The sequence below is a fragment of the Pezoporus wallicus genome, unplaced genomic scaffold, assembly GCF_028554395.1.
Source record: "Pezoporus wallicus isolate ANWC-B61680 ecotype Strahan unplaced genomic scaffold, APGP_CSIRO_Pwel_v1 contig_13414, whole genome shotgun sequence".
Lineage (NCBI taxonomy): Eukaryota > Metazoa > Chordata > Aves > Psittaciformes > Psittacidae > Pezoporus > Pezoporus wallicus.
In genome coordinates this window covers 57,215-201,393 of record NW_026635828.1, presented here as the reverse complement: position 1 = coordinate 201,393, position 144,179 = coordinate 57,215, and the positions used below count along the sequence as shown (strand labels likewise).

Sequence of the window (144,179 nt, the reverse complement as noted above, 5' to 3'; positions counted from 1 at the left end):
TGGTTGGCCCCGTTGTCATATTTCTCCTTCTCACCTCTGCAGTGTGTGTCAGGTGGGAAAACAACACCTTGCTGGGGTTATTCATACATTACTTGTTGACATGTCTGTTTGAGGAACAGACTATATGCTTTTTGCTTCTTGTGAAGAGGGAAACATAACTGGGAGGACTGGGCTGGCTACTTACAGTTTCACATGTGATTTTGCACTTCAGATTAGGTGCCTAGTGGTGAGTGTTTTCTGACATCTTAGCTCTGTACAGCTTTCCACTTTATCACATCTTTTCCATTGGTTCTGTGGTTAGTTAGAGTCAATGTAGAGGTAGTTTAGGTGAGAGAGAAATAGTTCTCAAGTTTATGTTTTGTGGTAAATCAGTATTGACAGGAGATAGTAGAGAGATTATACACACTCCTAAAAAGGGTTGTTTTGTCCCTTCCCTCCCCCTCCCCCTAATCTTCCTAGTAATTGGTATGAGAGTAACGCTGCAGTGATGTTCCTTGGGCATGCCCATTTAACTTTCTCTTCTTAGAGTTGGTGATAATTTGAGGATTCAGTAGGAACACAGTAGCCATCACTGTCTTCTGCTTTGTGAGAATGAGTCCCAAGTGACTTCAGTGGTGCTAATAGAGAATTTTGTAGTAAACAACTTTGGTATTTTAGTGTGAAATGATAGGGATTTCAAGCAGTGGTGCTATTTCTGGAGGAGCCTTAAATCTGAGCTGTTTACAGAGCTTTTCACTTCCGCAAGTGCCAGCAGCAGCAACACAGGGAAGTAGTATTTGCTGCTGGGAGGGGTAGTTCTAATAAGCAAGAAGTTCACAGAATGCAAAAAATGGTTCAGCATTCTTATTGATTAGATCAGATTGACTGGAACTGCAGGATGGAAAATGAAAGGAGACTGCTGCTGCTTTTCGTGTGTGGCAGTCAAAAGTAGCAATTAGGCTAATGGAAAACAAAGTTGAAATCTCTGTAGAATTACTGTTTCCAAACTATGTGGGGTTACTGTTACGCATTACCACGGAATACTACCAAAGTGAATGTCACTGCCGCCTTGTACTTGCAGTCCCGTCTTCTTGCTGAAGTGGTAAAAAATGCAGTTTGCTTTGTGCTTACGGGTCACTGCCGCGTCCCGTCATTTGGGGTTGTCATTTTTGCTATTGGTCTCTTTATCTGAGCTCTGGACATTTCTACAGTATGACCTTATGTAAACAAAGAGCTAAGTGATGATGTTTGCAGTTACAGGAAATAATCTAGCATTTTGGCTGGAAAACCCTTAGAAGTGAAATAAGCGAGTTTCAAAAATGCTGTGATAGTAAACAGGTACATGAATTGAGTAGTGCTAGTTATAGATAAGTGAACCACTATCAAAAGTTACAAAACTTCCATTAAAAAGCAGATTAACGTAATTAAACATGCAGTAATTATAAAGAAAATGTTTTAATGGGGTTTTGAAGAAACAACTGATGTGGAAGAAGGCAACCAAAATCTCGTGGTTTGTTTTTTGTATTTTTTTAATAAAAATAACTGGAGCCTTGAATAGGATGTTGAACTAGATGACTTCCTGAGGTGCCTTTCAACCTGAAGTACACTTGCCCTAGTGCTACTGTGCTTTTATGGGCTAGAATTTCTATTAGAACACCCCCTTTTTTTTTACTTAGGCTTGTATGCAAATACGAGCACTGCCATTAGGCAATGCAGTGTTACATTTTTTTCAACTTAACTTAATAGAGCTGCTGTTTCAAAGCTTCTGATCCTGGCTATGCCCTGATTACAGTGGGTTCCGTATGAATTCAGATGTCCTCCCACAGGGTTCTCAGCATGAGCCCAGTTAGATGACTAATATGAGTAGGACCAGCAAGATGTGAGTCAACATTGGAGCTCATGCTTGCATTTTTTTTTTTCTAAATTGTTTTAGATGTGATTTATCAGAAGGTAAATGGATTTTTGGATGTGACATTTTTGCAAGCTATTCCATGAGGTAGAACTGTCTCTGGATGCTTGAAACACACAAAAAAAGTGTATATGCAATGAAGCTTCCTTATAATAGTTCTGCTGGAAGGGCTGTAATCAGTTTTATTTGCTGCTTGCAAAGAGGTGCCTTTTGCTGCAAGCTGTGTTGATTCAGAGAAGATTAAACCTCTCACTTAAATGAGTTATATGCCTACAAGGTAAAATTGTAAGGTATCTTGTCACTGTCAGTTGCAGCCTTTGAGATGCTGGAAGGAAAAAAAAGTGATGCCTCAACTCCAGTGCTAAGGTCTTTGGGTCATGCAGTACTGAATGCAGAGAGATCTATTTCACATGGATAATGATATAATCCCCTTTCGTTATCGTGAGTATTGAGGTGTACCTGATTTTTGTCTTTCATTTCTGGCTTTCTTTCTGTCCTGTTGACCTGCATGAGAAGGCAGTTTTCTATGGAGGAAAATCCAAGTACTTCTTGAGTAGACCAGTAGAATAACTTGCCTGGAAGATAATTGTCCATCTAATTTTGGTTATGCAGTCACCATATTGCACAGTCAAACATGAACGTTTAAAATCTGATTTACAGGGAAAAAAAAATCCAATGTGGTGCAGCCAACTATTGATTTAAAATCAATACATGCATCGTCCTTTTACTATGTCCTTTTATGCATCTGTGCCTTTGACAGTATCTTCCACAGTAGCGTTACACAGTTCCTTTTGTTACAAGATTGCTTTTTAATCATGGTTGAGCATTTCTCTGTGTTAGAAGAGAGGCGGTATCTCATGGATGTTTTGTTTTTCTGTACCTCTGTCCCTTCTGGGCTTTCTTCTGCGGGTTTTTGTTTGGTTTTTTTCCTTCCCTAGTGCCGTTAGTATTTGTCCATACCTCAGATAAATCTATGAACTAGTTCTGATTTTGTGTGAGGCCACAAAGACAAGGTGAAATGAGAATGTTTTTGATGTCTTTTTTTGTTCTCTGGAACACCTTATTTCTTGTCTTGTGTACACTTGTATTGAGAAGAGATTCTGTTGAGCTGCACATTCTGTGCATGATTGTTTTAGACTCATAGAATCATGGAATAGTTAGGGTTGGAAAGGACCTTAATATCATCTAGTTCCAACCCCCCCTGCCATGGGCAGGGACACCTTGCACTAAACCATGTTGCCCAAGGCTCTGTCCAACCTGGCCTTGAGCACTGCCAGGGATGGAGCGTTCATAACTTCCTTGGGCAACCCATTCCAGTGCCTCACCACCCTTACAGTAAAGAACTTTCTCCTTATATCCAATCTAAACTTCCCCTGTTTCAGTTTTAACCCGTTACCCCATGTCCTGTCACTACAGTCCCTAATGAAGAGTCCCTCTCCAGCATCCCTGTAGACCCCCTTCGGATACTGGAAGGCTGCTATGAGGTCTCCACGCAGCCTTCTCTTCTGCAGGCTGAGCAGACCCAACTTCCTCAGCCTGTCTTCATAAGGGAGGTGCTCCAGTCCCCTGATCATCCTTGTGGCCCTCCTCTGGACTTATTCCAAGAGCTTCATGTCCTTCTTATGTTGAGGACACCAGAACTGCATACAGTGCTGCAAGTGGGGTCTTAGGAGAGCAAAGTAGAGGGGCAGGATCACCTCCTTCAACCTGCTGCTCATGCTCCTTTTGATGCAGCCCAGTTTACTTAAAGTATACTTCAAGACATATATTTGCTTTGAAATTCAATGCCATGTGAGATTATTCTTTCATGCAAGTTATTCTTTCAAGAGTTTATTATTTTGTATTTGTTGGCATCAAATGTTATCTGTCTTCTGGTATTTTTGCTTGGCTAGCTCTCAATTTTGATCCTGCTCAAGCTCATGAAGTAAGAAAAGCTTTGAGTTTTAAATGTCTAATCTTGATACATGTAAATATACAGTAAGCTTGGTACTGTTTTTCTCGAACTATTTTTAGAGGCCTGAGTTCAAGTGCATTTAGAGTGGGAGCCCTGTTAACTTCAACATGAAAATACGGGATTGCTTGGCTGGATTCAGTTACAGAAATAGGGCTGCAGGTGGTGTCTGGGTCTTACTGAATATATTAGGTAAAACTTGACTTCCAGGGTGGCATTTGAGGACAAAGGCAAGTCTTTTCTTTTGCAGCATTTCCCAGTTGTGGAGAATTCTGACATTCTTTAATGTTTGGCTCTGGTTCTGCAAAATGTAGCAGTACTGGATTGTGTTTGTTCAGAAGTTAACTGTAATACAGTTGCTAGAGACAGCAGTACCTAGCTCTCTCTTCTTCCTGAAGCAAAAGAGCAAAAGGCTGCCAAAATGCAGAGGGAAAATAAAGCCACTTACTGTTTGTTGCATCTGGCCTATATGAAGGAGTACTCATGTATGCTTGGAAATCAGGAGCTGGGTCTGGATAGCAACTAGTCTGTATGAGGGGGCATCCCCTCAGGGACAAGCAGAATCAAAAACATGCTTATTCCACTACACGGTCTACAAAGGTAGAGAAGGCAAATTGTTGTCGTTAGAAAATGGAGTAAGTAAAAGGAGTTGAATTAGTGAGACCTTTTAAATCTTTTCATTATAGAATCATAGAGTCAACTAAGTTGGAAAAGACCTTTAAGATCGTCAAGTCCAACTTTACCCCACGACTGCCAAAACCACCATTAAACCATGCCACTGAGGGCCTCATCTACACAGTTTCTGAATTCTTCAGGGGATAGTGATTCCACCCCTTCCCTGGGCAGGCTGTTCCAATGCCTTCACCTTCTCTGTGAATAAGTTTGTCCTTATATCCAATCTAAACCTCCCCTGGTGCAGCTTGAGTTGAAAGAATCAAAGTTGGACACAAAGCGAAGCTACTTCTATTTTATAGGTTTTGTGAAGACTGCCAAGAGGATTGGTGAACCTAAAAGCTTGCATGTTTTTCAATTTTATCATCAAGCTACCAAGGACATTTCCTCTCAGTATGAGATGTACAATGGGGAGAACTGCTTCTCTTGCAAAATGATTTTGGAAGTTACAGCTGGAATTTCCAGTCTTACTCCCAGTATTATTTTACCATACTTTGCAGCACTGGTACTACAAGAAACCACTCTTTGGTTTCATTTTTGAACCAGTAGAAATTTTATTTCTTAGTTTATAGTGGAATATATTACAATCATACAATAATGTGTACATGGAAATGTCTTCAGTTTTTATTGTCTTGTAAAATCAGGTTTATGCAGTTTTAAAGAAACATTTATTTTTATTATATTGACAGATTGTCTGCTATGCATAGAGTTTTTTTTAATATATATGTTTTGATACCTTGAGGTTTTGCTCTTTGGAGCAGTAGAAAGCAAACTATACCTACTTATCAATTGATGGCCAAGGGACAGAAGAATTCCTAATGCTGGGAAAAATGGGTGGGAATACAAGCAGAGAAAAAGTTTTGGCCTTTATGTGAGGAATTATAAATCATAAAGTCCCAGAGATACAAGAGAAAGGTAGAGGTGGTTGTTTTCATGGTATGTATTAAGTGTTCTCTTAAACTGCCTCTTTCCTCAGCCTCTTGACAAACACTGGTATTTGCTGCTCCCTTGGTTTTGTAAACGCAACAGACTTTTGTAGGGCTGTGGTGTAGACTTTATCACAACTGTGAACCACGTTAAAATAAAACTGTTTTTTTCTTTTTTTGGAACAAGTGGGACAAGGGAAGGAGACAGACATGATAACTTCTTAAGCAGGCTTGCAGTGCCAGAGAAAATGTTGTGTAACCATATCCTGGATAACCCCAAAGATGGACTGAGCTACAAAAGAAATTTTGGGTTCCCAGTGTATTCTGAGGGCATGGAATTGCACAAGACCCAGGTCCTCAGCTGTGGGCAATAAAGCATGTGTCAATCCAACAGCTGGCTCCCAAAAGGATGAGACTTTGGAACTATTCTAGCAACTATGTAAATAGGTGCATGGTTATCTTAATTGCCGTATACACCTGGGTCTTCATAAACCTTTGTAACTATGCTGTCTGCCAGGGGTTTTGTGAATAAGTACTTCTGGTTGGTTTTGTCTTAACCTGGCTTTAGTTAAAGGTGATTTCAAGGTAGCTGGCTAACAGTAGGCTAACATACTATTCCTATATGTCTTTTGATCCCTAAAGCTGGAATCTAGCACACTAAAATAGTGGTTTGGTCATTGAAAGAATGATGGGGCGTCACTGAATTCCAGTGGATATTTTGAAAGTGTGCTTGCAGAAGTTGGGGAGAAGCATGTTAGATTTAAGTTTCTGGTAATGAGAATAAAAATTTGTTAGTAGGGCTTGTTAGTAGGCCATGTGCAAGGTGGGTGTGAAAAATGAGCTGGAATATTCACTTTTCATTGTTATGCATTGGCAGACCTAGCAGCAGTGTGATGAAATAGGCTCGGGCAAAGTAGAGAATAAATAAACCAGGGAGTTTATTTGGTTGAGGTTAATGAGATTGCACCAGTATAAGTCTGAAACAAATCAGTTTGAAGCAATGTCTGCACTAAAGTTAGCATGTGTGATTGTAACACACATGGATGTACCTTAACCAGCTTATACTACAGCTGCTGAAAGGTACGGTGTGTAAATTGCAAAGAACACTGGAAATTTAATGTTGCTTTTGCTACTCAAGCTGGTTCAGGTGTATTAACAGTGTTTTAGAAGGGTGCCTTTAGACTGCAGCAGACTTAAGCCATTCTGTGATTTTCTTGAGCTTTGGTACTTTTACAGGGCTGTTTTCTAAGACCTTTGCCACTCACTGAGACTGATAGCTTATCAGTATTTTTGCCTGTGAACTCAGGCAAAACTGAGTTTTAAACTAACCTTAGAATGTTAGAAAATGTTACTTTGTTTTGTAGAAACAACTGTGGTGTTTGTCAATTTTATGGTGGTTCTGTTGAGTTCTGGCACATAATTTTTTTTGAACTCTTGAACCTGAGGTAGAATTTTTGGGATGAGGTGATAATACAAGATGTCTCTTTTTGTCGTTTTATTATGCTGTGATTAGAAGACTGCAAGTTGGTGAAATGATATTTCTTAGTCAGACATTTTAGAAGGAGATTTGAAGTTTGACATTAGCTGATACTGCAGCAAGTTAACCACATGCTGTAGTATGCTAGAAGGCATGGCCTGTCTTGTTTCTTACTCCTGCAGTAATCTTGTGGACTGCTCTACCAACCCTGTGAGGTATCTTTGAGCAGCTTTATATTTAGATTACCTGAAGCCATTTCTGAAAATAGGAGAAAGCTGTCTTTTAAGCATCATGTAGCGTACTTGGTGCTTTGTATTAATGTGTCAAACTACTTTTCTCCTTCTCCTGCATCTGAAGTCTGTCTTGGTGAAGAAACCCAATGTTGTTTTGACTTGCCATAATGTAGCTGAAGTATTTCTGACTGAGAATGCCAAAGTGACCTCGAGTGCTCTTTATCACACTGTTAAAATAATAGGTTAAATATGCATGGAACAAGGAAAAGTGATGGTCTCTTTTCTTGCTAAGGGGACATGCAGAAGGAAAACACAATCATATCATCCCTGATCTTGGGTGGACAGGCAGTTAATACACATCAAAAGGATTTCTTCATGCTTGTTCTAAACAGAAGCATTTGGAGGTGGTTATTACAATGCTGCTAAAACCTAAATTTGACTAAGTAATGTAACTTCTGATTAGAGATACGTATTTATAGAATCACAGAAATATTTAGTGTGGAGGGGACCTCAGAGGTTTTTGCTCCAAATGCTTGCCAAAAGCAGGGTTGGTAATGAGGGCAGAATGAGTCTTGAAGCTGTATCCCCTCAAGTCGTAAGGATGGAGACAACACATCCACTGCTGGGCTGGCCTCAGGGTGGAAACTTGCTGCTTAGATCCTCTCTGAACTACTGGTGTTTCAACTAATGCCTGTCATCTCTTGTCCTGTACAGAGCTTGACTGTCTTCTGAATATCCTCCTTGCTGGTACTGGGGACTGCTCTTAGGTTTCTCCAAAGTCTTTTCTTCTCCAGGTGGAATGGGTCTCACTCCCCAGTCTATCTCCCCAGGGTCTATGCTACAGTCCCTGACTATGCTTATGCCCTCTGCTGTGATCTTGTTCCCATTTATCAGTGTTTTTTCTCTACTGGGGGTATGGGATAGGGCCTGGACATGGAATTTTTAAATTTGAGTAAGATCTTGAGTATTGGCAAAGTTCTGAAGAACAGCGAGGACAGGAGGCGGTCAGAAACTTCAACAGTCAAACTAGGAACGTTTTCCTCTCTCAGTTTATGTAAAAAATTACTCATAAAATTATGAGATACGTTGGTTTTAAACCTTTGAAGGGCACTATGACCAGAAACAATCTGCTGAGCTCATATAATTATAGTGCTTCCCGTCTTTAATGAACTGCTCAATTTGAAACGTAAAATGTTTTTAGATAAATTTGGTTGTGTAGCATTTCTTTAGAAGTGGTGTATTTAATAATGTAAACTGCATATTTTTAGTTTTGTATGTGCTTTTGTTAAATTCCAATTTTCTATATGCATCATGGCAGAAATAAATTAAAAATTACTGTCTTGGAAACCATAGCCAATGTGCTTTTAGCATAATGTAATTAATTAAAACTCAAAGTCTGGATAGAACACATTAAGTTCTATTGCTTCTTCCATAAATATGCAATGTAGCATGCCTTGTTTAATTAAAAAACTAGTACAAAGAACTATTTGCTTCAGTGATAAAATGCGTGGAACAACAGCATAAAAAATGTGCAAAACGAATGGTTTTTGTTAAATGTTCTCTTTAATTTCAGTCTTAACTTAAAACAAGCTATTTTCAATTAATTTGAATAAATTAATGGGTTTTGCCCTCAGAATGCTGAGTACTCAATTCTATGTAATTTATATGTGATACATACATGAGAGATATATATATATATTTAATTCCCTTTGGTTCTTTAAGATTCATGGATTGTTAAATCAACTCAGACTTTTGGAGTACTACACTTTTAGTAAACTACCTTTTGTTTTTTGTCAAGTCATTAATTTTCAACCAGTTGAGACGAATGTGGTCTGTTCTGCTGGAATGTCTTTTAGACCTAGTTACAAAGGGGTGCCAGTAGGAGTTAGTTCTTTTATCAAGATGAAATCTTGAGTACAAGTTTACAAGTCAAGTTAGTTTTAATGTTTGTCTTTCTTCACAGTTGCTCTGTAACCTCTTTGCTTACTAATAAAGTTAATTGTGGAATATAAGTTTCTTCCCTTGAGGAGCATAAATGTATGATGAATCAGTGTGCCATTTTTCTGCATCATTTAATTATATCTAAATTTGTTTAATAAAAGTTTGTACTATTGATATTTTTTATTCCTAAGATTATTTGATTTATTACTGGGACTTGTTCTTTTACTTGAGAAACTAGTTACAATGTTGGAACACTTGCATTCCTTTTCTGCTTCTTGTTTTGTATTGCTTTTTCAATTTTATATTGCTGCCTCTATTATCACAATAAGATGAGCTAAAATATTGGGCTGTTTTCGTGATAACTTAAGATTAGTTCAAAAGGGGAAATAAGAGATCATAAGAAATCTCAAATTGTTTAGCAAGAAATCTGGGTCTTAATTATCTTCCTCTAGTTGAGAAATGTATCTGTTTGGAAGCAGTAAGCATTCATGCAGTGATATTAGTTGAAACTAATTTTGCCTTTTTCTGGTTCAGAAGCAAATAGAAACTCTCATTTAATGTTTAATTTCTTATAATTCATTACAGTTAATTTAGAATCCTTATCTATTGTTTGGTGCAGTATCTTTCTTATCTTGACATAATTTCCAGTTACTCACTGAGCTTTTAGAGAAACAAAACAAACAAAACTGATGGACATCATTTTGCTGTCGGGGAAATCAGATGGGAAATCATCCTCCCTGATAACACAAGGAGAAGAAAGAGACTAAGAGAACAAAAACAACATAAAAGCCTCCTTGGCAGAAACATACAAGATGCAACAACACAGTTAAATTGACTTGTAGACTCATTTGGTAAGCTTTCACAGCTGATGGTACAAAAAAATAAAAGTTTTTTAAAACTGAAAGTGGACTTTCTAATATGAAAGAGCACCACACTCAAGATAACTATATTGAACCTACAAATAAAAGTAGAATGACTCAAAGACACTGGGGACAGAGCATAATGTATCCTTACTGCTTCTGAATGGTTATGTTTCCTGTGCTTTAAGAAAAGGAATTTTCTTCTTCTCCCACAAGAGTAAAAATATTGTTGCTGTCCTTTCTTGCAGTCGTGAAGCAGGAGGTGAGTTTACAGGAAGAAGCAGGAGCTCATTAGGATTCTGGAAATAAAATGGCTTGAACTAAGGAGAGAACAAGCATGGAAACACCTTTGTCTCTTCATCTCTGCAGATGCCTCTCTGTTCTTTACCTTCTTACCATCTCTTTACTCTTTCAGAATATTTCTGTCATGTTCAGTCACATCTCTCCTATTGTGCTTTTTTATACTCCTTCCTCCAGTCCCATGAATAAAAGAACCATTAGCTGTGGTAGTGTTCTCAGATTCAAGTAGGTTTTAAGATTGCTTTCTGAACTTGACAGTCATCAGAGTGTCCTTAGAACCAAACTTCAGGGTGCAGGTCAGCCAAATATTTACTCTTTCAGTTTACGTTGATGAAATAACCTTTTGTCTTTCTGGATCTGTTGTCATCCTCAGATTTGTTAGAGCAAACTCCCCAGTCAAGTTTTGTGCACCTCTGGATGGGAAAATGGGAAGAAAATAAAATAACCAAAAAGCACATTACATTAAAGAAATACTAAGATAAGAAACTATACGGCAAATATATTTGCAGGGTGGGCTAAACTGTATTAAAATTGTCTGGGAGGTTGGGAAATTAATTTTTAATTGGAGAACTGTTACAGGCTTTGAAGAGGAAATTAGTTTTGATTTATTAGTGGAAGAGCAAATTGCTTGTGAAAAACAGATTGTGAGAAGATTCAGTTCTGTTAGCCTCAGTGGGCGAGGGTGTGGTATCGTGATTTGAATTTATTTTGAAGTGTGGGTAACGAGAAGAATCGATATCTGTCTGGAAGGAAAGAGTGGCAGGTGGCTTGGCAGTAGACTGGATGAGAACTGATACTTAGTCTGGAATACAGGGGTGATGGGAGGAAGCCAGTGTTATGAACGAGAGTAAAAAAAAAAACCCAAGCCAGGTGACAGAGATGGGTAAAAAGGTGCAAGAAATTTTGGGTACAGTGATTCTGTACTAGAAGAGCAGAAAAAACAAGTCCTTGTCTATGTCTTTTTAAACTTAACTGTTAATATGTAAGTGTTCAATTATTCCAGCAGTTACAGCAGTTGGAAAGTACTGTGTACTTTCAAATATCAGTGAAGCTGATGTGTTGAGAATGGCAGAGTCCTTTCTTGTGGTAAGACTGGATATTTTCTTTTGTAACCTTGGTACAGACAACTGATCTAGAAAAAGATTGCTTGTAGGCTTTTGGGGCTGCTATTCATGCTCTATGCAGTGTCTTGCTCACTTTTAATTCACTGTGGTCAGACTATCTATATGTGAGCAGTAATTCATAATTTTAATTAAAACAATTTCTAAAGCAAACAAGAATTTATTTCCCCAGCAAATGCTGTATCTGTCACACGTGCATGCACACATTTCTGGCTTATTTTTCACAAATAGCTTTTTAGTTTCTTAACAGTGGAATGAGCAGAAACATGTATTTCAGTTTGCAGTCCTTTTTTTAGCCTGTCTGATGAAATAAAGTAGCAGTTTAACAAACCTTTTTATTTTATCACATCTCTGGTTCTGTCACAGATGGTATGCAGGATTAGTTTTGCAATCTTAATTTGTGATCTCTTTTTTCCTGTTTGTTCCTGCATACTTTATCTCCTTTTGCTACAGCTATATAGTGAGTGAAGTCCTTTTGAAGGCATAATTGAAATATAACAGTACTAACAATGGGTAGTCAATTTTTACATGAGATTAGAACTGTTTAAGTTAATGAAACAATTTCATACTTGTAAATACGTAATTGTACATGCAGTGTTTACAGTAAAATGTTACACAGGTGGGTTTTTTTTTTGTTTGTTTTTTTTTGTTTGTTTTGTTTTTTGTTGTTTGTTTTTGTTTGTTTGGTTGGTTGGTTTTTTTGTATGAAGGAATCTTTAGACCATTACTGCGTGCATAAGTATACATTTATCATTCTGTATTTAAAATTATGCCTCTTTTATGGAACATGGGAGTTAATCTGGGTCATTATTAGAACGTTTCACATGCTTTCAAAATGTGGTTAGAGCATTAGAAATGTATTATTACTAATGCTACTTTTTCTGCTAGTTTCAAAACATTTGAAAAGTTTTCTTGGTCCCTAGCAAGTAAAGCATCAGAATGCTACTGTTGGACTAGTTCACACATTCACACAAAGTCTGGCATTAGCTAATCTCACTATATGGTTGCAGCTGTACTTAGTGTTAAATGGTAATGAAAGAAATGACAGGTCAGCTATGGATTACACAGACTGCATGCGGGAGTGTCAGTTTGTTAATTTGTCTTTTTGGTTTTGCCCTTGTAACCTGGAAATCCTGGTTGAGTAAAGAATGTGATGTTCACTGTCAAGACAACAGTGGTAACTAGGCTGTTTATTGGGAATAAATGCATGAAATCTAGACTCAATAACAGTAACACATCATTTGACATCTGCAACTGTGTGTTTCTCATAAAAACGTAGGTGATTTTTAGCTCACTAATAGTGTGGAAACTAATGAAAGTAATGCTGTAATCTAAACTGGATTGTGGTTGGGTAGAAATTAAGTCATTTGCGGCGCAGAAGCAAGAAAAATTTAGCAGCATTACCCTTAACAATAGCACAAAAAAAAGTTTTATAGAACCTTTTTCTAAATACATGTTTTTCTAGGGTTTATATAAATTTCTAAGTTAACTTATTTCCTCCACTAAAGTCTTTAAATGCAGCCTGTTTGCAGAGAATATTTTTTTGTTTTTAAAGTTCAGTCATCACATAAATAACCTGATCAATAATTTATACATTAATGGATTATTTCTAATTACTGACTTGATAGCCGTTACACAAGAAGACGTTGCAGATTATCAACTCCACAAGCAACTTGTATGTTCTTGAGTGATAAAGAAATGAAACAGTACTGAGAGCTGGCTTTTTCTGTCTTCTACAGAAAGGGAAAAAAGCCCCAAATTTCTCAAAGGGGCAAAATGAGTTCCTTTGAGGAGTCCTACTGGTGCTAGGAAAGGAAAGAGGAAATGGAGAATGCCGAAAATAAACAAAGGAAAAGGAATTGAAAGTGAGGCACTTTCACAAAATAAAGCAGGAGTATAGATTAAAGTGGAAGGAACAGAAGAAGGTGTGGGGTTTCTTTTTCCTCCTTCTTTTTTCCACTGTTTTTCATTTTGTCTTTTTGAGGGTGGGGACAGGATTATGATGTACAAAAGAGAAGGGAAAAACAGAAAGCCAGAGGAGAATGTTGAAGGGAGATTTAGCTGTCACCATAATTACAGTACTGCTGGACTGGAGGCTCAGCATGAGAATCATTTTGAGGCTTTGCAGGCCCAGTATAGGCAATATATTTGCATTTGTGTGGTAAAGGCAGAAATATTTAGTCACTTGTCTGAGTCATACTACCACATTGGAAAAGCTTGTGAAATGAAGGGCCAGTAAAGGGGTCCTCAGTAGCTGGGCAATACAGAAAGAGTAGAATTGCTAATAAGGTAAGAGAGGAAAAGAGGTTTGGCAAGGCTGGCATAAGAAGGTATGTGGAAGCTTGGTGTCACTGTTAGCAACACTTCCTACAAACAAGCCTGATAAGCAAGAGGAGCGAGATCCTTGAGCAGAAAACACTGAGAAGAGAGAGGGACAAGAATAGGGAAAGGTTTCTTTATTTTGAGAACTGAAACTTTCTTGATTGAGTCAAAGGACAACTGAGTTAAATGGAGTTTAGTAACGTAGATGGAGAAGGCTAGTGGGTTTGTATTCATCTTTTTTTTTATTTCTAGTACTGCTGCTGCAGTGATAATGGGTAAGCATTAAGCTGACAAAATCCTTTTACCTAGATACACAGTATTGTTTTAGTAGTTGAAAGAATTCAAAGAAGAACTGTTAGAGCTACATATAGATGGCCTTCATCAAAACACTGGTTCTGTTACTTGATTACATTCAGTATAAAATGAGGTCCATAAAATGCTAAAAAGAAAAGAACCATCATAACTGTGTATATGATTGCAACTCTTCAAGCAGACAGATTTCAAGTGCCTTTAAAGAGAATCTGCAGCCAGGTCATATTTTTGTTATTCCTGTGCATTTTCAAATAACCAAACACCTCTATTCAAATGATCCAGTATTATCACTAGAAACCTAGCTTCTGATATTGCCTTTTTCAAAGTACCCCGATCATTTGAGACTCAGATTTAAAAATGTGTTAGATTAATAGGCAGAAAGCAAGTAAACAAACATGTTAGACTCCTTAATCCTACTGAGCTGTGAAGATTCAAATATTTTGTTCACTGCTTGGGCTTTCAGTCAAAGCCTTATGAAATCAACAAAATTAATTTGAATGCTGCTTCATTTTTATTTCAAGCTATGTGGCCATGATAAATATTTGAGTAATCTGTGACTCAGCTAGTAGCTGAATAGATTAAGCAGGTTTTATGTAGCAAGAATTTAGTTTTTTAATTAAACTTAATTTCTGGGTTACTACTGAGGTAACCAAAAGATTGTTCTGTAGACAGAAGAGAAGATACAGCCTTTTGGAGGCAACCACCAGTACATTTAGCACTCACTTTGGGAATGTTTCTGGGTAGTAGGTCCTGTTATTACTATTAAAGCCTTGAAGTTACTGGTACAAGTTTAGCAAGCTTCCACGTTAGACTACAAAGTTTGATGGAAGAGATTGTCTCAGTGTAAAGTTTGCTTTACACTGCTTGGAGAAAAAGTTATTGTTAGCGCAAAGAACTTTTAAAACGGGACCAGATGCTTTGTGTTTGTTTTTGTTGCATAGCAAAGTTCCTGTGTAAGAGTAGAATTTTGGGTTGGTGTTCCTTCTTTCTCATATAGGTCTTGGAATTGCTTTGTAGGCTTTTGGGAATCAGAAGCTGCTCCAGCAAGTTGAGTCAGTGATTGTGTCAAATACAGGAAACTTCAGTGATGACGACAAATGCTTATAAGTGACAGTTTTAATTTCTGATTTAGTCTTGTTTTTCTTGTCAGTTGTTAAGCATTTTAATATTTGTGATTTATTGTCTAAGTCTTCAAACTAGAATAATCTTAAATAAATGAAACTCCTGCAAGGAATACAGAACTATATTCCTGTTTTGGATTTTAGCCAAGTGCTGTGTAGAGGTAAAATTGTTTCCACCTTTGATGACTAAGTCCCTTGATGTGTATATATACATTTTTATTTATAAAGTAAATAGGAAAAACTGAACATGCATAATGTTACACATATGTATGTATGTGTAAAGAAGACATATATATATATATGAGTTGTGTTTGTAAGATATGTTTACTACTGAATTGTAGTGAACATCTGTATTGAATGATTTCTCACTAAGCCATTATAATAGCTACTATTCAGACATACTCAGTTGTTCCCTAGGTGTGGCCTGCATTTTTCTTAGGTATCTAACTCTTCATTTGTATCATTAAAATATTTCTTTGAAAAGAATATTTTATTTGAAAGGGCAGTCATTTTGTCTGATTGTTGCTATTCCAGAGCTTCTTAGTACTAGATCAACATTGGCATGGTGGAATGTGTCCAGTGAAGGATGCCTAAAGGTGAATAGGAGTGGGGTATTGTACAGGGGTCTGAGAGAACTGTGTTTCCATTTGGAGAAGCATGAGGAAACATCTGTTTGTTGTCTTCAGCTACCTGATTAGACGCTATAAAGAACATGGAGCTGGACTTTTTTTCTGAAGGTACATGGTGTTTTAATGAGCGGCAACAGACACAAGTGAGAGCATGGGAAATTTTTGTTAGTTATGCAGGAAAATTTTTCAGCAGGAGGGAAGTCAAATACTGGAACGAGCAGTTCAGAGAGGTTGTGAAATACCCATCTTTGAAGATGGTGAAAACTTCACTAGACAGGCTTTGAGCCTGGCATAATTTAACCCTGCTTTGAACAGGCATATTGGTCCAAATATGCCTTTCAATTATATTAGCCTATGGTTTCTCATTGCTAATAAGAATTTATATCAGCCTTTGTCACTTTCACATGTAGTAGTTAGTACTTTTGTTTTGTTGCTATATGAAAACAGTGTATTTTCTCACACCAAAGATGATGTTTGCATGAATTGCACCTGTGTATGAATAATCATAACCCCAGAGTAAATAACCCTGCTTAATTTTGATTCTATGTTGATCATTATTTTAAGACTCATAATTAGTATGTATAATAACCTCTCTTAACTTACATTTCTCATTTGTTTCTTGAAGTGGAAAGTAATGGGATACTAAGTTGAAATCGTTGCAGAAACCTGCTGAACCTGTAGGGCTATTTTTGGTTAATTAAAAGTGCCTTGCTGTGAAAAAAGTATGCTCATGGCCTTTTTCCTGTATGAAAGCTTTCATTTTGAGGTTTTCTTTGAGTCTCTTTCTAAGAGGATGTAAGTTTCCAGCCACGAGCCAGCTCTTATTAACCCTCCTTTTTTTTTTTTTTTTTTTTTTTTATTATTAACCCTGTTTTTGCTGTCGATTTGGAGAAATTTCAGTTTTGTTTTGTTTTGGTGGTGCATTCACTGAGGATACAGTTCCTTCTTAGTGTATGTTAGTGCTAGACTGGGCTACCTTCCCATACTCTTCTCTGCACCTGTGCTAGCTATCCAGTGTCTGTGGAGTGAAAAAATACAGAGACCTAATCCTACTGAAAAGTTTAAAATAGTCCCAGCTGAAATTGGTTTACTGAATGTTGTCACAAGTGCTGACAAGGTGAAAGTGAGAATGGGGCTTCAGCATTCCAGATTTTCACAGGTTTAAGCTAGTGTGAAACCACTCTTCTCTCAGGAGACATTAGATTACTTTTTTTTTTTTTAAGTACATTTGGGACTAGAGTTAGTTAACTGTCAAATAATTAGAGTAATCTTAAGTTTTGTCATGAGAAAATAGGAGTGCGTCTGGTTTTCAGGCATTCAAAAATAGTTGAACTGCTTCTTCAACTAAAACCGTATCTGTCTCTTGCAGGTATGTTTGTAAGTAAATGCACTTGGTTCACTGGGTTTTTGTTTCTATGACATGTTTATACAATAGGTATCTTTCAAAGAAGTGTGTAACTTAAACCCTTCAAACTGGGATAAAAGCTGGCTAATATGGGTCTTTCTGTCATATGTAATTTTGTTTGTGTTAGTTGTGGTTAATACCAGTTCTTGGCTGCTGCGGTTTTAGATAGTTCTGTAATTTGAGATGTAAATCATGGGTATCCAAAGCCAACATACACATTTCTCTTAGTGATAAAGTCCTTATATTTAAGTATACTTGCATCTATTTATTTAAAAGCTTCTCTGGCTTTTCATGGGATTTAAATAATTAAATGGATCTGTTTATGTACTGAAAAGCTAGCGTGTGACAGAGTAAATCAGGATCGCATCCTGAAAAGTAAAGAGTATAAGGTAAGGTTCCTTTGGACTTCATAAATTATATGTTGATCCCCCATGCATTCAAAAGCTATCATTTGAAGTTGCAATAATGGCAACACTCATCTCTCCTGCATCCATGGCTTTGCCAGCAGCTGATGGTTTTAAAAAATACTTTTATGTAAGAACTTCTTCAGAACTCCAACTCTGCAGATCCATCTGCATTTTTTGTATATGGTAGCAAGATGCATGGCATTTGTATATGAGAATTGGATCAATGTATTTGTGTGAGTTCAATTTTCTTGTGGTCTGTAAATTCATGCTTAGCATGTATGCATGCCTAATATCCTTGTCTTACATGTTTAAGTGCTGCCCCTACTGCTGTTCCAGATAGTCTGTGTTGACTAGTACCCTATTTGAGATGGACTCTTTCAAGTTCATGCAGCTCTCTGCTGGTCAGCCAGTCAATCACATAGTCAGATGTGCCTTGACAGAAGTACAACCAGGATTTTTCCTTTAGTGTATGCTTATCTTTTCCTATTTGAGGATAAGGAGGTGTCACTGGAGAAGATCAGTTGCCTTCCTCTTCAAGTCTCAATCTCTGAATACATAAATTGTATAATTCTGCTTCACCCCGTATTGTGTTCCAGTGTGAGTCATCGTCCTTGCCAAGTGAATTTGCAGTCCTGCCTAATCTTGTTGCCATGATTTGTGTCTTACTTTTGAGAGGGTAGTGGCCTGTTTGCTTTCTTTTCCTTTCTTGCCCTGTTTATCCAGTTATTTCAGTGTGGAATTATAGTTTTCCAAGGGCCTGCTTGTATTACATGGTCCAAGGACTGCTCATGGTAGGTATCTTTTTCATGTCTAAAAATGCCTGTCAAATATGCTTTCATGAGTCTGAGTTCATTACTTGGAATTACTTGACTTGTTGAGTGGCTGGTAATGATTCTGTGTTCTCTAAGCTAGATAAATTACTATAATTCTCTTTCTTGTTTGGATCACTGAAAAAGCAGATTGCCTAGTCATGAGGATGGGAGTTAAAAAAAATGTAAAAGTGACAAGAAAAGGTGGAGAGTGGAAAGACTGGACAAGAAGGGGGACATTCTGTGGAAATCAGGAATTATGTGGGATCTTAAAGTTAATCATGTGGGGGGTGGGCAGTATCAAATTGTGCTAGAACTGTTAAGATATTCCAGTGTGATGATTTGCATGTCTGAAGGCCAGAGGGATTTTGAGAGCTGTCAGAAATGTCCAACGCCCATCAAAATCGGTTAGTATTTTGAGTGAATTTTATATTTTAATTCACCTAGGTGTGTCCTTGTAAACCTCTGAAAACATGTCAGAAGATGGCCAGATCATTAAGCAGCCCAAATCTGTGCTATACAATTGACAAGACAGCTGGGTATACGCCTGGAATATTGATCTAGCCAATAACATTGCTTGTCTGCATATTCCTACAAAACATGTTACTGAGATGTTTTTGTTGTTCTCACCAACCTATCCCGGTGATGATTTCAATACAAAGTCATCTTTATCCTGATTCTAATGCTAGTTTTGGGTGAGAAAGGAACACTGAATTAATCTGGTGGTGGTAGCAGAAGCCTGGAGTCTTGAAAGTAGAAAAGTCCCTGTGAATACTGTATTTTTCTCCTTTAGCATAATACCACATATGATTCCTAAGAATCTGTCACCTTTTAAGTTTCATCATTATTATAAAGGCAGATGATCAAAATCAATTCAGTCCCATTCCATGTACCTCATTGTTTATGTTTTGTATATTTTAGTTTACTTTTATTTGAATTATAAGTTTAGTTTGCCAAATGCTGTCATTTTTCTATATCCATAGGAAATTTTCCGTCCATAGGAAAATGGATTTAAAAAGTGGAATCTGCTTTGCAAATTACAAGTGTCCCAGTAGGAGTGCGTTAGCTCTTATTTTTCCCTTTTTCACTCTTTGTAGGCAGGAAAACGGATACATTTTGGAAACTTAGTAGTGCTCATATTTGTATTACTGTTTTCAAAAGGCCAGTAATCATCTGCCTCAGAAACTGGAACTGAATGTTCCATGCAGCTGAAATCTTTTTTGTTTCAACAAAGAAGTTGAAACATTTTTCCTTTTCATGAAAAAAGGAAAAAAAAACAGCATGGCTGGTAGGAAACTGAAATATTTTCAAAGTGTTTTGGAACTAAATTACATATGGCAGTTCATACATGTTTGGAACAAAAATAAGTGTTAGTCAAATGTTCAGAGATTTTCAGTTCATATTGGTTGGCTTAGCAGAATTTTTGTAAGCACAAATAATTGAGAAGGGATTGATTTATTTGTGCTTCATCCAGAGATCTGTTATGACACACTAACCTAAGACTTAATAGATATACTTACCTAGGAAAAAACAGTAACTCAAGATACTGCCCTTAAGCAGTTGTATCTGGCCTACAAGACTTCCCTGAGCCTATTGGGTGGGCAGCTTCAACTGTGCAGTATTTCCCTTATAGTGTATTTTTCTAAGTACAGTTAATGTTTGTTCAACTTCTCAGAAGCTCTAAACTTGGCTGAGGACTGCTGCATAGGTGGTACACAAGTGCAGAATAGGAAAATCGGCGTAGATGCTACACACAAGACAGTATACAGGTGAGGAGGAAGATGAGCAAGGGGCCAATAACGGTCAAGTTGGAAGGCAGTGCTTTAACATCTTTTTCGGGTTTTGTTGTTTACTTTTTTTTTGAGGTAGCTGTGAGAATTTTAAGAGGGAAACAGTTGCAAATGCATCATTGCTACGGTGGATGTTTTATGGAGAGCACCTCTTGGCAAAAGAAGTACTATGGAAGAGGTTTGTTTTGAACAACAGTGGGACAGGGAGATTGGATTTCTGCATCAGTCTGGTGGGGTGGGAAATGAATGAGAAACAGACACTGTGAAGATGAAAGAGTAGAATAAGGAAAGAATAAGCAAGGTCAGAAAATGGGATGGAATTACTGGAAATAGATAAAAGAATGGGTCAGGCAGGTGTGGCAGTTTGTGACGTCATTAAATAGAGGAAATGTAGTGTAAGATAAAAAAACAGTGAGAAGCATACAAAGGTAAGACGACTTAGCCCTGAGAAGAAATCAGAACAGGAAGAAGCAGAGGCAGGAGAATGGAGTCTGAAGTGCAACCTAAGCAGCATGGGGTTCATTTATACTGGAGGGAAGGTCCTTTTGGTAAAATCACAATGTTAGAGAAGAATTGTATATGCTGGAAGTTCAGGCTGATCAGTTGCAAAGTGGTCCTCAGCTTGAGTGGAAACAGAAGCTTGAAGGTACTGGTGAGGTGAGAGAAAAGTACGAGTCAGAGCAGGTATGAGGATGGGAAGAATGGAGGGGGGAGAAATAAAGGGGTAAGCATAGAAGTGTGTTAATTATGTGAGTAAACTGAGAAAAGGACAGAAGGAAATCAAATGGGAAGTGGCTAGTGCTGATGGAGAGAAATTGTGCAATGGGTGGCAGGTAGAATGTGGGGCTGAAGACTGTAGAGATGCATTATAAGAGAGCAAAATGTTGTTTGATGGAGGACCTTTGGCAGACTGTGAGAATTAATACTTCCTTTGGCTCAGTGGGAGATCAGGCAAAACCACAAATGCGACAAAACCTAGCCAAGGATCAAAGGTTAAAGTTTTCTGGGGTGTGAGGAAAACTAGAGGCACCTGTTTGTCTGGGGATTGAGAGTATTAGGATAAGGAATTGAAATGAGTGGAGGAGGAGGGATGTATATTATCATAGGTGCTTAGAGAAGGGCATTCTACAGAAGTATAAGAATCTCTTCTGTCTACAGTGATGAGTCTAACAGGATATTAATTTGGTTTATTCATAGAATCATGGAATCATAGAATAGTTAGAGTTGGAAAGGACCTTAAGATCATCAAGTTCCACCCCCCCTGCCATGGGCAGGGACACCTCACGCTAAACCATATCACTCATATTCCTATTAACAGTTAGAAATTATTATATTAACAGTTTTGCATAAACATTGAAATTGGAAACATCTAGATAGTCACTGTAGTTGTGGTGTGACTAGCAGTACAAATTAACGTAAGCCATCATCTGACAATGAGAAAATGCATTAACTTTCTTGATTTTGTTTCAAAAATGCAGTGCAGTTGTTTTTCTTCATTTAAAAGATTTTTGTATGTTATAACTGGATGATGTGTAATAATACCAACCTGTCCCTTTTCACTCGGAAAATGAAATGCAGTGGTGACTTTCTTCCCCTGTGCGCTATGCCAACTATTTTTTGATTTATTTTTTTTAACTTACCAGCTGCCAGTATCTTCCTTCTGCCAAGCAGTTTCTCATAATTTAACCACCAGCGGCAGCTAAGCACCAAACAGCCACTCACTCCCCCCACAGTGGGATGGAGAAGAGAATCAGGAGAGAATCGGAAAAGTAGAAGTGAAAAAACTCTTAGTTGAGATAAAGACAGTTTAATAAATAAAGGAAAAGCTCTAAACATAGAAGCGAAGCAAAGCAAGGAATTAATTCAGTATTGCTCATTGGCAGACATGTTCAGCCATCTTCAGGAAAGCAGGACTTTATCACATGTAATGGCTACTTGGGAAGACAAACATCATCGCTCTGAATGCCCTCCCCTTCCTACTTCTTCCCCCTGCTCTATATGCTGAGAATGGCACTGCATGGTCTGGAATATCCAGTGGGTCAGCTGGGATCTGCTGTCCCACCTGTGTCCCCTCTTAACTTCCCATGCACCCCCAGCCTACTTGAGGGTGGGGTAGTGTGAGAGGCAAAAGAGGCTCTTATGCTGTGTAAGCACTGCTCAGCAGTAACTGGAACATGACTGTTTCCAGCACAAATCCAAAACAAAGCCCCTTACTAGTTACTATGAAGAAAATTAACTCTATGTCAGCCAAAACCAAGATGCGGTTAAACCTCTTTCGTTTTAACATGTTGCTGGTCTTAGTGTTCAGAACACTCCTGTAGGCTTTTGGCAGTGGCATGGGAATGATGCTGCTGGGAAAAGGATTAAAGATACAAGGTAATGTAGTGTTAAAGTAAGATAGATGGAAAAAGAATAACAAGTGAATCCCTCAAATAAAGAACTTTTGATACAGAAAGTTTGACTAGTCTAAAATCAGGGAAGAAGAAAAGTAGTGAAGACAATCCCTGCAAAGCATTAAATACCATTCTGTCTTAAATCACAGCTTAGAGATTTTTCTGAAGATACAGGAATGGGAGAACCATTCTGTGGTTCCGTGAATACAAGAAAGTCTTGAATGTGGTATTAACAAGGACTGCAATAGTTGCACTATAAAGAGCCTGATCAACAAGCAAGTGCCTTAGTTGCTGTAGATAAATTCTCTGGAGATATTTCAAAACAGAGGTTGTATTTACAGGTGTCAGAGTGGTTGTTACACAGCAGTTTAAGGAAAAGGAGGAATGAATGCTTCATCATAACTGCAAGAAATGGAAGTGATAAGCTAATGAAAAACTGTTTCGTAACTGGCGAGTGTGAAGAATTGAGCCTTTCTTTCATTGTTCATTAGTTATCACAGAATATAGATATTCCAGACATACTTAACTGTTGCTCTTTCACTGTAGGAGTAAAAGTAGCACCTCGGACTATGAGGATCAAGAGACATTAAAGACCAGAAAATGGGGCTTATTTGGAAGGAAGCAAACATTTAGAAGTTCAGCTTTTGAATCATCAAATTTTGAAATATACCTATTCTGAGTGTTCAATGAAAAGGATGTAAGGACTGCAGTTAGGTTGTGGCTATAGTGCAGAATGCGTGCAATTAGATGACTTAGATAATGTGTTTGTCGAAAAAATATGGCCCATGTTCGTTACATTTATTATAGTAAGTTCACATACTTGAAAATTACGTGGCTTTAAGCACTAATTAATTTCTCTCATACTGTCTATGCTAGTGAAGAATATCAGTCTATTAGAGACTTCTGTCAAAAGGTGTTGTATTGTCTGGTATGTCAACAGTGGCCACTGGGTTTCAAGCAATCACTATGAGCAACATCCAGAGAAGTAAAAATTAATTAGGAACTTACTAGGTATCATTCTATCAGTTTCTTTTCCCGTACAGTAGAGAGTTGAATCTGGGCAGTAGTCCAGATTCACATCACAGAAATTCATACCACATACTGGTGATGGAAGAGAAATTAAATTTTTCAAGCTCATCACCTTGGTAGTCTAGGGAAGCCCCAATAATTGCAAAATCATTTGTGATGGGCTGTTTCCTGCTGTGATACCTACTGATAGTAAAACTGATACTTGTCATTAAAAGCTGCATATTATTAATTAAAAAACCTACACTAGTCTTGCAGTTAAGGCAAGTGCTTGAAGTAAAAAAAAAAAAATAAAAATTATAATTTAATTTGAATTCTTTTCAAAGGCTGAAAAAAAACCCCAAAACCCTACTTGAAAGGCAGGTACCTGTCTCTAATTTTCCATAAATCCATCACTTATGATAATAGTATGTTAAGCAGCTGAGGGAAGGAGATGTACAAGTGCATTTTAACTTTGATAGCTGCTTCAGTGAATAGACAAAACATGCACCATCCATCGTGGGAGGTTTTTTGTGTGTTTGGTATCATACAAGCCTTCTCAAACCTAAATGAATAGGGTGGCTGAGGATTTGCGCAGTAGAAAGAACAATGTTAACTTGGCATCAGCAGGTGAGGATCAGCTAATTGTTTGCCCTTGCTTTTAGCACTCATGAATATCCAAGTTTCTTTCCCCTTAGTCTGTGCTTGAATCTCCAACCAGTTTGTATGGTTGCAAAGCCTTCAGACTCATATTACAAAAACAAGGTGAGTTGTGGGGAAGAACTGTGGCAAGAAACCAGGAAACGACAGAGTGCTTCAAAAGCTGTCTGGGAGCTGATTGTCCATCAAGACCACAGTACTGATTGCATGTCTGTTTGGCTAGAGAAGCAGCTGACTGACACTAATGTATTTTATACACCCTTTCGAAGATCTGTGCAGAATCAGTGGCATAGCTGGCATACATTGCTGAAGGCTGTATTTAGACAGGGTGTTTTGAAAGTTTTAGATAGTCTTTTGTGTCCACAAAGAAGCAAAGCTGATTTGAGTGGAGGTTTGCATAGACTGGCCAAGAAAAAATTGAACAGCTTTGAAATCCACATGCATGAGCTGGTGGACTCTGCAGAAACATTTCTACGTTTCTATTTTGTATGCACGTGGGAGACAGCCAGATGCTTATAATCATTTGTAGTTTGGCTCTTTGTATGTTCCAGATGATAAGAAAATAACACAGCTGCTTCCCTATCTCTCTGCCTCCTTGAGGATGGCAGATCAGAGGGTACCTGGTTGATGACAAGGATTAGAGCTGCTTTGTTCTTTTGGAGGAGCATTTTGCGACAAGTATTGGCTCTTCTGGTTTCTTTCAGTAGGACTAGCTGACTGTAACAGGCAGTGTTTGTCAGTAGTTAGCACACTATTCTGTCATTTGGAGTAGCAGGTCCCCGTGTGCCGAGCTAGCTCAAGTTTGTTGAGGAATAACTTACTTTTACTGGTGTTTTTACACAATGCACAAAAAAATTAGAAAGTTCAAAAGATGATTTGGACATGTGTGTCTGGCCAGGTTGGTTTTGCTCAAGTGTTCTACTGAAAGACTCCTTCAGTCTCCTTTTCTCTTTCTCCACAGAATCAGCCCTGATGGTAGGTAGTCTTTTCCCCAGAAAGATCTGTTCTCCCCTTTTCTCTTTTTTTTTTCTGTTTAACATAGGATTTTAGAGGTTTCATTTACCTTCATCAGAAAAAAGGTCTGCAGATGTCAGGATCAGGAGGGTGTCACTTTAATTTCAGTGCTCAAAGGCATTAGCTGCCCTTCTAGTGGTCAAAATCATTAGGTGCCTTTGAGATTTCTGCCGTTTACTCCCCATGTTAAAAGAGGAAGAACTTACTGATTCTTGGCTTACAGATCCTAATCACCATCACGAGGCTTGGCAATATGATCTAATCTTCCTCCATCAACTTTTTCCAGCATTCTAAGGGAGTAAGTTAATGTTGCTTGGAGAGTGATGAAGAACCAAAGAATCGTGAGAAAGATGGAAAAATAGTATCTCCTTCTTTGCAGAAAGGAGGGGAGAATGGAACCCAACCAGCCACCTATAGTATATTTTTAGCAGCAGCTATTTGTGCTTATTTCTGCTTACATGTAGCTATGATTTGGACACCATAGGAATGGAAAAATTAATGAGTTTGTTATCCTGTAGTGTGGGATGTGATCCCTACCATATGCTATACAGTATCTGATTTTGTAGCCCAGGGATGCTGGGCAGACTCACAGAACCTGTGGGAACTGTGAGAGTCTTTGATGGGGAGTCACATAAAATTGATTTATGGGTGAGTCTGGGACCTAATTTGGAGAGACCACATCTGCCAGAGATGGGAGGGGAAATGAAATAGTCTTGTGTACTTTTTCTTACAAGACAAGAATCGAGACATGCAAGAGATAAACTAGAGCAGGTAACTACCTTTTTCCCACCCTATTTTTCTTGATTTCTAGCCCACATATGACTCAGTACGTTGTCTGGATCTTCCATTTCAAGTGAGGCTTCTGCTTTTACATCATTCCTTTCCCATCATGTAGTATCTCATGTTTCTGGTGTCTGTCACTGCCTTCCAGCAGATAATGCTGTGAAAAGGAATTTTCTTCTCGGGAGTAGTTCAAACTTCTTCCCGAATTTTCATTTGTATTCAATTACATTTCCATAGCTTAAAACAAAACAGAATGCTTTGGCAGGATGCCTTCATCTCCTTCCTCCTTATGGATTTTTCTAGGAATTAAGTGGAGTCCAGATTTCTGGTCATGTTTAGTAGTTACTATTTATTTTCGTATACCTACTGATATCAAGCAGGTACAGCATGCTATTTTTTTTTTCATTTGCCTATACACAATCATCTCTTTCATCTTGCCTGTATTAAGGTTATGCCTGCCTAACAGTCCACAGACTTCTAATTAGTTATAAACTATCTTAATTAGTCTTTATTTTTAAATAAGGTGGAGTACATGCTAAGTGACTGAGGTTATTTGAGTTACAATTTGAACCTGATTCTGTTCCCAGTTGTGGCTGGGAGGTGAGAGTAAAGAGAATTTCTCTATTTGAGAAGCAAGATGGGCAGTAGGAATGGGAATAGGGAAAGAAGGAAAGCAGCTGAGACATTTGGGCTCAGGCTTGGCATACTAATATGTGCTTTTGACCTAATAATGCATTCTGTATTTGAGAACTGTTCAAGCAACATACAGGCTGGACAGTAAGGGATTCTCAAATTTTCTACAAGGCTATCTTCCTACAGAGATCTCACATTGTGTTGTAACTGTAAGTTTCTGATGTCTGTCATCCTGACTTCCTTTCTCTTCCCCCCCCCCCCCCAGTGATTTGCACTTTTTTTCCTGTTGCCCACTCTTTTTCTTAGTTCTGGCAGAGACTCTGTGTGACATGTAAAAAGAGCTGAAGTCTTCAGATGTGACTCGGTTGCTGTGCGTACGTTGCTTAGTCAGATCATATATTGCTTGACAGGATATAGTCTGAGAGAGGAATAATTTGGCTTTAGGATGTTTCCACATCAGGTGCGATGGAATCCTTCACCAGAGGGTGAATCCTCCCATTACCCAGTCTTGCTGTCAACAAGAGCATGTGACTGGTAAAAGGAAGTGCAAGGGAAGACTGTTATGCTCTGCCACTTAGCGTTATTTTAGTTTTAGGAGGTTTCTAACATCCTTTATCGATTATGAGAGTCATCTCAAACTACCTTAACTTTTCTCAAGAAGAAACTGCTTTCTTGCAGTTTCCACTTCTTGCAGTTCTGACTGTGTCTGTCTGAAGTGACTCACAGGATCTGTCCCAGCTTATACTATCCTCACATGCGGTCATGGTGATGCATGCTGCTTATACCAGTAGGTAGATGAGGTCAAGAGTTAAATGGTGATACTGTCTATGAACAGTTTTACAGGGAAGTGGGAGGGGAAGCATCTGCTGCATGAGATAAACACTTCTCTTAGAACTCATGAGTCTTGAATGAGGATGGAAGAATAACAAGAGCCCATGTCTATGAACTTGTTTTATTTACTGCTTGGAATAGTGCAGAGGCATTAAGTCTGCTTTGTAATGGCATTTAGACTGGATCAGTATGATAGAGCCACAAAGAATCCTGTTTCTGTTGAAGGCATGAGGGATATTTTGATCACCTATGAGGTGCACAGTACACCCACTGGCTTTGGTAGCGATGTTCGCAGTAGTGTCATATCTATTACATAATTCTCTTTTTACCAAACTCTAAAGAGTAATTGAGAATGGAAATCTTAAACAGTTTTCAGAATCATTGTGTTGTGTTACTTCAAGGCGTTAAATATATTGCAGTTATGGCTTTCACTCTTAATGCCTTTTCCTTCCCGTTCTCCTCCCCTTTTGTTGTTTTTTTGTTTTCCCCCTTGGTATGGTTTGTTTTTCTCCTTATGCATGCCCTTTGTGTTGAACTTCTTGTGTTCAGGAGAGTTTCTTTTTCTTTCCCCTGCCTGGGTTTCCTCAGTATACTAGAACTGAGAAATGAAACTGAAGCACTACTGTGCATGTAGAGTTATGGTAAGGGTTGAACTTTAAAATGGATTTTATTTTGCAGTGTTTGAGCAGTTTGGAGATTTCAATAGCACTTCCTTTATAGTGCTACTTAATTTTTCAAGTACTTGCCTTTGTTGAAGGAATTATTATGTCATTCTTTACAGTTAAATTAGTTTTGTTAAATATTTTGTGAAACAAAGAATTGTGTTTATATTAGATCTGCCAGTGGCTCACGGTGTGAACGTGGGCAAGCACTTTAGATCCTTGTACTTGTTTTACATCTGGAAAGTAAGGAAGGTGACAGTGTTTTATGTAAAGCACCCTGGTACTGAAGTCCAACATAAATGGAATGGAGATTACTGTGCATAGTTAAAGACTTGTCTGTAATAGTGGAAGTAATCTGATGACACTGAGGCCAAGTTCTTTGCTGACAGAAGTATGCTCTGCTTTCTGCAGCAAAGCTGTATTTTGGGGTTTAGTTTTTAAATATGTTTGATAGCAAAGAATGTTATCAGTGGCCTAGAAAAATTAAGGCCAGAGTCTGGCTTCTCCTGATATTTGGGTGGGTTTGTTTTTTTTTTTTTTTACTTCTTGTCTGTGTGCCTGTCAGAGGGATGTAATTGTACTGTGACCTTATTTGCTTTAGCAAAATGAAACTCAATTCAGTTATTATTTGATGAATTGGCAGACAAATACTGGGATGTTTAGTTTGGATCTTGGTGTGGGTGGACTGTTCAGGTACTGGTGGTCAAAGTCCTTATTATGGACCAATTAAAAAAAATAAAATCTATGTAAAAAATCATTTACTGGTAGGTGAGCAGTAAAATGTGATGAATGCTTTAAGGGCAGCAGGTGGTACAGGGTATCCATTTATAGTTACTGAATGCCTGGTCAGAATTGTTACATTCAGACATTTTTAATTGCTGCTTAGGATTTTAAATTGGATTTTGTTTGCTAATTGGAATATACATTTAACAAATCCAGTAACTAATAGCATTTATAATAATTTGTTAGGGTATATTTTCAAGAGCTCAAAGCACGCATAGCAGAAGAGACTAGGGTTGGTTTTAAACTTACTTTGGTGGGTCTCGGCAATTAGTCTTATACCTGAAAATGTATGTGCAAAACCTTGTAGAGTGACTAGTTCAGCTGGAGACATTTGGTGTAGCTTGCAAGCTAAAAAAAATTTGCCTGTAATGCACTCCATTTCCCTTGTATTCTAGACTTAGCTCCAGCTTACCTAATTAAATGAAATACAAGTGTCAAAGAGTCTTTAACAGGCCTTTTTTGGGGGAGCTAGCTGGGTTTTTCATTGCATCATTGTTTTAGCTTGGTTTTTGTCACCTCTAACAACATACTAAGTAGTATGGAATACTTGGTCTTTTTGTGGTTTGCCTTGGGGAGTGGTTCTCAAGGTCCACAGAAGTCTACCTCTTTGTTGCAGCTTGGTCCAAAACGCTGGCAGAGAGGCCTGAGATTCTTAGTTTGGCTGAGGTGAAGCTGCAAATAAGGATGTATAATATGCTGAACAGTTCTGTAGAAAACTGAAGTGGTTTGTGAGTTTGAGATCGATCGAGGAAAAAGCCTGTCTTGTTCTATTGTTTAGAGAACAGAGGATCCTAAATTTTTAACAGATTGTCTTGGGTAGGTTTGAGTTTTCCATTGAAAAGTGAGTAGGAAAATACCCCCTTTAGGCAGCATAGAAACAGAAAGACTTCTGACCAGGAGTGGCGTCTAGCAGGAGGAACTGATGTGTCTTGGTTTGCATTACTGAGTAGATGCAAACTAGTAGATGCAAACTGCAAACTGAGTAGTGGGAACTCATCCAAGATTGACATGTAGATTAAAGCGCTAGATTTAGGGGCTCAGCAGCAAAGCTTGTGTTGGAATTGACTTATTTACTGAGAGACTTGAACGTTTTAAATTTTTTCTAGTTTTCTGTCAGCAGACTTTTAAGAACAGTTGAATACTTGTTCAGTTGGAAATTTGTAATGCAACTTTCCTATAAACAACTTATTGGTTCAAAAATGCATCATGCTATAAATGTTTAATCTTTACTTTTTAATGCTTCCTCATGAAGGAACTGATAATAATACAGTCTATAGCAGCACATTTTGAAATCCAAAAAGGAACACTGTATCTTTTACTTGGTCTTCTATTTATCACAGACCAGTTATATTTCTTCTTCTCATCCACCACCAAATTCAGTAACACAGGTTTACCTGAAATGTATTTTGCATCAGTGTATCTAAAAAATCAAGAAATACAGAATCTACTGCTTTCTTTACTCTTTGTTCCAGCAGTGTTATGTTCTTGTTTCTGAAAGAGAAAATGCTGCATTTCAAATAGGTATTTATTCTACAGTCATTATATCTGCTATCGTTTGCTTTTCTATTATGCTTTTTTTCTTAAATCCGCAGTCTGCTGGAGCTTTTTGATCTATTGGGTCACAATTCATGTGCTCTTGCTTTCTGCAGTTTCCTTATGCTTTTTCAGGATATAATACCAAGAATCATGAAAAAAAGCTTTGCTCAACACTTAGGGAAATATGTAATACGAATACAGGGAGATCTTTGTAAGTGTATCTTAATTGGGAGTATTTTCTTTATCTTTAAAATAAAGCATACAATTGAATTGCATAATCATACTAAACCCAGAGTTCTCTGAGTACTGGACACAATGATAATTTGACTCTTTTCCAGTGGGGTAGAAGTACCAGTCTCTCATTTTCTCTCTCAAAACCCAAAAAAAAAAAAAACAAAAAAGGAAAAAAAAAGAAGTACAAGAGAAAGCAATTGGAAATCTTGCCGTGTGAATAGATGTGTCTCTTCTTAATGAAACCTGTTTTTTTCCCTGTCATTATCATTAGAGTTCTGCAGAATCTCTGCTAATGGTACTTTTTATGACAAACCTTTGTTTACTTTCAGAGCCCTGGGGTTTTTTTTCTTTCATTTTTTTTTCTGACAATCTGTGTTTATAGAGATAACGTGATCTTGGCAAAGCATGTAGTGCTATATCTTTGCAAAAAGATGGCTGGTATTTCAGATAGGGAGCAAGTGGAGAGCTCTCAGGCCATTGGTGATTAAGGAAGCGTAAAGTAACTATCAAGTAAGTACATTTTTACGAATTATAAAGTGTCAACATTGCTCTCATAAATTATTCAACAATAATTTATTCAACCCTTCTCTCAAAGAATAACAGAAACTGCAATATCAATATGATAACTGAACTCCAGATCATTTTTTGATAGGCTTGTGAATACACTTCTGTAGTTTTGAGTTAGAGTGTTAGTATTTTAATTAAACATTAATTTACAGACATAATGTAATTTCAGATATTTTTGTGGCACAGTCTCACAAGATTGTTGCTTGGATATCTCAGAGGGTCTTACTCATATTTTACTGTTTTGCATTTATATGGCCAGGCCTTAATTCTGTAAGGATTTGTAAATGTGATTTAGTTCATGCACAATGCCCATTGTAGCTTTGTTGAATCTGCATAGGATCTAAGTTGGAGGCAAGGAGGGAGGTGCTGTGCTTTTGTTTTTTGTTGTTGGGTTGTTTTGGGGTTTGTTTAGGTTTTGGCTTGTTTGGTTTTTTTTGTATTTGTTTCGTTTTTTAAGGCAGGTTTATTATTACCTGTTTTAGAACTTCATGGTGTAATCTTGCCTAGATTTTGAGCTGCTTCTGCAATACTAAAGAAGACTCGAATGAAAATGCAGGGTATCTTATATACATTGCATTGCATGGATTTACATTTTCTACAAACAGGTAATGCAAAGTTAAGCACTTCCGAATAGTATTAGTATTCCAGGTTTCTTTAACTGATGTGTCATTATAAAGAGCTAGCTTCGTTTCCTCTGCATAACTGTATGCTTTTCCAAGGGGAGGTGCATGCCTCTGTGTGTGTGTTCGTGTGTGTAAAAACCACCAAAATCCCTTAGAAAATCCTGCACCTTGAGGAGGGAATTTCTAAATGAGATTTACATCAGGTCTGGCCTACTGATAAGACAATTTCTAAACTAAAGCTGAGAAAGCAGCAGAGGCTGAAGATGAAGGGGATCTTTCCGGAGTGTCCAAACCAGACACTGGCATCTTCTGCTCTTGCCTGTTTGGTAAAGATTGCTGATTCATTCTGACTTAAATGTTATCCTGTTTACATGATGTCAGTTTTTTCTGTAAAGGGCTAATTTGTCGAAGCACATGTGTTCAGATTCTGTTCAGATAGTGTAGAAGCTGGGATATGCATAAGGGGATAGCTTAGTTGATCCAGATGTTTTTGTATTTTTGATGACTGGTAAATCTGAGGGAGAGTCTTTCCCTCCCCCACATGTTTCACTGAAAAATGTTACAGGAAACAAGGTCATGCGTGTTTTATTATGTAGCATATTATGCAATTTTATTGTCTAGGACCACTTTATTTACCCTCTGATTTTGTCAGGTGATGAAAACTGGGAAAGAAACCAAGGAACCCACAAATGCTGGAGCAGGGGGTACATCTTATAATATAGTGAAGAACATAGTATATATCTTTGTTTTCTATTTTTGTAGGCAGAAAAGGTGGCTGGGGTTATGGTTATATTTTACATGGAACTTTGCCATGTATGGTGAAGTGTGAAGGTGTACTTCTAATCTCTAAAGGTAGAGATTTAGAAGTTTGACAGAGAAGAGCAGTTTCAATCCTGATATTCTGGTTATTGAAACTGGAGACACCTTTTAATCTATAGCAATATAGCAAAGAGGCATGGTGGTACTCATATGTGTGTCATTATTTCTCACTGTACATAAAGTGACTGCAAATTTTCACAATCAGTCTTTGAGGTTTGAGTCACAGTTTTTTCTTAATGCTATTGTGATACTTGGCCAGTAATCAGGATCTTTTTATACTTCACCCCCACACACCCCCTTTTTTTTTTCTTTTGATGCTATTAAATTCAAGCTCTGTTGGAAGAGAATGAAACATAAAATAAGTGGCTTAACTCATGGAGGGGAAAGAAGGTTTTTAAACATTGTTTTGACACTTTTTGTATTTACTTTGGCTCTTCCTCCTTCTGTGTACCTCCTACTTGCTTGCAGGAGATGGCTGGTGTCACTGCCCTTCCCCCCGCCACATAATCTTCTGTTCTTGGTTCACAGGAAGAAAATTCTAGCTCTGCAGCCCTCAGGACTTTCTGAAAAGTGTAAACATACATGACAGTTACTGTAGAGGCAGTAGCTTTACTAACCTTTGAGGAGGGAAGTTGCCAGACTGGGGAAGTGAGATAAGAGCACAAGAAAAGGGAGATGACAGTCCAAAAGGCTTTAACTTGTTAAAATCCAGGTCTTGAAAAAGGCTTCCTGACCAACTCTAAGCTGGGCAGTTTATCCTAATAGCCAGTGGCAACTGGAAAGCGTTATGTCTGGTTTTCCTCACAGAAATGTTTGCTGTAAGAAACCCTTTATTTTCTGTGAAGGAAAAGAACCTTGTATTTTCTACCAGATATAGATCTGTTTGATGAAACTGTTTCATTTTTATTTGCCTAGAAGATACCTTTTTTGTAGACTCAGAGCTCCAGAGCACTCCCATGGTTGGAGAGGACAAAGAACTTTGTTGGAGGTCTGATGTCCTTCAGAAGTACCAAATTACAGCAAGTGGTGGGTCTTTGCTGTTCTCTTTCTTCCACAGTGCAGCTGTTGAGAGCACACCTTCACATGAGAAATCCCTGCCTGCCACAGGAAAAAGGACAGGTCTTTGGTGGCTGAGAGAAGAGCAGCAGTTTTGAAACCTTTTCCATTGTGAGATGGCTAGTGTCTGCTTTGCCGCTGTTCTGCACTCTGCCAGCAGCATGAAATGGCAAGCTTAGTGCAGCCTGCTTGATTCTTGACAGCATCTGCTAAACTGGCATCTCTTTTGCAACTGTTGATGCTGTTCTTTGTCTGCACAGTACTGCAGCAATAACTTCGTTCGTATTTTGATAAATCCTTCTTCAGTTATGAAGAGGAAAGCTTGCTTTCTTCAACAGTGTCTTCTAGCATAACAGCCCTGCTGTTTCACTCTTACAGTGTTTAAGAAGGCCAAGCAATCTGACAAACTACTTTGCTGCTACTGCTGTACTTTTTGCTTTTCTTTCTACTTTCAATATTTAACTTGTGATTTTAGCTGTAACTGTCATATGTGTTCTCTAGCATTGAAGTGTTTTTCCCCTAGACAGTGTTTTCAATAAAAATGCCTTTTAATAGAAAAATACTTTTTTCTGTTTCAGTGGTGAGTCAGAATATTTTTTCCACTTTGAAATGTGATTTTTTTTTTTTTATTATTTCTTTATTGTCTCCTAATTTCTTGGTAATTTGCTGGTAGTTGTTTTTACATTAAATATTCAAAGCACTGGCGTCGATGTACGACAGTGTTCTGCATTTCTTTTGTAACCAAAAGCCGCTAAGCAGAATGAGACTAGTAGTGAGCAATCCTCAGAGACACTTTTTACTCTGAGTTAATTTGCTTCATGCACACAGGAGCACTGGCAATTCCTTTTTTTCTGTCTTTTTGAAAGATGTCAAAGAATCAATTAAGGAAGACCTGTGCTGTACTAATTAACCCTTATTTCGTGGTCTGAGCTATTAAACAGAATTCAGTTTTTAGTATAGCTCACAAAAAGTATAGGATATTGTGGCATACTTGTGAAAGTATCAGTCCTAATTTTGCTGTCATCATCATTTATTGTACCACTTAAGAAGAATTTTAGATATGTGTAAGAGAATCATAGGAAATTGGAGACATTTTCCACATCCTTCATGTAGAAGGTCTTTCTGACCTACTGTGGTTACTTTTCCTATGTGCATATAAAGCTGTGCAGGTAATAGTGGCACTTAGTGGACTAAGGATCCACAAATGTCACAGTCTTGGGAGGTAATCTTTGCCAAAACAATTAGGCAACCATTTGAATTGCTTGGAAATTTGATGATGAAATAGCCTTTTGCTGAAATTTATTATCATGGTGAAACTGAAATGTTTTGCAGATATAGACTGACTTCTGCCAAAGTTCTTATGAAAACCAAGCAGAGCTGTTGCTTGTGGGCAGGCCTTTGATTTGATTGCTTTTCTGGTAACTCACCTACTTGGCAGGTTACTGTGATGCTGGGGTATTGTTCTATTGATCTATTGCTTCTCGAGTGTATTGTTCGTTCTGCTTTTCTTAACAGCACCCCACATAGCTTTCTTTGTGAGATAAGCTAGGGCAAGGACTTCATTGTGTTGTAAAGAACTTAGAAATCATGATTATTTGTCTTAATTCCTAACCAGAATGAAAAGATTAAAATCCTCATACTAACAGCTTCTGTCCACTTGGTCCCTGTGTGTCGTGCAGGCAGATCAAACCAGTATCATTACTCTTTCCTTGTGCAAAAGTTCATGGGCTCTTGCTGAATTGCTGATACATGTACTGGTTTGCCAAGTGAAAACTGTAAGCAAATGTTATTTTTGCTTCTCTGCTTTTTTTTTTAGTATAAGTTTTGTCATTGGTATGTTAGGTTGTCTGTCATCTTCCTTCTTTTTCTGTTTGCTACCATGTGGATTCAAATCTTGTAACATTAAAAATCCTTGTGTGATATTAATGTACAGCTGATAAAACAGGAAAATTCATTTGGAGTCACTTTGTGCAGTTGTTTCTTTTATAAGCAGTTGTTCTGTCGTTGTTCTGGACCACATTATAAACATGATGAGGTCAAAGGAAGTGATTCTACCCCTCTACTCTGCTTTCATGAGACCCTACTTGGAATACTGCTTATAGTTCTTGTGTCCTCAACATAAGAAGGACATGGAGCTGTTGGAGCAAGTCCAGAGGAGGGCCAGAAGGATGATAAAGGGCCTGGAGCACCTCCCATATGAAGACAGGAGAAGCGTCCTCATAGCAGTCTTCCATTATCTAAAGGGGGCCTACAGGGATGCCAAGGAAGGACTCTTCATCAGGGACTGTAGTGATAGGACAAAGGGTAATGGGTTTAAACTGAAACAGGGAAGATTCAGGTTGGATATAAGGAAGAAATTCTTCAGTATGAGAGTGGTGAGGCATTGGAATGAAGTTGTGAATGCTCCATCCTTGGCAGTGTTAAAGGGCTTGAGCAACTTGATCTAGTGGAAGGAATCCCTGCCTGTGGCAGGGTGGTTGGAACAAGATGATCCTAAGGTCCTTTCCCATCGTAACTGTTCTATGATTCTATGTGTCAGTGGCTTTACCTCGTGGCTGGGCAACTTTTAGATCCCCCAATAGGCAAAGCATGTTGGAAAAAGATCATGAGATCTGGAGACCTACTTTTTTTTTTTAATTACAAAACATCTTGAAATATGCTTTAAGACAGTATCTAATATTTTTGTGAAAGCTATTTTTAAAGTCAGTATAAATATTACATGGGAAAAGACAAAGAGTTTTCTTAGTGCAGAAGATGGTGCACTTAAATCACAGATTAACTTCGTATGTAAACTTGGCATCTGTTGTCTAAGCATGGAAAAGGTTATCAGATTTTCCAGATTGCCTAATATTTTTTAAGTGATTGTTGAATACTCCGATAAAGTTAATCAGAAGAATGTTTTCTCATAAATATGTGGTAGGAAGATGTGAATCTGTTGCTGTAAATTTTTTGTGAAATACTGGCTGATGTAGAATGTTCTGACTAAACAAAGACTTCAGAATTTCTCGTTGGTTCCGTTAAGAAGCAGTGGCATTTCTGTACGTGCTGATGTTTTTAAAATACAGTACTTTACTGCCTGTCACAGCAGCATGTGCATTTGGTTCCTTGAATTTAGTATATTTCTGTGTTTAAAAAACAACCCCAAAACTTACCAAAACTACATACATAAAGGAAATCACCAGACCAGATTTGCAAGGAATACTGCCTGTTACATGTAGAATATAAACACTGTTGTTACCTTTTTAAGATTTTAAACTTTTCAAAGCATAACAGGTCTGCTGGGTGTACGTTATGAGAAAATTTAGTTGTGGTCCATTTGTCTCTATTCAAACTGAACCGGGAAGACTATAATTAAATATTAAGTGTACCACTGAGTGATGCACTTTGACATCCCTGAGGGACTGAATGCCATCCAGAAGGACTTGGACAGTCTCAAGAGGTGGGCCCATATGAACGTTGTGAAATTCAACAAGGCCAAGTGCGGGGTACCGCACCTGGGTCGGGACAGCCTCTGGTATCAATACAGGCTGAGGGATGAAAGGATGGAGAGTACCTCTGAGGAGAAGGACTTGGAGGTACTGGTGGGTGAAGAACTGTACATGATCCAGCAATGTGTGCTCGTAGCCCAGAAGGCCAGTTGTATCCTGGGCTGCATCCAAAGGAGTGTGGCAGCAGGTCAAGGGAGATGATTCTGCCCCTCTGCTTCTCTGGTGAGACCCCACCTGTAGTGCTGCATCCAGCTTTGAAGTCCTCAACATAGCAAAGACATGGACCTGCTGGAGAGGGTCCCAGAGAAGGACCAGAGGGCTGGAGCACCTCTCCTGTGTGGAAAGGCTGAGAGTTGGGGTTGTTCAGCCTGGAGATGGGAAGGGTCAGGGGAGATCTTAGGGCATCTTCCAGTGCTTAAAAAGGCTGCCTATAAGAAAGATGGGGAGAGACTTTTGGCAGGGCCTGCTGCGACAGGACAAGGGGTGATGGTTTTAAACTGAAAGGGGAAATTCAGGCTGGACATGAGGAAGAAATTCTTTGCAGTGAGAGGGGTAAAACACTGCTACTGGTTGCCCAGAGAGGTGGTGGATGCACCATCCCTGGAGACATTCAAGACCAGGCTGGATGGTTCTGGGCAACCTGATCTAGTTCAAGATGTCCTTGCTCATTGCAGGGGGTGTTTTGTTAGATGAGTTTTGAAGGTCCCTTCCAGCCAAACTATTCTATGATTCGGTGTTCTATATTAAGTGCAAACCAACCAAACTAACAAAAACAATTACAAGTGGGAAGCTGACTTTTCTTCTTAGTATAATCTTGGTTTAGAAGTGAAAAATTTATTTTGTCTGCGTTTCATTAGACTCTAGTTTGTTTCGTTTTGGAATTGGGCATCCAGGTATGTTCCAGGTAACATTCTTTGCAACTCTGCTTTTAGAAGACCAGGTTGTGTCAGGTAAGACTTAGTCTGAAAGATATAAACTGAATAGTTTTATAAGGTCTTGGTGCCAATCCTGTAAATAGGTATGTCTTTAGAAAAAGAATGTCAGAATAACCATAGTGAGCTTGTTTGGCTTGAGTTTTTAGTCTCCCAAGTTTCCATGCTTTTTGACCAGACCTGTGCGCTGCTCATTCATAAGCAAGTGACCATTTTTCATGTTTGTCATGTGAAGAAGAATAGACTTGGTATTAGCCTGCTCTGTCCAATTTTTTGCTTGAAAATGTAAGCTGCAATATCGCTAAGCTTATTCAAAATGCTAGGCAGAGAGTACAAGTGCCTTGAGTTCTTAACCTGATTTGTTCCATCAGTTCATCAGTGGCTGTCTCATACAGCCAGTGATGCTATGCAACTGATCTGGAGTTTTTGGAAAAACTGCATAGTTAACTGCAGTGAGGTAAATCTTCATGCAGCTTTACTGAGAGTCAAGAACCTGTTTGGGAATGATGAATGCAAGGCAGTTGTGAACATGCAACAGTACTTCAAAAGTAGAAAACACTTTGCAGTACACAGCAATACCTCCTGATCTGAAACCTGCACGAGCAGATGGTGGCTCTGTGCTTTGTTTGATCTCAAGCTCTCAGATCAGTGTGCATGGAATGTGTGCTCAGTAGGTCAGTAATAGACTGCTCTGCCGCAGACAACCCCTCTTTCTCCCTCTGGCACTTTAATACAGGTCTGGAAAATCTGCAATGATTGTACTGGACTTTGGATCAGATCTTAATTGGCTGGCTAGACAGCATTTGAAGGAAAATCTCTGGAGGTGTATACAAAATACACAGCTGCCCAAACACGGCAGAACTGCTTATCTCCAGAGCCAGCATTGCCACGGAGAAAAGCTGATTGTTGCCATAACAGCCTAACTTCTGAGAGAAGCTGAATTTACTGCTTGTTGAGATATGTTCCTTTTTCTTAGGGCAGTGATGGTAGACTCAGTAGATACAGCGTGGTGCTAAGAAAATTGTGTTGATTTACTTCTCCTGTGTCCTGTCCATGGAGATTTCTGTTTGAAGAGTCATCAAATACAAAACTTGACGTTCTCCCAGTTGGAATTCTGCCCCTTTGAACTTCTAACTGTAGTTTTTCCCCTTTTATTTACTTTTTAAATGCATTTTTGCTTCTCTGTCAGGCCCTCTTCTACACTGGGAGGGTCCCAACAGGGAATGTATCATTTTTTTCACTGGTCCAGGAAGTTGCTGTTATGTTTAAGTGCTTTCAAGTGGTGTTTCTTGAAACCACGGAAATGTTGTGCAAGGAGAGCAAGGGGGGTGTGCCCTCCTTCCTGCTACAAGACAGTTGGTGTTGACTTCCACATGAATTGAAATGAGTGGGTTTTAAATAGAATGAATTGTTCTGGCTAAAGGGAGTGCTGCTACAGAAAGTGAACACACCATGTCTCCTTTTGTAATTACTTTTCCGTTTCTCTTTTCTTCATGTAATGACATCAACAGTTTTCTTAAATGGATGCTGTATTCACAGAAAAGGAAAACATGGTGACTGAATAAAAAAAAGGAATTGGTAACTATATTTCAGGTTGGATTTCATATACCAATTTCTTGCTAGAACTGAGGAGCAGTCTCAGTACCAAAAATGCATTTTAAACCAACGTTGGGTTTGGGTTTTTTTTAAAGCTTGTATTTAAAAAACCCTAGATTTAAAAAGATCTTGGCAAAGAAGATGGGAATTTGGGCAAATGAGATGGAGTGGATCACTCTGTACCTTAACACAGATATGAATTCCTAAACAAGTGTGTTTTTTATTCTTCATAGCCATTAACTTTTCTAATAGTAAATATGTGTTTTTACTGCAGAGACATTATGTTCTACCACTGCTTGTGCGCCTGCTTTGTCTGACCTCCTGTGGATACCAGCAGTGAGTGAGTGACTTATTACATATTTATTGAAAGAGCTCCATCACTCTCATGTTTCATTCAGAGATTTCTCAGGTGATAAACGGTAATTAACAGTTGGGGATTTATCTGTAGTGCGAGATTGCTCTGATATTTGAACCTCCCAAATTTAGTTTTAAAATTAGGTGTTTAATTTAAAATTTAGGTGTTTGAAGTGGTATAGTTAAGATCCTAACCCTGCAGGTTTCTCTAGAAACCCACAGAAAACCCCCCTAAAAATGTAAGCTGCAGGGGGGGAGAATTACTTGCATGAAAGAGTTTAGATTTTGCAAAACTGTACACCCCATGGTTCAAATAAAGAAATAATAAATGTTATTGTGAACAGGTCCATGAACGCTCCATATTATTGCATCATGAGGACTATGTATGTCCTCATGATAATGAGGATATTGTCCTCATTATAATGAAATCTCTTGCATAAATACTGGGTTTCAGTCTCATCAGTTTCTTTCTGATTGACTTAAAAAAGAACTGTATGAATCAGTGCAGTCTGGTGTGGCTGGTAAAATTAATCCTCAGATGAACTAGAGGTACAGACAGCAACAGACGGCGGCATATAAATGTGTTGTGGATACTGGTGATGGCAGTTAGAGCAAGACAGGGAAGGATTAATCTCATTCTTTAGAAGCTGTGACTTGAAATAGTGTCCAGAATAGGAACATTAAAATAATCCTATTAAATCAAATCCTCTGTTCATCAGTACCAGAGTCAGGTCTTTTATAGTTAGTAGACTTGATCTCCAAATCAAGATGTTTATGTTCCATCCAGATTCTGTTACACATTGTTGTTACATGGATAAATGGACAGGACATTTTTCTCTTCAGCCGAGTCTTATGTCAGACACTCGCTTCCAGATATGCGTGGACATAGCTCCTTTTTGGCAAACAGATAAATCTGCGGTAATGTAGCGTACCCGAAAAAGTCTCATTCTGGGTGCATTCAAAGGGAGGAGTAGACTATTTTGCATGTTGTATTTACTTTGTATATTTACTTTACATTTTTTGCTGTATTTTATTGTTATTTCACATATTTATGTATGATCAAGCAAAATTCTCTTATTAGTTATGGAGATTTTTATATAGAAACAGGGAATGATGAGGGTTTGTTTTTGTTTTTTTTTTGAAATGGCAAGTGTGTTTCTAAATGCACAAACTTTATGAAGGAGGGCTCAGCACAAACAACTCTGTTTAGTTCGCATTGGAAATTGGCCAGGTTTTCAGTTCTATAAACAGTATTTCCCTTCAGTGCTGGGTAGACATAATACCACATGATCTAAATGAAAAGAATCTGCCAGTTCAGGTGAAGGTTTATATTCAACAGAGTTATTATTGGGGTGTTTTAGAAAAATTTCTGTGCTAATTAAATAAGCCTTTCTCTGGAGATAAAATCCGTGAATGTTTTATATAAGCAAATGGTAGAGCACAAACATTACATTGCATACTGTTGACTTACATACATAAGAAATGTGAATTCCCTAATGGGTTAACATAAATGCATTTTTTTTTCTTAATTCAACACTTTCTTGTTACCTGTGTGCTGCCTTTACCACTGAAAGCACAAGTCTCTTACATTTAGAGGTTGCTGGCTGTGTGAATGAGGGTTCAGGCTAGACCTTAGGAGGAAATTCTTTGCAATGAGGGTGGTAAAACAGTGGCACAGGTTGTCCAGAGAGGTCAGAGATGTGCCATCCCTGAAGACGTTCAAGGCCAACCTGGATGGTTCTGGGCAACCTGATCTAGTTCAAGATGTCGTTGCTCATTGCAGGGGGCTTGGACTAGACGACATTTGAAGGTCCCTTCCAACACAAACCAGACTGTTTCTGTATGCCCACCTTAGATCCAGGTCCAAGGAATGTAGTGAGTGACACTTGCACTGAGAAATTCAGATTTAATATATATGTGGTACAGTGGCTCTTTGTGTTGCTTTGTTTGGGAAATAAAATTACGTACTTTTCTCTTAGAATCATAGAATGGTTAGGGTTGGAAAGGACCTTTAGATCATCTAGTTCCACCCCCCCCTGCCATGGGCAGGGACCCCTCACACTAAACTATCTCACCCAAGGCTTTGTCCAACCTGGTCTTGAGCACTGCCAGGGATGGAGCATTCACAACCTCCCTGGGCAACCTATTCCAGTGCCTCACCAACCTAAAAGGAAAGAATTTCCTCCTTATATCCAATCTAAACTTCCCCTTTTGAAGTTTAACCCGTTACCCCTTCTCCTATCACTACAGTCCCTAATGAAGAGTCCCTCCCCAGCATCCCTATAGCCCCCCTTTCAGATACTGGAAGGCTGCTATGAGGTCTCCACGCAGCCTTCTCTTCTCCAGGCTGAACAGCCCCAACTTCCTCAGCCCGTCTTGATATGGGAGGTGCTCCAGTCCCCTGATCATCCTCGTGGCCCTTCTCTAGACTTGCTCCAACAGTTCCATGTCCTTTTTATGTTGAGGACATCAGAACTGTACATGATACTCCAAGTGAGCTCTCACGAGAGCAGAGTAGAGGGGCAGGATCACCTCCTTCGACCTGCTGGTCACGCTCCTTTTGATGCAGATCAGGATACGGTTGGTGTTCTGGGCTGTGAGCGCACACTGCCGGCCCATGTTCATTTTCTCACCAACCAACACCCCTAAGTGCTTCTCTGCAGGGCTGCTCTGAATCTCTTCTCTGCCCAACCTGTAGCTGTGCCTGGGATTGCTCTGACCCAGGTGTAGGACCTTCCACTTGTCATGGTTAAACTTCATGAGGTTGGCATCAGCCCACCTCACAAGCGTGTCAAGGTACCCCTGGATGGCATTCCTTCCCTCCAGGGTATCAACCGAACCACGCAGCTTGGTGTCATCGGCAAACTTGCTGAGAGCGCACTCAATCCCACTGTCCATGTCAGCGACAAAGATGTTAAACAAGACCGGTCCCAACACCAATCCCTGAGGGACACCACTCGTTACTGGTCTCCAGCCGGACATTGAGCCATTGACCACAACTCTTTGTGTGCGTCCATCCAGCCAGTTCTTTATCCACCGAGTGGTCCATCCATCAAATTGATGTCTTTCCAATTTAGAGACAAGGATGTCCTGTGGGACAGTGTCGAACGCATTATCTTGATGATGGTGTCTCTTTTTTCTTTTTTTTCCTCTGTTATGTTTTGTTATTTTTTTCTTTCCCCTAGAATTACCATCATAATAGAATAATTTTATCTTTCTGCATTGTGTAATTTAGTATTTTTGTCTGTCACATAGAGCATGAAGTGAATGTTTTCCTCCTTAAAAGTTTTCAGCCTGGTGTTTCTGCTGACTTAACCATTGCAGTCCATTTCTGTAGCACAAGTCATCTTTCACCCGCATAAATATATATTTGTACACTCATCCTTCCCTCAGTTGGGAGCAGAAAATTTTAAAAAATCATGTTCTAAACAGTTATGATACAGCAACATGGTTCAATATAAACAAAAGCTGTTGAAAATTGCACATTTAGGAATGCAACACCCGTCTACCTATCCAAAACATTAAACATATTTTAAATGAAACAGTAACGTTTTAATGTTGAATATCTTTATTAACTGTTCAGTATTTTCATCAGCAATATACAGTGGGATTGAGTGCACTCTCAGGAAGTATGGAGGTGACACTAAGCTGAGTAGTCAGCTAGCTGATGGGCTTGAGGGAAGGGATGCCACCCGGAGAGACCTGGTCAGGCTTGAGAAGTGGGCCCATGTGAGCCTCAAGAGATTCATAAGGCCAAGTGCAAGCTCTTCTTGCACCTGGGTTGGAGTAAGCCTCAGTATCAGACTGGGGTACAAATGGGGTTGAGAGCAGCCCTACAAATAGGGACTCAGGGATACTGGTAGATGAAAAATGAGACATGAGCTGGCAATGGGCACCTGCAGCCCAGAAAGCCATTTGTATTATATAGAAAAAAACAACAGGTTAAGGGATGGGATTCTACTCCTCTGCTCTGGTCTTGTGAGGCCTTACTAGGAATCCTGTGTCCAGCTGTGCGAAGACATGAAGGCAAGTTAAAGCAAATCCAGGGGAGGGCCGCAAAAATGATCAGAGGGCTTGTCGTGGTTTAAACCCAGTCAGGTAATTCGTTCGCTCACTTCCCCCCCTTTCTTGCCCTCCCCCTGCTCTCGGAGGGACGGAGAGGAGAATCGAAAAGAATGCAACTCCCACGGGTTGAGATAAGAACAGTTTAGTAACTAAGGTATAACACAAATCACTAATGCTACCACCAATGATAATAATGATAAAGGAAATAACAAGGGAACAGAATACAACACCTCAGCACCAGCTGACCGATAACTCGCCCCCAAGCCCGACCAAGCTCCGACTGATACCTCCTCCAACCCTGCAGTCTCCCAGCCCTTCCGGCTAACTCCCAGTTACATCCTGGGCATGACGTGCTGTGGTATGGAATACCTCTTTGGTCAGTTTGGGTCAGGTGTCCTGTCTCTGCTTCCTCCCAGCTTCCCCTCCTCCCTGGCAGAGCATGAGGCTCACAAAGTCCTTGGCCAAACCAAAACATCGCTATCAGCTCTGTTCCCGAGCCGAAAGTCAAAACACTGCACTGCACCAGCTACCAAGGAGGAGAAACATGACTGCTACTGCTGAACCCAGGACAGGGCTGGAACACCTCTCTCATTAAGAAAGCCTGAGTGAGTTGAGGTTGTTCAGCCTGGAGAAGAAAAAGCCCTCAGGAGACTTTATAGTGGTCCAAAACTTTCAGTGATTATAAAAAAAACCCAAATCCTTATAACTGATGTCTTGTTTAGACCTACTGCGCATTTTGAAAATATGAAATGCTGAATTCCAGGTGGTAGCTGCTTAATATCAATTTTAATAAAAGCGAGCCTTACACACTGTGGTCAAAGCTTTTATCATGAACATGGATTAGACTGATTAAAATTACGATTTAGTTACAGAATCATTGAATGGTTTGGGTTGGGAGGGACCGTAAAGATTCATCTTGTTCCAACCCCGTGCCATGGGCAGGGACACCTTCCGCTAGAACAGATTGCTCAAAGCCCCATCCAGCCTGGCCTTGAACACTGCAACAGATGGAACAGCCGCTTCTTTGGGCAACTTGTGCCAGTGTCTCACCACCCTCATAGTAAAGAACTTCTTAATCTAAATTTCTCCTCTTCCAGTTTAAAGCCATTCCCCCTTGTCCTGTCATTATATGCCCTTGTAAAAAGTCCCTTTCCAGCTTTCCTGTAGGCCCCCTTTAGGTATTGAAAGCTGGTCCAAGGTTTCCCTGGAGCCTTTCTTCTCCAGGCTGAAGAAGCCCAATTCTCTCAGCCTGTCTCCATAGCAGAGGTGCCCCAGCCCTCTGATTATCTTTGTGGCCTCCTCTAGACTCACGTGAGCAGGTCCGTGTCCCTCTTGTGTTGGGCACCCCAGAGCTGGATGCAGCACTGCAGGTGGGGTTTCATGAAGGTAGGGGGGGCAGGATCACCTCCCTCGACCTGCTGGTCACGCTCCTCTTGATGCAGCCTAGCAGATGGTTGGTTCCTGGGCTGTGCACGCGCACTGCGGGGTCACATTGAGCTTCCTACCAATCAACACCCCCAAGTCCTTCTCCTTCTTCTCCCAAGTCTCTGCCCAGCCTGTAGTTGTGCCTGCGATTGCCCTGACCCTGGTGCAGGACCTTGCACTTGGCCTTGTTGAACTTCATGAGGTTTGCACTGTCCCACCTCTCCAGCCTCTCCAGGTCCCTCTGGATGACATCCCTTCCTTCCAGTGTGTCAACCACATCACATAGCTTGGTGTCTTCGGTAAACTTGCTGACGGTGCATCAATCCCACTGTCCATGTTGCTGACAAAGATGTTGAATGTGCCAGTCCCAACACTGAGCCCTAAAGAGTTGAAGAAGAGCAAAGACACTCTTCATCTGGCTTTCAGAATATGCGGTCACTCACTTTAAAAAACAAATAAACAATTATTATATATATAGTTATATATGTGGTTATATATTGAGTTATTAGTCTCTTATTTTCTTTGATTATATTTATCAAAGAAGATTTTTAGCTTGAATTCCTTACAAATGAAATTCAGATTATTAGCCTGAAAGAAGGCGATGTTGGGAGTCCTCTGATTCATATATACAAACCAAGTCTTCTGACTAAGAGTCTCACCTCACTTAGTACATGTTTTCTTTTATGTGTCTGCTTAAGATTAAAACTCAGCCAAAAGGTGCTGTTACTGCCCTTCTCTTCATCAGTGCCAGCTAATAATCTAGCTAATTGTCTTGTAAGTTACCAGTGCAGTCTTTGTATTTAAACAGGGAATATAACGAGTTGTACGTATGTCATTGTAGGGATTACTTTAGTTTTCAGATTTAACTAGCATGTTTCAACTGGACAGGTAAGTATACAGCGTCTAAAATCCAGTGAGAGGTAATAAATCCTCTAGTGGGACTCCCAGTTAATATCTTTGGTTTTCCTGTCATAGTGTCTTTTGTTTTTCAAACTAGAGCTACATAGTAAATCAAGGAGAAACTTTAGTAAACCTTCTAAGTCATTCTCTTAGCTGTTAATGTTTTTCCTGTGTCAGAACGGTAATGTCATGAAATAGGAGTATTATAAGCAAAACCAAATACAGTTAGTCAAGAACTACACGTTACATTTCTTTTAGGCACATGGTCTGAACAGAACCAAACCGAACAATGGCCTGTCTTACAATGACAAATATGGAAGGTACAGAAACTTCTACTGTCCATCAGAATGGTGACATCCATGGCAACAGCAACACACCCAGGCAGACAGAACCATTGCTTCAAGTATACCTTTATCATTCTCCTGGGAAGACAGGAGGAGATTACCTTCAATTTCCAGCTGGAGAATATGTTGCAGAAGAGATCTGTGCTGTTGCCTGTAAAGCCTGTGGTAAGTACATACATAACAGTTTTCCTAATGAGGGAGTGAAATTCAGCTTAATGCAAGAAAATTTTTAATAATCCAGAGCCCGTCAAAGTGGTGGCATTTTAACTAAAATGCTAACCTCTTTGTTCTTTCTGCAGTAGTTAGCACCAGGCTGCAAAACTGTTCCTGTTAGAGAGCTTGCAAAACTGGGATTATAATTGGGTAACTGCCATCTTTAAAATAATTTGAGGGTATACTTTACCTTGAAGTCTTCTTTCACTGAACTGACATATAGTTTGGATAGCTAAATCACAGCAGGAGCTGAAAATAACTTGAATTGCTTTCTGATGCAACCATACAAAACTGATTGGCCCTGGAAGTTATGCATATATTGGCTGTTATACATGTTTAATCACTTTGCAGATGGAAACTGTTCTATTAGAGATGACTACTTGTGTGTAATATTGTGAAAATAAAGTGAGTAAATGACAGGAGAATGTATTCGAAATAATCATGTTTATATGTAAGAATGCCTTTGAATTGTTACATATACTCAGAGTTTAACATTGTCATGTGCTGAGACACAGAGCAAAAATACTTCAGGCATGCATTTTGTGCATGCATCTTTCTTGATTTTGAATTTGTGAATAAAAAAAATAATTCCAATAAACTTTGGATATTAAAGTGACTGTCTTCTTGCTTCTCATGCAAATGTGAACACATAAATGTACATGCATCTTCGTATCTTCTTTTGGGCTGTCAGTGGTACAAGACTAGATGTGTCTTAACTTTCCAAGTACCACATTTCAGGTGCAAATGAATTTGAAAGAAAGGCTTGTAATTCCAAATCTTTCTTTTATACTGGGTTACAGATACAAAGCTGCTGAGTCTGTATATTTTATTATCTTGAAACACCTTACACTTTTGTGATTTTGGGGCTTTTTTTGGTATGATGTTTTTAAATATGCTTTAAATGACTATTTTTGGGATGGATCTGTCAGTTTTTTCCATGCTGTTGAGTTTCATGCTGTGAGTAGGTAGTTTGACAAAGATTATCCTGGCTTGAAGCCCCATTGTTCTTTGGGGATCTTCAGCCCTGGCAGAGTCCGACTAAGATCTGAGTTTGTAGAGTTGCTGTTCATGTAACAGATAAGCAAAACAGTGAATTCAGCAGAAGCGCTGCCCAGGATTCATTCTGGGAGATCATGAGGAAGTAGTGTGGTATTCAGAAGTTTTAGCTTAATGAGAATTCACCACTCTTGATTCAGACCTTATAGGTCTGAGTTTTACAGCTTGACCTAGAGTTAAGTTAAGGTATCTTTTTGATGGTGATTCAAATGAAGATCTTTCCGATACCTTCCACTGTATTCCCAAGGTTCTATAGTCTCTTTCCTCCAGCTGAAGAAAAGAAAAAGGGCCTGAGCCATGTATGATATTCTTCTCGCCCACATCACAAACATGCAAAACCCAATTCTTGCTAATCCACAAATCCAGTTAGTCCTGCCTCCCAGGAGATCATCTGAATACTTCATACTATATTGCTTGTTTTGTGGGACCTCACAAGTGCTTCTCAAGACTTCTAGCTTTGTGGGGTACCAGTTAATGTTTTGCTGGTATAGGTAGTACAAATGTTAAAAATAATTTGTGTGAATAGTACAAGTTGGTTTTGTATTTTTCTGTTGTTTTATCATTCTTCATCAGAGTTTCTAAAGTATACAACTAGTGATTTATACTTGCTTGTATATATGAAATATTTTATCATGTTGAGCCTTTATCTTTGTAGAGCTGACATAGACAGAGTCCTCTGAAGAGTGATTTCTGCCCAGCAGCTACTATGGCAATATTATACAACTTTTTTCTCAATGGAATTTGTAGCTATATTTCTTTCTAAATTGGTGGAAAAGGCTGAAAAGGCTGCAGGTTTAAATTTATGCCATATTCTTGAAAATCTTATAAATTAGTATCAAAGTATGCAGAGCTAGTGACTTTAAGTAACATTTAAATAGCAAGCCTTAAAATGTTTTGACAAAGTTAAAGGAGCATAGTTTTGATTAGCATATTGCATTTCTGCCATGGCCTGTCCTGCTGGTGTATATGAACCCTAAATTTCTGTAGGGTACATCTGAATTTATTTGTTCTGATTTCCCCTTTTGTTAGGATCGTTAAACCCTTGAGATACTAACTTTAGAGGAACTGGAATCCCAAGAGGGAACCAGTTTGACAATCCTGACTGGGTTGCTAAATTACAAGCAGCTGACAGTTAAAAACCCCTTGAATTTCTAGACTTCTGTGTTTGATTTTGTTTGGTTTGTTTTATTTTGGTTTTAATGTTGATATCCTGAAATTCCACCTAGGAACCTGTTAATTCTCACCCGTCTAAGTTGCAAGGAGATTGGAAGTTCCATGGTACTTCCTTGAAAACTGCTGGTGCTTTCTGGAACCCCTTAAGATAGCAGAGAATCTTTGATTCTGCCGAAGTAAAAATACTGTTGGAAAACATTTAATATGAATAAACACTGTCAGTGTCTGCATTCAGTTAAACGCAAGGGAGTGACTGTTACATAATGTGATGGTATGCAGTACTTCTTGCTTTTATGGCTCAGTACCTGAGATTGCTTATTAGTAGCTACAGAATTTTAACCATATTTTTCCTTAACATTCTGAATTTTGCAAATTCACATATCTCAGAGTTACCTGTGATTACAACTGCCCCTTGTGGGTTTTGGGGGTCTTTTGGTTTTGGGATTTGTGGGGTGTGAGTGAGGTTGTTCTGTTTTTTCTGAAGTGATAGCCTTCATTGAAAATCTTCAGTCACACAACACAATACCTGCACCTTCCTGTGCTCCAGCCTCCCAAGGTGAGGAATGAATTAGTCAGAACTCTGAGTCGGGAAAGGAAACTCTGCTTTGCCAAGAAAGGAAATCTGTCCTTCAATTAACTGTTCAGAAAAGATTTTTCTGACATGATAGAGACAGTGAATGTGGTGCCGGTTTGGTAAGCCTCCAGTTTACATGACAGATGAGGGCAAGATACTATTTTTATATAAGAAAAGCTAAGCAATTTTCCATCTGCTATGTACAAGACTTTCTAAGTCTTAGATAGTTTACTGGACAGTTGTGTGCGAACTGACTGCTGTTTGTATTGGACTTTGAAAATAGACTTTTTTAGAATTGTCTTTACTCATTAATTCCATGCAGCTAATTGCTTTCATCTGTATATGTCTAGTGACTTAACTATACGCTTGAATTGACAGTTTCATAAGAAGTGTTTCTGCTGTAGACTGCACATGGCTTCCACATTTTGTAGTGATGTCATGGCTTTTGTGATTCACAGTTTCTGGGTTTTAATTTTTCTTTACAGAAGGATAGTGCCTAATGAAAACGTACTGTGTGGGTGAAAGGGTACCTAATGCCAACAAAGGAGGAAATAGAGAAAAACTTTATTTCACTAGCTACTTACCCTGGTAACTGAAGTAGTGTGACTTGTCTGAATGTGGAGATCTAAAATCATAATGAGGAAAGGAAGAAACTACTATGCAAATAATTCTGGTTTTAGGCTTAGAGGAGAAGTTTGAGGAATAAAATTCTGCTGTGTTACAGCCTTGCACGATGTTACTTTACAGACTGTATAGTATCATGAGGCTCCTTCACCTTGTATACAAAATAAAGTACTTGCCAAGAGATAATCATGTTTATGTCTTTGCAAAAGTCCAGAAAATTTATTTAATAGCCCTTGCTGGAGAAGTGGAGAACAATTCTGCTTTATTATGTCTGAGTCACTGTCTTCTCTCCTAATTGATCACTGATTGATTTGATAGGATGGCTAGTGTTAGAAATACATTTCTCAGAACTTTTCACTATTGTTGACATGTCTGGGCTTCATCAGAAGACTTTGATTCCCCACCTCCACCCCCAGTCTTTTGGTTTTCATTGTTTCTGGAAAAAACATTTGAATACCGAGATTACCATTTGCTTGAAAAGTCCCTGCCATTAATAATACTGGCAAGATTTACATGAAATAAGAATTTCTAGTCCCTCCGCTTTTGTCAGATTTTTGTGGACCACTTTCAAGACTCCAATAAGGTGGTTTGCTTTACTTGTATAATCTTCAAACTTTTTCAAGTGCAGGAATATTCTGGCACAAATGCACAATTCTTAAGGGGGAGAAAAAGAGAGGAATGAAAATGTGCTACTTTTCTTGAAAAACATGTAATCTGTGCATCACTGAGCACTGGCAATGAAAAGTACAAATCACCATTCAGAATAATAAATTTTAAAGTGTGAGGGATGGATGAGTGCACAGTTTACTCTTCACACATAAGAAGACAGCGATGCGGATTTTTTTTACTTTTCTTTTTTTAATGCCAAAATTTCTGATTTGCAGGGGGAATTCCAAAGTCAGGCTCTTCACTTAGTTGAAGTTTCAGAATGGCAATGATATGATCTGGATTGAAAAATCTCTGGGTTTCTTTGGTTTTGCTCAGTTTTTTTTAGAGGTTGGGTGGCTTTATCTGTAATGTATTTTGCGAAATATGGCAGCTTAACATTTGAATATAAGCATATGACTTGGAAATTTGTTCTTCAGTATGCTTATGTGGGATTGTTAATAGCTAGGGGAAATGAGTTAATAAGACTAGGAAAATATTCAGCATTGTCTCCAATGGTGTTTAGCATCTGGCTAGAATCCTGAAATAGGCTGGTGATTCACATGCATTACTCTGTAATTGATCTGAAATTATTTGGGATGCAGAAACCATACAGCCTTAAGTCTGCAAAGTCAGTTGTCATTGCTTTATAGACAAAAAAACTGATCTTTAATGTAATCTAGTTGATATAGATATGATCACACATCAAATGAGAACCATGATTGGTTGCATGGTATAGATTTCTTTTTAACTCCATAAAATTGAGTTAATTTAGTATGTCTCCAAGCTCTGATGGATCAGATATGCTCTACTGCACCATAACTTTGCAACATCTACATTTACAGCTTCAATTACTTAATCCCCTCAGGGCTATTCCTTTGGGGGGTTTGTTTAGTTTTGGTTTCTCTTTGGTTACTTTAATCTTTTCCATTTCTGTAGTTTCCTGTAGTCTGACTCCTTTTCATAGAAGGTCATGTGTTAGGACCTGTAATTCTGGAATATTTTGGCAATCTTTAGCTTAAACAAGTGTCAGATGATTAGTTTGTAGATTTCAGCAGTTTAACCTGATATCTGCACAATAGACCTCTTGTTCTTAGCCCTCTTAATGGCCCCCTACAGAGCCAAATCACTTTTTGTAAAGAATTTAAGCTAGTTGTTATTCAAGACTGGATTACTTTCTGCTCTACAAGCTTATGCTGTTTTGTATGTGGAATTGAGTAGTTTTTTCTAACTAACTGTCTTACATGCACTTCAGATGTGGTGAAAGAAATTTGGGTCTGCCCCTTTTAGTAGGTGCTCAGAACAGCAATAAAGAAATAAGGCTGAGTTTCATGGTTTTTTTTTTTCCCTTCCTGGTTTCTTGTGTGAATTTCTGTGATTTCAGTCTGAGTCTTTGGGCAGGGTCGTGGGTACTTTGCCTCTTCCCAGAATCGTTTTAGAGTCATAGACTCACAGAATAGTTAGGGTTGGAAAGGACCTTAAGATCATCTAGTTCCAACCCCCTGCCATGGGCAGGGACACCTATGTCTCTTAATGTCTTTTAAGTTACTTTTGTTGTCTTTGTCTGGATTGGGGTTTCTTTTTCAGTAATTTCTGTCTGCTTTCCCCGAAGTGTCTTGCCCCAATGTAAACATGGTTTTCTTTCCTTTTGACCTACTGTGACTTTCATACTGCAATTTTCATCCTACTCTCTGACCTCTAGACCTGTATATCTTCATGTCTTCAAAATGTTTGTCAGTGGTTGAAGTCATCCTTTTGTGCTATGAGTTTTCAGGTATTTAAATGGTTTTCCAAATCATAGCAAAAGCATTGCATAGTACAGTGCTGCAGCATTTGCCTTACGGTAGGCTGTAGTTTCAGCTGGGAGCCAAAAAAGCCAAATTAAAATTCTGGTTCTGCTGAAGAGTTAATTCTCAACTGATTTCCATTAGTTTGTGTTTAATAGGATCCTCGTTAAAACAATCCTGAGTTGTTGAGATGGAAAAAAAGATATTTTTGAATTTTGTTTAATTAACAATATATGTTTGGTTTTGGCCTCTACTGAGCTACTAAAATACAAATGGAAAGTGGTTGTCTTAGTCACAGTGACTGTTTTTGTATTTTCTTATTTCTAATTTTTCATCAGTCTAAAATCTTAAAATCAGTGCCTAGATCAGGTTTAGGAAAAAGGTAATGTACTGTTCTTAGCTGACTAATCTGTGAGGCAGGGAAGCCATTGTATTAGATGCCATATAGAGAAAATCTTGTAACCTAACAATGAGGCATAGGATAACAGGTAAACAGTCCGCAGTCAGAGAACATAAAGAAATAATGAGAAAGTAAACCAGCAAAAACAGTCTGCAGGTAATTGGATGATGATTACAATGCTGTTGACAATGATGGACTAGTGCAATGAGTAGTTGGAGAGCATGTGCCAATCTGCTGTTTTAACCCACTATATATATATATATATATAAATATATATATATATTTAACTTTTTTTTTAAATAAAGTTGATTGTTTTTGAAGAGAGTTTCTTATATTTGCTTTTCTGCTTAGGTATCATGCCAGTGTATCATAACATGTTTGCACTCATGTGTGAAACAGAGAGAATGTGGTATCCTCCAAATCACATCTTCCATGTAGATGAAGCAACCAGGCTCACCCTAATTTACCGTATAAGGTAATCAAAATCGAATTTTGATCAACTCAAAATTGGCTTACCACTTTTCATGGTAAACAAGACTGTGTGAGAAAACACAACCAATAAGATATTTAGTTGAACCATAATTTCTCCAAGAAGTTACGGACAGATTATTGGTGAGATTGTTGGTGGGAGTGTTGGATAAGAGAAGACTCAAAATTGTCAGAGTAGGTTTGAATAACATATTTAATTATATATATACCATATGTTTGCCATGTCAGATTGAAAAAAAAAAATAAAAAGCAGAAATAAAAATAGTATTTTTCTTAATGTTACATTTCATCTCCTCTGTGCTTGCCTGTTAGAAATTCTGCAATACAGAGCAATTATCCTGTGTAATCAGACAGATGTCTGCAGTCAAATAATTTTTCTCTTCTCTCTAACATCTGAAGCTACAGACACAGTTGTCCTTATGTAAAAGATTTTGTTTACTTGACATAGCATAGTCTGGCCTTCACTGTTTCTTTAGGAGCTGTCTCAAAGGAAATTAGGAGACAGTAACACAAAATTCTCTATGTTCAGATTAGTGACCATAGCTTTGCACAGCTCCTTGTTCCTACCAGTACAGCTTATCACCCTACTTAAATGCTGTGGTACTCTAAGACACCAAAAATTGGCTCCAAAGCCTTCCATTGACTAGCTGGGATTTCATATTGGTCCTCCAAACCCGCCAGCACTAATTGCATTTCTGTGAAAGCGATAATGTCTGGTGTTGGTAAGCAGGAGTATCTGGTTATTGATGTTCACATAAATATTTCATAACAGGTTTTATTTTCCCCACTGGTATTGCAATGGCAGCAGCAGAGCATATCGGTATGGCATTCTTCGAGGTGCAGAAAGCCCTGTTCTTGATGATCTTGTCATGTCTTACCTATTTGCACAGGTATGATTTGGTTGATTATTTTTTTAATGCAGGATGGTAAATGTTTTTAGTATTTATTCTCTTTCATGTATTCTTCTAGTAAACATGTTGCTGTTTCGACAGCTTGAAGCCCTCTCAAAATGAAAAATTCCTTGTCATATCGAATATTTGAAGAGATGAAGTTCTAATGGGAGTTGTGGTGAGAGCAGTGAGAGTGTATAGCACCTTTCTTGTGCCACTGTCAAGTTTTTCAGTGTGATTTCCATTTTCATTTTGGACTGACACAGTGTAGAAAAGCATCATCTCCACACTGACCTTCTCGACACTTGACAAGGCTTTGAAAACAGTCTTTCTAAGCATGGTATCCATTATGAACACGCGCAGCTTTTTGTGGATGAAGGGGTTCATTGAGGAGAGTGTAGTATTAAAAAAAAAAACAACCAAAACAAACTCTCCAAAACACCAACCAACCAACGAAAAAACCCACAAACAAAACAAAACTACACTCCAACCCCCCTTTTTATTGATGAGCAGCAGTGCTACAGTTTTAACTTTAATTCCTGCATTCTTCTTTCTCAGTGGCGAGCTGATTTTTTGGATGGATGGGTACAGATGCCTGTTACTCACGAAACACAAGAAGAATGCCTTGGAATGGCTGTTCTGGATATGATGAGAGTGGCCAAAGAAAAGGACCAAACTCCACTGGCTATTTACAATTCAGTCAGGTGACTCCATACTTCATAATTGTGTCACACCTATCTGATATCTAAAACCAAAGTTTTTGCACATTAGCATCTGTGAGGAGATGTTCGGCTGTTGGCAACTGATCTATTCTAGCATACTGATTCTGTAAACTTAGCTATAGTGTAAACTAGAAATTATTAGAAAGATTGTATCACAGTGGCCATTTGTGGTTTTGAGTAGATGGATTTGGCTCTCGTAATGAGAGGTAAGGCAGCAGCTACTTATGTGGGAAAGGATGGGAAAAATTTTTGTTGGGAGAGACCTATGGTCTAGATCCAACCCCTTGTTCAGATCAGGACCAACTTCAAAGTTAGGTAAAGTTACTCCGGATGTTGTCCAGTCAAGTTCTGAAAATGTCCAGGGATGGAGATTCCACCATGTCTCTGCGTAACTTTGTCCTGTGTACCATCACCCTCACTGAGGAGGATTTCCTCTGTATCTAATCAGTCTTCTCTGTGATACCAGTTACCCTCTGTTGCCTCCTGTCCTTTCACTGTGCATGTCTGAGAAGTCTAATTCAAACCATTCCATATCCGTTAGTTGAAGACTGTTAGTCGAATACTTTACTTGAGCCTTCTTTTCTCCATGATGAACAAACCAAGCTCTCTTATGCCTCTTTTGTCATGTCATGCCCTGCAGGCTCTTAAGCATGTTGGGCTGATCTCTGCTAAACTTGCATGACTTTATCAGTTCGTATTGGTTTATCAACCTAATTGGTTTCTACTCAGCTAATTCTGTCCTTGCTTAGTACTTAATGCTTAATGTTTGTCTTTTAATGAAACCTAGCAGAAGGAGTAAAAAAGGGAATGAGACAACAAATCCTCCAGCTTAGTGCAGGTGACAAACTACTCTTTTGCCCTTTGATAAAGAATATGGACTGAGATATAGGAACTTCAGTGAGAACCAACCACAACATTGTATTTTACCACTTAACAGTTTCAGCCAGGAAAGTTGTTCTTTATCAATGCAGTTGCCTCTGTCTGTGCAGTATCCTCTTTCCAACTTCTACACCAAACAAAGCAGCTGTTTAACTTTTGCTGCCTTAGCTCAAAACTTCAGTGATGACTAGAACAGTCAGGATTTATGGAAAATGCATTATGTAATATATGTTGAACTGAGTGAGGGGGGAAATATGGAAAATTGAAGAAGAGACAGCTGTATTTGAAATAAGATACTACAGATTGAAGAAAGGATCCTTGTTATCCTACAGTTTAAAAAATAAGGTTATTTAGAGGATTAAGGTTATACATTTCGAGGAAAAATTATTTTCATGATGAGTTGTTTAGCACGGAACTAATCATCATTGCTTTAATGGATTTAATGGATAAAATGAGTAGATTTTTTGCTGGTTATTTATTCACAGCTACAAAATGTTTTTGCCTAAATGTGTGCGAGCAAAAATCCAAGACTACCACATTTTGACGCGGAAAAGAATAAGGTACAGGTTCCGCAAATTTATACAACAGTTTGGGCAATGCAAAGCTACTGCCAGAAACTTGAAACTTAAGTATCTTATAAATCTGGAAACCCTTCAGACTGCCTTCTATTCAGAGGTTTTTGAAGTAAAGGAACCTGGTGGAGATCCTTCTGGAGAGGAAAGTTTTGCAACCATTGTAATAACTGGAAATGGTGGAATTCAGTGCTCAAGAGGAAAACTTAAAGACTGTGAGACACTGGCAGAGCAGGTAATTTCTCTTATTATTTTAATAATTGTGCAGTTTATCATGTAATAGTGATTATCTTATGTTAGAAGTTCTGATTTACCCCAGGTAAATTTGCTAGGTAAATTTTACTTCACAGTGTTCAAATAATTTCTGTATAGCTGAGGCTCACAGAAATGTATTGACTTAAACAGTTTAGAATTCTTAAATTATGTTTTTGTTGAAGTATTAGAAGAAAGCCCTTACTTGAACATGTAATACCTCTGTGTTTGAGAAATGAGAGATTCTGTGTTAGACCTTCTTTACTGTAAAAAAATCAGTGTGGAAAAGTAATTACCCCACTTCCAGTTGTAGGTAAAATGTACAAATTCAGCAGATTCTCTTTGCAGTGTTCTAAGGACTCCAAAACCAGGTAGATTTTTCTATAATCAGACTCCTATCAGTGTTGGAGCTAGCAAATTTTAAGTGACATTTCTGTGACTGCAGAGTCATGTACTCTTTGTTCAGGAATTAGACACAGAATTGTTCCAATAAGTGCTAGTAAGCATGTGCTGTTGCATTTTTATTTATCTGTATTATTTCTCCTCTGTGTGATTTCCCAGCATAACTCTTAGTTTTGTCAGATTTACCAGAATCTGATACAAACTTATAGCAGTATACACTGAGAATGTGGGATTTTCCAGAAGTTGAATTAAAGGCGAAGTGGAGCATGTCAGCTTTCCAAAGTAACTGCATTCATTAGGTTGTTAGTTTTGATGCATAATACATAGCAGTCAAGACCAATCTACAAAAGGTTGTATTTTTACAGTGTGCTATAATAATTTGTAAAACTCCTTTTTTTTTTTTTAACACCTAACAAAAAAATGTGGTTCCATGCCCTGATTTTAAGTGTGTTCTTAGAGTATTTGTAGATTTACATTAGATGTAGTTACCTCATTCATAATTGTCACCCGTCAGCCCTCTGCCTTTCCTAGTCCGCATGCCAGTTGCTCTGGCAGGAGCTAACATAAGAAGATTTTTCAATTTCTGGGTTAGATGTACAAAATTTGTGCACATTGTACTTTTTGGGCCTTGTGTTGAAGCCTATTGTAGTGCTTAAGCTGATCATATTTCCTATAAAGATTGCCAAATTATATTTTCATAGTAATATTATCCTACTTACTGACAGAGACACAGTGTAGGCTGCATATGTTTTCACTGCTACAGAAATGGTTTATAAAATTGGTTATGAAAACTTAATAAATGTCTGTAAGTGTAATAACTCTTGTTTCAGCAAACTCTACTGATGAATCTTTATTAAGATACTGAATTGAAACAAATTTGGGGGGGGGGGGGGTTGAGAGCCGGAATGACATATGTGGGGTTAGATTATATACTTGTTTTGCCAGTTGACATTTCCAACCACCAGATGAAAAAACAGTGCTTCAGGGACGTCAGTGTGTTTGAGCTGATTTATTTTAGATGATACCCACTTAGTCTTAAAGCCTTGGTTGTTACACCTGTTTATTAGGATATGCTTGCAGCCATATAAATGGGGTATTCTGACTTGAATAAAATATATGTACTTTGGAAAATAGTTTTAAATAGATAAATCTACCTTTATTTTAGAATGTTACCTATCATCTGAAGTACTACTGAAAGCAAAACAAAGTATGGTTTGTATGACATTGTAATTTGACTTGTGAAAGACTGAAGGAAGTAGTACAGAATAATAGAGTATAAAACACTACCTGAACTTGCTATCAATCAGAGAAAAGTATTTCTTGGATTTCACATAAAACTAGGATCAGTGCTTCAAGTTACCGAGTCAGTGATGATCATGGCTATATGCTTTCTTCATTCATACGACATCCATCTCTTTGGTAGCAGATTTTGCAGCTTTTATTGCTCTGAACAAAGACGTGACGTTTTTGGATTGTTAATAGGCTTTCTAAACCTCTTTAATAAGGATGCTAATAATGGGTTCTCAGTTTCAATTGTTAATCCTCACAAAATACTACAGAGCATATAGAAATATCTACAATTAAAAAACCACAAACCAAACCACAAACAAACAAAACCAAACAAACAAAAAACCCAACACCCAAGCGAAACAAACCCACTCATACATGGATATTTCCATTAACAGTTCCTGGATCTTAGTGCATTTTTTAACTGATGCTCCTAGTTATGGTCTTGGGAACAAAAAACTGCTTTTCTTTATCTGTAACAGCATATTTAAGGATTTATCATTCTTTGTTGGAAGCTTACAAGTTTAGAGATGTAAGAATTTGCTGAAAATAGGTGGGATTTTTTGTTGCTATTCATGTTACGACTGACATATAATGAATATTCATTGCAGGATTTACAAACATACTGTGATTTTCCTGATATTATTGATGTCAGCATTAAACAAGCAAGCCAAGAAGGCTCCAGTGAGAGAAGAATTGTCACTATTCACAAACAAGACAGCAAGAATCTGGTCAGTTTACTTTGCTTGCTGTTTTTTCAAATAGATGTTGCTTTGAGTAGGCTGTATGGTTGCTGTGATATTTGTCATCATAGAATCATAGAATGTTTTGGGCTGGAAGGGACCTTTAAATATCCTCTAGTTCCAGCCCTCCTGCCACAGACAGGGACACCTTCCACTAGTCCTGGTTGCTCAAAGCCCTGTCCAGCCTGACCTTGAACACTGCCAGGGATGGGGCAGCCACAGCTTTTCTGAGCAGCCTGCTCCTGTGCCTCCCCACCCTTACAGCACCCTTACACCACCCTTCTTGCTAATACTAATCTAAATCTACCCTATTTTCAGTTTAAAGCCATTCACCCTTGTCCTATTCCTATATGCCCTCTTCAAATTTCTTGTAGGTACTGGTGTTTATAGTACTGTGTAATCAATTACCATGATGTAAAACTGGATGGATTTCAGGCAGCATTAAGAGGTTTATCAGAAGACCAGAGGTCATTTGCTTTCAAAGCTCTTTTGAATGATACAGAATTAGATGTTTTTAGGTGAGGGTAATTTCCGATACACAGATTGGTTCTTTATTGAAGTCTTAAACCCAAGTCTGGGTTTTCATATCAAATATGCTGCTTCCATGCTGTCAGGGTAAGCTGTGTGCCAACACATTGAAGAAGGCTTTGAAGTGCTCTCAAGGAGTGATGATACACAGAAAATGAGCATGGAAACCAAAGAAGTGACATTTTTACTGTTTAAATTCTTTAAAGAATCATGGAATCATAGATGGTTGGAAGGCACCACCATACATCACCTAGTCCAACCTCCCAGCTGAAGCAGGGTCATCTGGAGCACGTTGCTCAGGGTTATGTCCAGATGGCTCTTGAATATCTCCAGGGAAGGAGACTCCACATCTTTGGGCAATGTATTGCAATGCTCAGACACCCTCACAGTAAAGTTCTTCCTCATGTTTAAAATGGAATTTCCTGTGCTTTAGTTTGTTTATTGCCTCTTGTCCTATTGTCTGGTACCACAGAGAAGAGTGTGGCCCACCCTCTTGACAGCCTCCCTTCAGACACTTACATAAATAGACCAGATTCCCCTGAGCCTTTTCTTCTTTGGGCTGAATAGGCCTATCAGCCTTTCCTCATATGAGAGGTGCTCCTGACCCTTAATCATTCTAGTAGCCCTTTGCTGGACTTGCTCTAGGATTCCATGTCTCTCTTGCACTGTGGAGTCCAGAACTGGACACAGTTCTCCAGGTGAGGCCTCGTCAGAGCTGAGCAGAGAGGGAGGGTTGCCTCCCTTGAGCTGCTGGCAATGCTCTTCCTGATGCAGCCCAGGATACCACTGGCTGCCTTGGCCACAAGGAGACATTGCATGCTCATGGACAACTAGTTGTCCACCAGGACCCCCAGCTACTTCCCAGCAGGTCAGCCCCCAGCCTGTACTGGTGTATGGGGTTATTCCTGCCCAGATGCAGGACCCTGCACTTGCATGTGTTGAATTTCCGAAGATTTCTCTCTCCTCGCCTCTCCAGCCTGTCCAGATCCTTCTGAATGACAGCACAGCACTCTGGGGTGTGAGCCTCTCTTCCCAGATTTGTATTGTCTTTCTAGGGATGGAGGTGAGGCTGACTGGCCAATGGTTCAAAGGGTTCTCCTTCTTGCCCATTTAAAAACTGGGGTGACATTTGTTTTCTTCAAGTCCTCAGGCACCTCTCTTGATTGCAGTGAGTTTTCAAAGGTGATCAAGAGTGGCCTAGCAAGGACACCTGCCAGCTCCCTCGCTGCTCATGGAAGCATCCTGTGAGGGCCTATGGACTTGTGATGTCAAGTTTGTTTCATTAATCTCTAGCCCAGTCTTCTTCAACCAAGGGAAATAATTCTTTTCTCCAGACCTTCTCCCTGATCTCATGGTCAAGGATTCTTGAGGACTGACCTTAGATTTAAGCATTTAATTCATTTAGGTTGAAGCAAAGAAAGCATTGAGTATCCCTGCCTTCTCTGTGACCCTCGCAAGCAAAACAGACTCAGGCAAATCAGTGTAGGTTGAAGAGTTAAAACCAAATCTTTCAGATGTTTTCCTCCACCCCTCCCTTCTTCCCAGGCTCAGCTTTACTCCTGAGTTTCTCTGCCTCCTTTCCCTGAGCAGCACAGTGGAACAAGGAATGCAGGTTGACATCAGTTCATCATGCATTGTCTCTGATGTTCTTTCTCCTCACATTTTCACCCTGCTCCTGCATGGAATCTTTTCCAAGGGGCACAGTCATCCACAAACTTCTACAGTGCATGTTCTTCCCTTAGGCTGCAGTTCTTCACAAACCTGCTCCAGCGTGGACTCTCCACAGGGTCACAGTCTCCTTCAGGCATCCTCCTGCTCCAGTGTGGGATCATCCCCAGACTGCAGGTGGAATCAGCTCCACCGTGGGTCTGCATGGGCTGCAGAGGCACAGCTGCCTCACCACTGGCTGCACCATGGGCTGCAGGGGAATCTCTGCTCCTGTGACTGGAGCACTTCCTGCCCTCCTTCACTGACCTAGGTGTACATAGAGTTGTTCCTCTCAAATATTCTTACTCCGTTCTTTGGCTGCTGTTGCACAGCAGTTTTTTTCCCTGCTTCTTAAATGGTTATCACAGAGGTGGTACTATCATCCTTGATGGGTTCAGCCTTGGCCGCAGTGGGTCTGTTTTGGAGCTGGCTGGCATTGGCTGTGTTGGACACAGGAAAGGTTCTAGCAGCTTCTGACAGAAGCCACGGCTGTACCTCCCCCACACCAAAACCTTGCCATTCAAACCCAGTACAAGCTGTTTCTTTTATTTCTGTGACTGATATGTGGTTTTCAGGGCTCCCCATCTTGGCATTTATGTTACTAGAGATCTTCCTTCTCTTCTGTGTTTGTGAAAAACCTTTGTACAACTTATGTACTATTCTCTGTAAAAACGTATTTTTAAAATTCAAAAAATACTTCAGTAAGAATTAACTAGTTTTATTGTCTCTCTGGTGTTGCTTTTTTAAAAAGAAAAGTATATGGTTTGCTTTCATTTATAGTAGAATTACGATTCACATTAAGTTCCTGGATTAATGGCACAGAATTAGCATGTTAAGAATTTGAAATATTGCAAGGCTTTTTGTTGAAACAGAAGAGTAGCTGAAATATCTGTGCTGCTGAGAGCTTAATAGCTTTTCACACAGAAGAGGCTCCCTTGAGCCATTAAGATTTTCTTTAAAAATTCTCAGTAGTGGTAATTGACTGCATATGCTTGTGAGGGTAAAAGTGACTAAGAGCTTGTCTAAAAAGGCTAGTGAAGAGGAAGGCAGAGCAGGAAAAGTGGGGTAGCTGCTCTTTTGCTAATGATTTTTGAGTGGACACTTTACATACCAAAACTAGGTGATGTAAATTAAAATTTGTGAATTTAGTTTAACCTGTTACAAAGCTAATAGAATTCATTACCAAAATGTATTTACACAATTTTAGAATGTATGGATTCATTAAAATGGCTGGATTTCTAGGGTGTTGTTTGTGGGTTTTCTGATTGTATAAGAAATGGAAAGATAGTTGTTTCCAAGTCCTCTTTCAATAAAACAATTCTTGGCATATGATCAAGAGCACTAGCTTTTTATTGCTGTCGAGCAAAGATCTCGCCAAGGAATTGTGTTCAGCCACTAAGTGTGTCTCCAGTGTCATGGGCAAACTTGTACAGCATGTACTAAAGCCTGTTCTTTTGGACTATGCTACTGAATGAAATCCAACATGGCTGTGTAGATGGTAGGGTAACACTTCTCTGTTGAAGTAGAGACAGCCTTTAATGCTCTCGTACAACTGTCAATGTATTAAGATAATATAGATAATTCTATTAAAATAGACCCTATTTTCCCTTATTGGCAGTAATAAATATATCGTTACAGATGGATTTAATTTCGCCCTGCTCTTACCAGTTCAATGTATTCTGTGTAGACCTTTTCCACACCCTGTTTTTCTTTAACTAGGTAATTCTTCCCCTGGCTTCCATCCATTGTACCTCTCTTCATAGAAGTTAACAGTCAGCTTCTGTAGTGATCTAGCTCAGGAATCCAGTTTCTGCTTACTAGTAGTTCAATTTTCAGGCAGGTACCTTTCTAGAGATTTTAATTTGCTACTTGAAGGCAGCCCCTTTGATAAGAAAAGCCTTTCTTTTAGGAAAAAAAAACCCAACACCATGTTGCCAGTGTGGTAGGTGTCTGCCATGCTGAGTTGTATCTACTCAGTTTTTCCCTTTCAGATATTCCCTCTTGTTACCATTCCTCTGCTGTTTCATATATAGAGTAAGGGTTTTGTTACGGCAGATTGTTTTGTGGTTTATTTTGAACACTGAAGATTGCTAACAAGCTTTGGGTGGCACTGGGAAAGTACAACTATATGAACAGTAGTTAAAAACTACTTTTATATCTTTATTGTGTCTTTTAAACCATTACTGTGTCCAGGAATTTTGTGTTGCCTATTTAAAATTGAATGTCTCTTTCTCTCTCTCTTTCTCTCTCTCTTTCTCTCTCTCCCTCTCTCTCCCTCTCTCTCCCTCCCTCCCTCTCTCCCTCTCTCTTCTGTCTCTCTCATTCTCTCTGCCCTTCATTCTCCCCTGGCAACTTAACAGGAGGCTGAATTCCAGTCATTAAGAGAAGCTCTCTCCTTTGTATCATTAATTGATGGATATTACAGATTAACTGCAGATGCCCACCATTATCTCTGTAAAGAAGTAGCACCACCATCAGTTCTTGAAAATATCCAAAGCAACTGCCATGGACCAATTTTGTAAGCAATTTTTAGCAATAAAACGAGGTGATATTCTTTTTGAAAGGTGAACTTCAGTTGACTGTGAACTATGATGGACATCTTGAAATGTGTACTTACTAAATTTATGTAACATAAAATGCTTTACATTTTTTCCTCTTAGTTTTCACTTTGAAAAATGCAATATTTTCTTCATGTATTAAAAGTAAATAGAAAGGTTCTGGTTTTATTTTTTTTTTTCCATTAGAATTCATTTTATCTTCAAGTGATACAGTCAGGAAAGTCATGATGCTGATTTTACGGAATTATAGTTCCTACCCTGGCAGCAGCATACAGTGTCATAGACAGAGGATCTCATGTTTTCACTGCAGCCTCTTGCAGTTTTATTATCTGATTTACCAAGGGAAAAAGGCAAATTCAGATAACATTTTCCTCAATATTCGAGCAAGTTAATAGTTCTTGTAGTATTGTTGTTCACATAAACACACATGGGAGCTTAGAAATGTTTTGTTTTGCAGAATAAAGTGTGTGTTTGCTTTAGCTACAGAAAGCTTTAAACTGATATATACAGGATATGTTACATGAAACTAGCACTGTCTACTTGGCTAATACAGAATAGTTCTGTAAATTTCCCAGTGCCAGAAAGAGGATAGATGCTGTAGCCTTCAGAAGAGATGGAAGAGAGGCATAGAGACCTATACAGTTCTAACCACTTTTCTTGCACCAGTGACTATTGCTATGTATTTATTTAGGGTGTTTATAAGGATGTGCAATGATTCTAGATCTTTCCAAGCCATTTTATTCTTCATAAGATGGGTAGAAATAGTCAGTTAGCAAGGCTTAAGGGGAATTATTCTTGTAGTAATAAATTATGTTCTATTTCAGCTTCTCTTTCTCATTAGTCCTTTCCAAGTTAAACCCACCTTTTTCACCTAGGCAAATATTTTGCTATTCATTAGCCAGCTTTATTACAACTTCTTCCATAATAACGATATGATGTTGAAAATCATATCATAAGACATGAGATACATATTTTTTAGACTGTAAGATTTCTCATCAAAGAAATAATTGCAGTGTTTTCAGTGTTAAAAAAAATTAATATACTGCCCTTTACATCTGTATATATGTCTCTGAATATTGGAAAGCAAAGGGACAAAAAGATTATTTGAAGCTGTAAAAAATGAAGAGTTTGAATTGCTGTTGTATTAGGTATCTCATAGTAGTGCTTATTGGCCAATCTCTGATGTTCCTCTATTTTGAAATTATGCAATATTAAACATTTTCTTTTTACTGTAGCATGGACTTTGCTATCAGTAAACTGAAGAAAGCGGGTAATCAGACTGGCTTCTACGTTCTTCGTTGCAGTCCTAAAGATTTTAAAAAATACTTCCTCACCTTTGCTATAGAGGTTTGTATTCTGCCTTGCATAGTACCTGTGTCATCTTTTTGTGTTATAATAATAAGCTGAGGATGTTAAGTGGGTGGTTCTGAATTTTCTCTTCAGAACGTGTATATTCCATAGCTACTTTGGTCAGATTGGCCAGGTTTCAGGGTCTTGTGAGAAACATCAAAATACGTTAAGTAATTGCTAATGACACATAGCATGTGCTTAGGAGAGTAAGACAGGTGGAGGGGAGAGCTTGAGAGTCCTGGAAATGGTGACATAGCTCTTGGAAATGTAGTACTTGTTTAGGTGGTAGAGCAGTTTGTTGGGTTTTGTTTTGTTTTTTAAAGTTTGGGGCTTTTTAGTGAATTTTTTTTCACTAGGATTTCCACTGACCCTTTCTTTTTTCATTTTCTGAATAGGGCTTAGATAGACTGAGTATACAGCCCGTGGTGATGTGAGAGTCTCTCTCCTTCACAGGTTCTTCTGGGTTTGGGTCCTTTCCCGGTCCTCAGTGCTAGGCCAGCTGGATTTTTGCAGCTTTTATGTAAACACAGATCTCCTGCTGGGTATCTTGTGTTAGCCAGAGTGGCAGCCACCCTTGAGATGCCTGCAATTTTCATGCAGCTGAAGAACCAGAAGTACCTCTTCTCTGAGATTGCACTTAGCAATAATACAGTACCTTAATATTACTGTTACATAATTACATTATCTTGTTCAAAGGATGTGCTTGTCTTTAATTAAAGTAATAGAGCTAAAGTAATAGAGGTAATACATGAGCTTTTCTTCTGATTTATAGCAAGCTAGCAAGGTCACTAAATACTGTCAGAAGTATGTACATCTCTGAAAATGGTAAAATAACCTTAATGTGTGGATGCAGAAGTAAACAGCCATTTTAAGATCAGTGTCACAAAATCTTTATGTCCAGTCAGTGAAGTGTGTTTGGTAGTGAATTTTTTAGGCTGAGAGATCAGTCCCTGAACAGATTTCAAGAGTCTTGCATGTCAAGCTTGTGAGTTAAACCTACAATTAAATGACCTAGCCATGTTGGTTTGTTTGGTTTTTTCCTCTTGTTCTGAGTCTTTCTGGCAAGCTCTTAGCAGGCTTCTGATATTCAGAATTTGTTGGAAGCACTGTTAAGAGCTCCTCTTGTTTAAAAATGTTTAGTGATATGTTTTCAAGGCTCATTGTAAAAATAACTCAGTGCATATTGAAAATATGTGTTGGAAACAAATTGCTTAGATGACAGAAAACAAGAAATACATCTGAGGTCTAGAAATGCTTGCCAGAAGGACATAGAGTATGAATATCTGGGCTGTTACTTCCAACAAAATTTTGTTTTGATATTACCTCATGTAAGGGTGAAGAAGCTGTCATTGGTAGCTCTGAAGGATTTTTCCTAGGATTCGTTATCTGTTTTCTCAGCCCCATCTTTGCACATTTCGTAACATTTGTTTTTCTTAACATCAGTATACTAATTCCAGTGATGGGAGTAGAGTCATGTTTTCTCAGAATCAGTATTATGTAGTGAGAACAAAATAACAAATTATAGTAATATTTTGCTGAAGCATTCTTTCTTTACTTAGCAGAGTACTATACATTTAAATAAGCTTTCAAATACTGAATATTGATTGATTTTATTTTTAATGGAAATAATCTCTGCAGCGAGAGAATACCACTGATTATAAGCACTGCTTAATTACAAAGAATGAGAATGGAGAATATAATCTTAGTGGAACCAAGAGAAGTTTCAGTAATCTTAAAGATCTGTTGACCTGTTACCAGACAGAAACTGTCCGTTCAGACAGTATAATTTTCCAGTTTGTCAAATGCTGTCCTCCAAAACCAAAAGGTAAGAGATCATTTGTAAGCATTTTCTAAGATTTAAAAATAAATTAAAACTAAATGATTCTCAGGTGGGTAGATAGATAGGTTTGTATGGGTTTTTTAAAATTTTGCTGACCTATTTATTCATCATAGTTTTCAGTTCTGTTGTCTGCCAGATTTTACTTTGTTATAAGACGGTATTCCAGAAAGAATCAGGGTAGCCAGTTTCATTAATTAGAAGGAAAACTGGTGTCTTAATTGCAGTGGATTGTGTATAGCAGCATTTCTTCTTTAGTAATGTGTTTTCATGCCTTGAGAAGGAAAGACCTACCTAATGTATAATTTCTTTCTAAGGACAGTTTATAAGCAGTGGAACCAACAATGCCAGTGATTTTCTTGTTGATAGCTGAATTATACAAAGGCTGCACTGTGATTTCAACTTCGTTTTAACACTGAAAATTACGTGTGGGCTAGAGCCCTTGTTTTAGTAGTGGATTTTGCTTTAATGCAAATAAAAGATTTTCGACTAGCTTTGATTTTCATAGTGTCTTTATTTATGAATTCTGGTAACATCTGCCTTTTTTTTGCTTATTATTAGCAGTACTGTTTACGTTAATGTAGTCTTTGTCTCTATCCAAGTTCTTATTAATGAAAAACATGAGAGAACAGACTATTTGATACCACTTTTCTCTCTCTCAAATTTGATTGAAATTAGCAAATAGATTAAAAAGCTTAGAAAAGATTTGACAAGTAAATACATATGCACATTACAGGGGATAATAGTGCAACCATATTTCCATCAAAACCAAAAGTGTATATGCATCAGAATTTTAAATTATTGCATAAATATGATTGCACGTGCATGCACACATATACCCACAAATATGTATCTGTTGGCTTTAGTTTACTAACAGACTTGCTTTACTTCATGGAGAGTCTTTTTTTCAGGATCACTCAAAGAATAATTACTCTGGCAGGCATAAGGCAATGAGAATCAATAAAGTACTCCCAGGGCAAAAATATGTAAAAGCTTTAAGAAGCATCAGAAAAATAGGCACATCCAAAACTTTGTAATATAAAAGAAGGTGACTTACCTCCCCTTTTTCTGTCCCATATTGTTATTACAAATACAGCAGAGGTTGAAATATGAAAGGAAGCAGGAATGATTTCAGAATGTTTGTCAAAAGTAGGAGTATTTAAAAAACTTAAAATAGCTGCATGAACCTACATGCTTTTGCTGACTAGAAAAAATTGGACTTTAAATTTGTTTAATGAAATACGGTGTGGCTTTTTGAATAAACTGATTCCAGTGTGATACCTGTTTTGTTGCATTAACAGCTTCTCATTAATAAACCTTCTGAAATAATGTTGGTTTCGTTTTATGTTTTATAAATTTACTTTGGTTTCTTTCTCCCCACTCTCTTCTCACAGATAAGTCAAATCTCCTAGTCTTCAGAAGCAATAGTGTTGCTGATGTACCTTCATCACCTACACTACAGAGACACAATAATGTCAACCAGATGGTCTTTCACAAAATCCGGAATGAGGACTTGATATTTGTAAGTCCATTAGTTACTTCTTCCACTGGTAGATTTAATGCACACTAAGTTTTAAAAAACTCGCTGTAAGTTTAAAAGAGCCTTATCTGAGCTAGAAGATTTACTGAGCTAGGAGATTTTACTGTAATCTTCCCTTAGTTAAAATTGTGAGAGAAAAGTTGTTTTTTTTTCCCTCCCTTTAATTCTACATTAGTTTTCTTTACTTATAGGAATGTGTAAATACGTCTTTAACAGAACTTCTTCCTCTCTGATTCTTGCAACAAGTTATTTCCTGAGGTCATTGTTGTCAGTAAAAAATAAGCAAAGATTTAAGCCATTTCTCATGTAGTTGCTTCCTTGTCCTCTCAGTTTGAATCTAGAGGTGTGCTAGCTGTGAAGATTGGCATATACATCATTTAGGGTGTTTGGTTAAGAGATCTTCTGCAAAACAGGCAGAAATTCCTGATTTTTTCCCCATCTGCTTTCTACCTTTCTTTTAGGAGGAGAGTCTTGGACAGGGAACGTTTACAAAGATTTTCAAAGGTGTAAGGAAAGAAGTGGGAGACTATGGCCAGCTCCATCAAACTGAAGTTCTTTTAAAGGTTCTGGATAAAGTGCATAGAAACTATTCTGAGGTTGGTGTGATTGTTGGCTGCTGTGTAATGTGTGTGCATGCTGTGCTAAGCATTACTGCTGTTACAATAAGTGAGTATTTTTTATATGGTAGAGGGTTATATGTTGAACCAAGCAGTGTAGACATACACTCTGGACAGTTGAAAACAATAAATAAACTACAATGCATTTTAATTTTAATAAGCTGGGTAATATATTCTAAAGGTAAGTGAAAAACAGTTGTTAAAAAGAGCAGGAGTGCAGAAATGCAAATATATTTCCTGAAGGAAAATGTGCTAATTTTGTTGTTGTTTTTTTGGGTGAATAATCAGTACACAAGCAAATGCAGTTGGAGATGGCACTAAGGAGAGTTAAAAAAATGGCTAAAGAAATAAAAGCATCAAAACCTTTCTGAAGGGTTAGGTAAGGTCTGGTAGTAGTGGACGAACTTAATAAGGTGCTATGAAGAAATAAATTGGAAACTGCATAGTGCATTATGAAAGAATGAATTGGAAACTGAATAGTGTGTCATGAATTTGTCTACAGTTTACTTGGTTAACTGAAATGGAAGAAAAGATTCCTTTTAAAATGTTGATATATACCTGCTTGCAGAAAAAGAGATTGCTAACCTCTCTGAAATGTGGATTATCAGTTATTGAAAAAAAAAAAAAAATAGACAACCCTAAACCAACCGCAAACATAAAATATATTACACAGGGTCTTTGCAGTGAGATGGAAGATAAAATGTTTAAAAAAATGCGTATGGCTTTAATAAACTACTAGAAATTATGCAATTTGTGGTGGGGGTGTTTCCAGTGATATTTATTCTCTCTAAATCTCTCTCCTTCCTCAAAGTCCTTTTTTGAGGCAGCAAGTATGATGAGCCAGCTTTCTTACAAACATTTGGTGTTAAACTATGGAGTCTGCGTATGTGGAGAAGAGAGTAAGTAAAAATTAATTCTTTTTTGTATTAATTTTATACAGACTTTGCCATTGATTTGGGGTATAAGCAGGGGAAAAGAAACAAAACAACTTGTCACACCAGCTGGATACCCAATACATGTTCACATTGCATTATTAGTCTTGGTGTCAGAACTAATTAATACAGTGACAAAGAAAACCGAGAAACTGTGTAAATACAATCTGTGTGAATAGTAAGCTGTGTAAATTACTCACAATCATATCTGTTCCATCTGAAAATCTCCATTTTGGAAAGTTTTGGCCAAGTATTTACTACACCAGTTTCTTTGCCGGAAAGCCCTTGAGTGTTTTCTCTAGTTTATTTATTGTACCATGCACAGGGACTGCATGTAAAATTTCAGGTAGATAAGTATATAATTAAAAAATATATCTAAAGACGTATATGGTTACTTATTTCTCCCTGTATTACAGCTGACCTCTACAGACAGTTCTGTTTGTGAAGGCAAGAGAATTGTTAGTTTGGCAAGACACAGTTACTAAGAAATAGGAAGAGAGGCTTACTGTTATTTTTTTCTGTGGCTTACAAACTTCGTGTACAGATTTGATGAAAATTGCTTCACATAATTATAAAAAGTTTGCATTCTATAAAATGGATGTTTGTGGCAATTCTCAGATGTCATATAGCTTCTAATTTATAGTTAGTTAACTAACGAGGTATCAAAGGAAAAGGTGGATAATACTAGAGTAATGAATCTATCCTGAAATTCCTTTATTTATTCTTGGTTTTAATTGTTACTCTTTTTACTATTTTAAATCAGACATCCTTGTACAAGAATATGTAAAGTTTGGATCCTTGGACACTTACTTGAAAAAGAACAAAAATGTTATCAATATCTTGTGGAAGCTGGAAGTAGCCAAACAGTTGGCATTAGCCATGCATTTTCTGGTAAGTAATTTATTCTTCAGTTTTGTTAATGTCTGAATTCAAATGTTTCAGGCTAATAAGTATAGAATAGCTGAGCTATTGCCCTACTTCTTGAAACTCTGGAGGGTATTTTAAAACAGGCTGGCTGTATACCATATAGCCAAGGACAGATCCTTCTTATCTTGCACAGAGTGTGATTGAATTTCCCATTAATTTTTAATGGTGTAGCATGAAATAAAAACACATTTCCAGTAAAAATTCTTTTTCTTTTTTCCAGGAATCAGTCCTTCCTGCTTTTCCCACCTCACCTCATGATGTTGAACCATAACTGTTTCCTGGTAGTGTTAGTAGTTAACCACTGGGTGGGGAAAACATTGTGCTGTTCAGACTGCTAGTACATCTTTTTTGTGCATTAGGTCCCAACCTTACAGTCGGTTTAGTTCAACAAAAAAAGCCATTATTCAAGACAGAATATGTGGTTAGATGAATCTTCCCTTTAATAGAGTTTAAATATTAAGTTAGAATCATAGAATAGTTAGGGTTGGAAAGGACCTTAAGATCATCAAGTTCCGATCCGCCTGCCATGGGCAGGGACACCTCCCACTAAACCATCTCACCCAAGGCTTCGTCCAACCTGGTCTTGAACACTGCCAAGGATGGAGCATTCACAACCTCCCTGGGCAACCCATTCCAGTGCCTCACCACCCTAACAGGAAAGAATTTCCTGCTTATATCCAATCTATATCTGTTTTAAGTGTTCCTCTGTTTTAAGTGTTAACCCATTACCCCTTGTCCTATCACTACAGTCTCTAATGGAGGGTCCCTCCTCAGCATCCTTGTAGCCCCCCTTCAGATACTGGAAGGCTGCTATGAGGTCTCCACGCAGCCTTCTCTTCTCCAGGCTGAACAGCCCCAATTTAAATTTATTAGTTCTTAGATTTATTTTAAATGGATCATACTGATGGATCAGTATCCTTCTGAGTTACTATACATTAAATAGTTTTAAACCAGAAACTTCAGGTAGATAATTTAAACGAGTGAAAATTAGCTAGAAACTGTAACTGAGAGAAATTGATGAAATGTCTGAGATTTGATCAACTTAATCTGTGGTCATTGTTTTATTTCCTGATGTTTCCCTCATGCTGTAAAGTACTGGTTCAAATACCTCTTCAACCATAAAATTTTTCTAAGTATATAAAAGATGCTTTCCTGTTCATAGGAGGATAAAGGCCTTGTTCATGGGAATGTCTGTGCAAAAAACATCTTACTTATCAGAGAAGAAGACAGGAAGTCTGGAAATCTTCCATTTATAAAACTAAGTGATCCTGGCATCAGTATTACAGTCTTGCCAAGAGATAGTAAGTCTTCGTGTCAGCTTTCTTGTTTAATGCTTTTGACTTGAAAAATAAGTTTGGGGTGGGTTTATTTTTCTGACCACTGTCTCAGGTACTTCTGTTACAAAAAGTTCCTTCTTCCGTATGTCTTTTTGAAGTAAACTCTTCAGTCTTAGTCAGCAGGTTTGAGTGTATCTTCTTTATCATCGGATAGCTACAGGAAATAAAGCCACAGTTCTCCATTGTGTGAGGTTTCTTCCTTACTGTTCTCATTTTCAACTTTTTTTTTTTCCCACTGTTAGTACTATCAGGATGCCGTTAGGTACCATGAGTAAGTCTTTTGTGTCTGCAGGTAGCTGCTGGGGTTAGTATCCTGTTATTGATCAAGATTAAATTGTCATATTTTATAGCTTGGTGAATGTCGTGGTTTAAGCCCAACTGGTAACTACACAGCCGCTCACTCACTCCCCCCGATTCCTCCCCCTGCTCCCGGAGGGATGGGGAGGGGAATTGAAAGAATGTAGACCCCACGGGTTGAGATAAGAACAGTCCAGTAACTAAGGTATAACACAAAACTACTACTGCTACCACCAATAATAATGATAATAAGTGAAGTAACAAGGTGAGAGAATATAAAACTAAAAAAGGAAAAGGAAAATAAAACAATAAACACAAGTAATGCACAATACAACCGCTCACCACCCACCGACCGATACCCAGCCCTACCCAAGCAGTGATCTGGGCCTTTGAGGTAACTCCCCCCAGTTTTTATACTGGTATGATGTGTTGTGGAATGGAAATACCCTTTTGGCTAGTTTGGGTCAGGTGTCCTGTCTCTGTTACCTTCTGGCTTCCCATGCTCCTCCTCACAGGCAGAGTATGAGACTGAAAAGTCCTTGATCGGAGTAAGCATTTCTTAGCAACAACTGAAAACATCTATGTTACCAGCGTCATTCTCAGACTGGAGTCTAAAGCACAGCGCTGCACCAGCTGCTAAGGAGTAAAATGACTGCTACTGCTGAACCCAGGACAATGAAGCTTTCAGAGCTGAAAGTAAAGAGAAACAATTCCTTGTTATGGAGTCTTTTCTGTGCCATAATGTGCCAACCTCTAGCAGAGTACTTTTTACTCTTTGCCATCTAGTTTCCTCGCAGTAGCTAGTAGGTCTCAGTAATACTGGGGGAAATGCAGAAGTTGAATCAAAAATAATGGAAATGATGTTAAAGCAGTTTCATAACATTAGGCTTATTTTACAATAAAACTAGTGGTCTTCCACTCTCATTCATAAATATCATTTTTGTAGGTATTCTGTAGTTTGAGGTATTTTAGGCAGAAACAAAAACTTGTGAAGCTGTTAGAAGCACATTGCAGAATGATATACCTAAGTATTCTGAAGTCATTTTAAAGAAATCAAATGTGTTAGAGAATTTTCTGGTTGTATTATTCATCTTAACATGATGTTTCCTTTGCATGATTGCACAGTTCTTCTTGAGAGGATACCATGGGTGCCACCTGAATGTATTGAGAATCCCAAACAATTAAGCCTGGCCACAGACAAATGGAGCTTTGGTACTACTTTGTGGGAAATCTGTAGTGGAGGAGATAAACCTCTGAGTGCATTGGATTCTTCAAGAGTAAGCATTACTGAGTCTGCAGTCATAACAGTTCTTTGAACACTTCTAATTTAAGACATCTGTTGCTGTAACTGTGTCAGCTTGTAAAGTGTTTTACCACAATAGGAAAAGAACACTTACTGCTAGTTTATCATCAGAAGTGATGATTGAGGTTTGTTTTTATGCTGTTTGTTTTTTTTTCATGGGGACAAAGTACAGTATTGCCAGTATTACCTTGTTCATGTTTCTGTTGCTTTGTTGCAGCAGCATATGACTTCAGACAAAAAGTATTCTTAACAATATACATAGATTTTAATTAGCATTGTTCTAATAATTGAATATCTTAGAGTATTTAAGACTGTGTGTGTTGCAGAAAATTCTACTGTTTTAGCTAAACCAGAAATGTTGACTATTTAAACTAGGGGCAGGGCATGGAGGGGAAACACATTCCATAAAAATATTCTTTCTTACATATTTGCTTCCTCAATTAAAAAAAAAAGATTATTGCCTTTACTACACTACAAAAAGGTTTGTAGTATTATATTTAAAATGGCTGTTACCTTCTCACAAAGCCTGTTCTGATTTCTCAGGTGTTGTAATCAGCTCTTACAATAAGCTCCAATGTCTACCTAGACTTAGTTTATAGATAACTAGGTATTTCAGAAGTTGCCCTCCTCTGCTCTACTAATACACATTCTTTAATAATACTCAGAAAGCCTTTTACAGCTGGAGGAACTTAGCAAGCTCACAGGTGGATAGAATTTTCTAACGGATCTATCCCATTGAGGTTTTATGAAATCACCAGTAAAGGAGACATCATCTTTCTCAGTATCATTCTCTATTTTCTTATCTTCCACCAGTAACTGACTTGGAATTTCTGAACTAATTACTCTAAATTATGCCAGCATAGCTGTATTGTCATCCTTGGCTTTTCACATAAATTGGTCAGATGTACATTTAATGAGATAACAAGTCTAGGTTGAGAGCTGTATCTTTTGCCTTTTACCTTTTTAATTCCAGAAACTACAGTTTTATGAAGATAGGCACCAGCTTCCTGCTCCCAACTGGACAGAACTAGCAAACCTTATAAACAACTGTATGGATTATGAGCCAGATTTCAGGCCTTCATTTAGAGCAATTATACGTGACTTGAATAGTTTGTTCACTCCAGGTGAGTCTGTGCTACAAGAAGAATACGCTAGACAAAAAGACCCTGATTCCCATTGGTTGGTGCCCTCCTTTTTGGTATTTTGATCCACAACCACTCTCCAGAGCACCCCCAGAAATCTGAGTTTGTAAGGACACTATGTGACTGTTTTAAACACTGTGTTTAGACACTCTGAACTTTTTTATTTTTTTCTAAAGGTGAACACATTAAAAGTCAGCATTATTATTCAGAGCAGTTTTCTGGTTTGATTATTGCCTGTCCCAAACATTCTAGTCTTTAAACCAAGTTTATTATGCTTCTTAACTGTCTTTTTTCTCTTAATAAAATAAATACTTTTTTTTTTTTTCAAATGGAAGATGCATGTTATTACAAGCTCATTTCTGCCCTCTGCAGCAGTGGAATTGTTGCATAATAGTTGCTAAATTTGAAATGTAATAGGCCTGTAAAAAGAGAAAATTGGGAAATTAAAGCAAGACTTGCTGTGAGTTAGGACAAGTCATCTGGCTTATTTGTAATTCATCTTTGACTGCAAATTACTATGTAGACATTTGTTATTAATACTCTGCTGAGCTTGGGGTATGCCAGGCAAAGGTATAACATGAAAAGATTATAATGTTTCTTCATCTCCTATTAATTTCTCTGTCCCTCCTGTTCCCATTCTCTCTTCTCTTCTTCCTCCTATCACTCAGATTATGAGCTTTTAACAGAAAGTGATATGTTGCCAAATATGAGAATTGGAGCACTTGGATTTTCTGGTGCTTTTGAAGATCGTGACCCAACACAGTTTGAAGAGAGACATCTTAAGTTTTTACAGCAACTTGGAAAGGTAGGATATTTTGAAATTCTCTAATTGCCTAGGAAAGAACTGTCTTTTTACCATGACCCCATATATATTATTTATATTGAAACTTTTGCTACAGAAATCAGTAATTTCAGTCACATCTGACCACAATGTGAAGTTCCTGAAAGGAGGTTGTAGTGAGGTGGGTGTCGGTCTCCACTCCCAAGCAATAGGTAATAGGACAAGAGGTAACGGCCTCAAGCTGCACCCGGGAAGGTTTAGATTGGATAGTAGGAAAAATTTCTTCACAGAGACGGTAATCAGGCATTGGAACAGGATGCCCAGGGAAGGGGTGGAATCACAGTCCCTGGAAGTGTTCAGAAACCATGTATATGTGGTGTTGGTCTTGGCAGTTTAGTGTTGGTCTTGGCAGTCCTGGTGTAATGGTTGATCTTGATGATACTGAAGGTCTTGAAAGTCTTCCAGCCTAGCTGATTTTACGATTCCTTTTAGATCTTTTTCACAATATCATTAGCTAGAATAAGGATAGATGGTGTCTACAGTGAATCAAGTCATACTGAAAGGCTAAAATCTTTTTCAGTAATGCAGAGCTGCATGTGACAGATTTTTGTTTCTTTTTTAAATACATGATATTCATTTTAAAAGGCTCCAGAACAGTCTTCCTGTCCTGGGTTCAGCAGTAGCAGTCATTTTTCCCCTTCTTGGTAGCTGATGCGGTGCTGTGTTTTGACTTTCAGCCTGGGAACAGAGCTGATAGCGATGTTTTGGTTTGGCCAAGGACTTTGTGAGCCTCATGCTCTGCCAGGGGGGAGGGAAGCCAGGAGGAAGCAGAGACAGGACACCTGACCCAAACTGACCAAAGAGGTATTCCATACCACAGCACGTCATGCCCGGGATGTAACTGGGAGTTAGCCGGAAGGGCTGGGAGACTGCAGGGCTGGAGGAGGTATGGGTCAGAGCTTGGTCGGGCTGGGGGGGGAGAGTTATCGGTCAGCTGGTGCTGAGGTGTTGTATTCTCTTCCCTTGTTATTTCGTTTATCATTATTATCATTGATGGTAGCAGTAGTGATCTGTGTTATACCTTAATTACTAAACTGTTCTTATCTCAACCTGTGGGAGTTGCATTCTTTTCGATTCTCCTCTCCGTCCCTCCGGGAGCAGGGGGAGGGCAAGAAAGGGGGGGAAGTGAGTGAACGAATTACCTGACTGGGTTTAAACCACGACACTTCCATAGAACTGGTGGAGTTCGGGGGTTTTTATGCATCCGTATTCAGGGAAGTCTGAATACGCAGTCCCTAAATTCAGTAATGTTTTTGAGATACATCTAGGCCTTGAATGTTTTAGTGTTAGAAATCTGCATTTGGTTACTACTTTTGCAAGTCACTGCAGCCTGCCTGTGTGATGCCTAGAGAGATGACCAGGTGCAGGTGGTAGATCTTCACCAAGTACCATTTTCTCAGAGTGGCTCCTTGCTGGTTTATGGTTTTTATTGGCGTGATAGCTGTATATTCCTTTGACTCCAGCTACTAGTGAAAGCAAGCATGAAGGCGAAATGGCAGAACTACTTGTGTTTGCAGATGGTTTGGTTCTAACTGTAAACAGTAGTGTAGCATAGGGAGAGGAACAGAGTGGTAGGTGATGACTGCACAAAGGAAGATGGAAAAAAACCACAGAATCATCATAGAATAGTTTGGGTTGGAAGAGACCTTATGATCATCTTGTTCCAACCACCCTGCCCTGGGGGGGGGGGGGGTGCTTCCATTGGACCAGGTTGCTCAAAGACTCATACAGCCTGGCCTTGAACACTTCCAGGGATGAAGCAGCCACAACTTCTCTGGGCAACTTGTTCCAGTGTTGCACCATCCTTATAGTGAAGAGCTTCTTCCTAGTGCCTAATCTAAATCTTTCTTCTTTCAGTTTAAAGCCATTCACCCTTGTCCTGTCACTACAGGCCCTTATAAATACAAGTCCCTCTCCAGCTTTCTTGTAGGTCCCCTTTAGGTACTGAAAGACTATCAGCCTGTCTTCATAGCAGAGGTGCTCCAGCCCCAATCATCTTTCTGGTCTCCTCTGGACTCACTTGAGTAGGTCCACATGCTTCTTGTGTTAGCCACTCTTTTTGATTCAGCCCAGCATATGGTTGGCTTTCTGGGCTGCAGGTGCACACTAAGCTTCCCATCAACAAACACCCCCAGGTCCTTCTCCTCGGAGCTGCTCTCAGTCCAGTTTCTGCCCAGCCCATAGTTGTGCCTGGGATTGCTCTGACCCACATTCAGGACCTTGCACTTGGCTTTGTTGAACTTCATGAGGTTGGCACTGGCCACCTCTCCAGCCTGTCAGGGTCCCTCTGGATGACATCCCTTCCCTTCAACATGTTGACTGCTCCGCACAGCTTGGTATCATCAGCAAATTTGCTGAGGGTTCATCAGTCCCACTGTCTGTGTTGCCAGCAAAGATGTTGAACAGCACCAGTCCCAGTACTGACCCTTGAGGAGCACCACTTTTTACCAGTCTCCACGTGCACTCTTTGAGTGCGACCATCCAGCCAGTTCCTTATCCACCAAGTCAATCTGTCAAATCCATGCCTCTCCAATTTAGAGACAAGGATGTTGTGAGGGACATCAAATGCACAAGTCCAGGTAGGTGACATCAGTCATTCTTCCCTTATCCACTAATGCCATTTCCTCATGATAGAAGGCCACCAAATTTGTCAAGCATGATTTGCCATTAGTGAAGACATGTTGGCTGTCACCAATCACCCCCTGACTGACATAAACAAAGAAAAGGAAAAAGGTAGAACATTGAAACAAATGAGGGAAGAGCCACCAAGAACTGGGGGAGAGTTAATACCTGAGAGGAGCCTAAATGAAGGGATTTTTGCAGGTGCTGCAGAAGTAGTGTGCCAGCTAACAATTTGGAAGTGCAAATGGAAATCTGTGAAGGGGGGGGGGAGGAATAAATGGACCTCAACCCCTTGATTCCTTCTGTGCTATTCAATTCCTTTCATTGAACGTGTTTCTTAACAGATGATCTGTATTCTTTTCTCTCAGGGAGGTTTTATGACATTTCACATAATTAATTGTGGTCACCTGAATGCTCATCCAGTGAGCACTGAGGCAGCATGCACAAGCACTAAGAAAGACTAAGAAAGTGGACTTGTTTTTAATTGTATTTCCATTTGTGATCTAGGGAAATTTCGGCAGTGTTGAGATGTGCCGCTACGACCCACTGCAGGATAATACTGGAGAGGTGGTGGCTGTGAAGAAGCTGCAACACAGCACAGAAGAGCATCTTAGGGACTTTGAAAGAGAAATTGAAATTCTTAAATCTCTGCAACATGATAACATTGTTAAATACAAAGGAGTATGCTACAGTGCAGGTATGTGCTATATTAAATACACCTTCATGTCAACACTTAAGTATCCATACTGAGTTCAGAGAGGCAAGTGTTTATGGAAGTCACTGACTTGTCATAACTTTACCAAGACTTAGAGAGCACAAATCAAAGTAGTGACTGCTGTGTACTACTACTCAGTACAAGGTGGGCATCTTATTCAGTCAGCTCATTGCATTATTTGATTGATTTAGAGAAAGTACCATTTTGACTAATTACCCCGTTTCTTTATCTTAGAGTGAAAGCTGTCCTAGAAAATAATTTAAGGTGAAGTGGGGAAAATGCAACCATTTTGTAACTGTTCTTGTTTTTTACTCCATGTAATATCCTGGAGTGGGTATTACCAATTCTTCTACGGCCTATATGATAAAAGACTAGACAAAAAGTTTTAGAAGCAGATGTGTTTGAGTAAATTGTTGATGCTGTTGAAGTTGATGAATGAAAGCATGGGTTCTGCCCAGGCTCTTAATGTAAAACTTAAAATCTTGAGTTAAGAATCAGACTAAGTCTTTAAAGATGGTATAATTGCTGACCAGTTGATGTCAGTTGCCATTCTGAATTTCATCTCAGCAATGAGGAGGAATTACATAAACACAGATACACACACGTGGCACTTCTGCTTTGCCTTAGCAGTAGTAGCTAAAGTATTGATTAAACTATCTTGATTAGTGACTTGGTGTATATCAAGCATATCCCAATTATTGTGTTTAAGTAACTGTCATTTCCTGAACAAATACAGTTAACTAATACATGAAAGATTGCATCGTGATGTACGTATAATTTATTTTTTGGTATTTAGACTATTTTCTATTTTATTCATGGACATTAGTAAATATATTTCAAAATTTGTCATTGGAAAATGACAGGAAAATAAAGTGTATTTTTTGTTGTTGTTATAAAAGGTCGTAGGAATCTAAGATTAATCATGGAATATTTACCATATGGAAGTTTACGAGATTATCTGCAGAAACACAAGGAGAGGCTGGACCACAAGAAGCTTTTACTGTATGCATCTCAGATATGCAAGGTAGGAAATTTCAGATGACTCACATTTTTCAAGAAATTTGTGGTTTTGGCCTTGTCTCATTTGTCTCAAAACAACCTTGGTGTATCTTTTATGTCATTGTTGGGCTACTAGTACCACATAACCCTAAAAAAAGTAGCAGTATATATTCCTGTACTCAAAAACCGGACAAAATACAGGATGCCAAGACTTGGCCTATCTGCTGACTAAGGAAGAATATACTTCATTTATTTCTGTTTATTTCATCGTTTGCTTAGCTTATATTTTGTCCCAGAGAATTAAAGCCTGTTTTCTCCCTAGCGAGAGTTGAAATAAAGTTTTGCAGGAGTTAATGCACTCATCCAGGCAAACTCTTCATGACATAGTATAACTGATTTTTCAGAACTTGGACATTCAGCTGTAAAACTACTATAACAGCATATGTTTAAGGAATTTTTGTCTAAACTGTAAATATTTGCTTATTTAGCAGAAAGAGCAAAGGTACATGATTTCTGTATGAAGAAAGAGAGGCCATTGAAGTGCTCAGAGCTGTAATAAATTATTTGCTAGTCCCATTGGTTGGTACTGAAGATCCTTAAAATTGTGAAGAGGTGGGCAAACACCTGAGCTTTATTGTGGTATCTTATTTCCTCAGAAAGAAGACTTAATGACCATCCTAGTATTACTCTGTTATTTTTCTTTAGATACAAGAAGCTACAGACACTTTAGATTTCATTCCATGTTCAGTTGTTTGGGAAAAGAAAAACAGAAAGTGGGGAAGCAGGGGGAAGAGAGAAAAGGCAGCAGGGGAAAGACATCCACACCCTTAAGGCATGTACCAGAAATATTTTTAAATTCCTTTCCCCAGTCCCCACATCAAAGACATGGAGACAGTAGCTGACCAAAGAGTATTTTTCAGTGTGTGTAGCCCATAGATATTCTGATGTCTGGTAATTCTGCTATGCAACATTTGGAGCAGAAGCTTTCCTTCTGCAGATCTTTAGAGAAGGCCTGACAAGAATCAGGCAGCAGTGTCTTTGCCAGAGCTGAGATCTTCTCCAGGAATTCAGACTTCCTTTGAAGTGAACAGAGCTTGGTAATTTCCTGCTTGAAACTGGACTGATCCAAACGTTTTGGCTACTGAGCCTGGGGCATGTGCAGAAGGATGCCACAGGCACCTTCAGCAGCAGCTAATCTCACCTGTTCATGTGTTACACTGAAGCAAAGCTGGATGGGTAGTCTTCAGCAAAAAACTCCTTGATGGGCAAGCAGTATGCAGTGTTGTGAAAGGTGTGATTTAGGGTTGCTCAAAGAATGATCATCAAAGTTAATTGGCAAGAGCAGTTTTAATACAAATTTATAAAACAAAACCAAAATTCAGTGGCAAGGTTCACTCTGTTACATTTTACATGAATGACACATACAAAGAAAAATTGAACTAAAATCAAACTGAAATTGACTGATAAGAGAGAGTGAAGGCACAAAAGGTAAGGGAGACCCTCCCATTAAGTCATGAGGTTCAGAGTAGATCCTCTTGCTTTCCACAGTCCTTATGGAGCTTAGGTGCAACTGAGTCCAATCTTAGTCTCAGACTTGGGCAATGGTTTATGTCTGATGGAACAAATACAGGGAATAAAGAAATCCTCCTGTGGCATCATGAAGCTCAGAGTAGACTTGCTTGCTTTCTAAAGTGATGGAGCCTAGGTGCGGCTGGGTCTACTCTTAGTCGCAGACAAGGTTACAAGTGAATTAATTCACCACAGATGGCTTTTACTAGCAGCAATCTGCAGTTTCAGGGTGGATCTTAACATTTATGAAGTCAGTAAATAGGATTTACTGCACTTGCTATGTCAGTTTATATACACATGCATGCACTTACAGTCACAAAGACGTATAAGGATACTGGTTAAAAACTGCCCTAGAAGTCAGTCAAATGTTCATATCAAATGTCTTGACATTCCTCAGCAGGTAAGGGTTGAGCCTCGAGGAGTGGGGGGACTTCAGCCCAGATGCGTTTGTCAGCTTTTGATGACAGTCTCTGATTATTGCCAATGTGGAGAGTTCATGAGCTCTGAGATATGTGCCATCCAGAAGGAGATGCTGGTTGCAGCGTGCTGCAGTCCAGGAGAGCTCAGGGGTGCTCACTTATGCCTGCTGTTCATAGGGTTGCAAGATGATTCACTTTAGGCATTAGTAAATTTCTGACCTGAATACAACATGGGTCAGTAACTTCAGTAACAGTGCTACCATTCTGCTCAGGCTGTGAACAAAGGAAGGAGTGTTCCAAGGCTGTAAGGAGAATGACTAATTATCCCCAGTCTCTCTTCTCACCTTAGCCAGGGAACTGGAGTCCCTGGTACGATCAGTGCCTCCCTTCTTAGCCATTCAAGAGTTCCTGTTACAGTCAAGAGGCACTTCACTGCCCAACTGATTACACAAAAGCCATGAGGATTCCTGAGGTTGTAGAGCAGCCCAGAGGGTGGATGGGGAGATGCACCAGCACATGAGGTTGGGAAACAGAAAATGTTAACAAGTCTGTGACAAGTGTCAGTCTTTAAACAGAGAGGAAGGATTGAACATGTGACCACCTACTCAGAGGATTGAAAGATCCTCTAACGTGTGTCTCGAAGTCATTCTCCAGTAACAGACATAAGAAATTCTCAGTACTACTTCTGCAACAAAATAGCTGTTAACTATCAGTGCTGGTAAGTCACTGAAAACAGTTTTCCTTTAAGCAAACACCACCAACTAGGATGACAGTGAGAGTGAATCAATCTATCATAGAATAAAGATGCAACAGTGGTTTTTGAACACACAAAGTCAGCCGCTTACCTGTTTCATTCTGTGACCTGAAGGGTTGTAAGGTGCCTGCACTTTTCGCTCTCATAATAATCTGTGAAGCTTGCAAATGTAAGTCTTCAGGCCCATTCGGAAGACTGAAGGAACAGCAGTGGCAATGTGTCTCTGGACCCTGGTCTATGAGACAGAGGTATCCGATAGGAGGGCTGGAAGGTGGATTTTCGCTTTTGCAGGCAGTGCAAGGATGACAGGAAACCATGGGAAAGGACCTGAATATAAAAGGCACAAAGAAAAAGTTTTTAATGTATGTGCGCACCTACACACATATAAAAGAAGCATCCAAATATTAGTAGACTTAAGAATGACAATGAAAAATCAAAATAGCAGTTGAAATGACTGTTTCGTAAGTACCAAGCGCCAGTCAAGAGAGAGATAGAATACACCTTCTGAAGATACGTAAGTGGGAAGACACCCTGCTTTCAAGTGCAAAGCATGGGTACACAGTGTGGAAATGTGGGAAGTCCATAATGGACTTGATCTTAAAGAAGCATCTTCACTTCTAATGGAAGCAGTCTAAGAATTACAGCGTTTATGTCTTGTTTTGCGTTGTTGCTGTACAACCTGCAAAGCAATGTGTAGTATTCTGTTATTTCAAAACAATTAAAAACATGAGTACCTAGTATTATGAAAATGGGATATAAATGTTTTTCCTTCTTCTTTTAGTTGATCATATTTCTCCCTTTCCTTTAGCTGTTTTTGCTTCTCCTGCAATGTTTGCTCTTTCAGCATCTCATATTTCTTCTTTCTGCTGTGCATTTCTGTCACTCTGTTATTTTGGGTTATTAAATCAAAAATCTTTCTCCTTCTGCCTTGCAGCTTTTCTCTCAAATGTATGAGAGAAAATACATGAGGGTTAAGATGTGTTTGCTTGCTTGCTGTATTTTAGTTCCTTGCTACTATACCAGGAAAAGGTTCTTGACTTAAAGGTGTAATTTTTTGTGTGCATATCTTGTAGTGTGAAAAGCAGCATTTTCATAAACAGCGTTTGCTAGTGGTGATGTTTCTGTAGGTATAAATCAGTGCAGCTGCGACGTGGTGCAGCTTGTGCCACTAGTACAGCTTGTCTGGTGGCAAGCAATTGGACTCTGTCCTTAACGTCAAAGAATCTTGACAATAGAATGGCAAGTTACTTCTTTGTGCATCTGGCAGTTAACTGCCTATCAAAACTTCAGGCTGTGCTCAGGGGAAGGAGTGTTCCAAGGCTTTCAGGGGGATGACTCATTATCCCCATTCTTGCTTCTCACCTCAGACAGGGAACAGGAGTCCCTGGTACGATCAGTCCTTAGCCATGTGAGAGTTCCTGTTACAGTCAAGAGGCACTTCACTGCCAAACTCGTTACGCCTTTAATAGGCAGTTAACTTCTCCATGCACCTAGTTTTTGGATATTCTTTTTTTTATCTTTTGGTCCTGCATTTTGTTTGTGCTGGCTGATAGGAGAAGATAGGAATTAAGAAAAAAATCCATAATCAAGAAGAAAAAAAGACAGTTTTCCATCTCTTAGTGTTTAAACTGCTTCATGTTTTCCTGCTGCAGAGTCCAACTTTAATGAAGCATTTGAAATCACAGTTAAACTCAATTCCATTGTTAGATTAGTGCCACGGGATTATGATCTCCACTTAGAATTTGCATGTTTTCAATTTTATACCACTCTTAGGTCAGGTATTTTCGGGCGAACAGAAAGATTACTGTAATTGAAAGAACTTTAGGACTGTTTAAGTACAGCATGTAGTAGCAAGAAAAAGTTACATCATTTACATAGACCGATTGTATCAGAAACCCAGGGGTGTCACTTGGAAAAACCTGGGTGTGGTGTTTTTCAGGATAGCAGTGGATAGGCAGGTAATGAAAAATTAGCGTCATTTTTGAACGAGTTTGGAGTTGGGTGTGAGTAGTCGGCGATGCCACCTAGCGGCGCAAGGAGGTAGCGAGACCCTGAGGGGAAGGTCAGGCTTCGAAGTCAACGATTTCTGAGGCTTCTCACTTTAAAGAAAAGAGAGAGAGAGAGAAATAAATCTTTAAGTATTAATAGTATAACTTTAATGTTCGTAAATTTCAGTTCAACAATACTCTTAGTTTAATTTATTACTTTTTCACTTGTGTTGTCACAGTGAGATACTTTCTTCTGAAACTGACAGCTTGCTTTGTATTTCCTTTTTCATATGATTTGGGTGTCTCAACACTGTGCAGGGTCTACTTCTGTGCACCATTTATTGCTCTGTAAGGAAGATGTTCTGATTTGTAGTAATGCCACTACACACTGGCTTCTGCTGCGTTTCATTGTTATCAAAAAGGATTGCGTACATTGGTAAAAAGGGATCAGCAGCAGCAAGAGAAGACATGGCTTCAGGCTAATGCTTTGTTACAGCAACCCATGGAAATACAACAATAAGCATAACTTTGCTGATGAATAATGGTCCACATGGAAGAGAAACACACAGGTGGGAAATCTGTCAGAGAATAGTTTCCAAATTCTGGTAATCATAATGTAAAGTTTCAGAAAGCAGAAGTACAAACTGAAGAAAAGATTAAATGAAATGTGTAAATAGGACAGTCTTCGCGTCTGCCCTGGATTGTGTAGTTTAGCCCAAAATTTGGTTTTCCTTCTGTCACCAACAAACTGCATTTGGCCGCAGAAGGGAGCTGTAACAGCTGTCCAGTTATGTAATGAAAAAGCACTTGCCTCTGGCACATGTTTAGTCTATCTTCTTTCAGGTAAGAGAAATCCCTGCACTTGGAAAAAGTAACTCCTCAGAGAAGACAAATGTCCAAGCATACCAATTTTGGTAACAGTCATTACCAAATGACTTAAACTTTGAGTTTAATTCGCCCCTTAAAGGAAAGTGCAACTACGTAATGGTAAAAGTAACTTTCTGTTGTGTTTGTGAACTTTCTGTCTAGGGCATGGAGTATCTGGGCACAAAAAGGTATGTTCACCGGGATTTAGCAACAAGGAATATCTTAGTGGAAAATGAGAACAGAGTTAAAATTGGAGATTTTGGATTGACAAAAGTCTTGCCACAAGACAAAGAATACTACAAAGTAAAGGAACCTGGTGAAAGCCCTATATTTTGGTAAGTCTTGTTTTGATGTACGAAATTGTGACATGTTTTCAGTTTTTACAATTTCATAGAATCATAGAATGGCTAGGGTTGGAAAGGATGTTTAGATCATCTAGTTCCAACCCCCCTGACATGGGCAGGGACACCTCACACTAAACCATGCCACCCAAGGCTTCGTCCAGCCTGGTCGTGAACACTGCCTGGGATGGAGCATTCACAACCTCCTTTGGTGACGCATTCCAGTGCCTCACCACCCTAACAGGAAAGAATTTCCTCCCTATATCCAATCTAAGCTTCCCCTGTTTAAGTTTTAACCTATTACCCCTTGTCCTGTCACTACAGTCCCTAATGAAGAGTCCCTCCCCAGCATCCCTGTAGGCCCCCTTCAGATACTGGAAGGCTGCTATGAGGTCTCCACGCAGCCTTCTCTTCTCCAGGCTGAACAGCCCCAACTTCCTCAGCCTGTCTTCATATGGGAGGTGCTCCAGTCCCCTGATCATCCTCATGGCCCTTCTCTGGACTTATTCCAACAGTTCCATGTCCTTTTTATGTTGAGGACACCAGAACTGCACACAATACTCCAGGTGAGGTCTCACAAGAGGAGAGTAGAGGGGCAGGATCACCTCGTTTGAGGTCATGCTCCTTTTGATGCAGCCCAGGATACCATTGGCTTTCTGGGCTGCAAGCGCACACTGAAGCCGGCCCATGTTCATTTTCTTATAGACCAACACCCCCAAGTCCTTCTCTGCAGGGCTGCTCTGAATCTCTTCTCTGCCCAACCTGTAGCTGTGCCTGGGATTGCTAAGATCAGGTGTAGGACCTTGCACTTGGCTTGATTAAACTTCATGAGGCTGGAATCAGCCCACCTCACAAGCGTGTCGAGGTCCCTCTGGATGGCATTCCTTCCCTCCAGGGTATCAACCGAACCACACAGCTTGGTGTCATCGGCAAACTTGCTGAGGGCGCACTCAATCCCACTGTCCATGTCAGCGACAAAGATGCTGAACAAGACCGGTCCCAACACCGATCCCTGAGGGACTCCACTCGTTACTGGTCTCCAGACGGACATTGAGCCATTGACCACAACTCTTTGTGTGCGGCCATCCAGACAGTTCTTTATCCACCGAGTGGTCCATCCATCAAATTGATGTCTCTCCTATTTAGAGACAAGGATGTCGTGTGGGACAATGTCAAACGCTTTACACAAGTCCAGGTAGATGACATCAACTGCTCTACCCCTGTCCATCAGTTCTGTAGCCCCATCATAGAAGGCCACCAAGTTGGTCAGGCAGGATTTCTCCTTAGTGAAGCCATGCTGGCTGTCACCATGCACCTTGTTGTTTTTCATGTACCTTAGCATGCCTTCCAGGAGAATCTGCTCCAAGATTTTGCCAGGCACAGAGGTGAGACTGACTGGTCTGTAATTCCCTGGGTCATCCATTTCCCCCTTCTTGAAAAGGGGGGTTATATTTCCCTTTTCCCAGTCATCGGGAACTCCACCTGACTGCCATGATTTCTCAAATATGATGGCCAGTGGTTTCGCAGCTTCATTCACCAGCTCCTTCAGGACCCATGGATGGATCTCATCAGGTCCCATGGACTTGTGCACGTTCAGATTTTTAAGATGGTCTCGAACCAGTTCCTCTCCTACAGTGGTCCCAAGGTCTTCATTCTCACAGTCCCTGCGTCTGCCTTCGAAGACTTGGGTGGTTTGGTCAGAGCCTTTGCCAGTGAAGACTGAGGCAAAGAAGTCATTCAGAACCTCAGCCTTCTCCAAATCCTGTGTAGCCAGTTCTCCTGAGAGCTTCCTGAGGGGGCCTACATTCTCTCTAGTCTGTTTTTTATTTGCTATGTACCTGTAGAATCCCTTCCTGTTATCCTTAACATCCCTAGCCAAGTTTAATTCTATCTGGGCCTTAGCTTTCCTAACCTGGTCCCTAGCTTCCCGGACAGCATCCCTGTACTCTTCCCAGGCTGCCTGTCCTTGCTTCCACATTTTATGAGCCTCTTTTTTTCCTTTTAATTTTCCTCAGGAGCTCCTTATCCATGCAAGGAGTCTCCTGGCCCTCCTGCTGCACTTTCTTCCGGTTGGGATGCAGCACTCCTGAGCTTGTAGCAGGTGATCCTTGAATATCAACCAACAGTCTTGGGCCCCTCTGCCCTCTAAGGCTATATCCCATTGAACCATACTAAGCAGGTTCCTGAAGAGGCCAGAGTCTGCTCTTTTGAAGTCTAGGGCTGTGAGCTTGCTGCACGCTCTTCTCACTGTCCTGAGGATCTCAAATTCGACCATCTCGTGATTGCTGCATCCAAGGCTGTCCTGAAGCGTCACATTTCCAATGAGCCCTTCCCTGTTGGTGAGCACGAGGTCAAGCACGGCACCTCTCCTTGTCGGCTCCTCTATTACTTGCTGAAGGAAGTTGTCTTCCACACAATCGAGGAACCTCCTGGATTGCTTGTGCTGGGCCGTACCGTCCTTCCAACAGATGTCAGGGTGGTTGAAGTCACCCATGAGAACAAGGGCCTGTGAGCGTGAGGCTTTTCCTATCTGTCTATGGAGTACTTTATCCGCAGGTTCTCCTTGATCAGGTGGTCTGTAACAGATCCCCACAGTAATGTCTCCCATAGCTATATTCCCGTTAACCCTGACCCACAAACTCTCTGTGGACTGCTCACCTGTCCCCAGACACAGTTCCATACTCTCCAGCCTATCCCTAACATAAAGGGCAACTCCCCCTCCCCGCCTGCCAGGCCTGTCTATTCTAAAGAGCCTGTAACCTTCCATTCCAACACTCCAGTCATAGAAGCCATCCCACCATGTTTCTGCAATGCCTATTATATCATGCCCCCATAGACGTGCACACATCTCTAATTCCTCTTGTTTGTTCCCCACGCTACGGGCATTTGTATAGAGGCATCTGAGCCGAGCTCCAACTGAAGCTGGCTCACTGGCTGGAGCGGCTGGGATATCTCTACATTGCTCCAAGCATTTATTATAGGTTCTGGCAACTGACTGGGTGAGTTGGGATGGAATGATGCCCCCCTCCCCCAACACATCTAGTTTAAAGCATCCTTGACCAGCCTGGCAAGCCTCATACCAAAACTGCTCTTTCCCTTCTTTATCAGACCAGCTCCACCAGCCTCCACTAGATCTGGCCTACAAGCTTGGGTCCCATGTTCAAGACACCCAAACCCCTGACTATGACACCACCCTTTTAACCATTTATTAACCTGGCTGATCGTCCTAGCTTTTTTAGGTCCTCCCCTTCATCCTGGAGAATTGATGAAAAGACTATCATCTGAGCTCGAGAGTTCCTAACCACCTCTCCCAGGGCTCTGTAGTCTTTCTTTATGTTCCCCAGACTACTACTACCTATATCCCTTGCACCCACATGGATCACTAGAAGTGGGTAATAGTCCGTGAGACTTACTAGAGCAGGCAGCCTCTCTGCCACATCCCTGATCCATGCCCCTGGTAGGCAACACACCTCCCTTGAGACTGGGTCAGGCCGACAGACGAGTGCTTCTGTCCCCTTCAAAGTCGAGTCCCCTACTACTACGACCTGCCGCTTTTTCCTGGCAGCATCATTACAGATCTTTACCAGTGCATCAGCCAAATTGTTTTGCATATTGTGGAGTTTTTAAGTACAAACTCAGGCCAGTTGCCCAGCGTTGTGAAAGTCACTTGCATGGGACTTTTCAACATACTTAAAACAAACAAACAAGCCAACCAAAAAATTACCCGAATGTTGAAAAGAAGTAGATGCAACATGAAAAGTATTCAAAGATAAAGGAAATCTTAAAGGGCTTGTTTCCCAGGATGCTTTAAAATTATGGACCTTTTGGTTCCCTAAACGCTAGCCATACATATTCTCTAGCTGAGATCTGTTGGGTAGGGCCTCTGTTGACCAAGTGGAGTTAAATCCCTGTTGTGGTTTAGACTCAGCCAGTAACTCAGCAAGATGCAGCCACTTGCTCACACTCCCCCTTCCCCTATTCCCCAGGGCAGAATGGGGGGGAGAATCAGAAGAATATAAACCCCACGGGTTGAGGTAAGAACAGTCCAATACCTGAAATAAAGTAAAATATAGTGATAATAGAAAGAATACCAATCATAATAATAGGAAACAACAAGAGAAGAAATGAAAGCTCAGAAAACACAAGTGAAGTGCAATAGAATTGCTCATCCCCCACCGACCGATACCCAGCCCAACCTGAGCAGTGATCTAGCCCTTCCAGGTAACTCCCCCCAATTTATATACTGGGCATAACATGCTGTGGTATGGAATACCCCTTTGGCTAGTCTGGGTCAGGTGTCCTGTCTCTGCTTTCTCCCGGCTTCTTGTGCCCCTCCTTACTGGCAGAGCATGAGAGGCTGAAAAGTCCTTGATCAGGGTAAGTGCTACTGAGCACAACTGAAACATCAGTGTGTTATCAGCATTGTACTCTGACTAAATCCAAACCACATCACTGCACCAGCTATTAGGCATAAAAATAACTGCTACAACAGGACAATCCCACAGATTGTAATTAGCAAGGACAAGATGCTGGGTTGAATATTCAGGTAGATGTCTGTATTTGGGTGTGAAGCTTCCAGAGAAGGCCTGAGTTACTCCAAAATGCAGTAATGCTGCAATGAGCTCTGCTTTGCTTGGAAAAGAAGAACATTTTGCATAGCTTCTGACAATGATGAAAGGATACTTACTGGCTGTAACTGACTTTCTTTCCAGGCCTTATCACATCAAAATCTTGTTTACTCGCACTACAGATAAGAAAAATATTCACAGCTTTGTTGGAAGAAAAGCAGACTCGGATATAGTTATCACTAACTGTGTGTGTTTAAGGCGGTTTATGTTTTCAATACCAATTAACTATTATTAAAAGAACAGTTACTTATGAAGGTAATGGAAGAAAATGAGAATGCGCTAATGTCTGTGAACAGAGAACAGTTATTCATAAAAAAAAAAGTCTTATTAAAAGAAGTACCTTCAAAACCGAGCTTTGTTGCATAGAACAGTCAATATTTCCATGTGTTATAGGTATGCTCCAGAATCTCTGACAGAAAGCAAATTTTCTGTGGCCTCAGATGTGTGGAGTTTTGGTGTCGTCTTGTATGAACTCTTCACATACATTGACAAGAGCAAGAGCCCACCAGCTGTAAGTACCTAGTTAATGGTTCTCAGAAGTTTTTTGTCTGTTTATTTAGTTTTTTTAAAAATATAAAGATTGTTCCTATACCTAAACAAGTTGATATTTACTGATAATTTTCTGGAGATACCTTAGTGTTTATGAGGCAGCATCCAACCAGAAGCAGCAACATGCTAAAACATATTAATATCAAGCCATAAGAGGGAAAGGAGATTGAAAATTATCTGATAATCTGTGCAGATCTTATCCACTCTGTAAATGCTAACTGTTTGAAAAAAAAATAAAATTTCTCTTTATAGACTGTTCTTACTTTTTGTGGAGAGTAGTCTCAGATGCAGCTGTTTCATTGCAACATGTCATGTATTCCCAATGCTACTCCAAACCTAAGGCTAAGCCAAACAAATATGTAAACATTAAGGTGATTTAAATAAGGTAACTTAAAGTTGTTCTGTTTTGTTACCAGAACCCAAAGTTAGCAAGTTATTGAAGTTCAAGAAAGAGAGTGGCTTTTTGCAATCTGTTGGGAGGCACCTTTAAGGACAAATTTGCAGTCGATGGAGAAAAATGCTACTTGTACACCAAACAGCAATTCTCCAAATTGGAAACGAGATTCACAATCTTGTATCTGGCAGACACAACAGAGGATTGTTGAGCCTTGTATATGTGCTTGAGCTGTCCTTACCCTTGGCCAGTGTCTCAGTCCTGGCAAGTGTAGTTTTGAGAACTGAACAGTGATGACAGGCAAAAATACATTTGGAAGATCTTTTCATTGACCTCACTGGACCTCTTAGTAATTCAGTACAATAACTAAGCTATGAAGGAAGAATTCCCAAGGTAGGGGCAGCTCTTCCTGCATAATAATATAAACACTGCAGACACCTGAAGTGGTAAAATGGCAAAAAAAGTGGTAGAGTAAGTCATGGGCTTGGGTGGAATATACTTTGAATAAATCAATTCTGCATGTGCATCCACCACTTCATCAAGTTGGTTATCCTGGTGGTATGTATCAAGAAAAATGAATTCTACCAATTAGCCGTGACATTCTCTTAGCTTTTGTAGTCTTCATAATGTTTCCCCAGCTTTAGCCATTTGCACATTCTACCGACACTTGTTTCACATTTTCATGTAAAGGATCATTAAAGACATTTATTTAGCATTGGAAGAAAAATAATTCCTGTGTGTCCTGCTTAGAAATTATTTTCAGTTAATAGTACTTCTAATGTCTGACAGTCTGAGATTTTAATCTGCCTTTTGGGTTATGTTGATTTTTGAATAGCAAAATTTTATCTATGTTTTAATTATGCTACTGCTTCTGGCCTCTAGTTAGTGGTTAATCTTTTTTAATACATCAGTATGGTATGACTTGTTTTCTGTTTCACTGTGATTTTTCCAAGCATCAAGATCTTGTTTTAATACTTCAGGAAGCTCTTCAGAATTAGCTGCGAGGTTTATCCTTTTAAAACTGGTTAATCATCTGGTGCTGATCAACATTCTTGAAAATTTTTTACTTAGAGCTTCAAACTGTATATGTATCATCCTATTTTTATCCACACGCACAAAAAATACATTCTCTTGACTTGAAATCCCAAATTTTGTCATTGTTATATACTACTCCATTATTATAAAGTCTTGTTATAAAGAATTTTTGCTTGGTTAGAGTATTGCAGCATCTTTTTTTTTCCTTAAAAATTATTTATGACACCTTGTGTTTCAGGAATTCATGCGCATGATTGGCAATGATAAACAAGGGCAGATGATTGTATTTCATTTGATAGAGCTTTTGAAGAATAATGGACGACTACCAAGACCAGATGGATGCCCTGATGAGGTGAAGTATTACTGTATTAATATGTTATGATAGCCTGAAAGGTGTTCAGTCAGGGTGAGTACCCCAAAAGTGCAAACTGTTGTTAGCTCTGCTTAGATTACTGAAGTATTTATGCAAGCAGAATGACTGTGCTGTTACTTTATCAGTTGCACGATTACTATAATTACATTTTTCTCCTGATCCTTCAGATTGCATTCCCTCAGGAGCCTAGAATGTAGTCTATCTAAATATATGAAGTAAGACTATTATGACTGACTGCTGTACTGAAGCACTTGGGCTTTTATTTTAAAAATACTAATTTATTGAGGCAGTGAGATAAGTCTACAGAGCTTGTTCCATTAAGTTCTTGCTCAAAGCTGTGAACTATGGATTCTGCAGAAGTCTGTAACATTTACCAGAAGTATCTTAATATCTACAGAACTTTCTCCATGTTTAATTCCAAGATTTAAATAACTCCTTATCTTGATTACTTTTGTTCTCTTGCTCTTCCTTCCTCAAGCACAGGAATATCTATGTTTATCCTGTGTCTTACACACTGGCAAGCATTCTCAGCCAAGAGCAATGAAATCAGATTTTCTGTGTTCAGGGCCTTCAGATTTGTATTCATGTTCTTCACAGATACAGAAGTGTATATGTATGCAAAGCCATCCTCAGAGCACACAAATGAATTCAGTGTTCTTTTGGTTTTGCTATCACTCCAAATGTTTTAAAAAACACTTTTCATGCTACTTCTAAGTCAGAACAGGTGCACTTCAGCTTGAGTCAAACCTTTTAGGGCTGGGCAGGTGAATCAGTAGGGAAAGAATGCAATTAAAATAGTTATGCTTTTTAACATGTGCAACTTCCAGCTCAGATCTATTGCTTGCATCCCTTTGGAATCAAGCGCTTGTAAAGAAATAACCCATGCAAAACTAGAAACAGAGGAGAGATTGAGGGCAAGTGGGCTAGCAGCGAAGAGAGTAGTACAGATGAAGCAGGGAAGCCACAGGGGAAGAAGTCTCTGAAGTAACCTTTCTTGCATTATGAGTACCAGAGTTGTTGAACTGTAAAGGTCTGGCTTTTTGTAGATAACCTGAATGTCATATATAAAAGATAATACATAATCTGTGTTACGGAAACTATGCAAACTAATGCAAAGGTTCCAATATCTGACATTTCTTCAGATACCAAAGCAAGATGGAAAAGTTTCTCTTTTGTTAGAAACTGCTCTTCCAAATTCATTCTGAAAGGCCAGACATCACAGATACTAAATCTTCCAGATGTCTGTAGTTTACAAGCTGCTTGACACGTGTATCTAAAGCAGCTTGATCGATGCAGGAGTTTCAGATCTGCTGGGGAAAAAAAAAAAGGAACTGATACTACCTTTTTTTCCTGTGAGCTGTGCAGATTGCTCTTAAGCAACATCTAAAAAGTTGTTGGAAATATGAGAAGTTTTCTGCCTTCTTTCCAATTATACATGAAGAGTAATTGAGAATTAAATATCCTGATTCAGAGAAGTGTATGTTAATGTTGCAGGGGAAGCTTAACTTCTAACTGCTGTCTTTGTTAATCTGATTTTGGTCAGACTGTTAAAGTATTTGTAATTTTAAACATTCTTGAGCTTTCAAAAAAATAAGAGCAAGCAAGAAGATAAAAACTCAGCAAAATAACAAATGTCTTAAAAATTTTACAATCTAGCTGAGTGAATTTCTATACTATTTTTTTTTTTAAATCTCCTGTTATAATAAAGGCTTTTGCAGAGCTTGCTATCCTCACTTCTTGCTGTCATTGGGATCAAGCAGGTAAACCGAGAGGTATAGCAAGACTTCAGGCACACTCTTGCACTACACTGTTGCTTGAAAGCATAAAGTTAAGTTGGATGGTGTCGTGGTTTAAACCCACTGATTTTCTTTGTTTCTTCTCCAGATCTATGCTATCATGAAAGAATGCTGGAACAACAATGTTACCCAGCGACCCACCTTTAGGGATCTTGCTCAACGAGTGGATCACATAAGGGACAACATGGGTGGATGAGAAGACTGTCCCTCCTTCAGATGATATGTTGGAATGCAGAACAAAACATATTTGGTCTGCTGTGTATAATTGGCGTATGCATGACATGTGTATCTCATCTTAGCTGAATGTAAAATCTGTGTGGCAAAGTTCCTATCTTAATCTGCATAGTGAGGAATCCTGCTGGTTTTCTTTATCGGGATGTTACTGTGAGAATATGTTGAAATTCTCAATGGGGAGAGAGGAATTATTTTTCTAAGTAAAAGATTCTAATATATGGTCAGTCTAAAATACCATTATTTGCCTTACTTGGCAATGAAAAGAAAGAGGTGACTTAAAATATGGTGAGATTACAAGGTGAAAAGCCCAGTGTATTTCCTTGTTGAAATGGAGATGCACAGAAAAGACTTCTAGTAAAGTCTTTTCAGACTGGATGTATAGTGATTTGGTACCCTGTTTTGTGTGTTGCACAAGGTCTTTCATTTGTTAATACAGTTTTACCATTTTTTTCAGTGTTGATGCAGAAATGGCTTCTCTGTATAATAAAACAGAAGTGGTTGTGTAACCCACAAACTTTCAGTGTGCATGCCTGAATCAGTTATCAGCCAGTAATATATGCAAAGAGGTATACTAGGCTGGGTTATGTACTGTAAGTATTTTGAGGGGAAGGGAATAAATTGTTCCTAATTTGGAGAGCCAGAAATCCTGCTCACCCATGTGAAAATTTTAATTTAAAATGAAAAAAAACAAACATCCAGTTTTTCTTAGTCTTCTTTTCCTCAGTTGAGTATTAGATTCCCTCTGTAAAATTGAATATACAGTGATGACAAGTGGAAATTAAGCCGTTTTATACAAGGCAGTATCTTCAGTTTGTTTCTGGAAAAGCTAAAGATACTGTTTTAAAATGCTGCTGTTTCATTCTTCCCATTCTTGTAATTTTCATGCAGTTGTAAATGTATCTGTAAATTGGGACCTTTTTTACAGCAGAATGAAAAATCTAGAAAATGCCCTCAATTTCACAGTTCCTCACTTTGCTGTTAGATAGTCACACCTTCCCTCCAGTACAAAAAAACAGAACGCTTAAGGCTCAGTATCTGAACGGCCAGTCACAACCACATCAAGTCTGTTTTGTAATGAAGTGGCCCAAGTCACCTCCTTTTTCTTTCCCTGGTAATACCCAAAATGCGAGTATTTGAAAGGAAGAATTACAAGTGCAATTTTTTCACACTCGGTGGAAGGCAAGGACATGAGCCCAGTTAGTGAGAACTGGAAGGAGATCAGAGCTACCTTGAACAGATTACTTAACGCTGTAAAATACAGCTTTTGAAATAAGTCTAACAAAAATTTCTGGACAAGTGTTTGGTTTTGCCTCCAGGCATAAAATTTGGGGATAATCTCGTATCTCAGAGCAGTGAAGTTGCAGGTTTTGTTTAATTCAAGTAATCTCGTTGTTGTTGTTGTTGTTGGTTTTACTTAAGCATAATTGTTTGCAAAGTACAATGCTTGTTTTTCTTGGACTTTTGCTGAAAGCAGTTCAATTAAGGGGATATGCAGCTTAGCAAACTGACCTGATATCTAGATTTGTATTTAAAAATAAAGTGTTCACTTACACAATTTGTGGCAGTTAAGTCAGTGAAACATAGTTACTTTCACTGTGGGTCCTCCTTAAGATGTGTGATTAACTGCATCCATCTTGTCAGAAATTTAAGTACCTCAATTTTAAAAAAAAAACAAATAAAAATCCATACTTAGTGTAACACAGTGCCAGTATAGCAATGTTTTGTACCACTATGATGTTTCTCTCCCACAATTACTCATACAAAATTACTATTTTGTAATATGGGAGATTGCTAAATACAGAATGCTGCCCATTGCATTTAACAATATTTCTGTTCATTTTCTTGCCGTCAAGCACTTCATAGACAATTTTAAAAACTAATTTCATGATCAGTTTTTAAGCTGCGAAGAACTTTGAAGTGCTTTGTTCAGTGTAACATCTGTTTTCTCCATTTCTATATATTGCTTTGAGGATTTTAAATTTTGTGCAAAAAATGTCTTTGCATTTGTAGTCTCAGTTGTATGTACGTGTTTTTTGTAACAAAAGAAGATAAAGCTTTAAAGCATTGAAACAGCATTTTAGCTGGATAACACATGCAGGAATTATGTAAAATTTGCAGTGTATGACACTCAGTAGTTAACTGGTTTCCAATATATAGTAGACTAAATATAATTTATGTAAAAATCTCAGGGAAGCTCATGTAATCCAATGAAGAAATCTTCCAGTCTGCTATTTTTTGAAGTGAATAAAAAGTCTTTTTCTTGTTCTACTCTAGTAAGACTGATTACACAGTTTATTTGATTGTATAAACATAGTGATGAACTCAAGGATCATTTTAAAGTGTTTCGTGGATTTTTTTTTTTTTTTGCTTTAATACTTTATATTTTTTAGAGAAAGCCATATCTTCACACTGCATTATAATTTTGTGCTGTTGGTCAGGAACATACAGACTTTTATTACAAGCCTGTTTGTGCAAAGGGCTTGATCATTTGGTATATTTTTAGCTGGGTGAATAGGACCAAGTAGTGCTTAGGACACTGGGGAGATGTGTGATCATCTGCAGGGTCAATTTTAGGTCCTGGAGGAGACAAAATGGTGTTCTCAAAAAACTCTTTGGGATGTAAATGCAGTGATTTTGCTGAATTTGCTATTGCAAATCGTAGTAACCCTTGTTAAAAAACAAACAAACAAACAAAAAGCCCAACCCAAAGAAACCCCACACCACCAAAAAGCACTGCATTTTGAAAGCTCTCAGATCTACAGTAGTGTTGAGTAATGCCATCTTTATATAGTCTTTGTATTAACAGACTCAGTTCTTTGTTTTAAGTACTTTCTTTAGTTGGCATTGCATTTGTCATACTTTAGTGTAATCATGCTACTCAAACGCCGTGATGTTTGTTTTGTGTTTTTTTTTGGTATAAAAAGTGCTGGTTTATGCATACATGGCTGCTGCTATGATATAGAATTGAAATATGAACTACTGCTTTGCACTTGCATTTGAAGTGAAAGAATTTTTCTCTTAAGTGCACAATATATCGTATATTATTCTAGATCTCACAGAATATCTGCAAACAAGTATTGTTTAGTGTAACATTGGTTTGTTCTCTATCAATATAAATACGTGAAGCTTCAAAATGTGTTTTAAAATAGATTGTACAATCTTGCAACTGTCATGTGATAAGGCAGACAATGAATTTTCAGGAAGAGAATCTCACATTCTTGTTGTCAAGTCCTAGTATTGATTAAAAGTTTCCACTTGAGATAATTGTTACTAAATGTACAGATGAATATAACTGTAAAAATACAGGGTTCTCCTCCCTCACTCCCTCCCCCCGTCCCAAAGTTAAGTTTTTAGTTGTTGCATTTACTTGAGATGTTGACCACCTGCCTTGAAATGTATGGGAAGAAGTGGTACTGTATGAAGTATTAACAAATGTAACTCTTGTGTAAAGAAGGCAAGATTCTAAGGAATGTGTGATCACAGGTACCTGCAGGATAAGTGTTCTGAGAGCAAAAGTAGAAGCATAGAAGAACAAGAAGAATGATGGAAAAAAGCTGATGTTCAACACTGAAGAGCTTTCTGGAATGTAAAATGCACAGTGAATTACGAAAAACTGCTGTCTACTGGAAATGCCATACCATGAAAAATATGCACTAACGTATTTCTGAATTGTGTATTGTCTGCCTTAAACGTAAAATGCTCACAGAGACCTAACCGAAGTGAAAAATACAAGAATTAATATACCAAAAGAAACTGCTTAAGGTTGTGCCATGCCAGACAGCAATTCTGAAAAGATGTTTGGCTAAGAAGTGTTCTTCTGAATTTTGCTTTTTGATTCAGACATTTACAATACATTATATTAAAGTAGGAAAAGTACTTTTAGGGAGGGGGTGAGGGGAAAGAAGAAACCTTCTACTTATGGTTACACTGCAAAACTTTGAGCACATCTTTTATGGAAGAGAACATGAAAGGGGTGGTTTTTTTTTAGGAAACTGTGTATTGATACCTGAAACTTAATTGTGCGTTTGTTTTGAGTTTGGATAGTGAAAATAAAATAACTAAATACGATGAATGGCAAATGCCTGCCAAAATGTTCTTTTATATCATACCTAAAAATAGTTACTGGTGTTTAAATCTCTACTGAAGACAGCTGGTGTGTTTAAAAGGGTAGAATACACGACATACAACAGTAGGACTGGGTATTTCTGATTTTTGTCTTTTTCTTTAAGACAATTACTTTGGAAAGAAGAAGCATGTCCTTTTACTGTCAGTATTTAGAGAGTATCAGGTCTGTAAGACGGGGACCAGTAGCAGATCACCTGTTACCAGACTACGGTTCTTGAGCATTTCTAACACAAACTTATGAAACCAATTTTTGATTTGCATTCCTTAATTGTCTTTTTGTGTGACTTCCCTGTAACTTTACATGAAAATTATCACCACTTACCTTGAGCAGAGTTGAATGGTGTCACTAAATTTTGAGAAGTACGATGGTAAAATGGAAAATATGCATATAAATACAATCATGCAAATACATACTTAAGTTACTGTACTGTGGTGGCAATAAAAATTAAGCTACTGTTTTCTCCACTTCCCACACATGAAAGGCAACTAATTCTCAGAGTATGTTGTCTGAAGATTATTTTATGTGACAAAATCCCATCCCAACGAAGCTTAATGGTTATTATAGGTAGTGTTCTGCTGTTCCTCCTAATCCCATTATCCTGACATGATTTTGGATTTTTAATTGTTCTAGAGAACAAATGTCTGGGAAAAGGAGGGAGTTTGAAGATGAAAATACCGCAGGGGGTGTAATAACGTCATGAAGGATGTTGTCCCGGTATCATAAAGTGCAGGACAATGGAGCCTTCAGCTCATTCTCATGGAATGCAATGGTGTGGTGGTCTTCTTGTACTTCTGTAAATAAATACTCAGAGTGGTTTTAATGAATTCTGAAATTCAGGTTTAGAAACCTGTCAAACTGCAGTCAGACCAAATGAAACATTCTGTGTGGGTAGTAATAAAGGAATAAAACTGTCCAGTGTTTGCAAAGATTACCCCAAACTGTTAGGTTAGGGAGGCATTAAAAGAAAAAACAAGTGGGATATAATTATGTTAATTGTATAAAGCAACCAAGGCAGCAGAGACTAGTTCAGATATTTATCTGCCCCAGAAATGCAGACGCATGTGTATCACAGTATCACAGTATGCTAGAGATTGGAAGGGACCAAATGCAAATCACAGGATGCAAATCACTGGGACCAAGAGCAGAAACATTAAATATTAATGTTATAGCCAAATAATACTAATATAAGCAGAAGGACAAGGTAAAACTAAAATGCGTCAAGTTTTCTGTGGTTAATTATTTTAGGCAATGCAGAAATGTCCAGAAACGGGGAGTTCAAGAATTTTTAGCTAAATGAATACTGTAGCACAGCAAGTATTGAATTCATTGTGTTGGGTTTGAACTTGGGCTTGGGTTCCATGTTTTTTTTTTCAGGGAAAGAGAAAGATGGAATAACGTATTAAATTGAGCTATTACCTTAATCTTCTGTGGGACATTTGCTGTGTACTTGTGTTTCTGTGCATCCAGTTGCATTTTCCATGTGGAGCTGTGCTAAACATCAGCTCATTGAGGAATGTAGATCAGAAAACCCAAAACAACTAGTATAAAAACAACCATATGCCACTTACCTTTCCTTTTATGTTACAAAGATTTGAAACTGTTAGAGAACTTACAAAAAAGAAGTTCACATCCATGTAAGCTTACTAAAAGTCAAATAGCATCTCTGCACCTAAGAAACACTACTGCTGTGTGTCTGCACACACTGAGTTGCCATGTATTTTCCAGAGTGCCTCATCTGAAATGTATAAAGGGACTGCTTAGCATGTGAGTACCGAGGTTGGTGCTAGAGGGGCAAGTGATTTCTGCCTGTGCTGGTTCCTGTGTTTGTAAGAGGAGGTAGCTGCTCTCAGAAAGCCGTGCAACCCGTCTGTGACTGCACTGCACATCTGACATGCACTCGTGTGAAGCGTGTGATACACTACGCAGCATTAACTCTAGAAAATAGGAATTTGAGGGCAAAGAGCAGCCAAAGAAGGAAAATTTCTCAGATTAAAGCAGAATGAAATTGGTCTAAATGGTAAAACTGCGGGAAATCCAGGTGTTTAATAACCCCATGCATGCAATTCATAGAGCCAGATGCTGGTGATGTGAACAAGTCAAAAGAAATGGACTGGAAGAATAATATCTGGAAAATGTTGCAGTAAGCAGTAATATCTGAAAGATGTGACTAGACATAAACCAGTTGTTTTTTTAACTCCTCCTCCCTAGAGTACCTGTAAGGCTGTAGTGCTACTGAAAGGCCTTCAAAGAAAGTGTTTTAGCTATATTTGAAGTAGTGCTAACTCAGAAGCTATACAGCACTGCACAGAAGAAACATGAGCAACAGTGGTCTGGCAGTTCAATGCTTGCTGGCACTGCCTGGTTGTTCCCAGGTGCCTGCTGCAGCAGGGCAGGGAAGATGGTGCCCAGGATCTGTGCCCCTGCCCTGCCTCTGCGCAAGAGCTGGCAGGTTGCGCTCTATGGGGCAGAAGTGCTGGCTGTCGCAGCAGCCAAAACCAAAAGCTGTGTGCTTCAAGGGGATCTGGGAGGGAGTTGTGTGGGGGCCTTTCTGTGAGGCCTTTGCAAGCCCTGGGCTCATCTTTCTGGAGTTCAACCTTTTGCACAGTGGCTGCAGTGAAGATTATGGCAGGTGTCAAATAATTCATTTTGAGTAATGCTGTCATTAAGAAAATGAACTAATGTGAGCTAAATCGTGCTTCCTAGGAAACATCAGCAAAAGCTATGAAAAGCATAGCTGATCTTCTAACCCCAAACTAGATGACTGGAGCATGAACTAAACATCAGGACCTTGAGGTTGTATTTAGAATATGAACACAGTTTTATAAATGAATCCCCTGCTTTTTGCATCCATGCTCTTGACTAATAGTCTTCTCTTAGCAGAAGAAATGAATGTTAAATGGAAAGCAGAATAGTGTCTAATACTGAATGGTCTCTACAAGATACAACTTAAATTTCAAATCTGTGGAGAAGATCTAAATGAAGAATACTTACAAGGTACTAGATATGCCCTTCATTTCCCAGGACTAAGCAAAATTTTACTACCTTGCTGTACAGTCTATAATTCAAAGGCTAAAATGAAATTGATATGGGGCTAGCATCACAGCCTCTCTATGAAGGTTTTTGGGACATCCCATGTTGCAAGTGTCTGGACAACCATGCTGTTACAGGAACAATACGATATGGAGAAAAGAACCTGCCCTGGAGAAACTATAGCCCCCTGTATGGGACTGTTGGGCCCTTTGGGACATGTGGCTTCAGAGATGGGCAGTCAGCATCTCCCACTCAGTTGGTGAGCTTACAGAGATTTGGAGCAGGCCGATCAGCATTGTGACCATGCTGGCAAAGGTGGAGCCTTGCTTTAGGATAGGAGGGGAGCAGTGTAGGAGCACCCTGTGCTGTGATCCAGTCCAGAGGCATATGAAAGAGAACGTGCCAGTCCAGGTCCAGCACCACACAAGGGCAGGATGTGGCTGAGGTGGAGCTGTTCTATGTTAAAACTGAGCTGCCCCTTAGAAACCTTACAGTGAGGCAGGAGAGAAGTGGGGTAGTCCTCTGGGCTTAACTCTGCTTTTAGCTGGGAATGATAAACCGGGGCTGGTCTCAGGTGATCATAGGTGGTTGAGATGGCTCTGAGTCAAATGCCTGTTCTATACTTGGTTTGCTTAATACGTCAAGCTTAGCAATGTCAAGTGGCTTGACATTGAATAGAAATGTACTGTTATTTTGGTGTGCATTTTCCATTACTAACCTCAGTCACCAGAATGAGGGCCTACTAAGGCAGGCCTATCAGATGCTATGTAGGAAAACACTCCTGGCATTGAATTGGGCTTTGTAATCTGAAATTGCCAGCAAGCCTCTCACAAACAAATAGGTTTGGGCAGCAACAAAAGCCATAGGCCCTTTAGAAGTAAGAATGTCTATGAAACTGAGTTGGTTTTAAACTTCAGATTCAACTAAGATCCAATTTTAAGGATTTTAAGTTTATAATGAAAGCCTAATGGTATTTTATAAATACCTTTCCCTTAAGCAAAAAGTTTGGAACTCTCCAAAACACCTGTTTATGCAAATTATCATCTTTACCTTGCTTTCCTTTGTCTGTAGTATCAGATCTTCAAATTGGTGGCTGAACAGAGAGGGAGATGTCAAACATACCCTGCTTGCATCACAAATGATGGAATGGAAAACAAAATTTTCTGTCAATCTTGGATCTCGAACTAGCGCCTCTGTGGAGATAAATCTGATGTTAAAGACAAGACGTCTCAAAGAATTTGTTTCTTTGTAATAATAAGCAATAATAAGAACGAAATTATGTCAGATAACTTCTAAAGATACACCTGCCACCTTGTAAAAGATTCACAGAAGAACTGGAAATGTGAGAAGAGCCCAAAGATGGATTAAGTATGCCAGGAGAGAAAAGAATATTATTGTACAGTTATAGCAGAATTGAGGCAAATCAGACCATCTAAACAAGGAGAATCTTGTTCAAGATCAAATTGTGCGGTCAGTACATATTTTAAGCACATCTGATCAATTTTAGCTGGGTGGTGTGTGACTGATTGATCCTGCATAGTGGGAGAAAATTAACACCATATTTCATTCCCTCTGTAATACAGCTGCTATCTTATTACTGTTTTCTTAGAAAGAAAGAAAAAGAGTCCTGCAAAAGTAGTTGCTATTACTGTTCTTGGTTTGCTTCTGTAATCTTATCTACAGTTCTACTGAACCTAGACAGCTCATTTCAACTTTACTTTTTATATATATGTATAACAATTATTACAGAGCTTTTGTAAAACTTTATTAAGAAATCAAATATTAACAAATCAGAGATTTAAATTAGTTAAACTGAGTATACGTCTCAAGTGTATTTTCCCCCACAGAGAACTCCAGTTAGCAATCACTTAGGGTATGATTGAGTATATCTAACTTGAACAATGAAAAAATGAAAGCTAAACAATTACACCAAGAGGAGTTGAAAAGAACTGTTAAATGTGGATGCTAGATGTGTTGCCTGAGCTACAGCTGACTGAGCTCTAATCAGATCCATGGGCTTTTCTACCTTAGTCATTAAAACCTCTTAGTCAGGTCACTGTTGAAAGTGGCTTCTCCTCAGAAATACTGATATATCAATTAAAAAGTTAAATCAAATTTAACATCCAGTCTATCTAGTCCATGCACAATAGCTTCTGCATGGGCAGTGTGGAGCTTACAAACATCATACACATGCAGGTTCTTGCCTGTTACCTCTGGAAATACCTTGCATTCCACTCATCTACAACATTAGCCTAGTCTCAGTTCTCAGTGCTAGATGACTGGTGCAGTTGGGCTAGTCAATGGCACTTAGTAATTTCAGTAAATACTGGAGAATGGGGAGAGACATTAGGTAGACAGATACACTGGTTTTGTTTCTTTATGTCATGATTTGTCTTAATGCTCCTTTCTTTTCTAAAAATGATTATACCATGGTCATTCTTTCTTGTGATGCCCACTGTGCCCACATTCTTAGTCAGATCTTTTCTAGTAGTTGTAATTAAATAGTACATTCGCCTCCAGCTCTTTTCTCCATCTTCTTCAGAGTGCTTCAAGGCATTTCCAGAATTTTCTGGGTAGTCTGTGCCCTTCTGTACTGCTTTATCATCAAAATGATAATTGAAATTTCCCATTAGTATGAAGTTCTCATGCTTTTGATAAGTCCTTTAGTCACCCAGAGAAAGACTAATCTCTATTATCTTCTTAATTTACAGCCTACAATAGTCCCCTTCATGACATCAATATTGCTTTTACTGAGAAATCTTTAGTCACTCTAGCATCTGATAGCCCTTCTGGACTAAGAATAAACATGCACATCCTTGAAATAACCTTTTGGTCTTAGCTATCTTTCCTGAACAGACCATACTTGTCTGTATGAACTATCCAACCAAACCCCTCTCATGCCAATTAAGACATTATTTCGAGTATGATTTGAAACATCTAGCCATTCCTGTTTCCTATCTTCTTGCACCTGTGTAAAAAAATAGTTACAGTGTGTATATATATATGATAGTATATAATGTTCAGTATATAATCAACAAAATTAGCATATAATGAATATATATTTGCATATAATGAACTAAAATGCTTCTGCTTACCTGTCTCAATACCACATCAAGAAAATAAAGCTCCCCAAGGCTGGAGGCAGCACAACTTCCCTGTGTTCTGGCCCCATTGTTGGGTTGCCCTTGTGAGCAAAAGGCTTCTTCGTATCTCCTGCCTGAGCCTTTGGTGTCCCACCTATCAATCACCTTTATTTCTCATCCTCTTCCTATGTAATGCTGTGAAAAGCCTGCCTCCTTGATGATCTCTTCATAGATAGCAGGGGGCTGTGTCATGGGGCATTGATCCTTCAGTTACCTATTCAGGTCAACTAATTTAGTTTAGCTGTGTTCTAAGTTTATGGTTAAATATAGGCTCAAAGGAAAAATTCTAGAGATTTTTAGATGCTTCAAGTCTGAAAGAAAGACTTGTTAAGCCAAGTTGGAAACACTGGTGAATGTTCACTTATGTATACTTCCATGCAAAAGGATTATGCTATGAGCAGGACAGGTGCTTTTTTCAAGCCCAAGTCACTGTGATAAGCAAGCTTTGAATTTAGAATAGGTACACGGCTGTGACCATAGCTGGAGTCAATATTTTACCATACTCTCTCCTGACTGATAATGACTTTTAGCTTCAAATATGGCCTGTCTATGTGGCCTGGGACCCTGTGCAAGCTCAAACCCAGCTCACCGACAAATCTTGAGATGGTTGCTGTCGCCCGAGTAAAGTTTTGGCCAAGCATGGAACCACAATAAGAGAAAAAGCTTGTGTGTGCTTGAACACAGACTGACAAAGCTGTATCTGCTAAGGGTCTGCCAAAAGGAGAGTCTGAGGGGGACAGCAAGAAAGTGGAACCTGTGCTTCCTCCTATAAATTTTTGAAAGATTCCCAGGAATTGTAGGGTAGTCTAAAAAAATCCTTGAAAAGTAGACATGTAGACATTAAACAATGAGGTTTCAATGAATAAAAAGTCCTTTCCAGGATGAGTGTACCTCTTTGAAGGTATTTCTCTGTTCCACACCTCCAGGAGGAAACACAGACAAAGAACTGAGGGATACAGAGGAAGTTGTATCTATACACTCTTCAGTGCTGGGCTGAAAGTTTTAAAATGCAAAGCTGTGAATGCTTCTCTTTAAACCTTGGTTTATATTTTGCAGGCTCATCAACCTTATGCAAAAGAGATACACACACATGGTTCTCCCTCTCTAGTGCAGCATTCAGCGAGTGTGGAAGAGACCCAGGAGACCTAGTGCTGGGACATGTAAGATAAATTTGGTAATGTAGGAAGTCTGACAAGGTATGGAAAGTACCAGACTTCTCTGAAACAGAAGTGGAGCAGCACTGCTACAAACCCCAAGAGGTTGGGAAAAGTGGTTGTTCAGGTAACTTGGCACACATTGTTCCTGGTATCAGGCCTAGAAGGATCTGAAGCATGTATCTTCCCACCCCCCCAAACCAGCAATGTGTCCTTGCTGTCATCAACTCATAAAACACACCAGCCTCTTACTTACATTACTGAAAGACTCCAAGACCAAGACATTTGAGCAGGACAGGAATGTTTTGGAAGATGAGAGCATAGTGTTCAAGGTGAGGTTGGATGGGGCTTTGAGCAACCTGGCCCAGTGGAAGGTGTCCCTGCACATGGCAAGGGGGTTGGAACTGGATGAGCTTTAAGGTCCCTTCCAACCCAAACCATTCTGTGATTCTATGATAGTGAACACTCACTCTGCCCTGTTTTTTTAATTTAAAAAGAAAAGGATTGTTAGATGCCCGGTTATTCGAAAACAGTAGTGTCTTCGGAAAAGGAATAAAGTGATGCAACAATTTCACTAAGCAGTATTTCAATCAAAGAAGAGTATGGCTTAATTCTTCAGGTTCCCTTTTCCAAAGGTAACAACTGTGCTATTAGCAACTTAGAAATACATCTAAAGCAGAGCAGACCAGCACACCATAAGAAGACACAGGAAGATGTCTGAGTGTCTGTAGAAAAAATTACTTTAAGCACACCCAATGCTCTTGCTCTGCAGCGGTAGGGAAAAAAACAGGAAGTAAGATATACAGGAATAATTGTGTTAATAATTCACCTGCTAAGCCCATTTGTGAGTGGAAGAAGAAATTCTTTGGCTGCAAGTGTTGTATTGTGGTAAAGTTTCTAGAAAGACAATATTGCATAAAATGATTCTGCAATTACAAGGGAATTAGAAAAGTATGTTCAAAAGTAATCAGTAAACTCAGTAAGAATTGAGTGGAATCTCAACTGGTGAAATATTCTTTCTGTACAGCTTTGCACAGTGCATTTCAATAACTTATCTGGATGTTCCTTCAGTTGACAGAGAAGGAAAACTTTTGTAACACTTAGTGTAATTGCCCTTTTATGAAATATTGAAGTTCTTCCTAAAAGGCTACAAATATATAATACACTTGTAGTAAGTTAAAGGCTCAACCTTAAAATGAAAAGGCTTAGTAAAAAACAGACTGAAAGTTACTGCAGCAAACCAAAGTCACTACAATTACACTTAAATTTTTTTTATTACTTTTAAAGACAATCAGCAGTATTGACAGGCACACAGACACAAACACAAATAAAATACAGCAAGAGCTTTCTTCCTCCGTATATTATTCAATAAAGTAGCACTGCAACAAACATTGATTTCATGCGTAAACGCGGAGAGGATTTTAAACTCTGCATATGGCACTTATTTCAGCTTTTGTACAGCCCCATTTGCAACAAATTCCTGCCAACCCCAGAGAGTCACGTTTTCTTCTGGGATACTTGGCCCAAAGGTAATTGTTTGACCCCATGGGGTTTGCAATTCCTGTTCCCCCCCTCTCCTTCTTAACAGCCTCCTCTACCTTTCGAACAAGTTCTTTAAAGTCATCTGCCCCAGGTACATACTCATTATTGTCATTCAAATTATACAAGTCATTAATCATCTCCCATCCAAAAGATTGGCCGCTTCTCCGTGGCTGCTCCACTTCAGGACCCGAAACTGACTGCAGCTTCAAGTTTCCCAGTAGTTTGTTACTTGCTGTTCTCACAGAATCTGTTTAAAGACAAGATTTTTTTTTTTCAGTTCAGACTGTAGGAGTACCAAAAGGAGCATGTAGACCTAAAACAGCAATAAAACCCCTTCCATTAATAACAAGCGAAGTACTGTTATCTAGGACACTTGTCAGGATTGCAGAGTCTCCACTCCATGATTTACTTACAGCTTACTTTTATGGGAATCTTACATTTTAAAGACTATGCTGCCTGGTAGACACAGAGAGTGCACAGCTAGAGCCATGCATGAGGTACAATTATCTTTTCAACTTCAGTGTTACTGACTAGAAGTCTCAATACTTCTATAGAAACTAATTTTTTTGGTAAAGACCTGTGCCCAGAAACCACACAGTACTATGTCATGTGGCCCATAAATTAGATTAGACCACTCCTGTACCATGTACAACTGCACAAACTAGCATCATATGAAGAACAGATGTAGGGAGGACTAAATATTGGATGAAGTATGTAAACTGCTTCTTATAGATTGTGTTTTTCCATAGCTATTTTCAGCCTATGCTTTCCACTCATTCATTTATCAAGGGCAGAGGCTTGCAGAATTTACTCAGAAACACACTTTGTCTCACTGACTGAAGTGTTCTCAAAAATCCAGCTCTACTTCCTTTCACTTCATACTGTTTCTCTTGGCCTTACTTCTGCAATGCAAGCGGCATTGCTTACTTCAGCCAATACGAAGAAAAGCAGCTCTTTCATTTAAGTGAAAATGAAAATCCAGAGTGTTTGTCTTGTGGTCTTAACGCTGTTAGTATGTTTTTTTTTTTGTTTCAGAAAGCTAAAAGAATATGAGAACACCCAGAGAATGTTATATTTACATTAATGCTACTAATTAATATGTGGAAGCTAACTTTCAGATAGAACAGCTGCCTGAATATGTACAAAAAAAGTGGCTGTAGCTTCTTTACCAGTTAGATGGTAACTGCTATTTAGTAATCTTTTGGGGCAGGGATGACTTAGACAGCATCCAGCACAGTGCAGGCTCCTTACTGACTGCTGCTCTCAGAAGCTACTGTTAATAAGAACAAAGTTCGCTGGGAAAGAACACAACCCCAGTAGAGGCTGCATATATGTAACTTGTTGTAATTACAAAGGTAAATTTTATCTTTTACTCCACTGGAAAAAGAAAAAAACAAACACAAAACCAACCAAACAAAAAACCAAACAAACAAAAACCCAAAACCCAAGTAAAACATTCCCAAGACACCCAAAATGCTGGCTGCATTAACTGTCTGAGGTCCAGTGTTATTTCATTAACACTATACTCAAGTAAGAAAAAAGCTCTTCTGTGGCACAATTTAGCCACAGTTCCAATTTTCTTAAAAATGTTATAGTCACTATTCAAAATATCAGTATCAATGAGGTTTAAAATTACCCTGTTACACTGCTGTAATTTCAGAACACTGCCCAAACCCCATCTGCTTACATTTTCTTAATATATTTGACTTGGACCGTGAGACTGTAAAGTTACCTGAGGCACATTTTACCCATTATCTGTTCCACCACAGATTCCTGAAGCAGTTCTTGCCGTTTAAACTGAAGCACTAGAGTCCCATCCGCCCTCCAACGTGCCAACTCTTCTGTACAGAGCAGCACAAGCGACAGATAAAAGCACAGAAGGACCCCACGTCCAGCAGCGCCCCTCGCACACCTCTGGAGGGCGAGGCGCACCGCTTACAGCTCCTGCCAGGGAGGGGAGATCGAGACAGGTCTCCCCGGACCGGAGAATTACAAGCTTCGGCAAGGGAGCGAAGCCACAGCGAGAAGCACTCCCTACCGCTTCCTGGGGCGCATCACACTTACCTACATGTGCCATTTATTGTGTGCGTTTGGCTTTTTTAAGTAAAGAGCGCCCAGGGAGACTCTGCCGCCGGCAGGGGTGCTCATCCCCGTGCACAGCAAGGTCCCTGAACAGACCCAAACTTCGCGAGTTATCCCAACTAATACCACACCAGTGAGTGCCCCGTCTCCTCCTCTACATCTGGGGGCTCCTTTCCTAAGTCGCGGGAACCGCCGAGCGGCGCCGGGAGCTGGAGCGCCGAGGACGCTCCGACCGCGGCTGGGGCGGGAGGAGCGCGGAGCGCCCCGAGGCGCTAGCCTTTGTCCGCTCTGTCCCATTGTCCCGTGTCTCCTCACGGAGCCTCCGGCGACCGAGGAGCCCCGAGAGCTACCTCTGTCCGAGGGGCTGCCGCGCCGCCGTCCGCCTGTCGCGGCCGCTAACCTCGCCCTGTCCGCTCCTCGGATACTCACCGGCCGCGGCCGTCGGCTCCATGGCCAGCGCGGAGAGGCGCTTCCAGCGGGACCCGCCGCAGGTGAAGATGACGGCGCGGATGAACTCCCTTCCGCACAGCTTCATCCCGTACCCATCGCCCTCGCCCGCAGGGGGCACGGCGGGCGCCGCGCCCCGAGCGCGGTGCGGACCCGGTGCCGCGGCGCAGAGCAGCGCCGCCACAGCGCACAGCAGCTGCAGCTTGGCCCGCATGGCTCCGCTTCCTGCCCTGCCTGCTCGCTCTGCGCCAGCTGCCCGCGGCCTCGCGCCTAACAGCTGCCTTCCCCGCGTGCCGAGCGCGCTGCTGCTACCAGCCCGCCTCCCGCCTTTTATAGGCTGAGGGAGGCGCTGAGTCACCGCCCGCCCCCGCTCCCCGCTCCCCGCTCCCGCCGGGCGGGACTTGCGCTCGGAAGCGGCCTGGGGTCGGCCCCCGGCAGGTCCCGTGGCACCGCCGACGCGCTGCGTGCTGCCGCGGCGGAGCTGAGCCTCGCCCGCAGCCTCCCGGCTCGGAGCGGCTCTGTCCGGGACGTGCTTCATCCCCGGCACTCCGGCTCCGTCCCGGGTTTACTCTTCTGTGGTCAAGTACCAGTTGCCGGTGCCCTCCCCAATGGCCCTTAAAATGGGAAAAACTCGTGCTCATCAGTGTTTTCCCTGTGCCGAACCTGCATAACTACTCCTACATCCAGCTTCCTTGAAGCAAAAAGACAGGGCAAGTAAAGTGAAATAAACTCTCTTCCACTGTTTAAGCTGTGGACGGCTGAGGTGGGATTTAAAAGCCTGAATTCCTCTTAGGCTTGTCACTCTCAAGACCCATGCTCAGTGGCACACGTGCTGGGTCGTGGAGCACCATGCCTGTATGTTTTATCAGTAGTCCCCAGCAGGCGCCCACGGACAAGGGTGGCATTCGTCAGTCTCACCAAACAGCTGTGCTGCCTCCCAAAGAATACTTTGGCTGTGTTTCGGTTTGGCTTTGTTTGTTTTTTTTTTCAGCGCAACAGGACAAGAACCGGCTGCTCTCCTCTTTCGTAAACTGTCAGACCGTGAAAACCAGGGAAGTTCATCTACCTAAAAATTCAGTGAAGCTCATGTCTGTGCATCCTTCTGCATGAGGGCTGTGCTTTCCATCTCCTGAGTACTGTCAGTGTCTGCCCTCAAAACCCAGTCTAGAGGGAGAGCACAAAGAAGACACGAGTCCACAACCGAGTGATTTGCCTAAGTGGGCAGAGAAGATGTAGACTCGGTTACTTTCTTAAGGAGGACTTGGGTGTTTTACACTGAGCTGAATCTAGAAACAAGCCATGGACGACTAAAACAGTGAGCAACTTGCAAAGCTGTTTACGCTTGGGCTTTCTTTTTGGTCCGGTCTTACATGTTTCAGGCGGTGGTATCACTTCAACAGTAGACAGTGATAGTAACCATCACCCAGGCTGTCAGTAGTCCTCAGAAGTGCATGCTGCTAATCTGAAATTCCTGAAGAACAAAACCTCGATCTGCTTCTCCCTCAGCTGAAGTTTTAACTGGTGCTCTGTTACAGACAAGCTGTTCAGGGTTAACCACAGCTTGCATTTTTAATGAGAGCAGCTGCTTGATCTTGGTGTCATGGGCTTTTTCTGAAAACACCCATCACATCAGGTGAACCTACTCATGGACTGCAAGTAGTCTTCTAGGCAAGAGAAGTGGTGCGAGGGCTCCAGTCATGTGTGAGAGCACTACCAGGACTTTCAGGGCAAAGGAAGGTGGTTCCTGAGTCAGGGAGTGACTGACCTGGTGAGTTACCTAGGTTGTAAACTAATATAATTTATTTCGTACTCTCCTTTGGTGCCAATGCCCAATATTGGATCCAGTCTTTGAAAGTAGCAAAATGTTGGATATGTCCTTCTCAGAGTTTTTACCAGAGATTTTAGAGAGGTCCCCAGGTAGCAAGATGATTTGTCAGTCTAGCAGGGAAACTCTTGACTATCCTCATGCTTTAGTTTCAATTTTAACTGGATCACCAGTTACTGTGGCATCACATCTAACTCTCCCTAAGCAAAGACAGACATGATGACCACCTTTAGGGCATTTTTGTAAGATCCTGATTTTTCAGCTGTTGGAAGCACATAACTTCTGACTACAGCTGCTAAATACAAACTGTTAAGACACTGGAAAAGAAATAGTTCAAACTGTTTTTTCTGGCCTCCCCTTCTTCTTCATCAGGGCTACTGAATGTGGAAGACAAGACTTCCTGTGATGCCCATTATGCTTGTCAGTAGCTGATAGAGCACAAGTTGTCAAAGAGGCCTCAGAGGGAATCCCTTCTCAAGACATTTCTCATTCCTCAGGGAAGCCCACAACGCAGCACTCTTCATCACTCTTCTTGCTGAAAAGCATCAGCTATGAATGCTACATTGATATGATTTAAGACTGCAGCAACAGGCAGTGAGTTTATGAGTTTTATTAACGATCATATCTGAATGAGCTGGCAGTAGCTTGACATTGCTTAATGTTACTATGCTTAATGCGGTTTCACTAGTAGGGTGTATTGCTCAGTATTTTTTCTTCAGCTGTATTTTAGTAACACTGCCTTTGCATCTAGGGTTTTCAACTACATCTACTGTGATATGTCATAAAGAAACTATGTCGGTCATATAACTTTAAATCATACAAGGCATTATACAGAAAAGCCTAAGTGTCAATCTCTCGGTAATTTGCAGTGAATTTAAATAAAGCCACAGGCTAGGTTTGTTTACCTGTTCCTCATAGCTAGAAAAAATACTTCTATAAAAAAATGCATGCAGAAGAAAATAATTTAAATACTTTTAAATTATACTTCTAAACAATTTAATTACTTTTAAATAATTCAAAGTAAATGTACACCTTTTACTCTTTGTATTATAAAAACCAGACAACAGCAGAGCAAAGAAATGAAATTTCATTTATCATCTGTAGGATCTTCCAGTATGGTGTGGTGTTTCTCAGGGGTCAGTGTTGGGACTGGCACATTCAACATCTTTGTCGGCGACATGGACAATGGGATCAATGCACCGTCAGCAGGTTTGCCAAAGACACCAAGCTGTGTGGTGTGTTTGACACACTGGACGGAAGGGATGTCATCCAGAGAGACCTGGACAGGCTGGAGAGGTGGGACAGTGCAAACCTCATGAAGTTCAACAAGGCCAAGTGCAAGGTCCTGCACCAGGGTCAGGGCAATCCCATGCACAGCTACAGGCTGGGCAGAGTCTGGATTGAGAATAGCCCTGAAGAGAAGGACTTGGGAGTGTTGATTGATGGGAAGCTCAACATGACCCCACAGTGCGCGCTCACAGCTCAGGAACCAACTGTGTGCTGGGCTGCATCAAGAGGAGCGTGACCAGCAGGTCAAGGGAGGTGATCCTGCCCCTCTGCTCTGCTCTCGTGAGACCCCACCTGCAGTGCTGCATGCAGCTCTGCGGCCCCCAACACAAGAGGGACGTGGACCTGCTTGAGTGATTCTAGAGGAGGCCACAAAGATGATCCAAGGGCTGGAGCACCTCTGCTATGGAGACAGGCTGAGAGAATTGGGCTTGTTCAGCCTGGAGAAGGCTCTGGGGAGACCCTGAAGCAGCTTCCAGTGCCTAAAGGGGCCTATGAGAAATGTGAAGAGGGTCTTTTTAAAAGGGCCTGTAGTGACAGCACAAGGCGGAATGGCTTTAAGCTGAAGGATGAGAGATTTAGATTAGATAGGAGGCAGAAATTCTTTACTATGAAGATGGTGAGACACTGGCACAGGTTACCCTGAGAAGCTGTGGCTGCCCCATCCCTGGCAGTGTTCAAGGCCAGGTTGGATGGCGCTTTGAGCAGCCTGGTCTAGTGGAAAGTGTCCCTGCCCATGGCAGGAAGGCTGGAACTAGGTGATAGCTAAGGTCCTTTCCAACCCAAACCATTCTGTGATTCTATGGGTACATCCATAGTACTGTCTCAAGGTAAGTATTTCAAAGTTTTTAGTTTCCTAAAATAAGGCAAGAATGACTGTAAAGATGATTCTCCCCCTTGCACTTAATTTTGCATCTGTTGGCCAATAGCTGTGAAAGTTTATAGAAAGTACAAGATGTTTCATGAAAACAGGTGGCTAAGTAGATACCCTTTAACAGCAACTTGATAGCCTTGAATTCCTTCAATGAAAGGCTTACTCACACGTTAAATGTCAGACAATCTACAAGGAAGATCAGACGTAGAACAGAAATGAACAGACTTGTCTTTTTTTTTCTCAAAGACTTCATTTCAAATTCATGCAATTCACTGCTGCAAGAACGATTTAGTTTTTAAAAGCTTCCCAAACATGAATTTAAAATATTTCTTAAGTTTGTATTGTACCAGACAGGATTCTGCAAGAAATGTGAAATACCATTTCATGTATGCAATTGGTGACCAACTACCAATGTTATCCGACAATCTGCTTCACATGACAATGGGTTTTAGGAAGCAATTCAACTTCAGAAAGTTTATAAGTAAAAAAATGAAGAAATCCTAGTATTTTTACATAATAAATTCCAAGACTGGTTAAGCAATTAAATAATAATGCAGAAATAATCTTGTTGGAACTACATGATCCTAAGGTCCTTTCCAACCCTACCCATTGATTCCGTAATGCTATGTCCAGATGAGTGCTTTCCTCTTCTACTTTTAAAAGCAGTGATATTGCAGTCATTAAGTAACTTCAAAACATTTAAGCAGGGTCTGTTAATATCCAGCTTTCCCTATTGTAATTGAACGGTTCAGAAAAATTATATAATTCAGTCAAGGAATGAAGGAAGGACCCAAATTGGATCCCCCCCCTCCCCTCCCCCGCCAAAAGAGACCTTTCTTGTTTCTCAACAATACTCATGTATCCTATCAAAACCAGATTAACAAGAGAGGTGTGGGATGGGCAGCTGTGGTTCACAAGTAGCATGCACTTTCTTGGATTCAGTAAGACATATCCATAACAAGAACACAGAGAGATTAGTTCTGACATCTTCATCATGACTTCTCACTTTCCTGGAAGAGTCCTGCTCTGACTTGACACTGATTCAGGATACATGGCTATCAGATACTACAACCAGAAAACCCAACAGGATTATGGTGGCAAGAGCAGTGCCCTCAGGTCAAAACAAGTTTCCCCTGCAGTTATTCTCCATCTCTTCCCCCATGATTCATAAAAACAAAGACAGTAAGTCTTAGAGCTGAAGCCAGTTAGGCTTCAATGACAGGAGGGAGCCGGCTGTTTTAGGTGTTTTATTATTTCTATTAGTACAATGGCTATGATTGTTACAGGCAATTTGTGTTGTAAACATTGATTTCCCTGAAATAGACTCTGTTATAGGTAAGCTTTCCTGCTTTCTTTCCCTGTTCTCTGAAGGAAATCATATAGTTCAACCACACTGTAGCCTGATTATCAGATATGGCCAAGCTTGGCACATGCAAGCATTTCAGTGCACTGGCAGTAAAATAAATACTGCATAACAAAGACCAAGCATCTTCAAAACAAAAGTATGTATCTATCGACGAAAAAGCAGAGATAACAGTAAAAAATAAAGATAGTAAAGACAACTAACTGTTATCTTCTTGATCTTTGGCATATTCTATGTAGCTTGTTCAAATCCACTTCTGGGCTTGACATTAGATTGTCCTACTTAAAACCTGTTGCTTTTCACTTACAGATTTGGTAACTTTCATTGATACTGACTGTGTAACACTGAAATAAACTTGCTCCATTTCTGTCACTTTTTAGTGTGGAGTCTTGCAATGGATTAACATTATTGATTGACGTTTAACCTTTGGGAGAAAAAAAGTTTCAAATTCAGCTAGGATGGAGTAATAAACAGCTATCCTATTATCTCCTAAAACTGCTGTCTGGGTCATATTTGGCTTAGCCTGCTTGCTTCCTTTAACACCACTTTTTGATTCAACACCATAGTCAGCAATCAATCACAAACACTCAGATATTAATTCTGAATTCACAGTAGATAGGATTAGGGTATTTCCTGGGATTGGTAAATAAAACAGCTGTACAGACTATTAAAACTGCTCTCTTGTAAAAATTTCTTTTATAAGATTAAAAGGAGGGTTAAAAGGCACAGGTGGAGACATACAAATAGCAAAACAAGCTGGTTTACTCGCTTTTCTTTATTGGAAGAAAGAGTATCAATAGATGACAGACATCAAACATAAAAGGCTGTCATAACTTCTTCAAAATTGAAGCAAGGTAGACTTCAGAACTTTGAGGAGAGGTAGTCGATGATCTGTTATTCAAAGCAAACCAAAGCAGGGATACATATGTCCCAGGAGTAGTACGTAAGGTAGTACCAAGTAGTGATGGATTATGTTATAAAACAGGCAGAAAATGTGAGGTGGTCCTGCGCTGCATTTTGTGAGCTCAGGGAACATGAGGAGCACCATAGGCTGAGTTGAGGCACGCCTTCCAAAATCACTGCCTTAAATCCTGAACAGCCAAAGTGCAAACCAAGCTACTATAGCCACACAAGCTGTAATAACCCATTTTATCACTCTGCACATTAAAATACATCACATTTGCAATCTGTTACAGATTTTTTTTGTTGCGTCATTCACATGCAGATGACAGAACCAATTACTGAATGCAGAAGTGAGGGTTCTTTCAGAAATCAATCTTACACAGCTATGGAAACTGTGCTATTAATTTCTCCTATGTTTAGAAGCTTTTGACTCATTATCTATTCACTTGTCTTTCTGTAACAATATTCTGATTTTAGTCAACTAGTTTTCAAAACCAGAATCAGGTCATTAGCTCCATCTGGAATTTAATTTTTAACTCCAGAAACTGTTAATACAGTCTTAAGCTTAATTCATTATTGGATGCTTTTTGAGCATTTGTGTTTCATTCCACCGTTAGGCTAATGCTAGAAGAGTTTCCATCTGAAACACAAAATCAACTGTTTTTAAACAAGATTTCCAATACAGAAAAAATGCATTTTTGCCAAGTGTGACATCAGAACATTCAAATATACTAAAATTATATTCTCAGTATACACCATTCTAAAGGCTTGCAAAAAATGCCTCAGATTTCATTACTTGTAAGGCTTCTTGGATCTACCCATTACAAGAACACAGATCAATAATTTTGCTTGCTGTTAGCCTAAGTTAATATTCATCTTAGTAGTGAAACGCTTGATTTTATGCGAACAAATTATCCTGAGTTTCAGAATGTCAAAAAAGCATGAAAAAGATTGAGGAAATAGCTACACATTTTTTTTTCTCTTTTTGAGAAATTATCTCTGCTCATACTTCAATTTTTTTCTAAGAGGAAAACACACAGTTAGCAAATGATGTGTTTACTTCTGAATCTACTTCTGATAAAGGTTATTTATTCCAGAATTTGAAGGACAGGTGGTAGTTTACTGCCTAAAGAACAGCTAATAAAAAGTGTCTTATTTGTCAGAGAAGTTGACTGTCTATTCGTGTCTTCAAATTGAGCTGTGTATCCTTAAACACATTTGAAAATTATGGTCATAGATACACAAATTTGTAACTTCCAATTAACTTATTTTTGTTGATTATAGTGAGTTTGGTCAGTACCAGACATTTCTACTACAGGTGAAAGTTATTTTCAGACTCTAAATAGACATTGTAAATGCAATTATTTCATTCTAAACAAGAAAAATATACTACAGCAACAACGGATATTTTCAAGAGATACACACAATATGAAAGTAACTGCTTTAGAAAGCACTGATTAAAAAATACATATTTTGACTTTATAAAAGCTCATAATTTTCTCATAATTTTAATGATTTAATGATTTATGTCCAAAACCAGTATCAGATCTTCTGATTTTCTCCAGTTCTTTGTAAGTCAGCAGTGCTCTGTGTGCCCAACATTCTATGCCTTACCTTAAAAAAAGAGAAATTCCTTCACTGTGAGAAAGCAGTGGAAGTAACAACAACAAAAAAATCACAGCTATGTATTATTACAAATAAGCTGATGCCAGTGTAGCATTAAAGTTGTCTTCAAAGAAGTTGGATAACTGCACATGGAAGTGTTTGGTCTGACTCAAGTACCTGCCTTAGGCTGTATTTGTCTCAAAGTAGTTCAGCCAAAAAATACCAAATGTGCTGTTATTGTTGCTGTTCCTGTAGCCCCTTTCTTCTAAAAAGCACAGTGAGTTATAGCAGAGGAGGTCTACGGAGGAGGGCCATGAGGATGATCAGGGGACTGGAGCACCTCCTATAGGAAGACAGGCTGAGAACGTTGGGGCTGTTCAGCCTGGAGAAGAGAAGGCTGCATGGAGACCTCATAGCAGCCTTCCACTATCTGAAGGGGACCTACAAGGATGATGGAGAGGGACTCTTCATCAGCGACTGCAGCTACAGGACAAGGGGTAATGGGTTAAAACTTAAACAGGGGAAGTTTAGATTGGATATAAGGAGGAAATTCTTTACTGTGAGTGCAGTGAGGCACTGGAATGGGTTGCCCTGGAATGAGCTGCCCAAAGAAATTGTGCATTCTGCAGGCCTGGCAGTGTTCAAGGCCAGGCTGGACAGAGTCTTGGGTGGCATGGTTTAGTGTGAGGTGTCCCTGCCTATGGCAGGGGGTTGGAGTTAGATGATCTCTAAGGTCCCTTCCAACTCTAAATACTCTATGATTCTATGATTTATTATACATGTGCATTGGAGTGGAAGCATGAGGTACAGCAATGACTTTGCATCACCATGTACTTTATACCAATACCATACTGCATTTGCCCAATTAGGAATCTGAGAAGAGGGTGGATCAGACGTACACATGAAAACACGCATAAGCTTTAACAAGTATCTTAGACATGCCATATTTGGGCACAATTTTTCCTGTTGTCTTAGTCCTAGGCTAAAAGACAGCAGGCTACAGGCAGAAAGCAGGTAGCACAGGACTTGAAGAAGCATTTGTCAAAGAATACGGCTCACTAAAAGATCTGCTAAGGCAGTTACCTAATATGCAGTCTTAACAGCATAGCACACAAAAACTGTAGGGTGCGGAATGCTCTGGGTAAGGCTGGAATGAAAACATCTGGGACAGAGAATACAAAAAACAAAGATACAGGCTGAACATCACACATAAGTTGTGGTCTTCTGACTGTGGTACAAGAAAGGACGAAGATTAGGCAAAGAATGTGCTTGTTTTGGCTGATACTATTTGGTGTAATACCAACAATCTTGTTTAGCTATGCCTTAACTCCTAGTTTTATGATCATTACAACAGTGATTTGAAGCTGCATTTGTGTGCAATAAACCTGACTGAATATTGTAACACAGTGAAGACATTCTTTAAACCAGGTCTGAATGCTGAAATCTCTAACTGCAATTTTTCTCATATTGCAGTGCTTGGGATCTCCACACACCAGTAATATTCAGTGGGATGATACAGATTACCACTCCCAGTAACAGATAATAACACAATGTTAGTGAGTTGTATGTGGCATCTGATTATGGAATAGCAAGAGATCTTAGGTGACAGAGATGTTACAGATAGTCAAATCTCAATGCCTGTCACCCATGTGCTAGAGCAGATGGCGCAGTCACCATCCTTCTCACATGGCTCAGGATACAGGATGTGAGCTATCTAAATCCTGGAAAAGGTAGCTACAGTCTCATTGGTGAATGAAAAAGTTCTGTGCAGTTGCAGGCTGGCTAAACAATTGTCCCCTCCTCTAATCATTTATCTGAATAACACCAGCGGTATGTACTTGGGCTAGGAGGAAAAGAACATCAAGGCCAAGAAGACAGGTCCATACTGATTCTCAGTGTCCTCAGACATTCAGAAAAGGTAGTGCACCTGAGGGCTGCTCTGTAACCCTGTAATCCCGAAAAGACTCAGTTCTGATACATGACCCTGGCACACTTAACAGATTTTCAACAGCAGAAGCAGAACTCAAAACAGGTATTTCCCCTCATGCGCTCAGTTTTTGCTTTAATTAGCCCAAGCTATAAAGAAGGAAAAAACCTCCTCCAATTTCAGCGGGGGAGAATAAGCAAATCATGAGAAAATGTTTGGATATGTAGGCTAAAGACAGAATAAAAAAATAATTGTAAGCAAGATCAGAGATAAAGTGCCTAATGAAAGAGAAATACAGAAACTTTCCAATTTAAACTGATTCCAAAGAATGGAGGACAGCAGATGCAAGGCTGTTTGATCAAGGTGGTTCAGATATAGGGAAGACTGTGCAGCAGGGAAATAACAGCAGATTAGTTCAGGCGAAGCAGTTGACTATAAGGCTGAAGATAGGCATATCCTGGAGGAAAGAGACCATTTGAAAAGGAATAATAAAGGGAATGGTGCATACATTCATTATTTCACCCAGAGATGGAGCATGGCTTGCACCAAGAGAATACATGGGCAAGCAGAGAAGTGGCTGAGAAAGCAGTATGGGAATGGACACAATGATCAGGTAAGTAGTAAGAACAAGCATTGTGGCTGAAGGTCAATTGTATCATAAAACCTTCTCTTCAACTACTTATTTTTAATCTTAAAATACAAATGAACTCCTGAACCTAATTTCCTAATAAATTATAATCATTCTTCAGATTTCCAGCTGAGATTCATCCAGGCTAGTTCACTTCATTTTATTCTACTGCTGACATTAGTAATCAGTTTAACTTCCTTCTCTATCCTATCCTGTAAGTAGGACCTGTAGACCCAAATACCTCATGTGTTTTTACAAGGCTAAACCAACTAATCACTTTGTCTTCTCTTGCAAGGGAGCCTGGCATTCTCTTGTAATTTTAGCTCTTCAGTAATTTTAGATTCTTTATATAGAAATGATCCAAATTATGTATAAACTTCCAAGGAATGTATTACCATTTTCCTGCATCAAGACCTTCCTACCTGTAATCTGTATTTGTACTAAGGTTGTGGAATATCCATCCCTGGAGATATTCAAAAGCTGTCTGGACATTTTCGTGGGCAATTTGCTCTGGGTGATCCTGCTAGAACAGGTGGGTTGACCAGACAACCTCCCGAGATCCCTTCCAACCTCAACCACGCCGTGATACTAAGAAATCTCACTTGATTTTTCTAGACTTTGCTTGGCTTTCACAATTTCATCACAATACTGGATTATACTCACTCTGTAATCACCTAATACATAATTTTTGTCCCCTTTTTCTGTCATTTCCATCTGGAGAGCTCTGATAGCAGAAATCCCTGTTAAGTTTTTAGCTTCCCACTGACCTTTTTATCGAATTGAATCCTATTTTGTTATCTCAGTTCTTCAGGTCATCAGTTCTTGTACTACAGTTTGTTTCTTCTCTGCTGATGACACCAATCAAGTCTGCCACCCACAGATTTCATTAGTATAACCTACTCAATTTCAAATACAGACCAAAGCAGATCCAGACCAAACCCTGCTAAAGCCAAGCCTTCCTGTCTGAACACAAACCTCTGACATCTTCTCTTCGCTCCAGTGTTTACATGTCTACTAATTTCCATTTCTCTCATGCTAACTTAATATTCATATGATGCCACAATAACTGCTTTCATGAGTTTGTAGTAGATCTGCCACATTTCTTTCGGAAAGAGAAATGATTTTCCTGGAAAAGACAGAGTTAGCTTAGCATATTTTATTTTATTGGCCATTTGGCTCCATAGCTTCTTTTCTCCAAAACATTTTCACAAGCCTTTGCTGAAGTTGCCCTAGTGGCTCTGAAGTCACGAAGATAATTTTCCATATTTGGAAATCAGTAGGATACACATTGCCCCCTTCAAACTATAGAGGTTGACCCTCATTAAACATCCTACATACTCTTGCTATGGGGTTTGCATTAAGATACGCTCACTCTTTCTGTAATAAAAATGACCTCACTTAAAACATCAACAAACCCTAAATTCTATGATTTCCTTCTGCATTGTATGTACTAATCTCCTTTTCAACCCTCTGATTTCCAAGATTCACCTGGTTTTATTCCGTGTGCTTTATGTATTTAGTGGGGTTTAGGAAATGTTCAGAGATACATATTGCTGCATCACCTAAATATATTTGCACCTGTATGCATCAGGAGGTATCTCAGCTTGTGTAATTAACCTACCATCATTTTCAATTAATTTCTTAGATCTGGTGGCTCAGACCAAGAAATGAAACAAATTTTGATTTTGTTTTAGTATGTTTGTGTCAGTGGCAGACAGGAAAATCAAGCTAACTAAGATGACTTGTGAAGGTGATAAGCCATGGCCCAATGCTGTCTTCACTTAAAGCTAACACTCTCTTAGCATGTCTCCTTCACTACGAATCAAAACTGACATAAATGCATCCCCATAATCCTCAATACCCACCACTTAATGAGATCTGCCACTGACAACTGTGAGGCAAGACACCACCTTCTATGTCTCACCTTTCTTTTTTTCCATCTTAGCAGGGCACTGTGGCAAGATGATCAGTTGACGACCGTGTTTGGTCAGGATGGTGTAAGGGTATGATTTCTGTCTGTATTCCTGTCTGCTCTTATCATCCCTACCCCTTGCCAAAACAGCAGCGTTGGAGTAGAATACTGAAGGAAATCACTAACTGCCATTTCTCCCAAATACACAGTACTTACCTTAGCTGTATTTATAACCTTATAATTCATGTATTTTGAAACAGGAGAGCAGAAATTAACAGTCTTATCTGGAGGAAAGGCCATGGAAGTAGAGTGAGTACTCTTTGACTGGGAAAGTATCTGATCGTAACAGAGAAGAAAAATAATACGACTTTGTCAAAATCGAGGTGAGGAAATCTATTGCAAGTTTTCTTGCAGACATTCTAAACAGAGGTTTATCAGGTTATCTGAACAGGTTATCTGAAATATTCAGCTTGGTCCCGTGTGTGAACCAGACTGACTTACACACATATAGTTTTATCCTTTTCAACAGTGTCCCATAGCCCATACAAATATCGTAAGGCAGATATAAAGCTTGAAGAAGCTGTTGGCAGCAAAGCTCCTGGGTTCTTCTTTTTTATTGCTCTGTTAAAAAAAAAATAAAATTATTTAGAACATTCAGCATATCAGCAGTTAGTTTTGGTTGACCTTGACTGTCTAGAACTTGTGTATCCTTCTACAATCTCTAATCAAAGAAGAACAAGTCTTAATTTTCTTTTTTATTGCTCTGTTAAAAAAAAAAAAATTATTTAGAACATTCAGCATATCAGCAGTTAGTTTTGGTTGACCTTGACTGTCTAGAACTTGTGTATCCTTCTACAATCTCTAATCAAAGAAGAACAAGTCTTAATTTTCTCAGAAGCATTTATTTTCTGGTTGCCTTCTTGCTCAACTCTCCACTCAAGGGTATGAAAAAAAATTGCTTCAAGTGAGTTTTGAACATACCCAACAAAATGGGATTATCCAACCTGTGTAGCATGCATGCATTCATATATCAATCCAGCCACATGCAACATGTAGCAATCAAGATAAGTTTAGTTCCAAATGCATCTGAGTCCACAAAAAAAGCAAAACGAGTAAGATGCATTTACGTACACAAGCCACAAATATTTCCTACATTCCATCTAATCATATTATAGTACAAGAAAAACATGCTACCAAACTTAAGTCCTGTAAGACAAATTCTTCCCCATGCAATACATCTTTATCAGCCAGGTTTTTCCCTCTGGGCGAGTTTCCTGATTCAAATTTTAAGTGAACAGATTTCAGAATATGTCAAATTATTCACTGACATATTAAAAAACCCAGGTGATGGGCTTGTTCCTCATTAACAGTTCATTAAAAATCACAATACAGACAGGAATACAGCATGGCTTTTAAGCAATCCCTTATATTCCACACACAACTTTTATTTTACACTAAACTTTTGGTAATTCAGCTGCATAATTTTATTGTCAGCTCATGTCTCTGCTTTTATGGAAGTCCACAGCACAGACATAACCAAAATACATATGGAAGCAGACAAAAATCAGTCACTTCGTCATGTGATCAACCTCTGAGCAGTTACTCAAAAGTACCTACCTGTTACAATGCAAAATGAAGATTCAGCAGTATAGAAGTATAAATGTAATGTATTTATATTTTTTGTTAGGAAATTAACTTCATACCCAGCTATTAAACCTACAGCAGCAAGTCCAAAAAATGTCCCCAAATATTTGGAAAATTCCTGTGTCTAAGCAATCTGCACAGCTGCTTGTCTCTTTCCCATCTGGTTCTGCAACAGTAGTTGCCTTTACAGCTAAAGAAGGGAGAGAGGTTAAACAAAATTAAGTTATCCATTTATTTTAAAGACTGTATCAAGCTCTCATTAGCCTATAAATCCAAAAGGCTAACTGAGAAAGTTGTGGTTTTTTGTTCTTTTACTTCAGCTATTCATAGCTTTTGATTGAAAATGGTCTTTTTCAGTAATAACTCAGAATAGTTTATACCAAGAAAGCATTTAAGTCAATTAGCAAATGCCTTAATAAAGAATCATTCTAACGCTGTTTTACAAGATCAAGAAAACCAAAATACCAGTGTTAGGTTTTGAGAGCTCCCCAAGTCTCAGTAGCACTCCCTAGGTTAAGGTTCTCCTACCTCTGCATTTCCATGGTGATTCAAAGAGTACCATCTAGCTGCTTTCCAATTTATTTTGTTTCATTTTAATTTAGCTGATAATGTTACAGTCAATCTTCACATTTCTTTGCCCTTTGAGGACTCTTTCGAAACACCATAGTTTACAAAAAATGCTGTGAAGATATGATATCTTTTGGAGATACTGGAATACATATCAAAAATCCATGAAAAAATACTTCTGTAACTAGACTTGAAAACAATTATTTAAAAAGTACAATCTAGACTGTATAGTCACACATCAATGTAGAACTTTCTATGGTGCATCACAATAAATAACAGACTATTAGATTTTTATTTTTTTTTTAATTACATGCCTCATCTAAACATACTGGTACATTTCCATTAAGTAAAGGCAGATTTGGTATTTCTTAGAAGCTCCTTTCTATAGAACACCAAAAAGAACAATGGTCTTTCCTCCTTAGAGTGATGCAAAAAAAAAGAATTGTGCTAAAAATGAGTAGTCTGAAACCAAAGTACAGAAGTTAGTTAACACAATAAGAAGTCTATTTCTTCCCATTAATGTTTGTAACTTATTCTGGGGGAAAAAAACAGGGTACCTGAGTTGGTATGTCTAGCCTCACTAGTCGATCTGCATATGAAGTCCAACAAGGCAGTGGAAACAGAATACCAGCTGCCTAAAAAATGGATATTCTAGAAAAGAAAGAACAAAGAGCAAATTCATAAAGTTCTCTTCTCATGCATCTATAAAAGTAATTAAATCTGTTCTTTTTTTCCTGCTTTCTAATTCAAGAATAATTTAAAGGATTTGTAATTACTTAAGGTTTCCACCCATTTATTCATCTCCGTTATTACTGATTTAGCCTGAACAGAACAATTTCTGTTAAATTGTTACTAATTATTTCTTCAGACTATGTTGATCTTGCTATCTTATTTACAAGCTCATTCAGTACCTAGATAGGCAGAATTAATTTTTTAGACAGCATAATAAAAAAAGGACAGATCTAATTACTTGTAATTGTACACAACAGGAAAAACAACATTCACTGTAGTCTCACAATACTTTTTCATCTGTTTCACTCTCAAGACTTATATTGCAATAGTTGTTCTCACAAAAAGAAAAAAAAATATCAACAGGCTCTACCTTCTTGATATCCATAATTTTCAGATCTATGTTTTCAGATGAAGTAATTACATAATGGCTGACAAGCCAGTTAATAAAATATCAAAATAATTAGATTTTATTTTGTCACCTATGAGACACTTGGAAATTCTAAAGTAAACAAGCCCCATTTCTAAAGTAAATTAGCCCCATTGTGGCCCCCAATATCCTAAACCTGGTAAATTGCTGAGGGTTGACGTGACAAGATAAAATAATGACATGTAATATCAATTTAATGACCTCTATTTTCCTGTTCAATTGGATTATGTATGTAGTTCGCACATGTGTGAAAAGTATTACGGGATCTTTTGTTTGCCTGTCAGCACAAATAAGGAGCCTACCTTGCAAGAGGCATAGTATTACCCTAAATGAGCTTCAATTTGAAGAAGTACATGGGGAGGAAGTGGGACAAGGATGTGCTGATGAAATATAGGTCTTGCTGAAAGAAAACTTAATGGAGAAGAAGTAAACCAGATAGTTTGATGTGCATAGAGTGTAAAAAGAAGCATGGAATAAACTGTAAGTTTAAATCTACAAAAGAAAACTAAAGGATCCTAATCTGATATTTTTAAAAACAACAACAAAAGAAAAAAAAAAAACAAACAGAAATTCCCCTCAGATAAACTATACTTTTACAGCTCTTTAAAACCCAAGTACTAAAAGAAAAAGGTATTATTACTAAGTCACAGACACTGATGTCAAACAAACTGCTTTCTGTATGAGCCTCTCATATCAAATTTCAGAAGCCCAAGGATACTTACATGTACATCTACAAGTAGTTTATATAAGTAACTTAATATGAATGAAAACAACATCTTATGTATATTATAAACAGCAACCAGATAACCTAATCAATTTTTCATACTCTTTTCTAACCTGAAGGATCTTGTTTTTTTCTTCCAGTTAAACAACCTTCAACTTTCTACATGGTAACTCAAAAATAAGGGACGCACACACATGCACACAGAGAAAAATGCTCATTATTCCTTTCCTCATAGCAAAATTCTGCAATGTGGTTGCAAAATCTTACCTAGATGAAACACAATACTGTATTTATTAAAAAAGATGTGTTGGAGGGAAGCTTTAGACTGATTAATCTTAGAGATAAGCATTTTATGTGTATATAGGGAAACACAGCATAGCCAAGATGAAAAGGTTTCAGATTCACAGAAGGCAGTAAAAAGTGTATCTAGAGACATTTAGCTAAGAGTCATTCTTGCCGTTTCTGAAGTTGCATGATGTTACAATGATCAGTTTACTATACAAGATGTATTTTGTCCATAAACTTACAATGTAGCACCAAGAAAGCACCACAATGCTAAGTAATCTACAGTATTGCTGCAGACTTTTGTTTTTAATTTTAATTTTATTTATACATAGGTTATACGGAGAAAATCTAATAACAACATACAAATATCACTAAATGTGCTCCAAAGTATCTCTGAACCTATGCAATCTTATGCCAAACCCAGAAATACTTCTCCCTAACATCAGAAATTACCTCTGTTCTGTTCTCTTTAGTTCTGGAAAGATCTTAATTCTTGCCTTCCATTTCCAAGATCAGTTTTGTCACTTGGCATAGTTTCATCTTGCCAAAACAAAAGACTGTAGTGCTGTAGCAGTAGGACTGCAAGGGGAATCTGCATAACAAAGACATTTACTTAAAATTTTCGAAGGCAATTCCATACTGACTTTACCGGATTTCAAGCTTTCCTTAAGAAAAAGAGAAAACTGAGCAACCATTATGGCCAAAGTCGTCCCAGAACATGATGTTTCAACACACGACTTAAACTTACTGGAATAATTGTAGGAAAAGGAGTTTGGAGTATGCCTGAGCTCTCTTCTGAGAGTCACTGTGCTGCTGAGTGACGTGGGTCAATATTGCCATCACGTTCCATGTGTTGGCTCCATCAAGGTGTCTCTTCAGTGCAGTAGAGAACACACCTCTGGCAGACTATGACTAAGCAGACATAAGGCAGGGCACCTATCTACCCTGTGTCATCAAAGACAGATTTAAAATGTCCAGACCTAACATCTGATCAGCTAAATAGGTTTATAAGCCATGTTTGATGCTAGAAGAGTATCTGCATTTTAATGGATTTTGGATGCTCTTAAGTTGCAAAATTAAGCACCTACATGGGGAGTCAAGCAACTCCTACAAACCTCAATCTTTCAGAATTTATAAAAATTCAGAGGCAATATCCTTGTTCTTACCCACTTAACATCCCAATCTGAATTGAACATCTTGAGTTCCAATCATTTTGAATGACCAGAGTACTCGGATATGCTGACTTTACACAACAATTATTGGTAGATCATAAGGTGAAACTATTATATTAAGACTACATTAACCTAAAGCAAGTCAGGATTTGAAAGCAGATCTATACAGAGAAGGACTCAAGAGTCCACCACAAAAGATTATTCCAAATTAGATGAAAGATAGAAAACCAGATGATGTTTGACTGTAGTTCAAATCAATATCCCATTTTCAACTGTTAATTTCTTAGTAATTGTGTCTTACTTGCCTCCACATGTGTTCCGTTGAAAATGGCAGCCAGACTGGTATATCGAAAGGGTGGAGGACACTTTGACCTGTTAACATGCAGATTTTATGACAAAGGCCAAGTCCTGCTCCTTTGGGACTTTGCAATGACAATTAAGATGACTTCCCATTATGGCGTATCAGAAGCAAGAATTAAGAACAGCATACATCTGACTGCAAACAGTAACTTCGTACACAGGACTTTCTAGGTGATAAGAGAACACAAATGTGCATCATCCAAACTTAGCAGAGACGTGCTGTAGTTTATTTAGAATAATCTCACTGATAGGACAAGCATATTATTGAGGAGACAAGCCACAGATGCACATCATACGTATCAGGTGAACAAAAGTTCATCATCCAAGTGCCATGTTTTAGGGAATGAATTCATTTTCTGCCATGTTTTAGGGAATAAATTTATTTCAAGTACATAAGCCTCTGGTCTACATACTCATAAAAGCTAGGGACTGTTTACATGACTGTGCTTGCATAAAAATTACAGATAAAGGGTCACAACTGCACATTTACCATGGGAGGAAGGGTGATGCTGTAGTTTTCCCAGCCAGGTTGCTGTGTGTGGCATCAAAAAGCTGAAGCTGTGATGTGGATGCACGGGTACACATCCGAGAATACTTTTCTGTTACTAAGAAAATACATCTACAATGAGACCATGTATTCAAGACACATATAAAAGTACACTTAATATAGTATTCTAAAAAACCCTAATCAAACCAATGTGAATTTCTGTGATTTTAATTCTATAATGAACAGAAGCAACTTCTTTACTGGTAATAAATACTGATTGCATAATTTTAAACTACATTTAGTTTTTCAAAATAAAAAGGGTACTAGCAGCAAGTAACATTTTCTATTTTATAACATTTTCAGGAGGACCCAATCAGAAATAACTTTCCCATTTTTCTTTAAATACAGTTAGTAGTTTCTCAGGACTGTATGAGAAACCGTAAGGGCTGATTAGCATTTGAAGTCTGACACACAGGAACTGCTATAGTAAAAGGAAATCAATCTGACAAAATGAAACATGACAGATGAAGAGAGGTGAGATGGAGAGGGAAAAGGTCAGTTACTGCGAAACTGATAATGCTAATAAACTAGTCAGTGGTAACTATCCTTATCATTTCTATTGATTAATCTTCAGGCTGTCACAATGATGTCAAACCACAGAAAAGAGCATTTATACCATCATTTCATTGATTAACATCCAGTGGGAGAAAATTCTCATCTGAAATAATTTAATCAACTTCGGTAACTTGCAAAAAAAATGAACAGTCCTCTCTGGATTACAAGCCACATCAGCACTGGTAGACAGACTGGAAATTTCTAGTACTTTTAGCTTATTTTCTCTCTTTCTTTCTACCTTTTTGTTTCATGTTCAGATGCTGTAGGAAGGAACAGATGCTACTTTGGTTTTCTATTAAGGTAAGGAACAAAGCAAAACAAGTGGGATGCAAGGTGGTGTACAAAGGCTCAACAAAAATGAAAAGCAGAGCAAAATGCTCTCTCTTCACTGTCCATGTGTATTAAATACAATTTCTTTTTGTGCAGGTCAAGATGTATCTGGGAACTGGAAGACATAGTAATCACCTCCGGATAAAGCCTCTATTTTTAACCTAGTATATTTAATGGCTCTCCAGGCAGATAATGCTGTTTTCTCCAACCCCTCTGAACTGGTGGACAAGAGAAAAAAACTAGCTTGAGAGTAGTTGTAGCGGTAAACCTATTTAGAGAACTGTATTTCATGTTACTATCATTAAGACAATTATGCTGACAGCCTGGTAAACAGATATTCAGACAGAAAAGGAATTAATTTATCTCAGAAGGAACTACCAGTCAGATAAACATACATCATCTCTGCTTAAGTTCTGAAACTCACTAAATCTAAGAGAAACATCAAGAGACCTCATAGCAGCCTTCCAATATCTGAAGGGGGCCTACAAGGACACCAGAGAGGGTCTCTTCATCAGGGACTGCAGTGACAGGACAAGGGATAATGGATTTAAACTTAAACAGGGGAAGTTCACGTTAGATATAAGGAAGAAGTTCTTTACTGTGAGAGTGGTGAGGGGCTGGCACGGGTTGCCCAGAGAAGCTGTGGTTGCCCTATCCCTGGCAGTGTTCAAGGCCAGGCTGGAAGCGGCTTGCAGCAACGTAGCCTAGGGGGAGACCCCCAGTCTAGCGGTTGGAAATTGATGATCTTTAGGTCCTTTCCAACCCAGACCATCCTGTATTTAAATTAATCTGATGGCAAATCCTTAGACTCATGTTAAAAGAACCTCCAGTTTTGTCACAGGTTAATCTTTTGCACATTTGTGAACAGGTCATGGCTACTGTACCTGTAATATAAGTTTATTTTCACTTACAGTTTTTTAGGGATCAGACTCTTGAACAACTAGTGACTTCTGAGTACTCAGAGGCACAATGAAAAGAAGGCTTAATTTTTAAAATATGTCAGTCACACACACAAAACTGCAAATCACTTACAAAACACATACAAAAGTTGGTGCGCAGGTAATATAGCTAAGTAACAAACACCTTGCAGTAGAATGTACCTGGCATTTCATAAGTGATGAAAGATTAAAGGCTTATGTGACTTGTCCTCGATGTCATCCTTCCTAATCTATGTGCAAAACCAGAAGCTGTTGGAAATGGTGGTTTAGCAAAAATAAATGGAAAGTAGAATAGTGATACCTACGTTTACACCTCCCTTGTAAGCCACCAGAGTGCAATACAGAGATGATAACTTGTAATAATTACAAGTGCCTGCTTGGTTCTATGACCAATATGTACACAGAAGTGTCACATAATGGGCCTCTAGATTAAACAGTTAAAATAAATCAGACTTAAATGTTTTATCCTGCTGCTTCAAAGCTTGTTTCCAAATATTTTTTACATCAAGTACACAGAGCAATTAAAATTATTAGAACTGCAAGAAACTACACTCCCTAAAACAAAACCTCAATTTTTAATGCTTCCAACTGCAAAGACACATTACAAAATATTTACAGGCTAAGAGCTATCACTGAAAGGAAGGGATCACACAGTATCTGCTACAAGCCTGGAGGTAAACTGCACTGAAAAACCATAAAAACCCTTTATATTCCTGTTTTCAATAAGTTACTGGAATTACATGCCATTTAAAAGGAAAATAATGCCAAAACCACCTAAATCCATTTTACATTTTAAGCTGTGCAAAGGAGATGCTCAACCCAATGCACTGTAATACGAAAGTAAGATTTCTTGGCAGCAGACTTGCTTTTCCATGCTTCTGCCATGTGGCCTTTGAGCAACCTACATGAAGCAGAGTGAAGATCTGCATTTAATAATCTTAACAACAGAGTAAGAAAAGTTTTAAGGTACTATTACCAGTGTTTAAAATTCTCAGGATTTTTATACAAGCTCTATAAAGACATACCAACCATGTCATTTGATAGTCAGTGATGTAAAAAACTGGTATCCAAGCTGTAGGAACAGTAAAATAGATCAGGCCATGTAAGATGAAGAGCTGACATTCCAGTATCAAGTAATTTTGAGATCTGACTAATAACTGCATAAGTACTATTCGTTATTTCTGTCCCCCAATAATGCCTCTAGATATGTGCCTTGTGTGCCTCATAAACCTGTTTTTAGAAAAGAAATACTCAGAACATTGAATCACAATGACCAGAAGAACTGGCTGTAAAACACTGCAGTATGAAAGGATTTTATAATACCAACAAAACCTGCAAATATGATGATTCTTCCTTTCCATTTCAGATTCTGACTTGCAAGATTACTGTGGCTCTCTTTACATAACTTTTCTCATGGAATTAAAATACCTTTTTACTCTCTTTAAGATCTCTTTCTGGGCTCTTATGAGTTCTTCTCTACACAGGCTCCTTTCCCTTCCTCCTTTTTTTTTTTTTTTTTAATTTAGCATTCAAGAAATAGTATTTCATAGAAAACAAGTAAAAGGCCAGATTTTAGTTCAGTGGACTTAACAGCAGAAAACTAAAATGGTAGATTTGCTCTACTAAGAAGGAAGGAACTATAGAAAAGTCATAGCATGAAAGGAGGCAGCTTCTGAAGGCATTTTTTTTCTTTGAGGTAAGTTAAATCCCCCCAGCAAACTACATCTACACATGTAAGGATTAGCCGTAGGTGCACTTCCAAGCAAGACAAAAGTTTTACCTAAGCAAGCTGCATTCACAATGATACATACTACTCACACATATTCTCCAGCAGAAAGACTGATAGAATTGATTCCACTGAACAGATTCGATTTACATTTGTCTCATTACTGGTGGAGTAATCAGTCTGGTTTGCATCTTTTGCTGGTAGTTCTTGCACGTTAGAAATAGCTATTAAAATCTGGTCTTCATAAACCACTGCATTTACTTCTTTACAGTGGTCAGGCATTGTACACAATCTCTCAGCTAATATCAACCAAACTGGCTTCTTTCCTGCAAGACAGATTGTTCTAATCTCCCTCAGTACAGGTATCATTCATCTTCTTCTGTTCCATTCGACTCACGCAAACTAATAAGGATATAGAATTGTTACCAGAGAGCATTTATTTCCTGAATTAAGCCCAGATCACCTAAGGGGCAAAACAATTTTTCTAATGCTTCAAGACAAATGCATCAGAGATGCCGTAAGCACTACTAGTATCTTGTCAATAAAAACAAATCTAGCTGTTTCCCACCCCAAAGGAAAAAGGATGGTAGTAGTCAAGAGAGGGAAAGCTTGCTTACATTTTACTTCACATAAAAGAAAGGGAACAACTGTTTTCAGTGTTATAGAACATAAAAAAAAAAGAAATGCTTTTGACTAAGTCTCAGTGAAAACTTTTGAGAAGAAAAGGTTAAGGACTTAGAAAGTTACTCAGTGTCTAAGACATTCGGAAAAATTAAATTTTTCAGGTACATCATGGAGGCGGCTCATCTTTTACTAACAAAGATAAACTGGAAAATCTATAGATGGAAAGAATGTCATCACACAAAGTTTTACTAGGCACAGGAAGGACTCCATAGAAAGCAGCCTATGCAAAAGCATGTGCCAGTTCTCTTTCTTTTTTGATCAATGAAAGTGATAAAGCACATAAAGAAGCTTTATTGTTCAGAAATTCATTGGCATTTTACAATTAGCTATTCTTCCTGCCAAGAGCCAACACACAGTACACATATGCCTTTCAACAGCCACCTCATTTTATGATCAACTGATAAATCATCAATAGTATACAGACTAATGAGTTAACTGAATTTATTTAGAAACCCACCCCACAGAATCCCACAACACTGTTTGCAAATATACTTCAGCTTCAAATAAAACAGAGATCACCTCCCCCTACCCTTACTTATACTTTCTTATACTCTCTTTTCCATTACTAATTTTAGCTCATTACTCAAAAAGCATCTTGGGATAAGGACAGGAACATGTAAAAGATCAGGTCCCTACCAAGAACAAAATGAGAGGCTTATTACGTCAATTTTCTTACCTGTGTAAGACAGAATACTCTTAAGTCTACTAACATTTTCTCTTTTCAAAAGTTTTGTTTTCTTCTCCTCTGGTTTTCATTAACATTTTGTGTTTTGTCTTTAAGTCGAATTACTAAAACAGAATGTGGCCCAATGTCTAGCTTCTCATAAAACTCCTAATGACCTATCTTGTAATAGCATCTTTACATTCTTAATACAATTTTAATTTAATTGAAATAAAATCTATGCATATAAAACCTTCACCTCAAATTTAAATTCTTTCCCAGTTTAAAACTATCTGGGGAAAGGAGGGCAGAGGCAATTATCAAACTGCCTGATAAGTAAGTCCTCATCTCTCCCTCACAAAATTCTCAGCATTTGCAGTAATGAAGGAAGTTCAGCAAAATGTTATGCACTAATATATCTTAAGGACAGTACAATCTATTATCCAATTCAAATCTCTCAATAAGAGTAATCTAAGGAAAGTGTACATATTTATATAAAGAACATGTATCTTCTTAACTACGCAGGTAAAAATACTGCTTGTACTTTTATTTATGCTGAGTAATCTCATTTTTCATTTGAACAAATGTTTCAAATGCTTCAGCTCTCTCTTTCATTATATCCTCCTACATATATTACCACAGAAACTTCTGTTTCTTGAGAAGAGCTTCAAAAACCACTAAGAGGATAACTAGATATGGTATCAGATACTTCTCAGTAAGAAACAAAACTCCCACTGAAAGGCTTGAAGTTCTTTCTTACTAACATAAAACTTACAGTTGTTACCTACATTGAGGTGAAAACCAAACACCAATCAAAAAAGCTGCATAAACAGAAGTTACAACATCTTGCAATCTTTGCTAGACAAAAATCTCACTGGTAACATAATAGCATACACAAAAAAGTCAGGGTTAAGTCCTGAAAAACAGGCAATTTCTGTATTTAAAAAAAGAAAAAGAAGTCATGTTTTCTTATGTGTTTTAGCTGCTTAGAAATTGTAAGGCTGGAAAAGAGATGTTGCTAAGGAAGAAACAGTATTACGTACAAAATAAACCTAGAAGAGTCATTGCATATTAGTCAGTCCTCGGTTAAATGGACCTGCATTCTGTTCAGGTACTTCAGCTTCTGTGTTTGCGTAATCATGAGGATAAGGCTAGAAAGCATATTCAGAAGTCCTTTAAAGTTAGCCTGAAAGCAGGGAGCATTAATACACATCTATTTATTCCAATCAAGACCACCAGTGATAGATTTCATTGCACATATAATGACAGTTAAGAACTAATATTTATTCCAATTCTTGCTTGCTTTCGCAATGGAAAAGGCTTAATAACTCTAGGAGAATGTGCAAGAAAAGTGAGTGGATTAAAAAACCACCAACACACACAAACTTACTAACAGACATGTTTACAGCATGAAAAACACAATTTTTTCATCCTTTCCTCATAGGTTCTGCCTTTATTATTCTTACTACCATGCTCTGAACTTCTCACAGCTTGTCTGCTTATTAGAAGAAGCATCAAAATATTTTTTCCCAGTAAAGTCATCAGTAATGCAAATTGAGTAATTTTATTCTTTTGTGTAATTGCAGTAAGAGCTGAAAGAACAGATGAAAGCACATAACTCTTAAAAGGCATTTTCAGAAGTAGAAATGTAGTGGTTTGTAATTTGGATCAATTAAGTATTTTATTTCTAGAGGTACAGAATCTGCAAGAGTCAAGTATGGTTTTGCCATTTCTGTGCTGTGTCCGAAAGAACTTTTGTCTTACAGAAGAAACTGCTGTGTTATTTTTTTACCTTTTAACAGTCAGGGTAAGCATGATTGCACTGGAGGATGAGTTTACCTAGCAATGTTTTATATAATCTATCCATCTATTCAACTTATCAATTTTTACTAACTGGGGGAAAAAATGCCTCTAGTTTTTATTTCCCTTATTATGTTGCATCACTGCTAAAGCTTCAAAAAGAGCTGTTAAAGAGGGGGTGGGGGGAAGGTTAGGGGGAACCAAGCCAACACAACAAAATCCCCAAACAACCCAAAACGTATCACCAAGGGGCAGCAGGGCATGGGAGGGTGCAAAGAGATGAATGCATCATAAACGTTATCCAATTAGGTACAGCTGTGCAGAGCAGCTTCAATACTACAGTCTGGCCCTCATTAGAACAGGATAATGTGGTGGGCCCATGGCTCAAAATCTATATGAAGCTGAGAGAAAAGGTTTGAAAAGCAAAAAGAGGCTGGCATGCGTTTTCAGAAAAGAAGATGTAATTGTGCTGTGTTGTCAGAATAGAAAAATCAACCCCTTACTTTTCCAGCTTTACTTTATACTGGCATATTTTTTTCACCAAGGAGTGTGGAACCTTTCCCACGACCACAGAGGAAACATACAGGGAGCAAGTCTATAAACTTCCAAAGACTACCTACTGTGAAAGCAGATCTATGGCTGTTTCCTGGCTATCCGATATTACCTGGGGAGAAGAATGCACTTTACAGTCTGACATAATAAAACAGGGAAAGAGAAGGGATGGCAGGAGAAGGGGAGTGAGACTATCCAGAGATTCATATTGCAGACAGGAGGTTATAATCAAAACATTTTTATTATGGGTAATAGAAGATTTGTCAGAAGTATATTATTTCTCTAGCCTGTTTATTTTCTCAAACATTATGTGGCTCCCATCAAAGATTAATTTGGAGGATTATCTCTGACTCCTGAATGCAATTATGCCTTCCCACAGAAAAGACTATCTTGTGTCTGATAAGGAATTCTCTTGCTGGGGAAAAATACCCAAAACTCAACTGTTCAGTTGTACGGTATGTACAATACTTTTTCAAGTAAATTACTCCTACAGACAACCAGAGTTTTCCTTAGTTTTTGCCATCCGATATGCAGGGCACACTGAGAGTTTAATTCTGAATTCCCTTCCTTGTGATGTTACTTCCGTATCAGTATCATTTATAGATACCTGAGGTCTATCTAACAACTGTTAGTTAAAGAGCAAGTCACAGCTTCTTTCAATAGATTGCTGCTGTGCACATAGTGCTCAAAAGGCGTACAAATGTCAAGTGGTAACTTCTTGTAATTCTCAATCTAGGAAGAAACATATTTGAGGAAATTTTAGCTTATAGGATCCACAAAATACAGTGGGCCAGTCTGTCACTGCTTCCACGGTGATCAGAACACCACACAATAACTCAGGTTAGAGGTCAGATGAGACCTCAGCAGGCCCTCCTCAAAACAGGGTCAGCTATATGGTCAGACCAGGTTCCACAGCTTCACTGGGCCCCTGCTCCACTGCTCGTCTATCCTTGTGGGAGAAAAAGTTTCTTCCTCCATCCTGTTTCAACCTGTTTCTCAACCCCCTGCAATCCACCACTGTCAGTATTCTGGCTCTACTTTCTTGACAAACCCCTCACAGTTCCTGGGGGTCTGCTGTTGAATCCTGCCCTCCCAGAAGGCACCCCTCTCCAGGCTGAGTAAGTCCAGCTTATCTGGCCTCCTCTCTAGAAGTGCTCCAACCCTTGACCATCTTTATGTTCCACTGCTAAACATGCTGCTTTTCATCTGCGTTTTTCTTGGGGTGAGGGAGAATGGGGCCAAAACCCAGCAGCAGTGTTTACATGCATTTAACAAAGCACTGAACACAAGGTGAGAGTCATTTTCCTCAACTACTGTCTGTAGTATAAAGCCATCATCGCTGGTCCTTTTGCCATGGGCACACTGCTGGTTTATGCTCTGGTTGCTGTCTTCCAGGGCCTGCCCCCATTCTTTGCAGAGTTGTTCCCCAGCTGTCAGCCCTCAGCTTGCACTCTTGCCAGGAGCTCTGTCTTGCCAGGGGTACTAGAAGGAGGTTGTCCTTAACCACGGCAGCTTTTCTCAACTCCTTAACTCTTCAAAATTGCCTCCTATGGCATCACACCTACCAGTTCTCTGAATAAGACAAAATCTGCTCTTCTGATGTCCAGGGTCTGCACTGTGCTATGTGCCCTTCTCAGTCCCCTCAGGACCCTATCTTTCTACCACAACTGAGACTGCCCCTGATATTAGATCCCCAAATCAGTTCTCCCCTATTTGTAAGTAACAAATGCAGGTGCACTGGAGCTCTAGATGACTCATTCAGCACATATTGTATGAAACAGTTATGTACTGCATTTCTGTAAAGCACAGAACTATTCTTCTGTAGTACAAAGTAAATTCAGTAAGCTTTACTCTGTCTGTTCCTAGAATCAAATCCACTAACAGCAAAAAACTGAATTTAAAATCGTAGTCTTTAGTGTGCCATGACCTTCTACCATGATTTTGCTTAGCACCCTAAATAACGCTAAGTATAGAGTATACAGTGTTTTAATATCTTATTATTTAAGATGACGTTATATTATGCACTAATCATACTTCAGCTGTCTCATCACAGTAAAGTCTTTAGCAAGTTCAAAAATATTCTTTGAAACTGAATTTAGTCAGTTTCCTATGAAGAGAATTACCTGTTGGTCAAAGGAATGTCACTGTCTAGAAATAGCAAGTATAAGAAAGTTATATTTAAAATGTTCTAATCCATACTTACGAATGAACGATGAGCCACAAATATTGCTGCATTCCTAGTTGCCAGTTTCAAAAGGTGTACCATTTTCTAGGTTGTTTTGTACATCTTGAACTGGCTTTCTTAGTAAATAGTCACTGAAATAGCTTTTTCAAGGTATACATTTGGGTTGTTCAAAAAAAATGGCAAGGTAGGAAGGTCTAACCAGAATAGAAAGTACAAAAGAACATAGCACTTCAACAAAAAATACATTAAATTATTGCTTTTAATTTTATTAAGAGCACCTATGTAGCTCATGAAATAAATGAGCTATAAATAAATCTGCTACAAATGCTCTGGAACCTCCTCTTACTCATTCAGCCATGCTAAAAGCACTTAACAAGGCCATATGCTAGGCATGAGCTGTAGATCTGATATATTAAGTGTTTGGAAAGCATTTTGCAAGTTACACTTTGAGAAGCAGTTTCATGATAAAAATGAAGCCTCAACAAACTTCTACCATAAACAGTCTGCACTTGATACAGACTGGTATTTCGTTCTGGAGCCATACCAAGACAATACAAACAACTGGCAAGTCCTTCAACATCAGGGCAAACTGACAGTTGAGTTTTTATTATTTTTCCAAACAGCATTAAGATACAATCTGCAAGGCCACAATCCTATCTTCTCAGAGTTATCCAAAGGCTAGAGAGAAAAAAACATGCACACAACTTCACAATATCTTTTAACATTCTCTTATTCTGAAGTAGTCAAGCTAGTTCGGGTGCGTAGCACACATCACAGTAACTCAAACTGACAGGTTCAGCATGCACCAAGGCTTGTGACCTGGAGGGGTCTTTACCAACTTCTGTCATGTTACTCACTTCCTTTCACCTTCCTATTTTTGGAATGGTCTCCTTCCAACCTCCCACGGTTCACAGAGCATAGTCAATAACTGAATAGCTATGCATTGTTTCCCCATTGAGAGGACAACCTATACCCCTTTTTTTTTTTTCAAGATGGGGGAGTGTGTGGGGGTGGGACAGGAGGCAAGTGGTCTGTCCTGTAAACTGACAGCACAAAAATCCTGTTCCAAACTATAGGAACTTTATGACTTCTCAGGAGAAGCCTTCACAGATTCTGACTATGTCACTAACACCTGCTGTGTTTTGTTCCAGATCAACCAAAGACTTAGAATCATAGAATAGTTAAGGTTGGAAAGGACCTTAAGATCATCTAGTTCCAACCCCCCTGCCATGGGCAGGGACACCTCCCACTAAACCATGTCACCCAAGGCTTCATTTAGGCTTACTTACTAGTTTGTTTCTGAGCAAACAAACACCATCATTGCTAGCAAAGAGGACATACTAAGAGAAACAATTTTCTTGGTCTTGGCACCATTTGGCTTGGAGTAACAACAGTACCCATCCCCTCAATTGTTACCATGAGGCACTCCAAAATACATTCAGAAGCTATGAAATGTTCCAAGAGGTTTCAATCCCACGTTTTGGGATACATCTAAACCAAACAAGTAGTTTTGACTCTCCTAGAAATACATCATACTGCTTGAAGTGGAAGCTTGTATTTTAGCAATAAATATGACAGTTTTCACAGGAAGATGGAAGAATTGATAGCATGCACATCTCACTATCTCACCATCTCATGGGTGACTTCAACCACCCTGACATCTGTTGGAAGGATGGTACGGCCCGGCACAAGCAATCCAGGAGGTTCCTCGATTGTGTGGAAGACAACTTCCTTCGGCAAGTAATAGAGGAGCCGACAAGGAGAGGTGCCATGCTTGACCTCGTGCTCACCAACAGGGAAGGGCTTGTTGGAAACGTGACTCTCCAGGGCAGCCTTGGATGCAGCGATCATGAGATGCTCAAATTTGAGATCCTCAGGACAGTGAGAAGAGCGTGCAGCAAGCCCACTGCCCTGGACTTCAAAAGAGCAGACTTTGGCCTCTTCAGGAACCTGCTTAGTAAGGTTCCATGGGATACGGCCCTAGAGGGCAGGGGGGCCCAAGACTGTTGGTTGATATTCAAGGATCCCCTGCTACAAGCTCAGGAGTGCTGCATCCCAACCAGAAGGAAGTGCAGCAGGAGGGCCAGGAGACCTCCTTGGATGGATAAGAAGCTCCTGAGGAAAATTCAAACGAAAAAGAGGCTTATAAAGTGTGGAAACAAGGACAAGTGGCATGGGAAGAGTACAGGGATGCTGTCCGGGAAGCTAGGGACCAGGTTAGGAAAGCTAAGGCCCAGTTAGAATTAAACTTAGCTAGAGGTATTAAAGATAACAGGAAGGGATTCTACAAGTACATAGCAAATAAAAAACAGAATAGGGAGAATGTAGGCCCCCTCAGGAAGCTCTCAGGAGAACTGGCTACACAGGATTTGGAGAAGGCTGAGGTTCTGAATGAATTCTTTGCCTCAGTCTTCACTGGCAAATGCTCTGACCAAACCACCCAAGTCTTGGAAGGCAGATGCAGGGACTGTGAGAATGAAGACCTTGTGCCCACTGTAGGAGAGGAACTGGTTCGAGACCATCTTAAAAATCTGAATGAGCACAAGTCCATGGGTCCTGATGAGATCCATCCACGGGTCCTGAAGGAGCTGGTGAATGAAGTTGCGAAGCCGCTGGCCATCATATTTGAGAAATCATGGCAGTCAGGTGAAGTTCCCAATGACTGGAAAAAGGGAAATATAACCCCCATTTTCAAGAAGGGGAAAATGGATGACCCGGGGAATTACAGACCAGTCAGTCTCACCTCTGTGCCTGGCAAAATCTTGGAGCAGATTCTCCTGGAAGGCATGCTAAGGTACATGAAAAACAGCAAGGTGCTTGGTGACAGCCAGCATGGCTTCACTAAGGGGAAATCCTGCCTGACCAGTTTGGTGGCCTTCTATGTTGGGGCTATAGAACTGATGGACAGGGGTAGAGCAGTTGATGTCATCTATCTGGACTTGTGTAAAGCATTCGACACTGTCCCACACGACATCCTTGTCTCTTAAATTGGAGAGACATCAATTTGATGGACGGACCACTGGGTGGATAAAGAACTGGCTGGATGGCCGCACACAAAGAGTTGTGGTCAATGGCTCAATGTCCGTCTGGAGACCAGTAACGAGTGGCATCCCGCAGGGATTGGTGTTGGGACCAGTCTTGTTTAACATCTTCGTTGCTGACATGGACAGTGGGATTGAGTGCGCCCTCAGCAAGTTTGCCAATGACACCAAGCTGTGTGGTTCAGTTGATACGCTGGAGGGAAGGAATGCCATCCAGGGGGACCCTGACACGCTTGTGAGTTGGGCTGATGCCAACCTCATGAAGTTTAACCATGACAAGTGCAAGGTCCTACACCTGGGTCGGAGCAATCTCTGGCACAGCTACAGGTTGGGCAGAGAAGAGATTCAGAGCAGCCCTGCGGAGAAGGACTTGGGGTGTTGGTTGATGAGAAAATGAACATGAGTTGGCTGCAGTGTGTGCCTGCAGCCCAGAAAGCCAACCGTATCCTGGGCTGCATCAAAAGGAGCGTGACCAGCAGGTCGAAGGAGGTGATCCTGCCCCTCTACTCTGCTCTCGTGAGACCTCACCTGGAGTATTGTGCACAGTTCTGGTGTCCTCAACATAAAAAGGACATGGAACTGTTGGAACAAGTCCAGAGAAGGGCCACGAGGATGATCAGGGGATTGGAGCACCTCCCGTATGAAGACAGGCTGAGGAAGAGAAGGCTACGTGGAGACCTCATAGCAGCCTTCCAGTATCTGAAGGGGGCCTATAGGGATGCTGGAGAGGGACTCTTCATTAGAAACTGTAGTGACAGGACAAGGGGTAACAGGTTAAAACTTAAACAGGGGAAGTTTAGATTGGATATAAGGAGGAAATTCTTTCCTGTTAGGGTGGTGAGGAATGGGTTGCCCAGGGAGGTTGCCCAGGGAGGTTGTGAATGCTCCATCCCTAGCAGTGTTCAAGACCAGGTTGGCCTTGGGTGATATGATTTAGCATAAGGTGTCCCTGCCCATGGCAGGGGGGTTGGAACTAAATGATCTTAAGGTGCTTTCCAACCCTAACTATTCTATGATTCTATGATTCTATATGAGAGTATCTGATGCTTTAAGTAAAGCTATTTCATTCTGGCCCTAGTATGACCTAACTTCTCCAGGTACTTCTAGCTACAATTTCTGTCTAAAAGCAAATAAATCAGGCTACACTATTTTCCACAAATAGCCTTAAAGTAGTTTTTCTAACACTAGGCTCCAGACACATCACAGGTTTTACTCGTATATGGAAAAAGACAACTGACAGCCTTTTCCTCTTCCCTACACTTCTCCTAAGCTCAGAGCAGAGCCATTTTCTTCCATTGCCTTATGACACAAAATTTAGTCCTCCCCTTTCACCCACTACACCTGACACAAGCACATACTTTATGCATGTTAAACAGATGCAGGTTTTCTAACATGGTTGGTATGTCTGTAAATGTAATATAAATCAGATACGACCAGGCATTTGTAGTGTTAGGAAAAAACCTATTATGTTGATTATTGACAGAAGAGATACAACACAGGGAGAGTCCTAAGAGCAACTTGCAAAAATCTTGTATGCAATCTTGACAGGGCTTTTTTGTAACTGTCCTCGAAGAAGTTTATTTTTTATATTATCCTGAGCATTTGAGCTAGAACTAGAGTTGTTAGG

The 144,179-nt window shown here is 39.2% G+C and overlaps 2 protein-coding genes across 6 annotated transcripts; one reads left to right on the top strand and one right to left on the bottom strand.

Moving 5' to 3' along the window:
* The first annotated feature begins 31,070 nt into the window (after positions 1 to 31,070).
* On the top strand, positions 31,071 to 99,875 carry JAK2 (Janus kinase 2). 5 transcript variants are annotated; one of them, XM_057398345.1, is made up of 25 exons: positions 31,071 to 31,208; positions 40,054 to 40,198; positions 46,782 to 47,032; positions 53,691 to 53,814; positions 54,601 to 54,718; positions 55,277 to 55,422; positions 56,805 to 57,126; positions 59,444 to 59,563; positions 64,171 to 64,328; positions 65,604 to 65,715; positions 67,357 to 67,543; positions 68,950 to 69,077; positions 69,557 to 69,691; positions 70,524 to 70,611; positions 71,408 to 71,535; positions 72,734 to 72,872; positions 74,331 to 74,482; positions 75,482 to 75,632; positions 76,319 to 76,455; positions 79,621 to 79,810; positions 80,728 to 80,852; positions 86,587 to 86,759; positions 91,787 to 91,904; positions 93,610 to 93,723; positions 95,629 to 99,875. In XM_057398345.1, the coding sequence occupies exons 3-25, from the start codon at positions 46,813 to 46,815 to the stop codon at positions 95,734 to 95,736; spliced, it is 3,393 nt and encodes a 1,130-aa protein (XP_057254328.1). In that variant the 5' UTR covers positions 31,071 to 31,208; positions 40,054 to 40,198; positions 46,782 to 46,812; the 3' UTR covers positions 95,737 to 99,875. The 5 variants fall into 5 exon arrangements, with proteins under 5 accessions (XP_057254328.1, XP_057254330.1, XP_057254329.1 ...); XM_057398346.1 differs by lacking the exon at positions 31,071 to 31,208 and having other exon boundaries at positions 40,054 to 40,119; XM_057398347.1 differs by lacking the exons at positions 55,277 to 55,422; positions 56,805 to 57,126 and having other exon boundaries at positions 31,072 to 31,208.
* An 8,700-nt stretch (positions 99,876 to 108,575) lies between these two features.
* On the bottom strand, positions 108,576 to 111,529 carry LOC130593302 (relaxin-3-like). The gene is made up of 2 exons (XM_057398342.1): positions 111,281 to 111,529; positions 108,576 to 109,016 (listed from the first exon to the last, which is right to left on the bottom strand). Exons 1-2 carry the CDS (start codon positions 111,510 to 111,512, stop codon positions 108,649 to 108,651), a joined length of 600 nt encoding a protein of 199 aa, XP_057254325.1. The 5' UTR covers positions 111,513 to 111,529; the 3' UTR covers positions 108,576 to 108,648.
* Between the last annotated feature and the right edge of the window lie 32,650 nt (positions 111,530 to 144,179).

What these genes read in the sequence shown, in the direction of transcription:
- LOC130593302 (XM_057398342.1), bottom strand. Translation starts at nt 111,512, where the DNA reads ATGCGGGCCAAGCTGCAGCTGCTGTGCGCTGTGGCGGCGCTGCTCTGC. An exon ending in GGAGCCGACGGCCGCGGCCG is followed by an intron (nt 109,017 to 111,280) that starts GTGAGTATCCGA and finishes GTCTTTAAACAG; the next exon opens with ATTCTGTGAGAACAGCAAGT.
- JAK2 (XM_057398345.1), top strand. Translation starts at nt 46,813, where the DNA reads ATGGCCTGTCTTACAATGACAAATATGGAAGGTACAGAAACTTCTACT. An exon ending in CTGTCCTCCAAAACCAAAAG is followed by an intron (nt 67,544 to 68,949) that starts GTAAGAGATCAT and finishes CTCTTCTCACAG; the next exon opens with ATAAGTCAAATCTCCTAGTC. An exon ending in GAATAGTTTGTTCACTCCAG is followed by an intron (nt 75,633 to 76,318) that starts GTGAGTCTGTGC and finishes CCTATCACTCAG; the next exon opens with ATTATGAGCTTTTAACAGAA.